General features: G+C 39.9%; 1 protein-coding gene across 1 annotated transcript; it reads left to right on the top strand.

Annotated features, from left to right (window-relative positions):
• The first annotated feature begins 10,553 nt into the window (after positions 1-10,553).
• On the top strand, positions 10,554-112,516 carry spon1b (spondin 1b). The gene is made up of 16 exons (XM_072386600.1): positions 10,554-11,090; positions 12,152-12,258; positions 27,225-27,358; positions 39,694-39,767; positions 40,735-40,857; positions 41,964-42,112; positions 81,496-81,560; positions 85,294-85,495; positions 89,337-89,477; positions 90,775-90,850; positions 93,722-93,904; positions 100,488-100,658; positions 102,242-102,409; positions 102,514-102,672; positions 109,801-110,076; positions 110,571-112,516. The coding sequence occupies exons 1-16, from the start codon at positions 10,865-10,867 to the stop codon at positions 110,720-110,722; spliced, it is 2,406 nt and encodes an 801-aa protein (XP_072242701.1). The 5' UTR covers positions 10,554-10,864; the 3' UTR covers positions 110,723-112,516.
• The last annotated feature ends 16,623 nt before the right edge of the window (positions 112,517-129,139 follow it).

Genomic DNA, 129,139 nt, shown 5'->3' on the forward strand with positions numbered 1-129,139 from the left:
CACATATATGATGGAATGTGAATCAGTTTTTGCCATAAGTCATGATGGTGTCCAGTTAGATTCACTGCTACTGATCACTGTGCTGGTGGTTATTTAGATAATGATTATAAAAATAAATCCTCAGGGATTCCTCAGGGACCTACGCCAGGATCCTGTTTGTGGACTTTAGCTCCGCCCTCAACCCCATCATTCCATCTCTTCTGCAGGACAAGCTCTCCCAGCTGAGCGGGCCTAACTCCACCTGCAGGTGGATCACTGACTTCCTGTCTGACAGGAAGCAGCACCTGAAGATGGGTAAGCATGTCTTAGTCCTCTGGACCATCAGCACTACACGCTGCTGCCACTGCAAAGGACCTGAGCAGGCTGCAGCGTATCATCCGCTCTGCTGAGAGGGTGATCGGCTGTGTTCTACCTTCCCTCCAGGACCCAACAAAGATAGTTTCTGACCCCTCCCCGGACTCAAAGTGCTTACCTCTGGCAAGAGGCTACGGTCCTTCAGAACCAAAACCTCTCGCCACGAAAACAGCCTTTTCTGCAACTGCTATCAGTCTTATCAACAAGGCTAAAGAGCTTCACTGATACTGACCCCACAGCTCCACTGCAGAACTATTACACATTCCCATCACTTTGCACAGTGTAAAAATGCATCTTCATTGTAAATATTTCACATTGCCATTGCTTTACACAATGTAAATATTCATTATTATTGTTATTACTCATTATTATTATATGTAAATCAGTGTAAATATGACTTTCTTTATTTTTTACATTACTTATACTTTCATTTTAGTTTAAACTTATTCCTCTTGTACAACATATCCTGTTGAAATAGTCAAGTCCTTGGAGTTGTTTGCCTCTCTTTTTCTGGGTTCAGCTATTTTAAGTGTTTTTCCTTGAAAGAAAATTGGTATGTGAAGGGCCTCATCCAGGACTGTTGCCTGCAGATGCTCACATCCAACAGGCTCAATGACAGAAAACAGAAAACGTGTCCTGTACACGAAAGAGCTGTTTTTCAATAAACTGAACCACACTTAGTTCATTTATTGTCTTTGAAGTTTTTGAGGTGTAACTCCCCCATGTAATTTGTATTGGTAAGAATATCCCTTGGTTGTTCTCTGTGGGTTTTCTGTTGTTTTTCTTCCTATTTTTACTAATGCTTCTGTTGTTTTTCCATATTTGGTGACATTAAAAAAAAATTAAACCAATTAAGTTAACTCATTAAAGCAGTGCAATTTTACTTTCATGTATTTTCTATCTGTTGTCAGTGTCTGTCTTAGAGGGCTGCGTTGCGATTGGGTCCCGCCCAACCCAAATCTCGCGGGAGTGGGCGGTATGAACTTTGCTGCGGGCGGGAGAGGGCGGTTAAAAAAACCACTGCGGGATCGGGAAGTAGCCTAGCGACAGGAAGCCAATAAATGATGTGGAGAGGAAGAAAAATTAATATAATACAGAGGAGGAGAATAGAATATATAACATCCTTTGCTTAATCAAAAACTAAATGAAAAAAATGAAATAGGAGTGCTATTCCTATTTCATCCAGTGCGTAAAAAGATGTGCTGGCCTGGAAAACTAAACAAACAACCCTATGAATCTCTTTAATAATAGCCTATAAAATTACGTGTTTTCTCCTGCGGGATGGGAGAAGACACAAAGTCAATGCGTTTTCTATTATTGTACGGGCATAAATTCTCAAATTTTTGCGGGTGCGGGCGGTAATGGTCAGAAATTCAGCAGGAGCGGGATGAAGGAAACAGTCCCGCGCAGGGCTCTGGTCTGTCTCTATAACAACATGTAGGCAATGAATGCAAGTTTGGATTTTAGAGATACAGAAGTAAACTTATTGGCTTATGTCCTGTTTGTTGCCCACAGCTAAATGTATGTGATGCACCCTTTAGTGGGAGAGGGAGATCTGATAAAAACTTAGAAATCTACCTAATGACACCAGTCCGCTTGGGATTGGATCATTAAAGATGCATGTCAATTTCAGGTGTAAACAAGGCCTAAGATTGCTGAATCAAGATCATTCTCTTAGCACTCCTCATTCACAAATATTTGTGTTATCACATGTTGTGTTTTATGGAAGATAAATAGGCTAATGTTGACATGCACAATATTTTATCCCAAGATTGTGGTGCAGTTCATTGATATGTTGCAGTAAGTTAAGTTTCTGTAATCATTATGCAGGGTGTCAGCAGGAACAAATTCAACACATGCCACCATCTGCTTCCACTTTGAGCAAATCACCTGTAGGCAGTGCTGTCAGGGACAAGCAGTTGTCCTCTCCTCAAAGTGAAGGACTCCTAATTAACAGCCTTATGACAATATAATTGCCAACAGCAAGAGGGCCGCAGCTGGTGTAACAGTAAGACTAGAATGCAACCCTGCTAGTAGTTCTTAGATGGAGCAATGGTCACTTAGGTTGCTATGTTTTCCTATTTTTAATCTATGCTAAGGTGACAAAGTGTGGTTCAGAGGCTCTGGGAGGAGTCATGAATGTTTTCGACTAACAAACAGGCTATAGTGTCACATTAAGTGTCATATAATGGCTTGCCTTGTCAAATAAAAACCTCAACATGACAAAAGGTGAGGTGCCACTTCATATTTGGTAAAATTAGATAAAATGTGAAACAGATTTATGGTTTCATGACTCGCATCATTCATATGTCATTTTCTACTACGACTACAGGACTTCTACTACGACGACTACGGGAAATAATGTCACTTTTATGGCAATTTCTTCCTTCTCAGAGAGTGCTGACCTAGTCCTTTTTATAAATGACCTCCCAGCATCATTTTCCAGATTCTGTCCCCCTCGTGATGATGTTGCGGCATTATCTGTCTGGTAAAGTGGCACAGTCCTGGTAACAAATCAAGAAACATTTTCAAAGACACAAGTTTTTACACTTACACACTAATTCACAGTGAGCTGTACAAAGTTAGTTATCTATGACATGCTGTGACTCTCAGGGATCCAGCTGAGAAGCAGAATCCCATCTTTATTTCTTGATTGCTCTTGCAGTTTAGTACAAAAACCAGCCGCAGCTTACATTTGCATCATCTTCCTTAGAAACACCCACAGAGTTTTCTTTTGTTTCAGCCTTTGTGGTGTAGCAACTTTTTGTTTTTGCAAGAACTCATTTTCCCCTCCATTCATCATGAAACGATCCCAGCCCGGTTGGGGAAATTTCTGCTCATTCTGCAACAATGGATTGTGAAACATTCAACTCAACCCCTGCAAACATTACCTCAAATCTCATAAAACAATTAAGTGCAGTTAAATGCAAAAAATGCTTACATTTATTCTTGTAGGAAATATGAAATATAATATCACGATATGGCAGAAAGAAATGTGACCTCGTGTTCAGTTCCTATAGACATAGAACAGCAATAGTAAATCTGAATAACTCAAAAACCATTTCTCTAAATTTCTAAAAAAAATTAAGACCATTGTTTAACTCACTAAGAGTGGGCAAATAATGAATAGTACACACACTACCCAACACATCCATCACTCAAATGTGTCACGATGTCTTCTCCATCGAGTGAAACTACCTTCTCAAGTTCTGAGGTAACTTTTAGAGCTATAAATCATAAATAGATGTTATATTTGGTTAGGTATTCTGTGAAAAGATAACTTACAGTGAATGTCACTGTTAGTTGTTCGGCATTATATTAATGTTCTGTGGACCCCGGGTAGCTACCTGCGTGATAATAAAAGCTAATATTAGCTACTTAAGGCTAAAGGCAGTTTTCAACAGTTTTCAACAGGGACACGGAGAAAACGTTACGTTTGTTTAATCAGATTGGCTGATTGTCTGCAAAGTAGCGGCGAATCACGCTTGCAACACCTTTTGTCCCTTCCAGGCCGCTGTAATCAATATGGCGACGCAAGTGGTGTCCTTCCGGGTAAGTCTTTGTGTGGAGTGGACCGCAGTAAATAAAAAGGCGAAATCTAAAGTAATAAAATCATAACGACTTGTTTCATAGGGTGACTACATAGCACTAACAACATAGTTATATGTATTATATTCCATTTCTGTTAATAAATCACCACAATTATTGCACACTGCTCTTGTAAAGCTGATATCATATTAGTGTGCACTGTAATGTACGTTAACTGCATTTAATGCAAGCTCAGTCTGACAAAATTCAAGTTGGAGACAAGATCATGTGGAAAGAATCTGTAATCATCTGATCCATGGGCCCCATATCAATAGATAAATAATGTCCAGGGAGGGATCTGATTAGGAAGGGCACTGCAGCAGCTGTCTAATCAATCATTTTGATGCTGAAGTAAGGCCAGTCTGATAAAAGTTCGACATCATGGTGCCTCAAAAACTGAACTAATCCTCTGGTGGAGATGAGTTGGATTCAAACATTCACTGAATTTACTGTACCGGAGAGAATGAATAATTGTGAGAAACAACAATCATTAAACAACAACTTTCTGGATCCATGCTGACAAACTGAACATGTGGCTGAAGAACATTTCAACAAAGGTGAGAGGAACAAAAAAACGGTAAATCCCACACAGTTGGAATTGATTTAATGGTGAAACAAATCACTTGGAAGTATAGTAGACAGAACTGAAAGCATATCAGCTGCTCCTTCTCTAAATGCCAGCTCCATTATTCTATCTCAGAGTGGTTATACAGGCCTCCTACTGTTTTAGGATTTGATGAAGTCAAACTACATTTGAAATATAATTTATTTTCATTATTACTGTAAGCTAAGTGATTTATCATTTTCAACTCTTCCTTAGCCCTTATTTCATCATCAAAACATCCTGGGATTGTGTTGTATTCCTCTTCAGGCTGACATTAATTGGTGATCAGAAGGCTTGGACAACCTGCAGTGAAGCCTTTGACTCCATAAACACAGGATGAACACAGCGTGGAGTCATTACATGCTGCTCTGCCTGTGGTTACTCTATTTCAGTTCTCTGTTGCTCCAACTCTTTACTTACTGGTTTTTCTCTCTCTAGTTCTGAGGGCAGCCGCTTACACACTCCCTCCTTAACCTCCACCACACCTCACCCCATCTATAGCTTGTTAAATTTGATTGACAGAACCAGAAATTTGTGGTGAGTGTCTGGAAATAGAACAGAGATGTCCACGCAGTCCACAGAGATGTGGCCTGCATGAAATTAATATCCTGAAACGAGATTTCACACTAGTATATCTTACCCAGTTTGTCATGAAATTATTAATTTAGCTCCATGAAATATAAGTGCATATAAATTATAGTTAATGTATTCAGATAATTTTGTATATAGCTGCAGCTGATTGGTGCACTATAATAGATGTGCAGTTCCCTATGCTTGTTTGGCAGACACAGTGGTGCTTGGCAACGAGACGCTTCAGTGACGTGATTTCCACTGGACCCTCACTGCTACAGTCCAATGAGATGAAACAGCCAAAAGAAAGAAAAGAAGCTGACTCTCATGTGGGACTGTGCTCGTTTAAGCTTTTGTTGGAATAGATCAGCGTGTCATTGGCAAGTCATCATACGCTGTGATTCCTCATGAATTTCAAGCATGTTTGCTTTTAGGCAGGCAGTCATCTCTGAATCATTACCATTTGGTTTTCTTTCACTCTTATTTACGAAACAAATCAATCAGAACCCTAGATACAGTCCATGTAGCTCACAGTTACACACAGAACCAAAACAACTACCTGCATTAATTCGAATAGGTTTAGCTGGTGAATTGTAATTTTCTCTATCAGTACTATATACTGACAAGTAAAGTTATTCATTTGAATCATTTTGTTAGAGTGCAATGCTCTGTTGGAAACGTTTTGGTACTGGCATTCATCTTGAACCTCCTCAGACACCTAGATTCTGTCAGAATAGTCTTTCTTTATAACAAAAGGCAGTAAACTGGTACCTTTTAAAAGTTGTTGGGTATTTTATTGGATGTACAAATCTGAAGTAGCTTCTGGGGTACATTTTTGAGAAAATGTGTGTCCTCCACTGCTAAAAGCACGTTTTTGCTATTTTTTTCTACATATAAGAATTTTTTTTAAATTTGCTGCTGGAAACTCGTGCTTTTGGAGACTGAATCACAACAGAAAAGCTATAAGAAAGAAACTAAGGGACTTCAGTTTACCACTATAAAGCCATAATTTCACATTATATGTCACCATTCCATAAGTTGATGACATAAAAGCAGGGAAAAGTGCAACTTTAGCTAACACACGTTATAACTATTTTTCTTTGCAGAAAGCTCTTTAACTGGGTTAACATACGTTGTATGAGAGCACTACAGAGACATGGACATGCCTCAAACTATGTGGATTATCTTCTGAGTCTGGAAAATGTTCAGAATGTTCTGTAGATGTGTCCCATTGGAAAAAATAGTCAGAACCTGCTGCTGGTCTCCTAAAGGGATGGTACAGCGTCAAAATCCATGTAGCACATGCAATATCATGAAAATGACTTTAGTGAGCTATCAGATTTCCTAACAGTTTGCTTCATACTATATTAGAACCAGATTTTTCTTTGTATATTTGGACCATTATAGGGCCAAGCCATTTGGGCTTCAAGGCCAAAATGCTGTAAAACTGAATCAGTCTCAGGGGAGCAACAAAGCTGACAAACAGTTCTCATCCATAACAGACACAAACGTTTTGATCTAAGCAGCCTTGTGTCTTCATTATATGTTGGGTTGTTTAACTTGCAGCTATTCTTTATTGTACAACTGTCTTATGACTATATAACATTTTAAACTCACATTACAGAAACCTATTTACAAAATGTACTTGCATCTATGACACATGTTTCAGACATACTAATAAACTGTAACTATTAGTGGGCAGATTTCAGACAGTTGACATTTTCTAATCAGTAATCGCTTGGCAGCAGTGTGTCCGGTCGTTTTCGTGGAGCAGGCATGTAAATGTACATGTGTGCATGCTTACATTAACCTATGCCTGCTTTGATAAAGACACTGTGGCACAAATGATGGATACATAATCAACAGAGCAACACAGTTTCTTGCTTGGGCCTTGAGGCCAAACTGTTACAAATAACATTTCATCTAACTTTATACAAGAAAATCCAATATGCTTACACCTTCCTCAGCTTTGAGGATTTTCCCTGCTATATTCTGCTATGGCCAATTTGCCTCTCAGTATCAGATACATTGGATTTCATCAAGTGCTTAAACTTGATATATAGATCTTGTCTGTCTCTGATGGCCATCTGGCTCCGAGCCCTTCGCTGTTAAATGGATAACGTGGAAAGCTTGTATCCTGTATTACAGTGGGGAAAGTCATTATACGGATCCAACAGCACACAACTTACTACAGCACTTTAAATGCTGCCTGCTATCCAAGCCTTCATTTCCACTGAATGAATCTCCAAAGATTTGTGAGTTGTGCATTTTGATGACAACTTAGTGAGCTTTTTAAGTACTCTTACATTTTATAAGAGGCCATTTGGAGAATGTTTAAACCTTAACTTGGTTGTACTTGGAGAAACAGAGCTTTCACTGGTGGGAGTCAACCGATGCAATTCATCTTGGGTTTGGCCCATGATAAAGAGCAACACCCACCCGAGCTGAAAAATGAGGACAACAGGAAAATGGAATGGCCACTTGGGGCTGCCTCCAAAGGTGAGTCAGTCCCCAAATGCTAATATGTTAAAGTGACTGTATTCTGAGCAGAAATAAACATTTTCAAATGATGATGCAATGCAAAAAAATTTATCTTTTTACAATTGATTCACCCATCAATTACATTTGCAAGGGGGACTTTGAAGGTGTCTGCTGTGGCTAAGCCCAGTTGTGTCCTTAAATTCTCAATTCGATCCATCCTTTGCATATTCCTTTTGGCTTCAAAGACAACTTCCAAGTAACAAAAGTCAAGCCTTCATAATGGTAGAATAACATTCTGCCTTTTACCATAACCATTCGAAATGATGCACAAAAAGCTTAAGAAATGACACGCAATATAAGCTTATCTATATGCAATGCCCTGAAATAAATGCACTCATTAAGTAGGAAGACTCTAAACGAACCGTGAGCTACTTCTCTACTTTTGATGGTAACAAACTACAATCCAGCTCCTGTTCAAAGCAAACTCACACCAGCATGTGTCTGTTCTCTATGGACACAGACTTGAAATCGGCTTTTGGATTTATTCCCCAATAGGACAGCATAAAAGTTGACCTTTTGAAATGTGAAAGTCATGAAGTACTTTTGGTATTTCAAACCCGAGAATGATGTAAGTACAGAGTTTGACATTGTGAACGCTGACACTACTCACTGCACGGTTCATATGGACAATGGTGAGTAAATGAATGTGCAGCAGAAGCACTTTCACTTTAGAGACATTTTTCCTTAACTTTTTAAGGAAAACAAGGAAAATATCTCCTCAACACTTTACACATACAATTCAACACATTAAATCCATCTTTATTGCTTCAGATAAAAAAAAACTAGAAACTAAAAGAAGCAAATGTTTTATTATCAGCACAATTTACTAAAGTAAAAAAAAAGTATTTGTAAAATGATTAGACATTCTATTGGATTAGATATTCTATTACACACTTGAGCATAATACTGAGGGCTTTATAAGAACCCTAACAGTCCATTAGAGGAAATGAGTTCTACACTCCAAGATCCGTGCAGTTTTCATATTTAATAAACCCTTTTGGCACATTCTTCCTGCATCGAAACCTTATTACCCCTCATGAAATGCTAACAGTAATGATAAATAGAATTTGTCAAAGAATGCTATTTGTCATGCAGAACTCCAGGGAGGCAGAGAGCATTTACCTTTTCATTTTTATTTTCATATCAGTTTTCTATTCAGACACATTCCAGAAACAGTGTAACATTGTAACTGCTGATCAACTCTTGTAAATATTCTTTATCAGTAAGTAAATGGCGCCTATTAAACTGCTCATGGCTGATTTACACTGTCTACCAGATGACCAGACTCGGAGGTCCTAATGTATTCCAATACTCCAGTGTTCGCCTTGAAAAACAAAAAGTTGTGTATTTTAAATGCAGGAACGTTTCTGACCGGCCAAACAGGTTGTTTTCATTGTGAAAGGTCGACGAGTTGCTTTCGACTCCACATCTCGGTCAAGGGTGCTGTAAACTCCAGACATGAGCCATCCAGCAGACAGTTTATAAAGCAGTCACTCCAGATGTCATCCGTCACACGGAGCATCCCAGCTGATTCTGTTTAGTTTCACCAAGCTCCAATAACTTTATTTTAGTTTGTTAACTCTTAAACACGCACATGCTTAGATATACACGTTTGACAAATGAACACAAAGCCACAAAAGCAACGACAAATCACTGCAAGTTTATTTGATTCAGCTCACTTACGTGAGACTTTATGATTTGTACACACAACCACACATTTGTTAGCACTTTTTTCTAGAACTGTTGTGTTTTGAATTAGCATGAAAAGGGAATCAGAGTGTTGCCTGTTGCTTTTAGCCATGATAAAAGTAAAAAAAAGCACAGGAGGAACACGATTTAAAAATGAAAACATGACTTCACTCAAGTCAAATGTACACATTTAATATGAGACTCTTAATCCATGAATTCTCATTATCTCTTTGATTTTAATTCTAAAATGTGATAAAACTTGTAAAGATGGAAGCGTAAAGTTGTGTGATGAGAAGAAGCTAACAGAACATAGGAGTGGAAAGATAGTTTGGCGACACCTGCTGGAGGACGCACACCGTGGCCAAGCGTCAGTGCATGTTTGGCTTGTACGAGCGTTTCAAAGAGGTTGTAAATACAACAGTGTATGGATATGCGAGGCAAAAGGACGGTGTGTTTCATATGCACAAGATGTTCATGAACAAAACCGAGCATTTAACATTAATGAATGACAAAACATTACAACAGGTTATAATTGAGCACAGATCCGTGTAAATTTTCATGACAAGTGAAATTGATACTGAGAATAAAACTAAATTACTCATCATTCGATGTTTTTTCAGGTTCTCCTTGTCCACTGCAGTTGCATAGGCAGCATAGATAGTATTGTGCTGCCTTTATCTATATCTAAAGTAATTTTTGCGATGTGATAATCGTTGCTTATATATTCTGAACCTAGAAAAATGCGCTTAACCAATCTGCATAAAGTGCCTAACAGCACAATGCAACCATTTATTCTAATGGGTTTTGTACGTAACTGTGGAACTTAAATGCGCTAAGAGGTTGAAGATTAATATGCTGCACACGCTTCAATTATACCAAACCTATCAGGCTGAAACAACTCTGCTCAGTTTAGGTTTTTTTCAGCTTTGAGTTTGTAATGGCTTCATTGTGTATTTAACTCCCCTGTAACCTACAGTACATCGAGTTTTTTTTCTCCAAGAGGCCGCCACATGTGTGGGATTCACACAGACGGACAGCGCGCTAACTGTGTGTATGTGTGTGTGTGTGTGTGTGTAAAAGCGTGAAGGAAGTTCTGGCTCTCATTAAAGTGCGGAGCTTTGGTTTGAACTTTCCCTCGCCTCGGGTCAAGGAGATAATCGCGTGCACCAGCGCTCGATTATTTGGCAGCCCCCCTCCCTCGCTGCTTCCAGGCTCTCTATCAGCACCACTGACTGATCTGGGAACAGCAGCAGCAATTCGTCGCTCCGCTCTCCCCCTTCAGCACCGCTTCACCGTGGTGCGCCCCAGACGCGCTTTCTCCAGCCCAGGATGGACTCGTCTCGGTCTCTCTCTCTGCATCTTCACCCCTGACTGTGACGCCGCTCTTAGTTTAGTGGGAGTTCCCAGGGGAGGGAGCAAGAACTGATCATCTGCCCGAAATTTCGCCTTGCCCCTAGTGGGTTTTCAATTTTTGATTTAACAGTCACTGTACACTCATCTCCGGGCTGCAGTTCCGAAATGGGAATGTATTTGCATCTGCTGCTTTTGCAGTACTATTTCGTCTCGAGTTTTGTGTGCAACGTCGCCGCTTTCGTGGAAGAGCCCTCCGGAGGCAGGTCGGACGGGTACTGCGGGCGGATCCTCCGGGCGCAGACCCAGGGGACCCGGAGGGAAGGGCACCATGAGTTCAGACTCAGAGTGGAGGGAGACCCGGAAACATACCAGCCTGGCGGCACATACAGAGGTACATTTTGCCACTGGCGCAATCAGTGCGTAAATCTGCACCAAACTGAGCAAGTTACTGTTTATTAAGTTGGGAAACATGGCACGTGTTTTTTTGTTTTGTGTATTTTATTTACAGATTCCAAATACCATGGATGTTCTCCTAAATTATAGCTTTGGGGAAACAATTTCCAAATCTGTTGGGGGGGCACTGGTTTGATAAAGCTACTTAGTTTTATAATATGTGACCTATATTCACTTCTTATTCTCTTCCTGCAAGCAAGGAGTTCTCACATATGAACGTTGAAGTGCATGTACAGATATGCACTCAGGTCTGGCTCCAATTAAGCCAACAACAGATTTTAAGTTTCCATCCTGCCCGATGGATTTGACCACATTCACAAAAGGACCCTATAATTTTCACAGTGATTCTGGACACGTTTGAGAAGAGAGCATTAAAGAGTTAAAAACGCAAAACACAGCAGTTTCATGTAGTCCTTAAAATCTCATTTTTAAAAAGTCACCCTGTGGAAGGAGAAAGAAAATCAATGGGTCAACTTGACTGAAAGTCTTCACACTGAAATCATACTCCACTGCTTGCAGCAGTTTTTGGTTGGGCTCTGGCACTTCATTTAAGCAGTCCATTGCTAGTTTCCACAAAGAACAAACGTTAAATATACAGTTGAAAGTTGAAAAAACCCAGATAAAACAGAAAAATATTGATATAATTCCTCTCAGCACCGGGAACAAACTTTTAAACTTTTACATTTAAAATTAGGGGATAAAGCTGAGCTGACTAAAATATCCCCCATATCTAATTGTATGAATCCTGCTCCTGGCCTGTACCCTGAACACAACCCTGCACAAAACCCTGGTGTGAGATGCTAAGCTGCTGTTCCACAGTCTTCACTCTTCCACATCATGCTCAGGCTCATATGAAAGCTGCTGCCATATGTGTTTCACCATCATCATCTGAAGTGACCTTAGATAACGCAGCGAGACCCTGATGTGTAAATCTAAAGCCTGTTTAATGCTCTGTGTCCCTGTGGAGCTGACACACATGCACTCTCACCTCCCTTACAGTGGTCCTCCTGGCGACCAGCCCTGCTTATTTCAGAGGCTTCACTCTCATCGCACTGAAGGAGGGCAGAGAGGGCACCACTGATGGCGACTACACGGGCCAGTTCCAGGTAAGTATAAGCATGTGTGGAGAGGAATCTGCATATGGAATGTATATTATATTCTCTGGGAAAATCTGCAGAAGAGGAACTGACTTGCATGCTTTAATGCACATGGAAGTCGACTAGCCTTCCCCTGCCGTTTTTTCAAATGGAGGTTAAAGAAGGTGTATTTTTTTATGACAAACACTAGGGAGGAGTTCCTCTGTTGTGTCACCAAAGAAATGATAATCTTATTGCCTCTTTGGTGCAGCTCTTCCATGGTGAGGCACACATGGCATGCTGCACTTACTTCTGAGCACATATTTCCTCCAGCAGAAGGAGAAAGAGAAGAAGACGGCAGAGGAGGGTAGGAAAAAAAAAAGCTTGTGAGAACAGAGAGAAAAAATATAAACAGAGTTAGGGAGTGAGAGATGTGAAATGTTTGTTTCAGTAGTAACACAGCTCCCACTGAGCAGCAGAGAGCTCCTGAGGAGAGAGCCAGACTTTCTCAATTACCTTCCACTCAGAGTAAACAGGAACACACATCTGTGTTTCCACACACTGATTCTAACTAGGCTTGTAGCAAACAGAGCGAGAGGCTGCTTTCTTCTGGCCACTAGTTCGAAGAGCAGATTTAGCTGATTTAACTCATAATCATATTTAAAACTATTTGATTTAGTAGTTTTCTGACATGCACTCTGAACAGTTTTAGGTCGCTCTTTATCAGGAACACTGTTCTCCGTGTTGGGAACATCTGTGTTTGCACGCAGTCCAGTGCCTCAGTTAAACAGTGTCGGTTCTTTGGTTTTCCATTGATGATGGAGTGAAAGCAGGAATGTGGATCAACAGCCAGTCATCTACAGGTTGGCTCAGGGGAGATCCTTCAGCAAACAGGAAGAAAGGAGCATAACCTGAAGATGAGATGTTGCTGGCAAGACAGCAGATCTTCAGGAGAGCTTTAGGTGCTGTGTGCACCACGCTGACAACTGTTTGTTGTGAACCTTGTCCCTAACGAGGGAGCATTTAGACTCTGTCAATGTTATTTTCAGCCAATTCAGCATGTTGAATTCGGCTGTCCAGTGTAGCTGGAAAATCCATGATTTCACTCACTTCGGGCAGTTTCTTCTTATTTTTTCCCTACTTTCTGTCTTCTTCAAACAGCCAACAGGCCAAGCACTGTCAGTGTTGCTTCTACATTAAATGTCTCATTAACCATAGCCTCAAACTACACACATACGTCAACAATAGTGTGATAATAGGAAGAGTTAATGAAAATATGAAAACTGCTTGTTTTCACATATTTTGTATCTAGTCTCTCGTCTGTTTTCCCTTGTTGAATACTGTGAATAGACCATTGACCCCTTCTGTGCTGAGTTATGGCCTCCTGCACGAGCAAAGATGGCTCATCGTAGCTGGTAAAAGGACGTGATCCTCGCAGTGTGTGCTGGAAACATGAGGACACCCAGCAAGGGGCAATTTTCGTTGCTGCTAATTCTTGATGTCAGTTTGGTGATATAAGAGTCCTTAGAAGCAGTTTAAAGTTCCCTTTAATTTTCATTGTCTGCCCTCTTTTCAACCAGCTAAAAATCGGTTAAAACATTTTTTTTTCTAACAAAACTTCAGTCATTCAGAGAAAATTGTTCAGTTGTAGGTTTGAAGGCATACAGCTGTACCCACAGGAAATCAGAATATGCAGGATTTCCTAAGACAATAAAACCAAAACTTAGAACTGATTCTCACTCTTGTCATACACACATTGTCATATTTTATTTGTTGGAAAGAGAGGATGTGCATTTGCTCAATAAAGCGCCCTTGATTGCTGCACATGTGCTTGAAACTAGTTCAGGCTAGTTCTCCAGTTACAAAGGATCCGTTTTTTTAAGCACTACAGATAATTTAGTCAAAAAGGGCATGATTGACAGCTGGCAGTAGCTAAAAACAACAAATGCTGAGAAATAAGAAGAAGGTAAGCAAGTCAATATGAGGATAGACAAGTCATTCTTTGAAATTCAAAACTAATGTGCTCTGTGATGCTCTATGGAAGAGCTGTCATGCTATTCTATTCTATTCTGCAGCAATGAGCGCACTGTCCACTGCAATAATGTGAACTGCAGTCTGGTCTGTGCAGACATTTCAACTGATCCCTTTTAATGTGCTGAGCACCGTGAGGGTAATCACGGGAGGCCCACACCTTTTGGGGAAAGAGTTGGCAAATTCTCATTTAAAACATTTATTTATAGGAGCTACAAATTGACTTTGACAGCATAGTGTTGAGTTCTGCTTGTGTTTGCATTTATTCAGTCGGTTATCTGATTGTTTGTTTTAAGCTCCTGAACTAACCATCTACAAGAAGCCTTGTAAACTTAGCCCAGCCACAAATGCTGATGATTCAAACCTTGAGGCTTGAGTCCACTGCCATGCTCATGATCTGCTAACAAATGTGCTGTACATTATACTGCTGATACGTCTCAGAGTAGCAGCTTAAGCAGCGAAATGACCACACCGTTGAACGTGGGGATTCTGCTGAAACTCTTAAAGCTGTTTCAGCAGAAACAAATATTGTTGCCTTCATGGATTTATTGCCGGACTGTATTAGATTAGTTTCAGCTTGGTGTACCTGACTGTAATGTTCATTATTTAGCCAAAAGTGTCCAGACAGCTGAACAATGCATGAGTACATCTCAACATAACACCGTAGGAGTGTAAAGGAGTTTATGTGCTGCAACAACAACAACAGCCTCCACCCCTTCATTTTTTCTTCATTCTTTATTTTTTCCAATCTGGGCTAGAAATTGACAGAAGAAAACGAAGAGACTGAGGCATGTGCAATCACATTTAAAGGGATTCTTTAACCCTTTCAGACCAAAGGTACATAAACCTATCAGTCCTGCCTGAAACGGTGATGCATGCATCTGGTCTGAATATGTTAATAACATTATGGTCATTTAAAAAAAATATTGTTTGCAGCTTTCATATATACTGCAACATTTATTTAATCCCATAATTATCTGACTTCAAAAACACTTTCATACGTTACAATTTTGAAACACAATTAAGAGAATGACACATGTTAAATTACTTTTGGTTGTTTTTCCAAGATTTTTTTATCCGGTCACTGTCAGACATCCTGCCCCGTAGTTACTGTGATAAAGTGCTGGAATGTCAACAGGTGGCACGAACATGAACTGTCCTCACGTCGGTGCTGCAGCCCGTCAATTTTTGCTTTGATTATTGGCTCACTTTTTCATTTCCTCGGCTTCGGTTTCATGGCTGTGCTCAGACTCTTTGCTTCTGTCAGCACAATTAGCCGTTGGTCTGTTCTCTAATTTCTCTATTCACTAAATATGAATGAATAGTAAATGCCAGCCACAGGATAAACTCATAAAATGAGAAAAACAAGGCATCAATTAACAGCATGGACTGCAGGAGAGTAAATGACAGCGGTTGAAACTAATTGTTCGCCCGTCTGTAAAATTGTGATCCGAGGTTATAAAAGAAGAGTTTTGTGTCAGCTCCTCGAGCAGAATAAAGTTTGTAATCTCTGTTCTTTTCTGTCATGAACTTGCTTACACTTCAGTTCTCAAAAACAAGTCTTTTTGTATGAAAATGAAGAAAAACACTGTGATTTAGCCCGAGGACGATGTGGCACGAGGACCTTGGCTTTGTTCAAATTCTTTTCTAGGGAATTTTGAGACCCCCATTTCAGTTGAGGTCAGTAGGGCAGAAATACAAAGCAGCTAACTTGTTTTTAGTTTTGATAGTTCAAACTCCAACATCTCGGCTCTCTGTGATGTTGGAGTTTCTGCTTCCTGCACAATAAACACCTCTCAGTCTCAGAGTCCCAGCAGAGTCTGCAGCAGAGAGCTAGCAGAGTAGGCAGTGAGCAGAAACTGGAACAGTGTGAACTGAGTCTGAACAGAATTAAAGTTGACAATCTGGTTTAGCAATCTGTTTGATACATATTGGTAATCCACCAGACTCTTTATGTTCTTTAATTGACAGATGTAATTCACACTTTCACCCACAAGGGGAAAATGATTTCGGCCACAGGAGATAAGCTTCTTTCAAAACGCTGTCTGGTGTTGAAAGAATAAATTCATTGATGAAAAGTTCGGAAACTTGACTGTGGAGAAAAGAGATGTGTGTATTGTGTTTTTATCTCCCTGAAAAATGATTCTGCATTAATTTAGAGACAGAAATTAGTTTTGGAGTTACTTCATTTATTAAATATTCCATCCTTTGTGCTCTGGTTGGATTAGCGTGTTGATGATAGAAGATGTTTCGTGACAGCGAGTCTGGCTTTTTATCTAAATGACCTCAATCCATCAACCTCAGCTTTCCTTTCATCAGAGAGTTTTACATAATAATACTTATGTAAAATGAAGTTTATACAACAATTCATATTCCTGAAAGTTTATTTTCCACAAGTTAATTATGTGGTTAGTGCTGTAGTGTCACGATTGTTTTAATGCCCTGGAAAAGAAGCCAAATGAATACAGTTGTGGTTCCCCATACGGCTGTTTTCTCTACTCACTTTGTGGTCCTCGGTTGTTTCTGGCAGCTGTCCTGGAATGTGCCCGCCTCCTGCTTCTCTAAAACGCCATAACTGAGAGTCACTGCCTATTGTTTTTTCTTTACACAATAATCTGCGCTCTCTTTGCATTACTGCCAATAAAAGACCTCTGTCTAAATGTGTCAGACCTTCGAGAGTCTGCGTCCGTGTGTGAAAGTATCCCAATGATTTGGCAGTCATTGCCTGTTTGGAAATGTGTGTCTTTGTGCTTATATATGCACTGAATGGGCATATATATGTGCGAGTCTGTGTGTGTTTTCCCAGCCCTCCTTGCATTACTGTGGGACGCTGGTCATATTTATCTAGGCCAGCAACGTGTTATTGCTCAGGGAGACAAATGGAGCTTGTTTGGATAAGGGAAGCGATGAGCAGACACGAGATATTATCTTTTATCCGGGGTTCTGAGTTTAGAGGGGGATAAACAAACCCAATCAGTTTAAAGTACCACAACTAAGTCATAATCTTCAGAGGCAATACAGGCACTCACAAAAGCCAAGTCAAGCTTAGATAGCTGAAAGAAAAGGGTGGGTAGGATGTGTGCTTGCTTCGACTGATGCTGACCTGATATGTAGCATATCACACTCAGAAGTAATCTTAAAGTAATGGTTGTTTTTTTTTTTGTTTGTTACCGAAGCTCAAGCCGGAGTTTCTCATCCTGTCCCTGTTTTCTAATTAACGGCACTTTATGATAAAAAAAACTTGATGATTTCATTGAACATCCAAAAACTGCTTCTACAACTTTTGTTTGTGATGCCAGACAATTTGGCTGCTGGAAGTTTCCGTGTATGATTTTATGTGCTGCACTGAAAACCTTATGCATGTAGCACTTCATGATTTTCTGGGGATTCACTTGTGGCTCTTTAAGTATCTGAGAAATTGAATTCTTACAAATTGGGGATGAATCATGTCGTAGTTAATGTGAATTGATGTGAAAAACAGAAGCAATTCTTTTCTGACTTGGATTTAAACAGCCATCCAAAACATTTCCATGTAAATAAATGGTAATCATGTGAAGCTTTATCGTAATCAGTCTGACCTGATGTTTATTAGAAATCTTTCCATTTGCCTGTATGAATGCATTTTGTGTGCAGTAACTCCCTCTGCTGCTTGCTAGCTTGAGCAATTATAACCACCGCCATTGATCAAAGGCGTCAAAGACCACTTTTCTAATATTCCGATAGGTACCTCTTTCTCCACATAGACTGTAGAAGTCATAAATGCAGCAACAGGTACTGATTCCTCACTAGGAGCGTTTCCATCAGCCTGTTTAGATGCGCAGCGAGAAATATCGCATCTGAAAATTTTGATGGAAACGCCATAATTCGAATTAAAACCCCCCAATTCGCACAAATGAAAATACCGGTGTTTAGGTTTAGGTCAAACTGCTTCTTTGCTTTTCATTGTCATGTTTATTTTGTTCCAGTGCAAGCGATGTTTTTATTGGCAAATAATGAATTGAGGGCGTGTCCATGTCCATTCATTTCTCATGACTGCACGTACATGCAGTTTTTGATGATTCATAATAATAAAAGGGAATCATGCATGGGTTTATAAATCAGGCAAAAGAAATATATTTTTTGGTTTTAGGAGTGAAACTACGCAGTTTTTTGCACCTTGCCCGTGTATTCCAGCTGCTTAATCACTTGTTGTCTACTTCGGGCCTTACACTGCATGTTATTTACATGAAGCGATATTCTGTCTGCACAGTTTGTTGTGTCAGTTTTGAGCCTCTGTGGCATTCTAGTGTCTTACTTCTTGTCCAACTCATCTAGTCTGCGCAGGTTAATGCAGCTTCTGTCAAAAATACACCAGCCATGTATTTCTAGCAGAACAGAGTAATGATCCGCTTCTAAGATGCTTCTGAAATGTACTGCTGTGTATGTGGTGGAAATGTAGGCACTGACTCAAGTGGCCCTGATCAACTGAAATTGCCTTGGAGCCTGAATGTGTTGCAGCTGCATCTGTTGGAAGCCTGAGGATGAGGGACTATCCCTGTCGCTCCCTTTTTCAGTCCTGCTGTTTCAGCTGCGTTTAGTAAAGAGCAGAACAGGTTTTAAAAGAGGAACCTCACAGAGAAGTTGTTGCTTCTGTCCAACAAGTGAAGAGAGAAGATGGCAGAGATGCTGAAACTCTCTGTGGCAATCATTAACTGATAGTGGGGGAGACTGGTTCTGTGCATGGATGGGCCCAACCATCCAATCACTGCTGCTGCGAGAGAGGCACATCTGGCGGGCCCGGCAGATGTCTGTGTGAATTCCTGCATGAGCAGCCGCTTTAGTTCCCTGAGGCAGAGAGAAATAAGTTTGATCTAAAGATTGACTCATCTTTTTAGTCAGATTTGTTTTTTTAAACATTTTTCTGCCTTTTTCTCCTCAGTCATTTCGCTGTGCAGGCAAAGGCTGCACATATCGCTATAGCAACAGTGTGTTTTGTTAATAAAGTTTTAACAAATATCCAAGTGCCTTGAAATCTGATTGAAATTGTGCTTGATCAGACAGATTTATCTTGATAGAAATAAGAACCTTTTCAGTTTTCTGTTCATATTGTGCAGCAGAAAAGTTTCAGCATAACAAGTTTGAATTAGTTTACCCAACTGTAAGCCGCACAGCCTTTGATCAGGTTATTGCACAAAAAATCCTTAGTTTTGTTTTGCACTTGTGAAAACACTAAAGGAGTTGGAAGATATCATAGCTCTTAAACTCACATGTCACTTGAGCATAACACAGCGTTTTCTATAGGTGAGAGACCCTCCAGCTGAGCCTGTTTCAATTAGTTAGTTTTTGCACTGTGCCAAAGTGAAAGGCGTACAGACATTTACGATGGCACAGATGTCAGTCTGCACCTGGATTGTTCAGATAAAAAAACTTCACTTTCCCTTGTGTTTGAATATCTTTAGAAGTCATTTAGGTTGTTCCCTTGATTTGCTGTCAAGGTGACAGATTTTACTGATGGTGTCGGAACTGCACAGCTCAAAAATAAAGACGGAAAAGGACAGAATAGACTTAAAGGACAAAAAATGAATAATTTTAGCTTTTTTAAAAGGTAAAATAGAGACAGTCCACTTATCTGATATTCATGAACACAAATAAGACTCAAAATGTCTGTATTTTCCCAATCATCCACGTCATGGTGATGCTAAGTGTTTGAATAGAACGTATTTTCTTGGTTCATCTTTGATCAGGAATGTTTCTTCAGTTCTAATTTACAGGTGGGGAGTTTCAGGCTGATAAATGTTGTAGCTCATTTCGAACAGAAGAATAATTTTTGTTCAAGGTATATAATGTTCAAGAACCAAGAAAATCAGTCCAGTTGCTTTCTATTCAAGAATTTCATTCAAGGAAGACACAAGATCGCCTTGGTTTGACGGCTATGACAGAAGTAAAGCTTGAGAGTGTATCCGAACTGACACAAAACATTTAGATTTGTCTCCAGAAAAATAAAAAGATTTGAAAAATGTCTTTTGGGCTCAAAGAACAGTGTTATGGACGAGGTCGTTTACAGGGTGGCTGTTTGGTCATCAAACAATGCTGCCTTGGTTGGGTGGCTTAGACACAATATGTACCATAATGCAATTTTGGTAATAGCTCCAAGATCTCAGAGGTGTTCTGCAGTAATAGTATAGCTTTGATTGATGGAAAGCTCAAGGCAAAATGTCTGTGAGGTCTTCATCGAGACAAGAAAACTTTGTTACTCTCTGAAATAAGCTCATCTTCAAGTGATGATGTGACATTTCAATCTATCTTCCTGTCTGCCTCTTTTTTCCCCCTCGTCTCTGGGCTCGGGTCCCAAAGGTTTTATCTGTATTCCGTACTTTGCAACTACTTTGCATTTAATTACTAACCTGGAATGTGCATGCACACATCGACCAACAAACACGTGCACACGCACATGCACATGCCCGCTAATATCACCCTTATTGTCAGAGTTCTCTTGGGATCCCAGGTTTGCCATGTCTGTCATCTGCTCTTTGTGTGTGTGATGGTGTGTGTGTTTGAACAGACCTCTGCGTTTGCTTATGCAGGCTCTCCGAAGCATCTGTGTTTACTGTCTGAACAGAGACCAGGAGATTGAGAGAGATTGAGATAGACAAACCGTGGACACTCACAGGCATGCTAGGCCCTGCAGAGAAAACAAACGCTCCTTTGCCAGTCTTCCCACACTAACCCTTCTTCCCCTCACTCTTTCTTTGTCTATCTGTTTCATTCACACTCTTTATTATCTCTGATTGTACAATATGGCCTTAAACTTAGATTGGCTTCACACGTTATTAGTATTATTGTTTGAAATGACAGCCTTGTCACTGTTGTGTATGTGCTTCAGTCACATGAAGCCCCTTTTAGACTTGTGCTCTTTTCCATAAATCTATCTATGTCTAGTTCTATGTCTGCACGAGCACCTTATTGCTGTGCTGTAAAATGCTGAGAAGGCAATCTCACTGGATTGAACCTAGTAACATTTACTTTCAGCACAGCACAACCCTGACTGTATTCACAGTTGCTGTAGGTTAATCAAGCACATAATCTGCTTTTTTTGATTATTGAAAAATGAATATCAGGGCGTTATACTCCAGTTTTCCCTATCAATATTGGATGTAGAACTTAAGCAAGTTTTAAAAGTACCTGAGCCAAACAAGGGGAAAAACGTGTGCTGAACAGAAGCTCCAGTTTGATCAGGTAGTCAATCAGTGTGGTCACAAGTCCTTCTCTTTACATTTGTCTTTGACTGCAGTCTGTCCTACCTAGTTATGTAGGTGCTTTATAGTCAGGGCAGCATTCATTCATTAATTCTGCTCACCACATCGCTCTTTCATCTATCTCAACCATAAAAAGATCCCTCATAACTTTTGTTTAAATTGCAGCATGTTGTCCTCACACATTCAGTGCCGACATGTTTCCTTTTACATCAGGTCGCTGCATTCAGTATGCTTACTGAAGAAGATCATGTGCAAGATGCTGACGTGAAATCAAAGTAAATGTGACATGCTCGTTGCCACACGCGTGGTAAGCAATAATCAAATTAAGCTGTGGGAAGTATACCAATCTTGCTTGCATTGTGTAGATATGTGTCTCTCAGTTGAACTATTATAACCTAACAGAGTGCTCAAATTGTTAGTTGTCTGTACACAGCTTCACCAACATTTTAGAAGAAACTCAGAGCTTTGTACCTTCTTAACTAAGTCTAGAGTTATGCTTAGTTTGGTGTCAAAACTGACGTCACGGTACCCGTGTGGTACACTGGGTGCCTTGGCTTGTTTTGGCCGGTGTTGCAACTCCTGATTTTTTTTGGAACCTGTCGTGAATAGTGTGGGTAGTGTCTTTGGAAGCAGCTTGAGGGAAGAGTGTGAACAGGTCCATCTCTGTAGGCATTAGGGATGGAGTGATCTTCGATCGGATCGTCTATCAGCGATCGAAGGGAGGATCGTGATCTTTTTTTCAAATGGTAATCTTTAAGGCGATCTTGAATTAATTTAATGCCATAAGATGTTCAAGAAGAAATCTCTAGAACCTGCGCTTTACTGTGTACTTAAAAATGTTTCTCATGGAGCAACATGTCTGCATTCAGAGCCCTTTGATTTGCGCAACTGAGGAGTGAATATTAAACTCTTAATCACACCCTGTTGCATCTTTTTTTGAGGTGCACGCTGTGGACGCAGGCTCTCTTTGTCTGCTCTGTTCTTCTTCATCATCTTGCTTGCTTACCAAACACTTTTCTCTGCACCACAAGTGGTGATGCTATATTATCTTTCTTTTTAGTCACAAAAGAAATAATTCACGCATATATTTGAACAACAATAACTTTACTAAATCGAGGGATCAGCGTGCGTAAATTAAATGCTCCTCACACAGATAACGAAACCAAAATAAAATTTTAAGCCACAGACACATCTGTCTGTGCAGATGTGGCGCAAAACTTATATTTCTAAATAAATAATAGGCTGTAATAGAGATGGAGGGATTTTCGATCAGATCGGGGATCGACAGTGGCCACGATTTCACATCCCTTGTAGGCATCTATACATTCCATCATACCCGCCTATGCACAGTTATTGGAAAAACATCAAATGCAGCCGGAGCGTGAGCCAGAAGCTGTTTGTGTGTGAATGATGTACTTCTTGTATGCCTTCTTTTAGAGAGCTCTTCCTGCTGTGTAGCAGCGCCATTTTCTCACTCGAGACACCTCGTGTTTAGATTAAAGAGTGCAGTGAGCAGCAAGCTCTGGTATAAACACTTTTAGCACTGTTCTGATGTAACAATAGGCTCACACAGTGACCAACACGTCATCCCGTCTTCACTCATATGTGCTGTGCAGAGACTTTAATGGTAAATGGACTGGTACTTGTATAGCGCTTTTCTAGTCAAACTGACCACTCAAAGCGCTTCTAACACTACACGCCACATTCACCCACTCACACAAACTCATACAGCACGTCTTAAGATACACATAACTACGTGCTTTCTAATCATTCATACACATTCATACCCTGATGGATACATCAGGAGGCAACGTGGGGTTCAGTGTCTTGCCCAAGGACGCTTCGACAGAGTCGAACCACCGACCTTCCGATTGGTGGGTGATTGCTCTTCCTCCTGAGCTACAGCTGTCATTAACTGGGTTTCTATGATCTTTAATTAATTGTGTGGCATCAAATCTTTTTCACCTGAGACCTTTTCAACTACCTGCATACGTGAATAAACTTTGATTGGCTCCGTATACTATACTATATAGTGACTGGACCTTTCGTGACTGGAAATTTGTATTAACAGACTATCTTAGATTGAAACACGCTTGAACTTGGCCTTGGCATGCCGTAACTTGGCATGGTGCTGGATTCTCATGACTGTGGCATTCGTGTTAGGATTTGACTGCCTGATTTGTTTTCTGACTGTAACCATACATCAACATTGAAGGCGTCATTTTCCTGAAACTTCCTCTTGTTTAGACAGCAAGCTTCTTCTCAAGGTTCTGTTTCAATGTATCATGGCAGCTCTAATCTATCTCCCTATTCCTCTCTGTTACAAAACTGGGTTTCTTGTCTTCATTTTCCTTTGTTTGCCTCTTTTTTTAATCTCTGTCTGTTCTGTCTCTTTTTAGTCAGTTGTTTTTGTCGTCTTTTGCATACCGAAATATGGAAATTGTTTCTCAAAAAAGACCAAAAAAATGAAGGAACTGTGTTTGACTTTTGTCTCGATTCTCATGTCCCACCAGAAGTTTGGGACTGGGTGCTTGGTCATTGTTATGGTTGATGCGAGACAGCTGGAGAATACAAGCTACAAGGTCAGGGGCCGTGTGTGTTTCTGTTTCTGTGTGTGTTTAGTCTAGAAAATGTCTGACAAGGTCCAAGCACTGAAGGGACTGGGCAAGACATGTCTTGAATACCCAAGTCTGTTATTATCCAAAGCATCACTTTGGGTCTTTGAAAAATACTTATTTTCCCACAACTTTGTTTTTGGTCAATTGATGTCACTTTTGTGATTCTAAAAGGAAAACCTACTATTGTTAATGTCAGAAAATAATCCAGGAGTGATCATTACATGCTGCTACTTGGATTGCTTTATGATTCAGCACATGTAATAGTTAAGCACTGATGAGATAAATATTGACATGCAGTAGGGGTTTATTTAAAGACTCGCTCCCAAAAGTGTGCTTGCACACTGCAGTTGTAGGACACGGTATATGAAACCTTTGGGTGTTTTTTTGCTGTAATTTAGCTGAAGGCAGTGAGTGACTATATTGTAGGGAAAAAAGGTATTTACAGAAAAACGTATTGCTCAAGATGTTTTCTGATGGTACATTAAAGATCTTCTTATCTAATCATCAAGTTTAATCTTTTTGATATGTCCCCAAGATGTGTATTTTGTGTTGCAAGACATCATGAGTAAAATCAGCCATCAGTTCTATGGCTGGGCATTTCTGCTTTAAATCTGCAGAGCATCACCACAGGCAAGGTCAGAAAGGCTGTTCTGTGCAGACTATTTGGAAGAACCTGCACTAACCGTTCCTGCCTACTTGCAGTGTGAGGCTGTTCAGCTTCTTTGCATATGCTGTGAGGAAAAGATGAAATGAGTGGCAACCAAGCTGAGGAAAGTCAAATTGGAGCTAACAGCAAACAGCGAGCTCTGGGATTGTCGGGCTACGTTGGGCCAGGAACCAGACTAATCCAGGAGCTAGCAGAGGGAACTCTCGGTACTGAGCAGAAGCGAGCCATGTGAGATGATGTGGCACATTGCAGTGGAAGCTCGTTTGCTGCTGTAGCAGCCAGCTCCTGCAGGCTGGCCTACTCAGGAGCTTTTAGGGAAAAGTTTCGGCTGGACGGGAAAGCTGACAGCGCCACAAGTGCTGTGCTTGATAGACCTGAAAACAGCTTCCGTGAACTTCTGTGTAAGGACACACAGGACACGTCTGTTTCTCCTCTGTGACTACCTTTCTTGTTAGCTTGGAGGCAAAAGGGCAGCAGATCAACTTCAACCCCCCATTCCGCCTCCATACTTTCACACATAACACAATACATAACGAAGGTGCATCAGTCCTGGCTGTATGTGAAAGAAGCTAATGAATAAGGAAGACGAGAAATTCATATTCCAAGCAATTTCAAAGTCATGAGAGGCTTTATCCAGGCAAAAACTTCAAAATGTACAATTTGGAGGCAAATGGATGAGTTGCAATTATAAATGCCAGAGTAGGACCTCTGGTGATATGATGTTGAAAATTAAAGTTAAAGTTGAAAAGTTACCAACAATTAGAGCTGAACGAATGAATAACAGCTTTTCTGTTCTGCTAGCCTGTGTCCTTACACAGAAGTTCACGGAAGTCTCTAGTTTGGGGAGCTGTTTTCAGGTCTATAATATTTTTATCTTTTTCTAGATAAATTATTTCTGCTGTATTCCCTTATTCTTTACAACTAATAGCTTTAAACAAATAATTTGTTTGTACCAAATAAGATTTATGTAAACATTCGTACATTTGCAAAAAAAAGTCCAGCACTGAGAAACTGTATTTTATTGACTTTTCAGTCTCATTCCAGTATAATTCAAGATGGATTTAAATGGCTTCACTCATTTATCTTTTCTTTCTGTTGCATCACCAGCAGGTCAAATTATTCAGCTTGGCTTCTCCCCATAGTCACTAAACCTTTTACAGATATTCATTATTTAGACAAGCTGAATCCTAATGACCTCAGTCCTTTGGCCTTTTACCCTTTTTCATCTGTGTAATAGCACACCACTGTAGGCACCCTTTTGCATATAATTTATACACATTTTAAGGTTCTCAGGTATCTTTTTACACCTTCAACATTATGAAAAAATATTTAGGGCTAGGGTAAGTACCTGGAAGTGTGTCATCCTGTCACTAAAATGATCAAAAATAAAACAGACAGATGTGGAGTTATGACACACAACAGCATTTGATGTATTTAAACTATGCTATGTCATGGCACCAGGCTGCAGGGTCTCATCCCTCCGCAGCACATGGCGTGCAATGACATGTTAAAAATGCCAGATGTGTTGGACTGACAGCAAAATGACTTTTTGAAGGGCAGGGGCGGAAAGAAAAAAAAGGGCAGATATAGCGCGTCCTCAGAGCGCACTTTAGCACGCGTTTTGGCTCCCAAGGGGGCACTTTAGCACGCGTCTTGGCTCCCAAGAGGGCACTTTAGCATGCGTTTTGGCTCCCAAGAGGGCTCTTTAGCATGCGTTTTGGCTCCCAAGAGGACACTTTAGCATGCGTTTTGGCTCCCAAGAGGACACTTTAGCACGTGTTTTGGCTCCCGAGAGGGCACTTGAGAGCAGTTTAGCACGCGTTTTGGCTCTCGAGGGGGCACTTCAGCATGCGTTTTGGCAATTGAGGTTTCCTCTCAAATAAAGTTTGGAAAAAATAAACTTACTTACTCAACTTTTTCACTTAATTTTACTAAATTCCTGATTATGTTTTTTAATCCCATACACACTTAGTAAGTGAGCCAACCAAGGTAACTAAATATTGCTAACTGATATATCCACACTGCACTGCACTGAACCATACCCCCTCAAGAAAAGCTGTATCCGAGCTTTGCTGCCTCATCACACTCAATTAAGTTATTCTTTTGATTACTTTTCCTCACATCCATTCACTGACGCTCCTCCAAAACTGTTTTGCGCCTCTGTGGAGAGACCTGCCTTACTCTTCAGAAAACTTTAGGCATCTGATACTCTCAGGTGAAGATTTAACTTGTATTCTTGTGAACCTAATCAACTTTTTGAGCATGATGCTACAGAAATAAAACAGAGCATCTGCACAGCTTGTGTCAAGTTAATCCTAATTAAATCTATCAATATTTCTAGAAGAGCTGCTTTTCTCAGTCCTCTAGCAGTATTTTCAGTGGATAAACTTTATATATTCATTTTATTTTTCAATTAATACTGAATTCCTCATCTTTTGTTTGCAGATCATTGATGAGGAGGACACACAGTTCATGACCAACTGTCCTCCTGCAGTGACAGAAAGCACGCCCCGCAGACGAACCAGAATACAGGTCTTATGGACAGCTCCACCCCCTGGGACCGGCTGCGTTATACTCAAGTGAGTTTATCTTGGTCTAATTATGCTCTTACCATTATATTGGCATTTAGTTTGGTGCCGTTGTTGGAGGGACCAGACAGTATGTATCAAAATCAGCTTGAGGAGACACGTAAATTAAGATAATGCCCCATTATAAACGCAGGAGAAGCCAAAAGATTAGCAGTAGGTAAACAATCTTTTTTTTTGGTCAATGCACAAATATTGCCTTGACAGGACCTGAAAGCTTAAAATCACATGAAACATTAATCAAGCAGGTTTTTAGTCGCTGCAAGTTTATTTTCATGTTGTAATTAAATTAATGAAAATGTGCCAAACAGAAGTATAAAAAGACACGATGTTAACTAAATGAAAGTAGAAGGAAAAGCCACAAGTAGTTTACAGACAGCTGTTATTGGTTGTGGGCAGCATAGGAAGATCTGACTCCAGGTGTTTCTCTAGAAAGCACTGCTCCACAACACAGAGAGTTGATGATTACTGTGGGAAATTTGTGGTTTGAAGCAGGTGTGACTCTTAACCTCTGTGTTATTTCAAGAATGGTGTGTGTCTGTGTGACCTCAGTTTTATGTGGCTGTGTTAAAAACACTGTATCTGATCAGCATGCTGGTTTAGTTTTACCTCTGAGAAACATTTGAGGAACTTTAATTTTACAGTTTTGCATGTCTTTAGTTGTCCTTTTGAAGACTCAATAAAAGTTAAGGTAGGTGAGATGACACCAGAGATTAAAAATCGGTTTAGTATGGATATTAAAGCCAGAATAAAGCTAAAAAAGATATGCATTCTGAATTTTTCATCATGTGTTATTAACCACCCAGCCATAGAGAAATGATTAAACAATCTCTAACTACATGAGATTAAGTTTTGAAATAATGACAAAACAAGCAGTGCTCTTTGCTCTGAAATACATTAAGGACACAGATGAACAGATCTGAGATCTGCTTAAATAAGCTACACTAAAAATGCCAAGTCAAAGCTTAAAGAGCAGCACTTGTTTTAACCAAACCAAACAGCCAGTAAGCATGATGGCAGGAGAGGGAGTGTGCCCCTCGAGCTACGGCACACTGTGGCAGTGGTATATCCATTAATCCAAGCTGTCCCCAGTCTAAATCTGCCAGGTAGCGCATTAAATAGATTGGTGGTCAGATTGGTTTTGTAGAACCTCAATCCACCAAATGTTCGAGTTCCCTCCCTTTTAAGTCAAGACAAGAACTTGGCTCAGACATCGTAATATTTTTGCAAAAAGACAGTATGATGTTGAACTTGACTGAATGTTACAGGGAGTTTGGATAATTATCTTATTATTCCCCAATGGATTGCGCTTAATTTTATATGGCCGTGAATGCAAAATGCATCAGATAAAACAAAGGTCAAAGTAAAGTGCATTTTGAAAAGGCAAATGCAATACATTAGTTTCAGAGAAGCGAGTAGCTCAAGCACTCTGTGTTAGATCCAGTCAAACAGGAGCTAGCTTTCATTTGGCTTGCATGGCTCACTGAGGGCTGTGTGCTGCTAAATTCCAAAAACTGGACCACCTTAGGGAGGGCCCGACTAGTGGAACTGAGGTTAAATGAGGTCTTGTTTAATTGCCTTTTCTCCTTCGTCTTCAGCATATCTTTGCTGTAAGAATCAAAAGTTTAAACAAACTGATGTAAGCTCTAAAAGAAATGAACATCCGTTGATATGACAAGTTATTTTTAAGGTTGACACGCGTGCAGATGTTGCAGAAATATCACAGGTCCAGATTAGGCATCATCAGCTGCTTTGTTGTCAATGGTGTGAATTTAACTGAACACAGCAGACTCAGCCTTTCGCCCAGGGACTACAAAAACTTCATGATGAAAACATTTATTAACAATATTCCAGTGAGCAGCCACATGATGTAATTGAATTGAGAAAAAAAACTATTTATGTAGATAACCAAAGAGTGTATGCATAAACTTTTATGTGTGCATAACAACAACAATTTGTGCTGCTATAAATGCAGTATTCTCAGGTTATAGAAAGCTCTTACCATTAATATGTGATCAAGTGTTATTCAAACCATGTAGAAACAAAGGATATGTGTGACTTAAGGCGATGAGTAGCAGAAAGCCACCTTTTTACAAATGGAGAATCCAAATGATGAACAGGGGATAACTCAGAGAAAACACGCTTCTGAAAATGCTCCTTTCCTTTGTCTGCACCCCCACCTCCACAGTTCTGCTTTTTCCTCTTCCCTGTCGTTTCCTTATCCAACCACCTGCAGGGAATAACCTCCGTGACGCGCATCTCTTCCTTCGTGGAGCGAGATGCTATGACTTGCCCTCACCTCCGCAGTATACTCACGGCTGTTGCTTTCAATTTATCTGCTGCTGCTGCATGACAGATGGCATGCAGCCATCCTAGTGTTTGTATCGTTCAATAAATCTCGCTCTATGTAGTGAAACATCTGCTATGTAAATTCACCTCATATTACTGTCACTTTTGTCTGTCAGGAGTGAGACAGAGATTCTGTCTGACTCTGTCTTCTTTTTCTCACGGTCTCTTTTCTAATTCTGGAACTCGCTCATCTTCCTCTTTGTGGTACTGTTGGCATGCTGTTAAAAGGCTAATTAATGCATCAGGTTTTCTTTTTATTTGCTTTTTGCTGGCCAGTTCAGAGAGTAAAGAAAGAAAGTATAATTTCTAAGAATCCTCAAATCCTTTCGACCATGGAAATGCTCTTCACCTAGTTTGCAGTGTGCTTCTTTTTACTTCCCAGCACTCTGTATGTGCTGTCTGTATGATGTTCCTTGAGGGTGTCAAACACATGCCTCTATGTCTCTCAGCTCATTGCAAGAAGTTCCATACAGATGTCACTGGATTTTTTAGTTCTCTGTTGAACTCATATAGGTTCTTTAAACTGAGTAAAGCCTCTAAGACTTCAGATTTAATAACTTTAAACGCTTGCTATTTCCAAATCAAATATGAAGCAGTAAGTAAAAGCTGCAGTGCTTACAAAGAAAGCATCTTTTTATGAGAAGATCAGCGGGAGAGTTTATTAATATATTACGACTCTTCTTTAAGAAGTATAGGCGAACAAATGTAGCCATATCTACTCCTAACATTAGAGGAATATTTGCTTACTGAGAACTTGATAAGAGGACTGGTTCGCCTCCCATGTCTCAAGTCCACAGACAGCAGCTGGCTTGTTTATCCTGAGATAAAGACTGGAAACAGAGAGGATCTGCCAGCTCTGGTAATAATAACTTTGTGCTCGTCAGTTAAATAGCTTCAATCTGGAAATGTGGAGAAATCACACAAAAGCAAACCAGGCAAGATAAGATGAGAAAAGATGAGATGAGATGAGAAAAGTAAAGATGGGAAATAAATGACTGTCCCAAGATGATGTATAAGCTGCTTGGCTGCTTGTGTTTGTTGTTCAAGGAAATCCACAGAGCACCTCTAAGGTAGACGTGAAGGAGCTAATGTAGGTAGGAATATTGAAGACAATAAAAACATAAACAGTCTTTATGTTTTGTTTATGTGTCCATGTGCAATAATTGTTTGCATCAAAATCTTTGGCGTGTTTTCACTAACAAGAGGCCGAGGCCTGTATTTACTTCAGCTGCTCTGGGTTCCAGGCCTGTGTTAGAGGCATGCCATCAATTTTTAATTGTACAACAAAGAACAAGTAATCAAGTTATGCTAATTACAATAACATTTTATTGCTTTAAAACAAAATCTGGAATGATATATATCAACACATGCGGCTTGCTTCCACACCTGTGAGTTCATATGTGAGTCAAGTGCATTCTATGGAAATTCAGTTATCAGACTCGGTGCCAGGTCACTACCAGCTTGACAAGCTGTTGCTACACGGTTAACTCTTCCTTCACCGTGTCAAATTATGAATCCTTCAGATTTGAATTAGATAGAAACACCCCTGTTTTTACCAAGGCTTTCTGTCTGAGAGATGCACGCACATACAGTATGCTGCAGCTCACAGGACTGATCCAGAGTTGTTCAGAATGTGTTAAACAGCACTGTTGTGTGATAATATGTCAGTCTGACAAATCATTCACATTTGCATAATTGTTAAAATAGTTTGGGGGGTAAATAATATTGCAGTTTCTTTTTTCTCCCTACCTGGCCAGTGTTGGGGGGCTAAGCTTTATTTCTTCTTGTCCAGCCTGCACGAAGCCTCCGGCCATTATAGGAGGCCCAGCTTTTAATTGAATCCTGGCTTTTATATGAGGAAAATACAAGACTCAGTCTGTAAATTGCTAACATTCACCGCAGTTTAATTATGAATGTGAATTGAATGGTTATTGTTGACACCGTAGCTGGGCTGACATTTGGCTTAACCTCTTATTAAAGAGGTTGAGATAAGCTGATTTAATGCAATATTTGTTTACTTCTCGTATTGGCTGCTTGTGTTTGTTGTTCCACATGATATTGTTGAAATAAGGTTGCTGGGTTAATAGGTCGCGATACTTCCTATGGTGATATGGTTTTATAACCAAGACAGAACCAAGAATCTTTAATAATTCATCAATCATTCAAATCTTTCGAAAATTCAAATCTGTTTAACATCTGTATGAAAGATAATGTAGTATTTTGCTATATTTACCTAACAAAAAAGCAATTATGATTCTATTCAATGATTTCTTTTTGGATTTTATAGACCAACATACCAGTTAACAACATGCAGGATTCCACAGTCAGAAGGCATTTGTTGTGCTGCTGCGTAATCTGTGCAAGCCTTCTTCGTGCTGCTCCTTCTGAAACATGGTACAATGTAACTTTTTTCCTCTGAAATGTATTAAGTAAGCCAATATGTGAGCTGAGCACCTGAAAGAAGTCAGCTGTTAAATATACTCGTCAGCTTCTTGGCAAGCAGAACATCTCAGCAGCTTTTAAATAGAGCTCGCTATTGTGCGCTATCCCCGCTTGTCTCAGCTGTTCCTGGCACTTGAACTAACAACAATGTCAAGATACAGTGTGCGGCGTCTCTTCACGAGGAAGGAGCGGTACTGTGAGGGTTGCCCTCCTCCTCCTCAGTTGGCCAAGTTGTTGTCGTGCATCTCACTGAACTAACTAGAAAGAAAATGTGCCCTTAGGCTGAAGGAGCAGCAGCTGCAAAACATCCACAGGCACTGGTGTGGACTGTTGGACTTCCTTTCTACCACATATTCAGCTTCACTGTACTTATTTTGGATTCTTTTTCTTAGTTGTTTCTCCACATAAGTTTTAAACATAGTTAAATGTAATCACTGTAAATAGACTATGAGTCACTTTTAAAAGTTTTGTTAAGTCTTTACCGTCGTCACATCAGTCAGAAAAGAGAAGCTCTGCTCGAGCTTGTTCGCTATGCTGTCGGTTCAGCCCAAATCTGTAGGTCTTTTTTCATTTTATGGCTCCTGTGTGAATTGGAATAAAGAAAAAATCGATTGCCTTGCTGGCAGTGAAGGCAGAGACATTTTCACAACCTCCATCACAAGCTGAAAAGTAGAAAAGCTGTAAAGGGATATCAGATATTTATTACATTTGTAGAATAAATCCCATATACTACACAAGGATGTGTAGATTGACTTCAGTTTTTTAATAAATGCATCAAAATGCCTTCCATGTGTGGCTCCAGTTTCCTCAGGCTCACTCAAAAAAACTGCACATTGTGTTTGCTTTTACAGATTCTCATCCCTCCTGAAGGCCAGCTTTTACAAATGACTGTATAATGTAATTTGTATGTTTACATGCACACAGGTTATAAATAAGCTCAACGTAGGAGGGCAAAGTTATGTTTTTACGTAATCTAAGATTTACCTTTTAACATTGCAGTTTTCACACCATGAAATATCTTAGTTTCATCCCAAAAGCTGTAAAAATGAAGATGCATTTCCTTGTAATGTTATGAAGGATAATGTGTGAGCAACTACACATTTAACAGATACAGTAACGCAGCATGGCATTCGGGATGTGCTGACTTTCTGTGGGAAAATTAAATCCAAGTCTAATATCTACTCATAAGCTGAAATATTTAAGCCTTACTGGCTCCACTGTGTTCTCCAGCTACTTGCTGGTGGCTACCATGTGGATGGTGTGTTACAGCTTCTTCATTTTTTTCAATCTGTCTAATGCACATGTGGTTGATGTGCAGCGATTATGTATAATATCTTTAACCTCACCATGGAGCTGAGGGAGGCCAATCATTCTTAGAAAAGTAAACATGAGTGACATCTGTTGATACACAAACATATGGATATATTATGATTCATTGCCTCTTGTGCTTGTGGTAACTGACCATCCTATTGACTTAAAAAACAGTGTTTTTTAGATTCTCCCACGAGCTGCATAAACTTAAAGCTTCAAAAGGAAACCCACACACAGAGCCTTGAAAAGATCCTCAGACCTCAGTAGATGGAAACATTTGGCACTGAAAAGTTTTGTTTACAACTGCAGACGACATGATAAAAACAAGTTGATTACATTTCTGTTTCATAAGGAAACTGTCAAATCTTCCTACATTGCTGCAATATTGGTGATTCACCCACACAATTTCTGTCCGTTCTCCATCCTCAAAGCCTAATACAGTTCCAAATGACGCATGTTAGGAGGAGCATTTTCAGCGGTAAGCTTTTCATGAATCTGCCTTGTTTTGACTTTTATCTCATGCAAGTGTGAAGCGCCTGTACACGCAAACTCCTCGGGGCTGAGAATGGGCGTGCATGGCTGTGTTTGTACGAGTGCTTTCCACTGCAGGTCATGAAGGCCTTTCTTGTTGTTCTGATGAGCTCAGCCCAAATCTGTACTTTAATCTCTGGAAAATCCTGAAAATTCAAGATATTTTCCACCCAGAGCTGAAATTGACTGGGATGAGAGAAAAGCAAAAAAAAAAAAAAAATGAGCAGAAAGAGGGTTTGGCAGGCTATTTTTCAATCTAAGTTTTGCTGTCCTGGTGATCACTTCTTATCAAGTTTATACTTAAAGTTCTCCCCGTTCTCAATCATTGCCCTCAGGCCATCTGTTCATCATGTTTTCACCCCACTTTGACCTCCAGCTCGTTCATCCCATCAGTATTCTGATGCCATTACTTGGAGGAGTCCAGGGGGAGGAAGAGGCCATTGTTCATCTGCTTGCTCAGTGACAACCGTGAGACTCTAAGGCTGTTTGACAGCAGGACCCAAACTCTTGTCTTGACACAGTCAAATTTCATTGATCACAAGGGTGGATTATTTGGAGGAAGTTCAGTTGTTGGAAACAACTTCTGTTTTACTCTTGAAGTTCCACAAATATGAAATAGAGAAACAAGTTCAGACTGATATGGATCTTTTCTTTCTGTATTGCTTCTGGCTTTTCTCTGCTGTGAAGGATTTTGATCCTTCAGTGTGAATGTCAATCTAATGCAAGGCACAAACTAACCCTTTTAGGGTGATTTGTATGCTATTCACCCCTCCTGACATTCAGAGGAGAAATGTGGTCTGAGACCTCAGTAAGTGTCGGAAGTTCAGCCCAGATAATGCTGCTAGAAAAAGTTCAAATTTTCTCATACTTTCCTTTGCATCCTGTTTAAAAGACCAAGTCTGCTCTGACTGGTCGGCAAAGTGGTCAGAAAAGTGTGCCAAACTACCTGGTACAGAAGCATTATGAAACAGTGTGTCATTGTGATGTTGTTTGAGGACATATTTTTGTAGTCTTCACCACAGTCATAGTCTCGTTATTCATAGTCTGGTTTGTTATTTTTTCCTTAGTCTTGTTATTTATAAATTACAGTTTTGTTCTGTTCGCCATAGTTCTGAGTATTTTGATATACGGCTCAGCTGCGTCCTCTGTTTTTGCCTTGTGCCTCTTTTGTTAATAAATCTCGCTATTTTGGAAATCTGTATCTGGGTCCTCCCTTCCTCGCATCATCGAACCTGACAATTGCCAAGAAACTCTAAACAACTAGCCAACATTAGTGTAACAAAGCTAGCAGCAGTTGGCCAATTTTTAAAAATGACAGTAAAACTTTATTTCCCCCTTAGTTCCTGCTGAAGGGTAAAAGACCTGTATTGATAGTTTTTTTTCACATCCTTTCTGATCCAGACTTCTTTAACCTTCTACTTATATTTTTCTCAAAGCATTGCTAACTTGGCTTGTTAGCATCTTGGTCCAGCTGTAACTCAGGTTGTGGTTCGACTGCTGGCTTCCCCATGGCACATGTCAAAGTGTCCTTGGGCAAGACACTGAACCCCTCGTTGTCTACCGATGCGTCCATCAGTGTATGAATATGTGTGAATACGTAGATGAAAGTACTGTGTAGCCTATATGGACTAAGGCATAGTGTGTGAATAAATGGGTGAATGTGGCATGTAGTGTTAAAGTGCTAGAAAAGTGCTATACATGTACAGTCCATTTACCATTTGTCGCATTAGCCTCCAATTAGTTTACATCTGCTGAAATTCTGCTAGATTATTCCCGATATACACACCACGGGATACATAAGCATCCTACCCTTTTTAGTACGTGGCATTCTGTTTTAGATAAAGAAGCACTAATGGCATTGGTATTTTTTTTTATATTGGAGTGATTGTCACCCTTTTCAATCAGTTAAGAACCTTCAGCTTTAAATGCCAATAAGACTAAACATTTTGCATGTATCACTGTTTGTTCCTACTGACTTATGCATTGCTTTTGTTGTAGCTTTTTTCGAGACAAGGTTCATGGGCAAGTATAGACACTAAACTAAATTGAAGGGGCGGGATGAACTGAACATTTTTAAGTTTACCCTGTTAGCTTCTTTTGGGTTTGTCTTTGCTGTCCGGAGCACATTTTATGTTTTGAGATCTCTGTTGTATGAAGAATCACACATTGCATGTTTTGGAATTGCTTTGTTGGTAGTTTCCCACATTCATCCAAAAAGTATGTTGAAGATACAGCAGGGAGAGTCATCCAAGCCCCCAGAGTACAAAAGGTCAGCAGACGTGTTGCAGAGATGTGGAACATGTAGGACACATTAGGCAGGAGATGCCACTGAAACCTGAGCAGAGTGGAGGCGGTAGTGTGTAGGGACTACGGGAGAAAGCGTTGACACGGCAACTTGGAAAAAGGTGAAAAATGTGTATTTGTAAATAGCAGGATTAGGTTGCAGTGTTGCATGTCATCCCATGAACAAAACTTGTTTTGTTTTGTTGCATAAAATTGCCATTAATGTAAGGAGCTACATTATGTGTAAGACAGAGTGGAGTGGACAATGATAACCTGGGAAATATCAAGTTAGGAACCTCACATAGGTTGCAGAAGTTCTGGATAAATGCATGGAGAACACTTTGTAACCATTTTTACTTCATGCTCATTACTTCCCCCTCAGTGTACAACTTGCTTTGCTCTACACATCTCAAATACTCTCTGCCCTCTTTTAGGTGCAGTGGCAACATCTCTAAACAGCAGTGAATAAACTTGCAAACTCATGAACCAATCAGCTATAACATTATAACCCCAAACAAAAAAACCCCACAAACTATCAAGATACAGTGGTATCTCACACTGAGTGGGATACAAGGTGAACCTTCAGTCGTTGAAGCTGATATTTTGGAAGCACTAAAAATGGTCAAACGTAAGGATTTCAGCAACTTTGGCCAGACATGTGCTGGCCAGACAACTGGATCCACAACTGCAGCTCTTTTATTGGACATTCCTGGTCTGCAGAGGACAGGATGTACCAAAAGGGGTCACAGTGGCAAGAATCAGTTAAATAGTGACAAGTTCATGATTGGCCAATGCTCACTGATGCGTGTCAGAGCGAAGGCTGGATAGAAAAGCTACTGTAACTCAAACTTGTTATAAAGGTTCATACTAGTTGTGACTGAAATGTGTCAGAACACGCAGTGCATCACAGTTTCTTGTGTTATGCGGCTGTGGAGCTGCAGACCGTCTTTAAGTGGGCAAGTGAGCATCACTGGACTATAGAGTCATGTTTTTTTACATCAAGTAGCTGGCACCATGTGTGTCGCTTCTTTGGGACATCAAAGCACTGGAGTGCACTATTGGAAGAAGGCAAGCTGGTGTGGACAGTCTGAGTATCTTGACAATGTTCTGCTGGGAAACCTGGGGTCCTGCCATTAAAGGGAAGGTTACGTTGCTCCCTGCTATATTGGAAAAGTGGTTCAAGAATGATTTGAGGAACACAACAAAAAGGGTATCTACTCAGCATGAGGCTGATGTTCATAATGTTATGGCTGGGCAATGTAGAGGTGTATTGGAGAGAAGATATCTTAAAGGAGGGCAGGCAGTAAGTGCACTCTTACCATAATGGATGACAACAATAATGGATGACTTTGCGTTTGTACAGCTGCTGCTTCTGGCTTTACGCTGCTTCATTGGAATCAGAAAACGGTAGATCCGATATGTTTGTGTTGATCGGCAGGTTTTGAGTGGACGACGATTACGTTCTAGGAGACAGGTAATACTTTTACCTGTATATAATATAATCTTACTTACACTGAATGTGAGATGGTTATGTTAGCCTTTCTTATGAGCTAATGTTAGTCAGCATTTTGTCCCTGCTGGAATCGTCACAAAACCAGTTCTTTGTCATTGGAAACAGAAAACCCGATTCCAAACTAAGCGCTGGCCCCGAACTAGTCCTGGAACCGATTTGGTGGAAAAGGGGTATTGGTGTTATAAATCATTTTAAATTTCGCTCTGGATTTGATGGAGTGATAAATTTACAGTACTTCGGAAATAAAACTGACTGCCATCAACTTTAAAACTATTAGAAAATTTGCTAAAGAATTATCAGGAGCAGCTCAATGATAGTCAGCATATTTCATTTTTGTTTTTCAATTTCATGCCCAAGCAGTCAACCCATGTTGCAGAGTATATTGCACCATTCAGCCTGTGTAAGATTTATAGGAGCAATATACCCGATAACTTCTACTTAATGTTGCCACTCCCTCCTCTGTATTGTTCAGCTCACTTTCATTCTGTTTTATTTCTCTACTGTATGAGTGGAGACATTCGGAGGACTGCTTTTATTTGGAAAAACAACAACAAATGAACAGGTTTGCATGTGTACTGAGTGACAGTGATGGATAGTGTCAGGTTCTCTTCAGTCCACATAATGACCAAATTTACACAGAATAGCGTTCTTTCAGTTGTTTGTTCTGGGTTTTGTTGGAATTATCTTAACCACGCACAGCTTAATTCTGGCCAAGCTTTTCTTTTATGCTGCGTTGGATGATTTTGCTGGCTAATGGTCCAGCTGTGCCAAATGAAATAATTGTACACTTAACTTTAGTGTTGCAGCTATGTGTCCTTTTGGAAATTTAAAGATAAGTACCCTGTGGAGAGTTAGAGCAATTTGAAAGAATGAGGAACAGATCGAATCTCCATATGTGACACAGCCACAGTCAGATAGAGAACGAAAGGTGCCTAAAGTGTGAATTTCAAAGAAAAATTTACTTCGATGGTGTTTTCTCCCAAAGAGCCAGTGTGTATTTCTTCATCTTGAGGTTGATTTGTCTTCGAACACATTTTCAGATCTAGGTTTCTTGATGAAAACATTTGAGGATTCCCGGTCGAGAGAAAAACAACCTGCACTCGGCACAAATTACTTGGTTCTCTTTTTGTGTTTTTGTATCATTATAAATTCACTTAAATAGATGTTTGCAGCAAATGTTATTGCAGGTTTTTTCAGTTATCTTATCTCTGAACAAAAATAGCTTCAAACCTAAGCGTTCCGAGGATATGTGGAATTGGAAGTGAATGAAACTATTGTGCAGTGAAAGATTTTTATACTTTTCATTCTTGTTATTGAAAGTTTAGCAAGGCCACTGGACCTTAGTGTTCCTCCAATAATCTGTTAACCCTGCAAACAGAGAGAGACAGCACACAGTATTAGAGCTCAATCTGTGCCGCAAGAAATGCATTATATCTTTATTGAAGATGATGAATGTAGATATATTGGTAAAACAACACATTTCAACTGGGGGAAGTTTCACTCTTAGCCAATATTAACTCATAAGTTTGAATGTGGCTTATTCTAAAGCCTGTGTAAAGATCTATATTGAGTCCTCTGATCTCCTGCTCTCTCTTCTTCATGTCCGTGGGCAGGGTTGCTCTTATTGCAGCAGGATGATTGTATCATGAGGTGCAGAGAATAGGATGTATTTCCTGTGAAAAAATGTTTACTTGGTGTCCATTATGTAACTTCAGGGAAGCCATTACATTTCCCTCCCACTGAAGATTACATGAACCAGATATTGGGGTGGGGGAGCTCTACAAAATGATCTATTTAATGCACCCTTTTACTTCTCTGACGATACAATTCTGTCTCCTTTTCCTTTTTCATTTTGCTTTTCCTCTACCTTTCTCCCCACCTGCTCTGTCTGTGTCTCCAGGGCGAGTATTGTCCAGAAGAGAATCATCTATTTCCAGGATGACGGCTCTCTCACCGTTCGACTGTGTGAGAAAGGTAATGACAGCTGCCTATGTTCTCCTCTGGTCCCACTTATGCTGCTCATCATTGTAACCTTGACTGCTCATAATACTGCTATTATTCCCTGTTCCAAGCGTCTTTTTTGTTTTATTTCGCTGCCTTTTGGCACAGATTACCTCCTAGTCTTTCATACCTTGTTTAAAAGAAATAGAAGCCAGTAAATCTGGTGTGAAAAACTGTGAGGACAAAAAAAGAACGACTGTCTTGGGAGTCAGTGTGGAATTTGAATATTGCTTTTTTAGGTCATCACAAAGCAGTGCCAAAGCTTTTATGTTGCCTGTGATTTCACCACAGAGAAGAATGTCATACCAGTTTCTGAGAGCTCTCAGCTCCCCAAATAAACACTTTTATAAGACAATAAGGCGACGGAACTCTCTTAGCTGTGATGCGCATATTTACTGTACAATAAAAAATTTCTCAAAACTTAATCTCAGGAGAATTCTACCTTCATAAAATCTTCCTCTCCTTGCCAAAATCCAATTTTCGTGGCCATTATACAAACCAATCAAGCCATCCTGTTTCAAATTGCTGACATAAGTTAGGCACATTCAATATTTGACCCGTCCTGCTTTAACTTAGATGTGAAGAAAGGATTTTTCCATAATAATTTTGTGATTCATAAATATTCAAATAATCGCCTTGACCTGTCTTTGCAAAACATTGGTCCGGGGCAAAATCGGAATATTTATGAGTCTGTGTTAAGGCTAATGTGTCATTTGAATACAGTTTTTTTCCATGGATGCAATTTTCTGACACTCTCACTGAATCCAAATTGTAGTCAATCATTTGGTAATTTATGCAGGTGAGCAGATGAGTTTGTCTGTTAATTCCGAGAACTGTGTTTTCTGTTCTAAATCAGGACTGTGCACCCTTTTCACTCGTCAGTCTTTACATGTGAGTATTTGTTGTTGTGTCTTGATGGTCGCTCCCTGTGTTCCTGCAGAGCGAGTGTTGGGTGAAGCTACAGAAGCACCAGCCATGGAGTGCTGCGCCTGTGGGACAGCCAAGTATAGACTGACCTTTTATGGCAACTGGTCCGAGAAAGTACACCCCAAAGACTATCCACGTGAGTTCAAACCATGAAGTAATGCATGGATGTTTGATGTCAGGTTGATTTTGATGCTTTTGAAGATTTTGAAGCAGCCCATGACATAAGGACAAGCATTCCATCGTGAATCAATCAGCATCCGAAAGGACTTGAAGTCCACTTGCAGTACAGCGTTTTTGTAGTGTTACCAGTTCTGAAAATACAACAGTGGCTCATGGCCGCATGACAGGCTTACATCTTAAAACTAGCAAGATGTCAAAGATCTGGATATAGTTTGTGATCTGAAATAACTTCATAACTTGCATGGATGATCCCAAAAAAGTTGGTTTTGGAAAATGACCTGAAAACTAAAAAATCTTTTCATTGCAACTGACCTGCATGCGAGCAAAGCAAAGATTCAAACAAATAGCCACTTTTTTGCTACTTTGCTTTGATTATTCTGAAATATTTCAACCATTGGGCTTTGGAGAAAGACGGCGCTCTGGATAAACAAAGTCAGACTGATCAAAGTGAAAACATTTCAGTCAGATTTAGCCAATCAGTATGAAAATTATTTTTTCAGGGCAGAAAAATTGGCCTTAGTCATTTCTTTAGTTAAATTTCCATTCATCTGAAAAGAAATGCATTTCCCCACATTAAACATGGGGGGGGGGGGGTCATAGTTTATATACTCGACATAGAAACAAGGTGTTATTACTCATAAACACTTCCTGCACCTTATCAATTAATTGGACAGATGTTCTTGTGTTCTTAACAGAGCTTTTCTGTGAAAGATGTGCATGCATACTATATGAAAAAGCAGGATGGACTGGTTCAGAATGGTTTAAGATTTCATTTATTTACCATGCTGTGTATAAACCCTTAAAATCACAACTCAACAGACACCATTGTTGCTTCTGTCCCAATTTAATATTATGCTAGTTGTATGGATTCTTCTGTTACTTCTTACTCTTTGTAGAAAGATTAACATGCACAAAGTCAGGATAAATATCTGAGGCCAAACTAACAGGCAGTCAGGTTAAAGGAACAATGGGAAGGCTCTGTTTGGTTAATTATTGTTTACTTTTTTATGACCAAAACATCAAATCAATCCTAAATTTCTGCCTTCTGCCACTGTCTTCTAGGACGGGCCAACCACTGGTCTGCTATTATTGGTGCATCCCACTCCAGAAGCTACGTGCTGTGGGAGTATGGAGGCTACGCCAGCGAGGGAGTCCGTCAGGTGGCTGAGCTCGGCTCACCCATCAAGATGGAAGGAGAGATTCGACAAAGGGTAGGATTGACATTAGATGGATGCAGCGTGGGCTCTCTGTCAAAACATTTCTCTATCACCTCTTTTTCAAAGTCTTTCTGTTATCGATCGAACTAAACACTAGTGTCAGTTACGTAAGAATGCGAGAAACAGATATAACCCCAACACAGAATGTAGAAAAAGAGAAAATGTTCTTATGATTTGCAGAAATCGTAAGCCAGAATTGTATTTATGATTGAACATAGAAAACATATCAGATGTTTCAAGTGAGACATTGTACTATTTCATGAAAAATACTAGCTCCTCTTGAATTTGATGGAAATATGTCCCAATAAAAGGGTCGATTACAACTATTTAGATGAATTGGCAACAGGTCAGCAAGATGACGGGGTATAAAAAGAGGTTCAGCAATCTAAAACAGACTGTCTTCATATTGTCGAACAATTTTAGATAATGTTTCTCAACTTAAGAAACATCTACAGTACATGATATCATCAAAATATTCAGAGACTCTGGGGACTTCTCTGAGCAGAAGGGACACAGCTGAAAGTCAATATGGGATGTTCGTTAGCTTCTGGTCCTCAGGCAGCTCTGCATTAAAAAGAGACATGATTCTGTCATGGAAATCGCTGCATGGACTCAGGAACACTTTAAAAAAAATCCTTGTCTGTGAGCATAGTTCACCATGCCAGCCGCAAATTATGTTTTTTTTTTGTGAATGTCTTCTATATTTCATCAACACAATGCTAAAGCGCACACTGCATGTATGCCAACAGCATGGCTCCTTAGTAGAAGAGTCCTGATGCTAGACTGGCCTGCCAGTATTTGGCATGTCATGAAACACAAAATACAAAAAAGAGGACCCAGGACTGTTGCACAGCAGCTCTCCCAAAGGTTCAACAACTGGGCTCCTCAGTTCCCAGATGTTTACAGACTGTTGTTCAAAGACGAGGGGACGCTTCATAGTGGCAAACATAGCCCTGTCCCACCTCTGAGACATCAAATTCGAGATGATTTCATATTTTTTCACAAATCGTTAAATGTCTCACTGTGTTTTACATCAATGAAGTATTGGTTTATGAGATTTACAAATGATTGTATTCTGTTTTTATAAACATTTTACACAGTATCACACAACTTATTTGGAAATGGGATTGTAAGTTACTTCAGTTGTGTTGTACTCAGTTAAAATGTTCATCAATGTATAATGAGGATAGGTGTTGTATTTATTAAGAGTCACACACACACACATTTTCTTCCGTCAAAATGGCAGATGACAAAGGTGCAATACACTTAAACTTCCACATAGGCGAAAGCGTCCATATAGCAGCATGGGACACCCTCATAGTCACAACCTTTCATTGTTATTCTCATTAAAGCAGATGCACTGGACTGGAAATCAGACAACTATAGAGAACATCAGCAAACTTCTTGAGAGTGAACTCACCCTTTAGGGAATCAGATATTTTTGGATGGCTGCTGCTGGATTGCAGGTCGAGGACAGGTCGTGTCTTTGGCTCTTCTTCGTATATATTTGTGTACGTGTGTGTTTGCGCGTGTGTGTTAGAAAATTAAATATAGAGTAGACGGGGGGCGGGGGGTGCGTTACAGGACTTAGTCAATGTCTAAAAACAGATCTTTACATATTCTTACGGCTGGGTGATATGGGAAAAAGTCACAATATTTTATATATTTTTATATCAGTAGATATCGATATATATCAGATCGATAACTTTTAGCATCCACTTGATCCCCTTATTTTCCACTGTGCATATTGGTAGCATCTTTTGCAATACAATAAGCTACTGCATATGTAATATCACAGTGTCTCTTAGATTTTTTGGCATACGGCGCTGGATAAAGCAGACTGTGGTCTTCTGTTGCTGCAGTGAACACTACTCTGTTTCGTGTCGGACTTCAAAAAACAAAAATACCTCCACACCACCGAACTTTTTGGGCCCTTCTTATCAACAATGTCATCAACAATGTTATCCCTTACGCCTTGGGCTGTGTCTTCTGTCATTTCTTCTGAGGGAGCACTCATTCTCTTTTTTTATATGGCTGCAGCAGCACAAACAAACACGCCATGACTAGCTGCTGGCATTACTATTCCAGCCACGTGATTGGTTAAGCGCGGTGCAACTCTCGTTGTCATTGGCTATTCATATTATCTGTCAAAAGATGGACGAATGTAATCTATCGAAAAGTATATCGACCATGTTTCATATCTCTATCGAGGAAAAGTTAGCTATCATTATCGTTTTATCACCCAGCCCTACATATACTTATGCATAATCTGTGGACAAGGGGCTTAGACTTTGGTATCAGAATTTTGACTGTTTCCATTTATTATCGGTTTGTGATACGAGTTGTGCAAGTGGAGTTAGCTTATTTACATGCAGGTGAGATTTGGCCCAAAAACAGAAGGGTTTTGGACGTAGTTGTCAGTCAAACTTTAACCATTCATATTAACAAGACATCTCAAGCATAGCCAGTGAGAAAATATGAGCCTATGTCAAACCTAAAACCCATCCACAGCTGCCTGTATAGGACTCAACTGGTTTGGTGCCATCATCCAGTCCACATGGGTTGCTTGTTTTCTCTGTTTTACTGTGATGATGAAATAGGCCAGTTCACTTTTTGGGCAAAACTTGTGAAGCTTGTCGAAAGAACAGGTTTTTTTTCTTTATCATAATTAGAATTTTAAACAAGATGACAGGATTTATCTGTCGCTAGACTATTCCAGTACACCTTTGTCCTCAGCTGTAAATGCAGGATTATTCTTTCCCTTTTAAAGTTGCCTTTTGCAACTCAAATATTTCTTATATATTTTTAGATCTTGTCCAGATAATCAGAATTACTTAGTAAAAAAAAAACACAAAAAATGTACTGTGGTGATATTTAACTAGAGAAATAAACAGATGGAAATGACTGTAAATGGCAACAGTAATGGGCTGCATTAACTAAGACCTTTTACTGAGAACAAAAGCACATTCACATGCATTATAAAAAAAGACCTCAGATTGTGTTGTTACCTTGTGCTCTTGTCCGTGTATTAAAAGACCTGCCAATCATGTTGGCATATAAAAGGTTATAATGCTGTGTTTTTAGTGACCATTCGGAGCTTTGAGGCTCAGTAATTAGTTCTAGTTTATGTAGTTATACATACTATGATTGATTTTCTTGACACGACCAAAGCCTTATTGATATGTCACGTATGTTGCACAATTGCTCCGGTTTGACGGAAACCTACAGAACATTGAAGTCTCTGTGCCTCCTCTTTCTGCCACACACTGTCTTCGGGTACTGAAAGGTGTGTGTTGGCCATTTGTGAAGGAACAATAGTGTGTTGTTGGTGGGCTGTCACTGCGGTGTGTGCCTGTCAGTTTGGGTTTGGGCTGTTGTGTGCAGACATTATAGGCTGACGGACAGCCCTAACTCCTCTCTTGGCTGGCTCTGCCTGTCTCTGGGACTAACAACTACCCTGACACAATGAAAACTTCAGCCTGTTTCATTGAAAAATGAGATGGCTTGATTGTGCCCTGTAGACTGGAATGTTGGCTATTGAGCTGTTGGATGAAGCAGCTCAATTGTAGACTCTGCGGTGGAATGCCAGCTATCGAGTTGTTGGACTGTAACAGCAAGCCTTGAAATATTTTCTTTAATGTATTAAGGAAAAGCGTCATTAATTTTGTTGAGCATAGCTTAGCCTGCAGGTTCTTCTTCAGATGTGAAGTACGATTCACTTATTTCAGATGTATAGGCATAATCATTTCAACTTGATGCTGTTCTGGTCCTTCTCTCCCAAAAAAGTAATTTCATTACATAAACACCTTCCTCTCTACCTCACAAGCTGAGTGAGCTGCCCATGTGTACTGATGTGTGCAGGACAACAAGTCCTCCATTCAGAAAAAACAAATACGTTGTTTGCTCATCCCCTTAAATATGAACCACTATGGCATCCACAAACCTGCTTTCCTTCGGAGAAAGAGGAGGGAAATATGACTTATTTATGAGCTTTTACACACCAAGTTTTTCCTTTAACAAGCCACAGAGTTCTTAGGAGAAAGAAAGGAAAGAGTGGTAGATGGTGCAGTCATACACAGCTTTGTTATTTTCACTCCTGAGTTTAATTCAGTTAATAACATGACAATAATTTACCAAAACATTTCCTGGTTGGTTGGCAATAAAGCTACTTGGTTAGCATGAGAAAAACATCATATATTATATAAACAAAATATATTCTTTTAACTGCTCTCACTGTTTTCTTAGTTGCTTTGGTTACACATTTACCATTTTGACACTCCACTTGCAGTTGATCTGAAGAACACGAGAGGTTGCATATTCTTTTAACATCACTATAGGTGGTTCTGCCTGCATGAACAGACCCGCTGGGATGTTTTTGGGAGGTAGACAGTCTCTTACAGGACTGGCTGTATGCTGAGGAGCAAAAGAAACTCAGAATACAAAACAGGTTAACTTTTTTCTTTGTCTTTCTCTCGTTTTTGTGTATTTTATTGCATCAAAATGCACATATGGTAAAACGTCAGCTGAGGCTTATTTTATAAAATGAAACTTGCAACTAATTACTTTAATTACAATACTAACATGCTGTATTACTAGCCACAGTACAACAAGAAGGAATCAGAGTGCTGTAACATGTTACAAATAAGTAATGTGTTAGCCCACAACACTGATTATATTGCGCTGAAGATCAGTTTACTGTCATTCATTCTTTATCTACAGGACAGAATAATATTTCAAATGCGGATTTAGGTATATTTCCAGACAGGGGAGCCATTGTTTAAAATGCTTTAATGCATATTTTGAGCAATATTTTTAGTCTTCTGTCATTAGATAAATATTCAAAGTGGCTACAGTGGGATGTTTTGCTGTGTTTTTCACCAAAATAGTGACAGCACATCCTGTACAACCTTCCAGCTGTTTGTGTTTGGCATCAAAACCATCTATACTACAGAGGGCTTTTATATCATGTTAGTTTAATATTAAAAAAGACTACCTGAGACGCTTTATGTTCTGTCTCGAAGTCACATGTGAGCTCCAGAGTCGATAAGTAAATAAATATGGAATAATTCCTTCCGATACAGAATATAGATTAGTTGAACAAAAGCACAAAAAGTATCTGGAAACTATAGAATTACAAAGATCTCCGTCCATGATTTCAGTAAAACAATGAATTTATGTCAAATTCTCCAAGTTTAAATGTAAAATAAATATCCAGTTCAATAAAGCAAACTTTATGTATTGTTTGTGAAACTATGTTCAAATCCTCAGCAGTCTGATCATTAGCTGAAGCATTTTGGACACACATATAAGTGATCTTGAAAGAAAGGGTTGGAGAATATTAGTAACAGAACACCTTTCCAACTGTTAACCGTTGACACTGATCACTCATTCTGTGGGCTTGAGGTGCAGTGTGTGCAGGATGGTTATTCTAAACACACCTCTAATTTCGTAGTGGACTATTCGAAGAGACCCAACATGAAGGTTTTAGCATATCCCTCTCAATCCCCTGACCTAAACATGGTCAAAAATATGTGGAAACACTTTGAAAGGGTACCTAATACATTCTTTTGTTGGAAAATGTGTGAAAATCATCTAAACAAAACATTTAGCCACCTACAAGCTTTACAAGCTGTTATTTTTTCTGAAGGTGGTGAAAGTAATACCCTTTATACCCTTTTTTGTTACTTTATTTGAAAGTTTAGTAACTGTAAAAAAGAAAAAAGCAAGCAATGGTTTTATGTAAATTTTAGACTCAGTCTTTAGTTTGCTATTCGCAGTAATATGCTTTAAAAAGGGGGCTCATATCACTGTATGCAACAGTAAATTCTAGATGTATGTTTCCTTTTTTCCTCTCAAGAATTATTCAAAACCAACACTATAACGTTGCTTGAAACGCTGACAAGAATGTTTCACCTCTAATTTGACAGAGTAGCAGTATTTTTAATTGTTTGAGCGTGTCCTTAAGCGCACACTTTACTTTGCACATAATGCATTTTCCTTCAGCTGTAAGAGAACGCCAGCTATCTCTTCAAGGTTTTAGACACGAGGAACAACGAAACACACACATACATACAAGTAGGCAAAGACATCTTTTCAATTCTCTGAGGTGCCTAAGTTCAGACTGGGTGAACATCAAAAAGGCTGCTGTAAAGGTGGGAAGCCGACATGGGTCAGTAATCCCTGTCTTAGCAGAGAATCCCAACCATCCAGAGGAGCAATCAGCTGTGGTGATGTGTGGACAAAGCCTTCAGACCAGGCTCTCAGGCCGAGTGCTAACCAGCGCTCCGATAACTAACACAGGCCTTAGCCTGCCACAACACAAGCGGACCGGCAGACAGAGACATAGACAGACGCACCAGCAGGCAGGAAATATGAGACCTGACAGCTCTCACTGTAATGATGTGACTACAAGTATGAACATTTCTCAGATAAGAGATTCTTTGGAAAGCATTGCATACAGCAGGAGCACGTCATATCAGAAAGTCACGCAGCAGAATTTAATAACCTGTGAGAAAACACACACAGGTGTTGTCTGGAAGCTAATATTTATATTCTGAATAGATGTTGACACAACAGCCAGCCCCATCTCACCGGTGTAAACCAAGAGAGAACCACAAAGAACGTGTGCATGTTTGCTTCTGCATTAATTCCTTGCCTGAATCGTGACCTAAAATCATTCATCTCCTGCTTGTTGATTTAACTTGATCTTGGCCAATATGCCATCCATCAGACACTCCCTGCTAAGCATGTGAGCACAAAGTCCCACTGGACACAGCCCAACATGCATGAACCTGTGGAAAATATGCATGATTAAGTAAAAAAAAAAAGCTCCAGGCGTACATCAGTTAATTCTGCAGCACGCACTGTCCAATGCTGCATACCAGCTAAGCATCACAGGTCAGACTGTCTTATGATGTGATCAAACTAAATGTTTACACCACTGACTTTGGGTTATTCGGCAACGGGTTCAAACGTGCCAACAACCTCCAGCGTTTTAGGCTGGAGATTCAAAGCCCAGAGTTTAAAGTATTTAAAGCATTTTGGTTTTGGTTTTATCAGAAGTTTAAATGATTTTGAATTGATTTTAGAAATCCATACAGCAGATGGAAGCTACTCTCAGTGATACAGTAAGCTTTCCATCTTGTTTTATGTACAGAGCACTCCCTCCCCTTGGTTTTTATGAAAGGCAGAGCTAACAACCTTAGCACACTTCGTGACTTTGCCAGGTTTAGTGACTTATTTGACCCATTCAGCACCTTTTTTCAGAGCAGGAGAGTCAGGTCTCTCTCACTTTATGAAGTAGCACTCCTTATCAGCTTAAACCTGAGCAGTGCTAAGAAATTATCTGTGACTTCTAGCTTTCACTCTGAGTGATCATTGTACATATAAGTATAAGAATGGCTGATGTCTTTAACCTATGCGGATCAGGATTTTTCATCAGAGCATAGGATTTGCATGGAAAAGTCCTGCTGCTTAACATGTTGTCTTAATAGTTGTCTTAATGGTTGACACTACCAGACTCGTTTTGCCGTTTGACATAATAAACATACGCTACACATGAATGGAAAGAATATGAGAGGCAAACAGACGTAAAAGGCATAATGGAAATGTGACATGGCATCTTGAATATAGTAATTAGTGTAGAACATTATCCTGTGACATTTAGATACACCTCTATCTGGCTTTAGTTGTTTTTTGTTGGAAATAGGGGGCGACTACCACAGAGGATTGTTTGCATAAGGATATAAAAGCGGTATAAATCTTTTATCTAATTTGAAATGAAGAATTCTTTAAAGTTATTCTCCTTGAAACTGAACCAGTCAGATTAAGGCTTTGTGTTAAAAAGCTCTCTAAAACCTGAGTGAAAACCTTAAAGAGTCTTTTAACAGCTTTTATTTCTCAGCTTCGAAAGAATCCAGAGACACGAGAAATATTCATTTGAGACTTTAAAACTTTTAAACCAAATTATCGACCTTATCCTTGTGTTTATCAATATGTTGGTTTGGTTTGTATGGAGTGAAAGGTTAAAAGCATGCATATGTTGCATCAGGTCTGGGTTAAGGCTGATTTCAGGAACATGTAGAGTGCTGAGGCAGACCATAGACTGTATATAAAAGCTGAAACATAGTGTGAAAATTTGTTTTCATTGGACTCCCATTAAAATAAAGTGTGAAGTAGTCATTATGTCGTCATTAACTGAATTTTCCACTTAACTCAAGTATGCTTCTGGACCTTTTGGAATCAATTCAATTTACATTTATTTTCTTTTATATGCGGTTCAGTGTCTTGTCCAAGAAGTGTCTGAGCAGGGGAAAGCTTGATAAACAACCACTTTACCTCCCCAGCTGCAGCTGTCTAATTCCAAAATTATAGGTCTGACGAAGACGTATTTTTGTGAAATGTCCACCCTCTTTCTTTTCATTTGTTCACTTCTTGCTCTAAAACACTAGCGGCCAGTGATGGGAATCATTGTTCTTTTCACTCATCCAGATCATTTGGCTAAGCTCAGCAAAGAGGCAGCTCTTTCAGCTCCCAAATGGTCATTAACTTAGTCCCCTCTGGACTTCAGTTTAAAAACTTGAGCCGAAATTGACGTCACAGAAGTGTGTGCTCAGGATGCTTTGCTATTCTTTCAGATGGTTGTGAACTTCTGGAATTATGTAGCTTTATGTTTAATTATGTAGCTCATATTTGGATGAGCTTCAGGAAAAGTGTGCAAGCAGCCCAGTGGCGTGCACAGACCTTCTGAAGGGCAGGGGCATAAAGAAAAAAAAAGGGCACATATAGCGCACCACAACAAAACACGTGCTAAAGTGCCCTCTACAGTGGTGGCGTTTTGGCTCCCAAGAGGGCAACCGAATATAAGCTGCACCCACTCATTTTAAAAAGAAAATCCGTTTTGTCCTTGTAGAGCCTTGTTAGCCTGATTCTTTCATTGGAAGCCCAAGAACAAGCTGGAGAAATCTTAAGTTAAACAAAGTATTTATTAGTGGTCACAAGTAAAGTATATTGCAGCGCTGGACTCGGAGTGACAGAGCTCTCGCAGGAAATCCGTCAGCCCGAGCCCCGATATCCGGAAACATTTCATATTTATGCTCACCTTTATCTCACAGAGGTTGTACTTACACTTGACAGAGTATGATTGGCCAGTGTTTAGTGACATGAGCAGGCCAACCACTGTCCTCGTCGTGTTCTTTGGATGTGATAAACAACGTGTGTGTGTTGTTTTAAGCATTTATCTAGTGTACCAGACCTATCTGACCCAATAGAGAAGCTTCTTCTGTCCCAGTTATTTAGTCCAGTTATGCTATTTTAAAGTCTTGGACCATTTAAGGTCATCTGTTGTGTAGTATGAGCAGAGTGGACAAGTACAAAGTAGAAACATAGATTGTTTAGTGAAATACAGAATATGAATACATAACGTCTAAGAACAAAGCCGCACCGGATTACCTCTGAAAGCTTTTGTCGTCTTTTTGCATAGACTCAGTTCTTCATGTTGGCGCCTGCACCGTCTCACCAAAGATTACGTGCAGCAGCTCTGTTTCCTTCTTCAACAGCCAGATTGATCGCCTTTAATTTAAAAGCTGCATCATATGCATTTCTTCGTTTGTTTTCCATGTTGAGGGTGACCGATTTATAATAATTTAGCAGTATAAGTGTGTTTGATTTATCGTACAATTTGATTGGACCACTGGGAACTATTTGTTAATTTTATTGGTCTGAAGTTACGAGGCAAAATGTTTTCGGCGACATGAAAAAAAAAAGAAAAAAAACATATTAGCCGCACTGTATCATAAGTCGTGGTGCACAAAGCCTGGGAAAAAAGGAACGGCTTATAGTCCGGAATTTACAGTAAAAGTGAAAAAGAGAGGTTGAAACTATGTAGTTATTCTTCCTGTGTGAAATATTCTGGTGCCCTGAGATGGAGCTGTGCCATTTTATGACGCTGCGATCTTTCTGAAATATATAAAAACTAATCACTTTTAGCTGTGCATCTTAGCTAACTTTAAAGCGAAGCTTCTAATGGCAGTAGGTTAAGAAGAGATTTATGTCCCTTCGGGAGCTTAAAGTATTTTTTTAATGTCACCACTCAAGAAACAAAATTACACAGCACCTCTAATTATTGATTGCTTGGAAATGTCACATGCAGTGGAGAGTGTATAACAATCACATGATTGGAGGTTTTAAAATGTGAAGTGCTTCTGGCCAAGGAGTAAATCTTCACCTTTTTTTAATGCCACAGCGAACTGATCAGGAGGACAAAAAAGAAAGCTGTAGCAACCTAATTATTACTTTCTATGAAATGCCACATGCTCTGGAGCCAGGTGTGATCACATCAGAATCGGACAGCAAAATGTCAAGAGCTGCTGGCCAACAAGTCATTTGTATCAACTTTAAAGGGTAGGAGTGTGATCTTGGACCCAGTCAATTACATTTTAATGAAGTTAATGCAGTTCTCTGTCTGTGGTGATTTTAGCCTTCAAAATCTCAAGGTCTGCCAGCACTTGCTAACTCCACATTGCACTCTTGCTCACCTCTAAAAGGATTTGTCAATTGCATTCCTCCTCTTTTCTGCATGCATCGCTCAGCAGGTGCTTCGGGGCACCGGCTGTCACAGCTACAACTGTTGTGAGGAGCCTTTTGATGTACAGTTCTTTTGTGTGGAGGCTTAACAGGTTTTTAAAAACTGTCCCAGCTTTTAGCACTGTTCAGAGCACTCTGTAGCCAACCATTTCCTTTTTAAACATGGGAACAAAGACGGCAGGAGAATAAAGATAGGTGGACACAGGGACATGGGTTTTATCTTGAAACGTTGTCCTTTGCCACATTTTGCCCTCAGCAGGTACCTATTGGGGCCTTCTGGGCGTAACGGCAGCTGAAATCTTTTTCCATTTTAAAGTCTCTTCAACAAACACTTTGACCATTAGACATGTGAACCTATCACAGTGACCTTCTCTGTGCCTGGAGTGACGTTCATGGCAAAAGATGCATGTGTGAGTTTCAGCTCCTGGTCTGAAGCTGTTTCACTTAGGTGGCTTTCTTCTCAGCAGATGTTGTGAAGGTAATTGCTTGTCTTAATTAATGGATATTGTGTTTTTTTTAACATATTCTTTTGCAGCTTTTATGTCATAATATTTTGTTCCTTCATAGTATTTTCTTCCTTTCCTCCTCCATAAAGCTAGTTCACAAATTTGATTTGTTTTATTTCCCATTAATCACTACCACCAGCTGACATTGCTTGTTACTTTATTCCATTTTTGTTTCATACCTTCCAGCTGTCTTTTCTTTACTTGCTTCTGCCCATTCATCCTTATTCATGTCAGTTTGACCCCCCCCCCATCTCTCTAATATCTCTGCATTTTCTCTGAACACCTCACTGCCTGACTGATCCCAAACTTCTTTTCTTTCTCATGCTCTCACTCACATTCTTCTTAATTTTACTGTACCATTTCACTGTTGATCCTGTTCTGTCTCCTTCTGCTTGTTTTTGATCATCTCCCCACCTGTTTTGAAAGGCCTTATTGTGGACAAGTTGTCAGAGAAGGGTGAAGGGTGTGCTGAAGGAAAAATAGACCGAGAGAACTATCCTCACACTCATCTCTCTACTCCAAACACTTCACAGGCAATTGCTGCAGATGCATTACAGATAGTCATACAGGCCGACACACACACACACACACACACAAGCCACTCCCTACATTTTTATTGCTTCCCACAGAAGTGTAGATCGCACCGTTGAAGAGAATAAGACAACACAAGGTGCTCCGAGTGTGCTCCAAATTCTTCCCATTTCTTTCTCATGGCTGACACCTGTTAGATTAAGAGTCAGGGAGGTAATGCTTAGAGAAGCACTATCTCTCTCTCTCTGAGTGCATGTTCACAAACAGTTTCTGCTTTCTGCAATGTTTTGTCAAGTCATCGCAGTGTCTACACTCCATCAAGAGAAGTGTCTTTATAGCTCTGCTTAAAATGCCTCAGCAGAGAGATTCTGTTGGTTTTGCAATATAGCTGTTCGACATGTGCAGTGAAGAGAAGTACTAGACAACTTTAGCATTCACAGCTCATCCTTTCCTGCTATCTGGATACATTTCATAGTCTTGAGTGAAAGTCCATTTGCTATGCACTTCCTACCACTACTCTACAAATCTTTAGTGTTTTTAAAGCATTTTTCATGGTAAGCAAATGGCAGCAAGGTAAGAGCATGAGTTCCTGTGGCTGAGAGGATGTGATGCAATATCAATAGAAAAGCTGACATGAGCGGTGGTTTTGTACAGGGATGCTCAACGATGCAGAAATCATTAGCGAATGACTGAAAAATGAGCCAAATCCATGTCAAAGCATCGAAGGTGGTCAACCAGAGCTTGACAATAAAAAAAAATAGATTGAAATGATGAACAGAATTTTTGCAAACCTGTTTGTCATTTCCACTTTCTCCCTGTCCATTAAAAGCAGACTGAGCAGTAATGGTTTGAAATTAAATTTGACCTTCATTCCTGTTTTAAAGCCAGAATGTGATCAAAATTAACAGGCTAGCACTGAATCAGAGAAATACTCTAATACATCATTTAGCAATTGTTTTAAAGCAGTCACATGTTGAAACACAACCACACTTCCACACTCTCAATCATCATCTGTCGGAACATAATCTGCACGAATGGATTTCATGTGAAGGTCCCAGTTTTGCAGACAGAGCCTGAACATTTGTTCAGAGCAGATGCAACAAAGATGAGCTTTGGGAGAGTGATTTTAACTGATCTTTACAATATTGTAGTCCTCACACCTGCTCATTGTCATTGGCTGGTATCTGCCCCCCTCTACCCAAAGGTTGATGCCCCAAAACACCCTGAACACAGCAAGATAAGAAGAAGAAAGGAAAGTACAAGCAGAGTGGGTGTTTTTGCACAAATTAATTGTTTTTTAAACACAAGCTTATTGTGAGGAGGAGGGAATAATGTTTGACCAATCTAGTTTTTGTGAGCAGAATCTTTTTTTTTGGCATGTATTTCTGAAAAACAGAAAGGTACCGGACAGGTGTCTTACAGTGTCATTTTTGACTGCACCATGACAACAGTCACAGGTAGACATAAATAGTTTTGAGTGCACAGCATCTGTGTTGTTCCTTTGGGAAACAGGAAGTGAAAGGCAGCTTGTCAAGCCTTCATAAATAATGGCACAATGATGCCAGCAGAGTTTCTTGTTAGAAGCATGGAGAAATAATTTGATTTTTATTGCATGATTGTTATTCATCACAGAAATGACTCTCAACTTGATTTCTGTAGGTCAAAGGTGTCTTGATGAATCACACCTCTGCCTCATGTGACTTCTCACTTCCTTCTGCCTCCAGGCACCTTGTTTTTAATCAGGACATATCATCATCTTTGATTAAAAAGAGGACAAAAAAACCCACATAGATCCAACTCTGTAAAAAGAGTATTCCTTCTTGTGATTACACCTCTCAAACATGTCTGTTCTCCACTTGTTCATCACTGGGATTTGGGTTGATTTGACAGTGTTTGTCAAGCTGGTCATACAGCGGGTATCCATGAAGGGTGTTGTCAGCCACACTATATTTGGACTTAACTTCGCTTGTCTCCAAGAGCGAGAGGTGGGTGGAAATCGAGAGACAGCTCAGCCCTGCGTTGGCAGAGTGTGTGCATGTGTCTGAAAGTTTCATGTCTTTTCCTTCGTGTCTATCTTGTGTGATTGGTGCACACGTGGGAGTCGTTTTATGTAGAGTTCTTGCAGTGAAAGAGTGAGAGATAGTTAAGTCAGTGAGCAGCTGATGACAATGGGACACACACACACACACTCACAGAGTCGGTCCTGAGGGAGTCTTGGATTGCTTTTGGCGTCTGACAGACGGATAGCGTCTCACCACTAACTCTAATTGGCTTAAAGTTTTAGGAGTGGGGCAACAGGATGAATGAAGCGTAAGACAGTGACAGCCATGATACATCATCCCAGGATTTGACTGCGTTTTTGCTCATTCATCAGCTCAAAACACCAATTAATGACTGAACCTCTTGTGTTCTATCACTTCCCCTCCTGTCACTGCATATGAAAAAATGAGCATTTAACACAGATCTTTTATAACATAACTCTAAGACACTGAAGAGATGTTGAGCTCTGAAAGCATCTTCAGGTTCGATGGGAATTTTGGTGGAAACTCGAGTATGCATGGAATCAATAGGAAGTGTCGGCCAGTGGGTGAGAACAGATGTGTGTTCAGTGTACAAGAGTTTATAGAAAGACTAGTGTTTGCAAGTGCAGAATGTGTCAGCACGAGAGGAAGATGTATCGCCCATCTCAAAAGGAAACAAGGGATGTTCATGTTGAGATTTCAAAGAAGCCAATTACAGAGTGAAAATGTGTCTCATGTTTGCATTAAATGTTTGTTTTCAGTTTGCAGAGGAGGCTTTGCTCCTAAATGCATCTCAGACTTGAACACACTGGAAAATCTGTTTCTGTGCAGCAAAATTCCAGTTATCAGATTATATTTTCTGTTTAAGTGACAAGAAAATGTCTTAATTAATGTCTTTGGCAAGTTCAGATAAATACAAGCTATGTATTTCTGAGATATGATTTATTTATTATGTTGTTTATTAAATGGGACAATAAACTATAAAATGTTAGAAGTGCCACTAAAGATACAGATGAGGAAATATATACAGAAATAAATGAAAAGAGATATAAAGACCTGTGAATAAAAGAATAAACTGATGTGGAAAACAGAAGAAAAAAGACTGCTAGTTGACCAGCCCAGTCCCTCTTCAGAGGTTCTTCAGTATGACCCTTTAGATGGAAAAAGTCCCGGTGCTGTGGAAGACTTCCTGTCTCATACCGGTGCCCAAATTAGGGCGACCGTTGGAGCTGAATGACTACAGACCGGTGGCTTTGACATCTCATATCATGAAGACCTCGGAGAGACTCCTTGTCTGTCGCATGAGAATCTTGACCTCCTCCAGTTTGCCTACCAGAAACAAATATGAGTGGAAGACGCGATTCTGTACATGCTGCATCGGGCATATGCTTATCTGGATGTGCCTGGTTCATATGTGAGAGTCCAGTGCCTTCAGCACCATACGGTCTCCCATACTGAAAAACAAGCTTCCAGGTATGAGTGTGGCCCCCTCCCTGACACTGGGGATTATTGACTATCTGACTGCCAGACCACAGTATGTCAGGATGGGGAGATGTACTTCTGCAACACTGGAACGCAGTACTGGGGCTCCGCAGGGTACTGTTTTGGCTCCTTTTCTTTTCACCTTGCACACATCAGACTTCAGGTACAACTCGGAGTCCTGCCACATACAGAAGTATTCTGATGATACGGCTGTTGTGGCATGTGTGTGCGGTGGACAGGAGAAGGAGTACAGGGACCAAAAAGAACCAAAGTCTGCTCCTGAACACTATTCTATATCAAGGGAAATGATGAAACAAAAGGACAATATAATGCAATTTAATTCATTTTCAGTTTTTATGTCCATACATTTTAATTGAGAATATTCATAACCATAGTGTTTATTTCTCACCAAAATTGCTCTAAAACAAAGTTTGATGTGCAGTTAAGGTGAAATTATAAAGTAGCCTTCCTACACGACAAGTTCATTAAGAGGAAGCAGACAACCCATGCTCTAAAGGCATTGGCTCAGAGCAAAGCTAGTTTATTCTGGTAAAAGCTATAAGAATTGGCAATACTGTGGTTGGCACCTCATTTACTGAAATGCAACTTCACTCCCAGCTGTGAGCCTGACTCCTCCCACTATGATTTAGGAAAATATCAAAAGGACAAGCGGCTTGAAGAGATGGATGGAGGGAGAGGAGTTAGAGTGATATATGAGGCAGGCTCAGGTTAGAAGAGAAAAATGGGGAGACTAAAACTTGTAAGGCACCTGTCATGAGAGGGTGCAATGTGCTCCGTCTTTCTTTGTGCGGTCATGGTATGAACTGGAGCGCACATCACACCGGAACGATTCCTGCTGCCACAAATCAACCAGATTTGCTTCTTAGTTTGAATTTCATGAGCTTATTTGGCATCCATCGTTCAGGTTTGTTTGGTTTTCACACAACAGTGCCAGCATTGCATCGATCAACATGTCGTTCCATGCTAAGCCATTCCCAAATTTCTGACACCTCTTTGGGGTTCCGTGTAGTTCAACAGGCTGAGCATGCACCGTAGAGAGGCTGCAGTTCCTCACTGCAGCTGGTCTGGGTTCAAGTTCCAGCTCAGGCCTCCTGCATGTATCCTCTTTCTCTCTGCCCCCATTTCCTGTGAAGCAACTTTGAATAAATGCTTCAAGGGTAAAAAAAATCTAAAATATCATTGTGTGCCTGTCAGCATGCAGATGGCCTTGGATTCTTAGTTGTTTTTTTATTTATTTTTTCACTTGATTGAACTCTGTTTGCCAGAATTGAATTCTGGGCTCAGAAGTGGATGCTCTGACCCCCAGAGGAGGAGGAAAACTTAAACCTGAAAAGCCAAATGCAGACTTCCGTAAATTGCACTGTGCAGCGCAGAGACAGCTGGTCTTACAGACATGAGATATCTCTCTCTTTCATCCCCTTTTGATATAAAGCAGCACATATCACCTTGGCTGGTGAACATTAATATCCAGTTCAAGGTATCAACATCCAGCACTTTGGGCGCTGAAATTCAGTTTCTCCCTCCTGCAATGTGGGGATTCCAACAAAAAAGTTGAGCTTTCAGATGTTTTTAAAGTAGAATTTCAACTGTTCCTCAGAAAAATAAACTTAAGGCAAACTGTTTAATCCAGATAGGATTTCACACCTGGTTATTAGTAGCAGTAGACTGAAAAAAATCAAACTTAATTACATTCTGGGGTTAGACAGGATGATGACATCTCTCATAGCACATCTCATGCCTCCACTCTGTGTATCTTTCATCTCACGTTGAAAGGATTTAATGCTTCACTTTGTTGTGGGACTTCATTTAAACTCAATGCCCAGCTGCATTAAGGGATTTCTTGCTTGCTTCTCAGTGTTGTATCATATCCTCTTTCCCGCAGAGATGAATGCTGCTCTAAAGCACTTTTTACTCCACAATTTGCCCACATTTTAATTCCTTAGTTCTCATTGTGACACTTCAACAGTCTGAGGAATGATTTGACATCGAGTATTATATGTCACAAAGATCTCTTTTGAATATACAATATGTGATCCTCCTGATTTGATGAATTAATGATATTTTAAAAGCCACAATGAAATTCAGTCTGGGAAGATACAGTGACAGCTGAGCCACATGGATGATCTCGTGATGCATAAATGATGAATTAAATTAATGGAACTTTGAGTGCAATCACGCATACCCAGTCATAAATGTTTAATAAGGTATTTCAAAATGCACAGTGCTGATAGACAATGGTGTCCACAATGGATTGTTTTCACTCAGGGCTAAAGATCCCCTGTCTTCAAATCAATTTAGGCTGGAACGGGACATTTGTTAGGCTGGCTGGCACCGCAGGGCCTGTCTTGGCCTTGGCATGTCTTGCCTTATTTTATATTATATTTTACACTTCGAGGGGAAAGTGGGCTGGAGATGTTCACTAAGTCTCATCGAGTAGGAGAAAAGAAAAATTTAAAATCCTGAAGATGAAGGAGACCAAAAGACAAAGTGCTGGAGAAGTTGGCACCAACATGACAATATGGAGTGTAACTCCAAAGTTTAACTTTCTTTCAGTATTAATGGGAAGCTCAGGGTCACTCCACACCTGGACGTGACTGTCTCACTATCTTTGCCCCCTCAGGTTTTACAGTTTCTTCTTGATTCATTTGATTGATGCTGTTTTCCCAGCTGTTATGATCAAGGTGTGAGAGAATCTGCGTCTTAATAGCTATCAGGTTGTTATGTTATGTTGTTTTTGTGGGGGTGAGGTACTCTTACCACTCTGAATGTGGAGCTATTTTTCTTATCTATCAAAAGATAAAGCTGCTTTCAGACAAGTGAAAGTACATGTTACGATTCTGGGAGAAAGTGTCAAACTGTCGAACTTCAACGTTAGGGAATGGTTGCTGATTTGGTCTTTGTTGAGGAAGAGTTCAGAACTTACTTTCTCTTGCAGAGATGCTCAAGGAATTATCTGATTAATTCCTATAACATTATACCCAATGGGCCACAAGGCCAGTGAGAACCCTCAGAAGGCCCATTTTTCACTAAATGTTATGCATAACATATCCATTAATTCAGAAATCAGTCATTTGCATTGTGAAGCCTGTGTGGAACTTTTCTGTGTTGCTGCCTGGAAACTCCTGACATGATCTGAGCACTACTGCCATCAAAGTCCCTTTTAATTACTGAATAGAAAGTAACCAGAGAGAAAATTGCTACACATGAGTTTGGAAACTCATGTAAGCTGATTTCAGCAGTTTCCAGATCGTATGAAAATAAGAAAAGTGTATGAAAAGACTATTGTCTAAGTAAGATTCAGATTTTCTTAAACCAAATTGGTTATACAGGTATAATTTTCTATGTAATTTGGAGCCAGTGCAGCCAAAATGTTTATAACTGCGTGAAAGCATGGACTTTACCAAATTCAGTATCATTGAAAACATGGCAACAAGTTTAATGTGCTTCTGAATGTGCTCTCCAACGAGGATCTATCCTCTTGTTTGTACTTCGCAGCCTGCAAAACAAATCTGCCAAAGGCACCTTAAAATTGTACCAAATCTGACATCCGGGACCAAATTAGTTTACCAGTAAATTGAATATGGACTGAACGTTACAAACAACCAAATATCAGGCTCATTTGAACCAGTTTTCTCACATATCAATGTACCTGCATCGGAAAAGTAGTCACCTTTTTAGAGGCTTTCACTGTAGTTTCTATAGATTTGCAGATTTTACTGAGTGTGCATCCAGGGAACAGAACCGCAGTTACCAATCATAGGATTGTAATAGAAAAAACATTTTCATGATTTGTAAAATCTTGTTGACTAAATAACTAAATAACTCAATCATAAAACACTATTTCATACTTTTGAGTTTTAAGCATAGACTTATGGAAAATCCAAGGTGAAAATATATTTTACCTGATCTTTCGATGTCGGCTGTGTTTCTGCTCTCCCTGTTTGACAATATCAGCAGCATCCCAAGCAAAAAGATTTGCAACGGATCCAGAAAACGGGTCCGTCTCGGAGTCCACTGGCACACCGCGCCGGATCCTATCCGGACCCGCCTACGTTTTCCAGATCGATTGTGAAGGCGGTGCAAATCTTTTTACTATCTGGGATGGTGTTAACAAAAGTTTCACTGGGATCCATTTGTATTAGTAATAATGAGACCTACAGTGAGACACTTATTGTCAGGAATATCGTCGGGATCCCAATTTCTCATTCTTATTCAAGATTACTTTACTGTCACTATTCAAAGTAAGTTAAATTTAAAATATGAACGACTAATTGTCTCTTAATCAACAAGCCAGCAGAAAATGAACATTGTCAAAGTGAGGATTTGCTGCTAAAAACGAAATTGCTTTTGTAAAAAAGTCAATTTTGGTTCACTGGTAACAACAACTAATTTAAAAGAATGGACATTTTCCAGTGTTTTCTCATTTTGCTGTTTGAACAATTCAAGAAAAGCTCTAATGGAAAGCACATTTGTTATCTGCTTCCATGGTCTGATGAACATAAATAACTGCAGAATATATGTGTTGAGGTTGGTTTTTAGACGCACTATTTTTAGGATCAAAATGAATCATAACTCTCAGCATTTATTCATTGGATCTCCTTTCTTTTTGAAGGTATGTCTCCCCTCTTAAGTTATTTTTGTTTTCTGTAGTCGACGTTGGTCCTGTGAGGGAGTGCAGACAAATGAAAACATGCCTTTGTTAATCCTTTGTTTCGACTCCACCGGGAGCACGTTGTATGTTTGTATCTGAAGCGGCTGTTCTCGCGTGCATGTGTGCGTTTGTGCCTTGATCCTTTGCTAATTTGGAATTTGTATTCATTAAAAGCCATGAATGAACACTGAGACGCAAGTCCACACCTGTTGTTTATTTCAACGGCGACTCTGTTGGAGGTGGGTCAGGATTAACAGCATCCAACCATCCTCTCTCCTCTCCCATCAGTAATCACAATCTTATCATGAATCCCCAATTATCTCCCAAGCTGCAGGCTGCAGGCGCGATCAGAGTCTGTCTTCTAGTTTCAAAAATAATAAAGGTTTTTTTTTTCCTTTAAGCTTTTAATATGCTCCACACTATAAAATTTCATTCTAATTATTCTTTTCTGTCGCATCTCATTAGCATGGAGAGGAAGGATTAAGTGCTGATCAAGTGTTGTTTGGGCATGTGGGCTTTTGCATGCATGAGAGAGATAGAGGTGGCAACATCAGGTGTCTTATTTATACCAGAAATGACTCACAGCAAATAGGGGGATGTACTTTGCGTTGTTAGCTTAACACACCTACCAGGTAGCAATGTGTTGGGTGTTTTATAATGAGGCTTCTTCTTTCATGTGGTCTAAATCTTTAATCCCCAACACATCAGCAGCATGACATATGCTAATCAGTGTTTTGTTTGTCACCTACACACCTTCTGTCTGAGTCATTCATTCTTATTCTCTACACTTTTTCTGGTGTTAGTACAACAGCTTCTCTCTTCTTGACGTATCACCCGTACTTTTCCCCCTCACCTTTTCCAACTGTCGCCTTCTCCTCTCCTCATTTGCTTTCTTTCTTCGTGCTTTCTTACCACATTACATCTGACAAACCTTGCCATTATATTTAGAACTGAATCTCCTTTGTCTTTTCTTGGACTGCAGTTAACCCCCACGTAAGGATTGGTGAAGGAACTTGCTTCGATTGGTGCTGCATATGTGGGCTGCTCAGGAAATCTTTATTCTTACGGGTTATATTCTTAAAAGAACAGTTGTTATTGTACACACCTTCTCCCAAAATGCCTCAAATGAAATTCCCCCTCCATTAGAAATCAAGTTTTCTCAGAACGTCACGGTCACACTGCCTCTACGATCCACTCAGAAGATTAGAGGAAACAGTTTTGACAACTTGCAAGTAGGGATGGAAATAGAGAATAATTTCTGCTGAAGAACCAGTTCCAGGTTTTCCAAAGGGTCAGATTCATATGCATCTGCGCTGATCTGAACCTTTATCGATTGAGGAGCTTCGTTTGTGGGTCACTGGGTGGCACAGTTGCCTCAAAGCAAAACGGTTGTCGAGTTGAACCTGCTGGCCTTTTCGGTCCATTCTGAGCAGTTTGCATGCTCCCTCCAGTGCTTGTGTGGGATTTAATGTGCTCTGTTTTCCATCAACAGTTCAAAGACTTGCATGTTAAGTTAAGTGTTGACACCAAATTGACTGTAGGTGGAAATGATGCATGCAACCGAAACCAAACTACGAAGATTCCCATTCCAGAAGCCAAGATCTTAGACACAAGTTTATTAAATACTGACAAAGTCGTACAAGGGTCACAAGAGTTGAAAAGCTCTGTGTATATATTAATCTGTGATGGACAGCCCACTGGCAGCTGAAATAGGCTCCAGAACACGCAAGTCTGAACAGGATAGAACCGAAATAAGGAACGATTGGATGTCAATCTCCACTGCAGATAACCATCAGTTATCTAAGTTCAAAGCCCCTAACACTGAATATCAGGAAGCTTGTTTGAATTCAATATGATAAGTGAACTCAGTGGTGCTTATTCAAGCAGGAGAAACTTCTGTTTATAGCTTCTGGTGTCTAATTAAGTAAAAGTAAGCAATCTTATCCTCAACATTTACATTACTTTAACGAGACAAGATTAACTTGTTCCATTAAATTCCTGTCTGATGTGTAACTGTGAGTGAAGTTAAATTGTGGCTGAAGTAAATATTTGTAAGACGGTGCTTGAAGAAAATCAAAAGTCATTGGAGAATGTGCTCTGGGGACCATCAACATAATTGCAATTTGGTCCCATCTGGATCATAAATATCTGCACTAAATGTCACTTCGGTCAATTCTTTAAGAAGAGTTTTGACCAAAGCCGTGACTCAGGAGTTAGAGCAGGTTAGAGTTGGCAGGTTAGCACCTCACACGCAACACTCCACCACCATTAGTCAACAAATTTGCATGACAGTCTGACCAAAACCAGGCTTTTAAAATACACTTAAACACATTAGTCAAAGCAAAATCCTACAAAATTGAGCTTCTCAGAATCGGACGAACATACCCAGATACTGTGGTTCGGGATTGTGGAAAAACTCTCGCATGAATACACTAATCTAGACTCAAATGAGCCTCGGGGCTCTGAACATGCTCCAATATTCCATATTTTAGAATTTTCTTCTTTTGCAACCACAGTAAATTGTAACTGGGTATTAATACAGCTGGATTCCCAGTAAAGCTGCTCCCATTCAGCTGGGTTTTTTTGTCAGATGGAAAACTCATCAAAGGAATGAAAATTAGCCCGTTAAGACTGTATCAACTCATGGTCACTTTAAACATTTCCAGGCTGTTGCTCTGTTCTAATGATATACCGATTTCATCTGACATAACTAAAGACAATGCCCGTGCAGTGAATTCAGCTATACTTAGAGCGCCAAACATACGTTTGCTAATAACGCGATTCTACTGCCGTGAACGTATACTGGGCCAAGTCGAGCTGTAGCCTTGCTGTAAAGCTCTTTGTAGATAACATTTATGTTATAAGTGCAGACCATTAACCATTAGCTGCCTAACACTGTCTAAAAACCTACAACTTAACCACTAATTGTCAATTTGGCTGCTGTTTGCCTGAAAGGACTTTTTCACACCTCCACACACACACTTTCGGTCATTAGCTCTGCACTACAGCCTTTGTCCCTGCTGTCCGTTCTTCCTTTCTTCAGTCAGATTCCTCTGTGTTATTCTTGTCACTTTGTCGTTGTTTAGCACTTATTAGCCGAATATCGGATGATAAGGTGTAATCAGGGCCCACATCTCAACCTCAGCGCATGTGTCAGCTCTGACATGTGGGTTGGCATTTACTGCGTGACAGCAGCTCAACACCAGTTCACATCCCTCTTCATTAGGAACGCTGGTGCCAGTTATATTTTGCGCCAATCAGCCGCAGTCTAATCAGTTGTGTTCAACACACCAATCTAGCCCATGACAAGATAATTGCCATGGCTTCTCGAGGGAGACGTGTACTGGGGAGGACCAGAGAACTCAAGTTGAAGTTGTAGCAGCAGTTTCACCTTTAGAGTGCAGAGTAATTCTGTTTCCATCAATGTAATCAGGCTGTTTTTAGAAGCAAAGGGGGGAAGGTTTTCAGTGGGGAAGATTGAGCTTAAATACCTGCAGGAGTGTCAGATGATCACACTAAGATACACTTTACTTGAGTCTAACTGTTTTGTTTCCCTTTTTCATTCAACGATTTCCTTTTTTCGACTGTATTTATCTGCCATGTAAAGTTAGTGAGTTTATAAATGAAATCTATAATGGGACTATAACTGTACATTAGTTGTGATCTAATTATCTGCTGGTTGTTTAGGATCCAGAAGTATTTATCCGTCCACTCCACTTAGTGAATTTAGCTCGTTAAAAAAAAAAAGCCTCAACAGTCAGCTTTGGAAATGCTTTTGGACAGAAAAAACACAAGACAACTTTATATTCATCGGCATATTATAAATCTAATTATCCTGAATCAAACTTGATTGAATTGGATTCAGCTGGACTGAACTACACTGAACTGGATAGATTGGAGACCTGACCAGGATGTACCCGACCTTTTGCCCTTTGTGCTGCTAGGACGGCCTCCTGGCCCCTGCCATTCTGCATCAGAATAAGCTGGTGTAGAGAAGAGAACGGTAGATGTATTTAAAAACAACGCATGCAATTAAATTGGCTAGATTGAACTATATTGAACAGTACTTGAATGTAAGTTGTTTGCTTTCTCTGTAAATTTCCCAGATGTGACTTGTTGTGAACTGCTGCTAAACAGATTAAACTGAAGTGAATTGATATAAATGTAAAAGTCATCATCATCTACCCCTTATCCGAGGGTCGGGTCGCAGGGGCAGCAGCTTTAACGGAGAAACCCAGACGTCCCTGTCCCCGGCCACTTCCTCCACTTCCTTCCTCTTCCGTGGGGGACCCCGAGGCGTTCCCAGGCCAGCCGAGAGACATAGTCTCTCCAACGTGTCCTGGGTCTCCCCCGGGGTCTCCTCCCAGTGGGACGTGCCCGGAACACCTCCCCAGGGAGGCGTCCAGGGGGCATCCTAACCAGATGCCTGAGCCACCTCATCTGACTCCTCTCAGTTCGGAGGAGCAGCGGTTCTACTCCGAGCCCCTCCCGGATGACTGAGCTTCTCACCCTATCTCTAAGGGAGGCGCAGACACCCTGCGGAGGAAGCCCATTTCGGCCGCTTGTATTCATGATCTCGTTCTTTCGGTCGCTACCCACAGCTTGTGACCATAGGTGAGGGTTGGAACGTAGATTGACCAGTAAATCGAGAGCTTCACCTTCTGGCTCAGCTCCTTCTTCACAACGACAGGTCGGTGTAGAGCCCACAACACCTCAAATGTAAAAGTAAAAATGTTTTTTGATTACGCATATGAGACCCACAAATGATCCACACATGTAGTCTGAAATTCTTTAGGCAAAGGTGTTCTTTGAATTAAGATTTTAATTCTTTAATACTTTAATTCTTTACAACTTTAAGTATATTACCCTTAACCATAAAGATGTGTCACATGCTTTCTGTGCTTTAAACAGCATAAAAAGTACATAAGGCACATAAAAGAATATTTTGTACAGTGGGTCACCTGGTGCATGATCATCGGAATATGACATGTTTTCCTGTAGCTGCTATACGGCTTATCAATGTTTAATGAGCAGGAAAAATCTGTTGATATACTGTATGCTGGAAAACTCTGGAGCCGCAGTAGCCGGAGAGGGAAAAGCAAAAAGGGAGTGCTGTTCTCTTTAAGTCCTCCTGCAGTCTTCAGTCCATCAGTGGTAATAAACCTCCATCTGTCAGGTCACACAATCAAAACCCATCCTCCCCAAACGAGTTACAATTTTTTCTTCTGCACTCTGTCTTGTTTCCCTGGCCTTTAAAAACCCCCTGCAGTCCACCTCTTCCATTCAGCCGTTTCCCTTGGCTGTTGTGAAACTTCACCCACCCAGAATCTCTTTCAGCCACTCTGCTCTCTTCCCTCCGTGTGTTGCTCTGAGCGGTCATAAACAAAACTCCCTGAGACTGGTGGCTTTATTCCCACGACAGGGCTGAGGGCATGGAATTCATCACTTGCTTTGACTGAGTTACACCTCTTCTCAGCTCAAGGTCAAAGCAATTACTGGACTTTCACTCTCTTTCTGACCTCACTCTTCACCTGTCTCCTTTCTACAGAACTCTACTTTTCTGCTCCCACATGATCCAGCTTCTCTCTGCCTCACCACTTTGCCCAGTTTTTCTTTATGAAATCCACACTTTCTTGAGCTTTTGGTTTTTCTTTGTTGCTTTTTTTCCCAACTTTGTGCCTTTAACATTATAACATCCTTTGCTTTAAAACTAATTTTGACTAGTTTTCTGTAACACAGGCAGGTCACTGTCATTAACTTGGTGTCCTGGTTGGAAGTTAGTCCCTGATTAGATATCTTAAACAGGTCCCACCAGACCAGTTTGATTTGGGGCTGCTTTAGAACAGAAGTAGAGAGGGCAACTTGTCATCATCAATAAGTCCAAAGGGAATTATCTATTCCAGGGATGTCCAAAGTGTGTCAGCTCAAGGCATCATTAGCAGGCTTGTGCAGAATGTAACAATCTTTTGAAGTGGTCCATTTCATCAAAATCAGGTGTATTGAAGCAGGGAAACATCTTAAACCTGCAGGACAGCGGCCCTCGAGGACCGGATGTGGACATCCCTGATCTATTCTGTGCGGTTGTTTACTGGGATGTAGTCAGATAATCCTCGGGTTATTATTGAGTGAGCCCGGTGGCCTTCTGAGTTTTCGTTTGTCATAAATGATGCTCAAGACTTTAAAGGGGGATTCCACCACTGTTGCACATCAAAGCTACCCAAGTCCCAGATAGCTGGTGTTTGAAAACCCTGTGAAGAATAAAACTGTGAACCAAAGAGATCGAGCTGGGTCTGGTGTCATGTTCTCCCAGAGGAACATTTTCAGAATAAACCCTTACATGGAGACTTGTGGTGAAAAAATATTGAAAAGCTCCAGTTGCAGGATGTAATTACTTACTTTCACTTAAGTTTAAACACTACTGTACTTAACTTAGGCTTACTGTATTTCTACTCTATTACATTTCTAAAAACTAACTAACTTTACTTTCATCTTATTGCATCTATCTGACAGATTTGGGTCCTGTTTAATTTTTAAAGTAGGATTTCGATATATACAAATTTTATTAAGCATTTATGAAATGCTGTACAATGTTATAAATAGGTTTATAAGCTGTAAGTATCAACATTTCATGGTTCTACTGCTTTTCCTTTCGATAATGTTGATAGTTTTAGGTTTTGGACAGCGAAAACATTGTGATTGGAACACTTTTAGCTTTCGAAACCAGACAATCAGTCAATTAACTGAGAACGTAATGGTCGGATAAATACAAATAAGCAATTAGATGTATTTTTGTAGCACAATATAACAGCAAGATGATTTAAAGTGCTTACATTGAATATGCAAGCAGAATTTAGAGTGAAAAAACCTAAAACAGTGGAAGTTAGAAATCAAACTCCTTCATTTCAGTTAAATAATTTAACTGAACACAGTGATAAACGGGACAATCTTAAGGTTTGATTTAAAAGAAGAAAGCATTTACACAGACCTGCCGTTATCTCAGAGCTTGTTTCTGCATATATGGTGCATTAAAACAGAAGGTGGTTTATTTTTCTGAACAGTTTAATGGCAGACGACACGGAGTGTCTGCTAAATGCAGCTACAATTACTTTTCTTGCTTAATCATCAAAGCTGACTCTAACATTAAAGACCCCCTTAGTGCTATGCCTTTATCTGAAAACACTGCACGCTCACCACTGCCAATGTCAAAAACAAAATACGGCGAGTATTAAATGTTGAGGCTAGTATATAGGGGAACAAATGGCTTAGAACGATGCTGTTTTAATATTAACAAACATTTTTTTCTTGGTAAGTCAATCTACTACAATATAAGACTATAAACTGTAAGAGGCTTTTTCAGAATCTAATTTTGGCTTTCAAAGGCAAAAAAGGAGAAATCTTCACCGTTTAATACATATTGTGTCCTTCCAAAATTACAGCAAAAGAGAGGTTCAAGACTGCAGTTTAGATGAATTATCTGCAGCCCAACGTGGTTATAGCTACAGTCATGACCTTCGGAAAATGTTAGAAAAATGCATTATATTATATGTAACACGACTAATCAAATAAAGCTTTATTGACCAAAGTGACTGTGGTCATTTGGCAAGAAATGAGTCACCACATGCTCTGAACTACCAAAAAAAGGAACCGAAAGGATACAGCAGAGGACAATGTACCCCTTATGGTTTGTAACTCTCATTACAGAAGACAAGGTATTAAATTACACAAGTTAATAAGACAATTTTTTTCTCTTCCCTCCTCTCCTCTTCTTACAACTCCTCCCCCAGTCCTCCAGTGGTTCTTGATGATAATGATGTTTTAGATTTAAACCTGAGCCCCTCTTCCAAAAGCCTTTGAGGTGTCTCAGATGAGCAGTTGCAGGTCACGGAATGGGTCCTTAGGAAGCCATCTCCATTTTCAGATCTACTTCAAATACAAATTGAAAAGGCTTTCAGCTGAAACACTCACATTTCTTTTATAACCAGGCTTTCATTTCAAAAGTGCTTTCAAGCTAGTTGATTGGTTATCATAGTAATGACAGTGTGCAATTTCTTGTCTCAGCATTCATCCATCTATTTTCAATTTCTAATTTCTAATCCAAGTCAAATCTGTGGGGGAGTGGGAGCCTGTTCCAGCTGCAGTCAGGCACAGAGGCAGGGTACACCCTGGACAGGTCGCCAGTCCTTCATGAGTCTACACAGAGACAAATGAGACAACCATGCACACTCACTCAATTTAGAATAACCAGTTAACCTAACATGCATGTTTTCGGACGGTGGCAAGAAGCCAGAGTACCCTGAGAGAACCCATGCATGCACAGGGTGAACATACAAACCACACAGAAGGGCCCCAGGAACCTCTTGCTGTGAGGGAACACCTCCATGCAAAGCCCTTATCTCAGCATTAGAGAGATTATTTTCTCATCTAACAGCTTCTTATATTGTCCTCTTTATACATTACTGATGAAACCAACTCATTCTGTGGAGTCATCCATTTCCCCAAAAGTACCTCAAATGTAAAACAAAACAGCTTTTTACACCATAAAGAGGTGCATTCGCCCTTTAAAATGAGATGCTTTGTGGGTGCGCTCATATTTTTCCCTGATAAAAATAATATCCACGCATACGCACGCATTGCGAGTGAAGCTCCGTATAAAATCTCACCACCTCGTTCTTCAGCCGTTATTAATTGCAGCTGTTTGTTTCTTTACAACATTCAGAGAGGTTTGCTTGACAGTGATCTATGCTGATTAATGTGATATTGTTTCCTCAGGTGAATGTGTCACATGTTGCACCTGACTGCGCTGTGATGGATTGCCTGGCCCCCAGGTGATAGGAAATGCACACACAGTTACACAGAGGGAAAGAATCAGTTTGGCATGCAAACATGCGCTGCAGAGAACAAGAAAAAGATGTTCAACCTGTATTTTGGCTGCAGCGCCTTCATAAAACGCAGGAAGTGTGACGATCATGACATGCATAAAACAGACTGCCTTACCAAATGTAAAACAGCTTAATTTTTACATGATGCATCATCTGTGCCCTTCTTACTTGTTCTTCAACATTTGTCTATAAAAAAGAAATAATTTGATCCAAGTCAGGTTTTTTTAGATGAATTTCTAAAACAGAACGAAATCTTCTTGTCGAATGAAGCAAAGATGTGAATCACCACAACAAACTGATTTGTTTTTTAATACAGTAATACCTATTAATCCTAAATCATATGGGAATTCTTGCTCTGCAACAACACCAGGACTTTAATCGGCTACATCAAATAAAACAGCATGTTTTTGTATCCTGATATTTCTGCAGTTGCCTGCGGCATGAGAGCTGCCATCATTACAGTTTGGAAGAATAGTCATAAAGGCTCGACTCTAATATGGCCACTGGTGCTGTGGTGTGTTGCACATTGGAGCTCCAGCTGTGGATTTAATGTGAATTATTAAAATTTTACACAAATTGGTTGAGTACGATGGAGGTTCGAATGAACTGGTGCCTCCAGGGGCCAGTGTGAGGAAGTATTAAGTTACAACTTAAATTAGAACCATTTCAAACACAAAGCTTTTTTACAATCAGAATTTATCAGATATCTTGGTAAAAGAACACAGTAAATGATTGGAACTGGGGAGCTCTCTGGGGAAAGAAGATATCTGCTTTACTTATTTGAAAACTGTTTATGCTTTTGCTATCGGGGAACACTTGGTGTATTTCATACAGTACAATTACAGCAGTTTGCTTGAGGGACAAGTAAATTTCTCTGTAATTGGGCCGGTGATACAGTTTGGCTGTTGGCTTCAGATCCACATCACAGGTGTCTGATGAATAACTCTCTGAGCTGATATGTTTGTGTGTGTATGGTCTGCAAAATAACATTTGACAAGTGATTGAAGACATCTTGCAAAATGAGTGGAATTACTATCTATTTCCACGAGGTGAGACTGTATCTTCTTGTAGTCGCCTTTAGATAGAATAATACAAGTGTGTTCCTCTGTGTGGCATTAGTGGGTATTGATGTTTGTGTGTGTTTTCTTGCGTTTTGACCTATGTTGTGAATTTTATGCAGCTGAGTTACAACATCGTGGCCCAGTCATCCATCTGTTTCACAGCCTCTATGCAATTGTAATTGCATTAGTGCAGTGTTGATTTTTTATTAGACATCTTGTCCCCAAATCCCCAGGCTCATTTTCCTTTATTAGACCAAGTCTGGAAAGACAATAGAGAGTGTTGTGTCGCAGAGACCCCCCTGACAGAACATCACTCCAAAGTGAACAGATTGATAACTGGGCAGAACCGAGCCATTGAGGGGATTTGGGGTGGAATGCTGCAGGCTTTGTGTCAGAATGTTTCAATCCAGCTGTAAAGACAAAAATCTGGAGATGCCACATAATAGCGCTTCCTCAATCACGCCCCAACGTGCAGATGAAAATCAAACTATTTCTTTTTTAATAGAAGTTTAAAATGCATAAACCGTAGCTTGTACAAGCAACACAGTGTTTATGTGGAGTGTCTAAACCACATGAACACTGGTATTTAGAAATACGATCTCATCAATCCGACACCATTTACCAAAAAAGCTCTGTCCACATGTGCATGCAACGTTTCTGAGAGGAATGCATAAGTGATCTCATAAGCTTCCCGCTCTTCAATGTGCAATGTGAAAACTGTCTCACCATTCTTCAACGAAGTCAACCTCCTTCTCAAAGTATTTCCACCAACTTGAGGTCTGACCAGGTTGGGTCTAAACCAGCCGATGTTGGGGTCAGATTCTGTGCTATAGTGTATCCCAAAATATCCATTCCTCAGTACAGTCGGGCTATAACTATATTTACACTACCGTTCAAAAGTCTGGGGTAATTTAGAAATGTCCTTATTTTTCCAAGAAAAGCACTGTTTTTTTCAATGAAGATAACAGTAACTTAATCAGAAATACTCGAAACACTGTTAATGTGGTAAATGTGTAAAAACTCTTGTTAGGAATGTTATTCTGTGTTTGACATTTAAACAAAATAGACAACAATTTTACAGTCTACATTACAGTCAGATTAAGTTAAAAACTTTCACCCTGGAGTGTTTAAATTAAAAGTAATTCTTTTTTTTTGTATGTTTGCCTGCAGAGAATTAACACCCTAATATTCGCTGGTTCCTCTGAGCTCTGTAGAACTTTACATCATGATTGTTTCGATTGTCCTGCCGTATCACAGCACCGATATGGCTCATCCACTCATATCTCAGACATTTTTAGCTACAAAAAGAGAGTTTTTGGGCCGCAAAGATCAGTTAGCCAAATGCCTTTTGTGATAGTCAAAATCCAGCCTGCATCTGTAGACTGATTGCTCTTGACATTAGTGCTCTGCAAGACACGGGAACCGTTGGCATCATCGTCCATGGGCTTTGTTGAGGTTTAGTTTGTGTGTTATCGTTTAGTTTCCGGGGGTCATGTCCGGGTTTGATTAGATCTTCCGTTTTTGTTGGGTCATCCTCGGTTTGCTGATGCTCCTTGCCTTACTTCAGTTCCCTTGTGTAAGTTCTTGTGGATTCTGTTTAGTTTTTAACTCATTGGTTCTAGCCAGTTTTTCAGTTTTCCTCAGATGCCTTTGTCTCGTTACTTCTGTTCCCTGTACTCGTTAATCACCTGCATTCACTCACCTAATCACCCATCCCAGTATACATGCTCCTTAGTTTTCATTTTTCTCTCTCAGATCATAATTGTAACGTCTCCATGTCTGCTGGTCCTTTGACACTTCACCCCTCCATAGTTTCTTACTTAGTTGTTTTGTGCCTGACAGACGCCTGTTTTCTCATGCGTTTGGGTCCTCCTCCATTACGTAGACTGTGACATTTGGATCTTTAGTGTAGATTTCATAGATACACTTCAATCACTCTTTATACATTTTTCTTTTGTATTTTTTTTATATAGTTGGGATGTATATTATTATTTTTCTTTACTCATATGAATCATATTTAATCAGCCTTTGCAAGTCAGATTTTGTATTTGTCCATCATTCTTTATCTCCCTCTTATACACTGTCACCATTTTCCCCATCCACCTGCATGACGGTCCAGATATAGATGTTTGCTGTCACAGCTCAGATGTGGCGGTGAGTCACAGCAATCTTTTTACTCAAGCCTTCACCTCGGCTCTTTGTGCCCTTGTGTTTGCCAGCAGTGTCACTCACTAATCTTTGTAATTTCTTTGAAAGATGTGTCCAGGACCTCAGCTGTTCACTCTGTCTTTTTATTGCTCTCACACATGCTCCTGTGAAGTCTTGAAAAAATGACGGCAGATCTCTGGCAGAGTAAGAGAGTTTGCACCTTGAAGGAATCAAACATCAAAATAGCAGCACAAGTGTTTGATAGAAGTTTGGAGCACTGCTGATTTGAAATGTTGGCTTGGAAAGGGAGTATTACTTTGGCTTGCATGATTGAAAATAATTGTAAAGCCATGCTAATGGTGTATCCCTCTGTGAATAACAACTTGCATCATCTCCACTAAAACAGATAAACAACTGTTTGAAGGATTGTAGTTGCTTTTCATGCAAAATATCGTGATGTTCAGGTGAATTCCAATGATTTTCAAGCCATTTTGTCTGAAACACATGAAATTTTGTCAACATTCTTGTCTCTTTTAGGATGAATTGTAATCATTTTGTTTCACTATTACATCTCATGAGCATTGGCTTAAATCTTTGTTAGTTCTCGCGAAAAGCTAGCCTCAAAAATATGTTTAATTTAGATGAACGTGATAACAGCGCTCTTAAAATCAACTTGTTAGCATTGCTTCAAAGTTTTTGCTTAAATAAGTTTTGTTTCATTTCACTTTTCTTTTTTTTTTCAAAATACTCATTGGGATTTTGATAACTGCAGATTTTTCTTTGCATTTGCTCCTCATGTCCATATTCAAAAGCTATTTTTGGGAACTGAAACTGATCAGGTCTTTAAGCTCTGCAGAAGGCTAAGGACGACCCATTCATTTGAATCAGGTGTGCTAGAGCAGGGAAACATGGAAAACATGCATGGTGGGGTGCCTTGAGGACCAGGATTGGGAAACATTGATCTGATCACTGTGCTGTGACACAACCACAGTTAATTACTGTGGAGTCACAGCCTTTCTACAGCTTACTGTGGCCACTGAGCTAAATGCACAGCATAGTTGTTCTTTTTATAATGTGAAGTAAATATTTTAGAAAATCTTCAAGTTAAGCAGTCATTCCCAAGTCATTCCCTTCTGTGCTGCAGTGATAAGTGCATCTTTTGTTATCACCTCACTGTCAGCCAGTGTTAACATGCATCCAGGTTAATGACAGCAGCTCCCGCAGTGAACAGGCTTTCTGTGTTTTTTTCCTGTACGCACTGAAAAAATCACAGCGAACAAAATCAGCAAATCCTTTGCAGAGATTACTGAAAAGAGCCAGCAGCTGAGGGTGGAAGTGAATGTATGGTTGTATAACCTGGAAGAAAAGTGTGGGGATCTCCTCTAACCACTTCATTACTTATCTTTCTGCTTTTTTCTGGTTTCGATAATTGCAGTCTTGTCATTTTCTCACTCTGTTTCTCTCACTTGTGTCGTCTTTGTTCCTTCCTCATTCCACTTCAGCCTCATTCTGATTGTTCAATCCTGTCCTCACACTGCTTTCATCATTTTTGCTATCCTTATTCTTTTCAGCCATATCACCTTCTCAGTTCCTCCATCTCCTCTCACCCTCCTCATCTCACGCTGTGCACTAATGTTTGTCTTTTCTTTTCCTCCTTTTCTCCCCAATTTTCATCTTCTTTAATGTCGCTACTGCAACAGCCACTCTAACCAACCCTCTTCTTCCTCTAATCTGTTCTTTCTTTTCTCCTTGAAAACATTCACGAAATTGTAATGTCCATTTAAACATTGGTAAATCACAGCCATTTCGTCCTATTACCATAATTACCATAAACAAACAAGACCATTACAGAGAGATTTGCATCTCCAGCCTTCACAAAGCATTTTGTGCAACGTGTTAGCGGCAGAGTTCTGGCATAAAATGTGCCGGACTGTTTCACTGAAGGAGCATTTTAGACTAAATTGAAGCAAACATTAAGTGTCTGGTAATGGCAGATGGTGGATGGAGAGAAAGAATGAATCAGAAAATTACCCTCAACCTGTTCATCCTGTGAACACATTTTTGTGGAAAATGTTTAATCACTGACTTTGTGTCATTTTGAACGACTTTGATAAAGTGTAACTGTGCATTCACATCTTTAAAATTGGATCAAATACAGGTGTTTATAATCAGTTTTCTTCACATACCTGCCAAAAACTTGTTAAACCTTGAAGGATTTTGAATCTGCTTTATGAAACTTTCATGCGTGCTGTGCATACAGCGCAGCAGATAAGAGAAGTGATTGAAACCTGCCACCTCTGTTTTCCCAGCTCCCAACTGATTATATTGGACTCTGCGCGTCGCTTTCTACAACAACTGCCAGATTGACCAATCTGTAGTAATGTTGGTAATACAAAACTAATGATTAAAACTCATTTACAAGGAATTCTGTGTACATTCCAGGATGTCTTTATTTAAGGTTCTGTCATAAATTTTAGCTTAAAACACTGCTTGATTATAGGCTTCTGGCTCTGAATAGCTTTGACCTGAACTCTAGTTTCATTGCTGTGAATTTCTCCATGCTGTGCCAGAAAAGAACAAGTCGAGCCACCTCCAGAGGTTGAATTGCATATATGAACTGTACTTCCTTTCAATAAAGACAGAGGACTTTTTTTACTTAAATGTAAAATTTTGCAATTCTCACTGTTAAAAGTATGACTTTTCGTATTTTTCCACTGCGCCTTGGTTTGATGCCTTAAAGGAGCAGTGTGGAAGTTCCGCTGTTCGTCAGATTCTGTAATTTCCGATTGCAGTATGAACGCAACACGCTTCCGAGAAACTACGGTGGCCTGACACTGCGTGCAGCACACACTACCCAACACATCCATCACTCAAATGTGTCATGATGTCTTCTCCATCGAGTGAAACCACCTTCTCAAGTTCTGAGGTTACTTTTAGAGATATAAATTATAAATAGATGTTACATTAGGTTAGATATTCTGTGAAAAGATAACTTACAGTGAATGTCACTGTTAGTTGTTCTGCATTGTATTACCTGCATGGTGATAAAAGGCTAAAGGCTGTTTGTATTTAGCCTGATAGAGGGATAGCATTAGCAGGCAACACGTTGTATCTGGCTGACTTTATCTTCAAAGCCTCTTAGTATCACGTTACTGAAATCAGCTGATCTCCATAACATCATTCTGTCCAGCTAACAAAGCTACTTAGTAGATTTGGCGCATAAACTCCCGTGAATCAACAGGGACACGGAGAAGACGTTATGTTTGTTTAATCAGATCAGCTGGTCGTCTGCAAAGTAGCGGCAAATCACGCTTGCAACACCCTTTGTCCCTTTTAGGAAACTGTAATTAATATGGCGATACAAGTGGTGTCCTTCCGGGTAAGTCTTTGTGTGGAGCAGACCGCAGTATAGTAAATAAAAACGTAACGACTTGTTTTATAGGGAGACTATATAGCACTAACAATATAGTTATATGTATTATATTCCATTTCTGTTAATAAATCACCACAATTATTACACACTGCTCCTTTAAAACAATCAACCTCATTTCCACATACACTTGAGTCTGTCCGAGTCAACCAGAAATGCATTTACTTACTATGGGTTCACAAGTAATCTCTGATAGGTGTGCAAAACTCAACCTTCCTTCTTCGCCCCCCCCATTTGGAGTTTGCTTCAAATATGTTGAAAATCTGAAACATATATGGTGGATTTGTGAGAGGGGGACTGCACTGTGTGCCGGGAAGTTGTGAGGCGAACAAACTGAAGTTATGGGAAGCAGTGTAACATAGATTCCATGCATAGTGATTCTCACAACATATTTGACAAAACTGTTAAACTGTGCTTGTTTTTTCCCTTAATATTAAAGCTGTTATGTCGTGGTAATTTCATGCGCGTATTCCTTAAAACTGAGCATGCGTGGTTGCTTGTCTCTGTGTGGCCCTGTAATGGACTGGCGACCCATCCAGGGTGTGCAGAACCTCTCGCCCAATGGCAGCAGGAATACACTCCAGCCCCCCCTGAAACCCCAAATTGGATTAAGCGGGTATAGGAAATGGATGGATGGAGTGGAAAATTGCTAAAATTAGCCACTACTACATATATAGCCACACAAGTACGTGGACACGAGGCGTTCAGTTTAGTACATAAAGTCGTCATTACAGAAGTTTATTCACTGAGTCAAGTCTGCATTTTGAGATCTAATGTTGTGTAGGACTTTCAGTGAACTGGTTTGAAGGGTTTGTGTCTTTTGTGGAATTTTTGATTTGTGACTATTGTGTGAACTTGTCATGAGTAGAAAGGTCAGTGTAAGTAAGTACTTACTTACACTGACCTTTCTCAGACAGCAGTCACAAAGTGCTTCACAGGAAGGGAATCACTAAGTGCAAAATGGACGTACATTACAGCAACATGCAGTCAATATCAGTCTTAGGAGCCCGTGGGCTAGAGTGTTAATACTAGTGTCTAACTTGCAGCAGAGAGTAATCTGAGCGTTTTTAATTAGGAGGAGCAAAAGGTATCCTGAGACAAGCAAAAGCTAAATACCACCAGAAAAGCAACATTTTTGCCATCTAAAGCAAATTTGAACTAAAGAAACTCACAAAATCTTGAATATAAGCTGTTTTAGGGATTTAAACCACACCACTTTCACCAGGAAACCATCTGACTCTTCAGACTGAGAGTAGTCTGACTGCTGTCTACTGCAGGTAAGACACTGGCTACTCATAAGTACTTCACACAAACCCACTTCAGAGAAATCGAAATATCCCAACAGCGTGTGGCAAGGCCGTAACTACCATAGAGGACGCCGAGGTCGTGTCCTCTGTATTTTTTTTGCTTAAATTGAGGTGATTTTATATTTGAAGAGCCAAGAGTAGCGCGACTGTTTAATAAAACAGTGGCTCAGTTTGGGCATACGTGCTGCGCGTCACCAACAACATGCACTGTCTGTGGTAACTACCACACACATGTTGGACTTTGATGTTACCGCTACCGTTAGTGAGTCAGTCAATCACACCAGTCACTGGAAGAGGAGCACATCAAGCTAAAACTGTAGGTGGAGAGCAGTTTAAGTGGTAGATGACTGTGAGACTAAAATACATTTTAATGTGGAGATATTGCAGCCCAGTGTACTACTCAGATAGCAAGGAAACATGAATCAAAGTTTAATTTTGGTGAACCCCGTCAGTACCGGTCGTCAAACAATTTCCACCGGTTGAGTCAACATTCATTTTGTGATTGAAATGCCAGCGACGTCTTCATTGAAAATTAAACGTTTGTTCAGTGTTGATTTCTCAATGTTGGATGCTGAACCTGTTCTATATTGACTCCCGATGCACAGAGCAGATCGTGCAGGACAGGAAGTCGTACGCAGAAACAAAATCATTTTCAAAATAATAATAATAATAAATCATTTTCTGTGGTAACTTGCCTTTACTTCATGAGTCACCATAACGGTGCTTCAAAAAGCCTCAGAATGCCCCATTTTTACCTCAAAATTTCAAAAGCTCTGCACCATCCTCAAGGTTTTTTAAGATTTCTGACACATCTGAAAACATGATGTTGAAATGGAATATTGTTTTCATTTCCATCAGTTTAGTATTTGATTGTATTTATAGATTGAAGATTCAAGAGTTTTATTTGTCACATACATAATCCTACATAGTACAATTTGTAGTGACATTTTCTTTTTACCTGCTACCAAGAATTAAGGATAAGAATTTAAATATAAATATGTCGAATAAAAAAAACCTTGGCACAATAATTCCACACACAATAAGAAAAATGCTTCAGTAAAAAAGTGTTGAGTGAAATGTATTAAAATATAAGTGTAAAAACTTACAATATTAACAATATTATTGATCTTAGCATTTAGGTGCAGGTGAGTGAGATAGTCCGGTTTTTTATATTCTTCACTGAAGGGAAAACAGGATAGGGAGGAAAAGGCTGAGTCAAACCAAGCTCATCTTTGGGCCAAGTAGCAAGAAAAGTCACATGCTTTAAAAGTCAGATGTATAATGCATAATAATTGAAGTATTGTGTAAGATTATAATAGAAATGTGTTCAAAAGCTGGTTTTCCTTAACAAGAGTGAAAAGATTAGGCACTATCATCAACATGATAGTGTAATAGGGCTTGGGTTTGGGTTATTTTAAATACTAAAGGAAATATGAAGTGTTTGTATATATTATCCCTCTGTCCCAGTACAGTTAATTCCTTTTTATTCCTAATCCATGACTTGATGAAATTCATTCTCCAGTTTTACATTGTAACTCATTTGCAAATCATTTAGGATGAGGGTGATGTTCTGTGATATCAAACAAAACAAACAAGCCTAAAAGTCATTATAATGTTGTTTTTCTTCCTTTAAGACTCTGAAAATGGCCAGATTTAAATAACGGAATTGAAAAAATTTCCAGGGGAGCGTGCCCCCGAACCCGCCTAGAAGTTCTGACTCATGACCTCAGTATTTTGTGGACCCTGCGTACGGCCTTGGCGTGTGGTCAGACAGTGTGTGGAAAAGTCACTTTCTGACTGATTTTCTTAGAGTGCCAGTGTGTAACATCTGTTTGTAGAAATGCGATGTAAGTACGTTGTAGCCACTGTAGTTTGTGCCATGTGGAGAGATTTTATTTGTATGCAATTTGCAGTCAAGCAACTAAAAGTTACTACATCCTGCACACTAGACCTTTAACTCATCTGTTGTCCTTCTGCTCTATCCACATTTGAATTACCAGTACATGAAAAGCCAATTACAATGTGTGCAACACTGGCAGACAGAACATTTCTATGAAGTTGTTTAAGTTTGTGTCACATCAGTTACTATGTCCAGTTAAATCCATACTGACTTGTAAACTTGTTTTCATCCACACACAGACAGAAACACACACATACACGATGAGACAAGGCTTTCAACGTGACTATGGAACCATCATTCAATCACAAAATGTTTTTCTTTTATTTCAGTGTGTCCCAGTCTGAAGCTGTTGTGTTTCTGTATTTAAAAGATAAAGCGACTAAAAGATGGAGGAATCAATAAAGACTATTAATATAATATTAATAAGGCACATTCAGACTTTTCAGTTCACTTCTAATCAGCGGCTGCTTTTGGCTGAATAATTAGATGAGGTGCATTATGATAGAAAATGTGTTGTGCAGTCCATAAAGTGGCTGTAATGCTAGAGAGACTTTAGAGAGTGGTGGGTGCTGTGTGGAGTGTAAAGTGAGGTTCTTCTCTGGAATAACAGACAGCTATTATAAAACAGCACAGAGCCATTTTGTGGCGATAAGAGACACACTTTGTCCAGGCTCTTAAGCCTCTGAAAAGTGGAATATACTTTGCTGTCCTTGAATGAGAGTACTAGCCCCCAGTTTTGTCAATTTGTCAATTTCAGGCCTTTTCTCTGTCAATGTCTCTTTTTGTCCCTTTATAGTCATCCATTTAGTGGCAAATTACTTTTTGTAACTCTCTCTTGCTCTCTGTCTCTTTGCAGGGAGATGAAGTACTGACTGTCATTAAAACGAAAGCTCAGTGGCCGGCATGGCAGCCTCTCAACCTGTAAGTATCACATAATGTTAGTTTAACTTAAGAGTGCCGTGTCTTTCTCCTGCTCTCGTGTTTGTTTTCATCTGCATGCCTCAGATTCTGTGGTAGACCTGGACAAAAGGTTATGCGTTTAAGATAAAAGTGCTGCTCCATTAGCCGGTGGTACCTCAGTGATGATGAGCATTGCGACTGCGATGGCATATTCAGCTTCTGATGTGCAGCGTTCTATTGGTGCAGGTTGGAGAAAACTGGTCTCAACTTTATTCCTCTTGGAGAACTAACTCTCAATGCTGATTTGCAGCGTAGCTGTTGTTGCTTGTGAAGTCAGCAGGAAGTCTCTGCGTTGTTGCAGGTGCTGAAACTTAATGACAGGAACACCCCTCCCATGAAAGCACTCCATCACATGAACATGCATTTGAAAACAACTGCCTTATAAACGACAGGGGACACTAAACTTCACACACATTTAAGACATCTGTCTGAGGCCAACAAGCAGTCAAAGACGCAACTTCCTGTGACTTCTTGCAAACACAACACTCATTCAGAATTTGTATAAAGGACCACAGTGCAGGGAAACAGTTAATCCAAACAAAAACAGCAACAGATGACTGATTTTGTCTCGTTTTCTTCAGAAAATTGATGACCTAAAGTCACCAGTTTAGTTCATTAAGGCTATTTTAGACAACAGTGGATGTTTGTGAAACCTCTGCAATGCTGACGGTCTCTTTAAAGGCTAACAACAGCGATACAAACAGATTTATACATGCTATTTTGAGTAGGATCTATAAATGCTAGCTGACTTTAATTAAACACACAACATTGTTCATAAACATTTCTGCAAACACATGCGACATATTGGGCTCTACACTGGCTCTGAATTTTTAAACATGGTGGTCACAGCATTGTTGTTGATCTGATTGGTCTACAAAACTTCGCTCCCATCCCCAATGTTATGTTCTTTGCTCTGGCCCAGCAAAGAGTTGGTGCTTAGCCCCAGTGTTTGGGGGCTGAAGGTGGTTCTTTTGGCGGTTGAAACAGATAGAACTGGCCTCGAACCAGCACTGCATTTGCTTTCGCTGAAAAACCCCAAAAGAAATGCGGCCCTATTTCTCAGTTGATTCACAGTGATTGTCCCAAAAAACACAAGAATATCTCCACACAATCCATTAATCTGTCAGTGGCTTAATGAGTACCTCTGGCAACCTCAGTCATTCGTCGTTCTCGTCCACTTTGTGGACATGCACAGCCTTGCAAATGCACATCTACCTTTTGTGGCATTTTGCAAGCACAGTGGGTAAATGGAGTGAAACTATTACAAAATTAAGACTGTTCAGTTCAGCTCAGGCTTCTCTGTATCATTCCATTTGGGATCTAATGAACTAACTGGCACTAATTCACACTTTTACAGTAAGATGCTGTGTCAAAAAGTTGTAGAAAGTCATACATTTTATTTCAACTGTTTTCCACATTGCGTATTGATGTGGTTATGATGAGGTTAAACTTCTAGTTTTGGCTTATTGTCCATCATTTCACTTTTTCACGTACGTTCATTTAATGGTATGAACTAAGGCAGGACTTCTTAGTTGCTGCAGCAGAAAGGAATCTGTCTTTGTGCTCTGGGAGGAATATGACTGAGCTGACCCCGACTTCACAGAATGAAAGTGGAAAGGGGAAGGTTATTGCTTCAGAGGTATAAAAAGAGGAGAAAATAAAAGATGGTCTTGTCATCAGTGCGGGTATAGCGGTAAAGTTGAGATGAGTTAAAGTTTTCAGGAAGGGGTTGGAGGGAAAGGTGTAACTTTAAACTTTTGTCTTTAACTTTAACAATGTCCCCCGTGCAGCCACAAAATTCTGTGCAGTTCAAGCTACGACTTCATTTCTAACAGCGTGAGCCGGTTGCTGTTTGCTGTGTGTTGTGTTGAAACACAAAGCAGATTCTGTATGTTGATGCTGTTCAAAGTGCTCCAGTTTGACCAGGTTTACACCTCTCTCTAACTTTACATCAGCTCTTGATGAATCTGTTGATCATTATTCATCATGTTTTCAGCTGGGGATGCACCGATACCACATTTCTTTTTAAATCGAGTACAATTTACCTTTTAGTACTTGTTACTCATACCGAGTACCATTGTGAGTCAAGGCCATTACAGTTCTTACAATTAGACATATTTTATTTTATTTAGGCATATTCAACCCAAAAACAACCGCACTTTGTGCATTTTAGTAATATGAAACTACTCTTAGTGCAACATTTTGTTTTAGATTTCAGATTTAGATGCGAGATTTTGTCCGTCCTCTTGACAGTTTTGCTGAGCATAAATTGCTGACCGCTTTCTTCTGTCACCATCATTCACTTTGAAATACCTCCACACGGCTGACATAGCTCCGTCTTTTTCACGTCGTGGTATGTTCACATCCCTCGCTTGACTGGAACATGTTAGCGCAAACACATTGCAGGGAAATTAAGCTCCTGTCACACATCGGTATCGATTCTGTAGTATCGGAACACTTACACGCACATTTTATCGATACCGATACTGTTATCGATATTGGTGCATCCCTATTTTCAGCACAACTGTAGCTTATGAATGTTGTAACTGCATAAAATTTCTTATTTCTTTCTTAAGGATCAGATAAACAGGTTCAGAAAAATAATTGAATCAAAAGTATTTTAAAAGCCAACAGAATCCTGATCATTCTCTTAACAGTAACTGTTTTTTTTTCTCCAACATTAAATAAGCAAGACTATAATTAAGGAAGAGAACTGTTGTCGGTGATCAGTGCATCATGTGCAATGGATGAAAAACAAGACTTTACAAGATTTTGATTTACCTTGTTACTGAATGTCAGACTTTTCTGCAAATTATAGAAATACTTAATCTCCATTATGAGCTGTGTCAAGCTCTCGATTAGCAGCACGAGAACTCAAAAGTGTGGGAAAAGTTTCACTTTCATCAACTATTGAATGTAACTAAAAGTCAGATATTATTGTAATGTGTAAATAATGATAAGATTAACTGTTTTATGATGGCTTCCTTTAGAAGGCTCTAAAGGGCCTAACTGATTTGTCTGAGTTTTGCATCCTCTGGAATTAGTTAAAAAGCAATTAGAAACTTATCACAGTTCTAGCCCTCAGGACAGCATGAGCATGAACAAACACACACACACAAATGCAGTGTATCTTTCACCAAACATCTGTTTAATTACCCCTTCTAGCGCTGTCTGTCATTTGCGATATATTGTGCCACTATTATTGTTGCTAACGATCACATTCACTCACACAGAGGCACACACTCGCAGTGTGAATATGAAACAGTATCTCATTTTATTCAGTTTTATGAGCAAAATTCTGAAGTTATTAAAAAATAGTACAGCTTTTTGCTCATGTCTACGTTAAGATGGGATGATTAAGACACTTTGTTGAATCAAATTACCTCAAATTATCTTCATTCAGAATGTCTTGCTACACTCATGATGTTTCAGACATGCAGAGACAGTACAACAAGATTTGCAATTTCATTCCACTGATTGGATATTTCAGAGCTTTAATGATCCCACAATTAACAGTGTTACTTGGGTCAGAGGTTGTGACATCACAACCCGCCATTTTACATGTAATCAAGGGAAATTTTAGCAAGAAACTGGGATACAGCAAACAGTTGCTTATGCGATTGTTATGCTCTGCCATTATAACAGTACTTAAGATAAGCTCTTTTGTTCTGTTTTTGCCAACCATTTGGACCAGACGAGCAGCTCCGTCAGCAGAGTTTTCTGTGGACCGGACACGTCACCTCATGTCCTTCCTCACTATGCTTGGACCCAGTCCGGACTGGAACGTGGGGCTGTCAGGAGAGGACCTTTGTACCAAGGACTGTGGCTGGGTGCAGCGACTGGTGACAGACCTCATACCATGGGACGCAGGCACAGACAGCGGTGTCACATATGAGGTATCATATTATTCTTTCAAACGCTTTCTGACACCTGTGGATGTCTGACATGTATCATCTCGATGACAAATTGAAGTCTTGTCACAGTTTAGTAAAATTAGGTTTTTTTGTAGCCCCAGGATTTGCCGCCTACTGGCCATTAGACAGAGTGCAAGGTTAGGGCACTTCCACATCAGCTTCATTATTAAACCTGGAGCCTTCGTCCATCTCACACATCCAGTCTACTGACTGCCAGCAGTTTGTATATTAAACAGCATTTTTATCACGCTGCCACATCACAGCGCTCTCCACTTTCACCTGTCTGTTACTGTGATAGACTTTAGTCTCTACATCCTTGGGATGAAAGGTGCTCATCCATATTCACCCACTGTTTGGGGACTAGAGCAATTTATTTATAGTTTACACACTCATGAATAAGGAAGAAGCTTATCCTGTGGAGGAGTGATGGTACATACTTTTCAAAAACCCCACTCACAAAAAGCCAGAGCTCTCAGTTCTGATTCTGTTCCTCTGGAAGCAAGCAGTGTTTGCAGGCTGCCGGGGGATTGGTTTTAGCCTCATGAGCCATTTGATATGGTATGAATAATTCTTTTACCAGCACTGTCACTCACTACAGTTGGTAGTTGTCTTGTATTGATGTGAGTATTTGAAATTCAAACATCTCATTTGTGAAACGTGCCTTTATCAATCATTTTATTTTAAGTACATAAATCTGCTGTCCTTAACTTTTTTTGTTTTCTTGGCCCTCTAAGGTCATGTTTCCTGAGATCATAATGTGACCGTTTTAGTCAGGAAATAACAATGAATCATGGTTAAATCGTGTAGTACATCCACAGAGACATGGGAATAAAGTATTCTTTTGCATCAACTGCATGAAGCACCTCACGTAAAGTAGTTTTTAAGGGTCTCTGAGGATCCTTTAAAAGAAGAAACACGAAGACGAACCTTCCGATTTATAGATGTTTTTGGCCTTTTGCCTTTTATTAGGAGGAGAATGTGTGGGAAGAAGAGACATGCGGTAAATAATCACCACAGAATTAACTTGTAGCTACAAAGAGAATGATCAACATTGTTGTCAAACGGGTGTATCTTATTTAATATGTGCAGCTCTCTCTTTGTCCTACTCAGTTCTGTTGTGTGGATTAAATCAAAAGTTGGTTCAAAACTTTAAGTGACGCAGACGAGTTCGTCTAAAAGAACTGACAGAATGCATGATGTTTGTCACAGGTTTATCTTCTCTCTGCAGAGTTCTAAAAATAACACAGATGCTTTGATTCACGTCTGAAAACAGTGCTGTGGAATTAAAGGAGGAAATTAAAGGAGGAATATTAAATGCATATTAAATTATGTATTTTGAGATTAAACAAAAAGTGGCAGTGGACCAGCTGGTAAAAATAGTGACTGTCGACCTGGCTGTAATACGGTCAACAAAGAGAATAACACCAAACAGTCCTGTGATTCTGCTTTGAATCATTGCCACAGAATTATTCCCTCCATCAAGAGAAATGACGTTGTTCTCTTTTTAAAAGCCCGTTTTATAGTCATCCGTTCCCTCTATGATGCTATTGGATTAGTATTCTTGTTCCACAAATAATTCCCATGCCCGGAGTTTTGGCTCCTTAACTTTGATTATTGTAACCATTCCTCAGTGGAAGGCCGAGAATCTCTTCCCTCCGGCGTGTTTGACACGCAATATACGAGAGCAGATGTTTTCCACTGGGACTCCAACCCCTCTTACTGAGTCTGTGTACTGAGCGCATTTTTTGCACAGTGCTAATGTGGGAGGATGGAAATACTTCCCCTTTGAATCATGACCCGATCTTCAACTTTTGCGTCATATGTGCGCACGCACATTTCATGCAAATGATTAAAGACATGCCAGAGTTAATTAAGCTTTAAATTCAGATGACACCCTGTGTCATCTGAGGAGATGACACAGAGAACTGAAAGGTCCCTGTAGCTTAAAATCTTTTTAAATATAAACACTTTAGACATTAGTGACCCATGTGAGTGTAAAAAAAAACAGTGCAAGAACTCAGAAAACAAAGAATTTTTAAACAAGTGTGGTTATCATTACGCTGATGTTTCTCCTCACTTTCCTCACATGCATTGTAACTCCTCCCATTAGCGATGTGAGACAGGGGGCAACAAAAGAACAGAGGAGCTGAAACTACAAAATCTGCTCCATTCCATGTGTAATATACAAAGAGACGAGGCGTTTGCACACCACATGTACTAATGAAAGACTTTTGCATAGTTTTTATTGCTTTTAGAAGCATCATTCCTCCCCGATGTATAATTAAGGGAAGTGGAAATCGAAGGTGGTGAATGAGGAAAAGTATCCAGGTCTCGGGTCATGAAAGGACACGTATAGTACAGATAAAAGCAACATAAGCTGGACAAAGATGTAGAATACTAAAATGTAAAAGGATAAACCTGGAACCATGGCAATAATGGCAATAAGGTCAAAAAGCCAACAAATGTCATTTTTGGGCCATGAAGAACTGACTCTGTGATCGACCTCAATGTTGAGGCAGAAGAATCTTTTAAAACTGTGGCCCAAAGAGATACACAAATGCTGGATTTAAATATGCTGTACGCTTTAAAAATGAGCACGTTTATGAGTTCTGCAAAGAAGTTAAGGTTATCAATAACTGTAAGACACCTTTGCTATTCACTCGGTTCTGATGGAACAACTGGAACGGAAAGTATTTCTGAACTGTGGAGGAAATGTTGTTGCGGATCATTTTAATTGCATTTAGACTGATGAGTTTAATATTGATTATGTTGTTTGTGACGATGGTGTAATAATTAGGCCCAATGAAGTGTGTCGTGTCATTGACGAACTGGCCCTGAACAAAGCATGTGACATTTACTGGAGATTAGTCTCTGATGTATAGCAGCCAGCCACAGATTCTTAGTGTTTCTCACTTTTTTTTTTGCTATTCTTTGGATTGTTAATGCGTTGCACTCTTACCTGACCATTGGTACAAAGCCAGTGCAGTAGATGCATTTATGTGGGCTGCCACACTTTCCAGTATTTCAGATATTTGAACAAATACTTTCTTAATGACTTAAAGGACACATGATAATCATATATATGGTATGCGTCTTTCCACTCATGGAAATTAATGGTAGAAACAAATTATATAACACTGCAGTATTCTCTATTTTTCCTGTTAACGTCCAAAAGTAATGATCAAATTAATAATGTATGCTTTTATGCACAATTGATGTTTGCATCAAACCATAACAACTACATGGGTTTGAATCATTTCTGCACCCAAGAACTTACTTATTGTTCTGCCTTACACTTCGAGGAGTTTTTCCAAGTTATTATTTTATAGTTCTTGAGCCACTGGGCATCATTTTCAATAAAGATCTGTTTAGACCTGTTTGATTAAAGATCGTTGTGAAGATTAATTATGGAGGATCACATGATGAATGTTAAATCATTATGTGTAACAACCAAGTGCTGATGAATTTGATGTTTAAGCCACATTATTAAGAATGATTTATATGATGATGACAGTGTGTAGTGGCAGTATTGCAAGTTTTAATATTGTCGATGTCCCAATAGAGGTTTTTAGAGTCTTCCTTCTCCACTTTTAGAGTTTGCTGGTGCTGTAATTAAAGAGCAGCAAAAGTCTGAAAAGCTTCAGTTGGCATTTAGAAGCTTGTTGATCCCCAACTGAGTCTGCATGAAATGCCACAATGTTCTTCTTGTTTTTGGAAACTTGCTTTAACCACATTAAACATATAAAATGTAATTATTCTTTGTTTTAGTGCCCATGTTGTTCTATTGTTTTTATGCTTACATCTTTATTGTGCTGTTTCTCAGTCGCCAAACAAGCCCACCATTCCCCAGGAGAAAATTCGACCCCTGACAAGTCTGGACCACCCTCAGAGCCCGTTCTACGATCCAGAGGGGGGTGCAATTACCCCAATGGCCAAAGTGGTGGTTGAACGTATTGCTAGAAAGGTAAAAAACTGTCTGTTGCATGTGTGTTTGCACATGTTTGAAATACTTAACATCTCTTCTCAACAGTAAGTTTATCAGACTCTGTGGCGACATGTGGAACGACAATATTGTGTCAAAGGTTGTGATTTTCTTTCTCACCACGTGGCTATGAGATAGTATATGAGACACAAAGTGGGACTACATCCTGGTACAATTTTTTATTGTAAATTGTTCTTGAAAATATACTTAATTGCTAATTCAGCTTCTTCCTTGTAAGTCGCTTTGGATAAAAGCAGTCTGCTGAATGCACAAGGGATTACAAGGGAGTGCATTTAGAAGAAATACCCTGAGGACAAAAGACCCAAAACACAAGGTGGGCTACATTATTCCCTCAGATAGAGGGCAAAGGCTTCAGCTCCTTAGAGTACTGAGCCTTTATTAGTGGTAAAAATCTCATTATCTGTATGAACTGTCATATTTTTCCACAGTAGCTTATTTTAATGACTCAAAATAATACCTGGAAAAGTGCACATGAACACATGCGCTTCCTCGTATCTGTGTGTTCATTCATATCAGAGTCTATTAGAAATCCATTTCATTTTAGATGGAGCTCCGTAATAAGTTCAAGTGTGTGAAACACTGCTTTTATTTTCCCCCTGCAGAATTTGCCTTAACTATATTGACGTGCTGCTGTGGATTGTTGAGAGAGACTGCACTCAGCGCCGTAAAATGGAATAAACAAAGTAGCAAACAGGCTAACAAACTATTAGCTTGACTGGCTGTGATTACACACTGTACACATCCTGCACTAAATCAAATCAAAATCCCTTCTGGATTTAATTGTGTATACAACACCCCTGTTCCTAGTAGTGCTTTTATTGTAAGAGATGTTAACGTAAGTCATATCCAACAACTTACCGGACTAATCAAACAGCAACTTTTACAAATGTTTAATGCAGCACAGCAACACGGTTAAAACGGTTATTTTATTGAAATGATTTTTTTTTTTTCAACTGAAGCTCTTTTTTCCGTCCCAGCCAACGTAGTCTACACAATCCAGTGCAGCAAGGAGTGCACAGACCTATATGCAGGGGGGAGTTACAAAAGAAAGCACATGGCACAACACAGGAGAGCCAGGTCCTCCGGTCAGAACTCAGCATCGAGACAAGAACAGACAGCAGTTTAACATAAGGATGAAGGAAGCCATCTATGTTAAACTGGGCTCACATGCTCTGATCGTCTCAAGCTCTAAGATTGCTTTGTCATGAGGTCATGTTGGAAATCTTTCTGTTGTGTGACACCAGCTTTCCTCACACAGGGAGAGCAGTGTAACGTGGTGCCGGACACCATCGATGACATAGTCGCTGATATTGGACAGGAGGAGAAGGAAGAAGGTACAGAGAACACAAACACACGTTCAGGAAAAGACCCCAAACATGATACAACAGTGAAACTTTAAGAGCTTAATGATGGTTTTAGCTAATTATTTAAACCATGTCAACCATGTCAAACATTTGCTTTAACCACTGGGACTTGTAGCTTGCAGAATGAGCAGACACCGTTGGGAGTAAGAGTCTTATTATGAGGAAGGACACACACTATCTTAGCTCATCGCAAATACAATTGATTTAATCTGAAAATCACATTAGAGGTCAGGTAATCAGAGGTGGGCGCCCTGTTGCAGAGAACTACTTGTCCTGTCAAATGTTCCTGATATTTACTTTATATAGATTTAAGTCTAAATCAAAGTGTAGTTTGTGCTGATTCTTTTTTAAATATATTTTGAAGCCTAACACAGCAGCTGTGGCTGCCAATCCAACCTGAGTGAAAGATCCTGTGTCATCATTGCTCTGGTTTTCCTGAAAGATCTGTGAGCTGCTTTAAGGGCTCCAAATTAGGTTTAACTTATGTTTTTTGTTTATTTTGCTTTCGGCTGAGATTCTGCTTCTTTGTCTGTGACACCAGCAGTTTTAATTAGGTGTAAAAAGCGTTGTGCACAAACACATTAATGTGTGCTCGTGAGTATCGTTTCTTTTTCTAAGAATTTTGAACAAGGCAGTTTTTATTTGATGAACATGAAGTGAACTTAGCTTTCTCTCACGGCATTAAACAACAGTCTTTTTGACTGTGAATATGTCATGATGAATTGTGCCTGCAAGCACCCTGCAGGTGCACACTCTGGTGGAAGCCACTGGGCTTGGCGATCACATCTGCACCCGACAAAGGTATAACTACCGTATGCACAACCTTTTTCTTTTTTTCTTATTATTATTTTTACCTCTTTTGGTGCTCCCACAACAGAATCTCACAGCTGGGGACAGGAACAGGAAGACACAAACACAGGAGTTGAGTGGAGGCATCGGGTGTGTGCAAATTGGGAAATGAGATATGGAGCAGAGTTGTCAAGCTTCATGTAGAAATAGGACCCAAATACAGACAAAGCTTCAAAAGGAAGGTGGGTGTAGACATAAAATAGCTTAAATAAACCAAACTCTGCAGAGGCAGGAAGTCTAGGGAGAATAAATCCAAAGAGAAACAAAACTAAACCCAACTAAGCATAGACAATAATTTAACACAAGGACAAAATGAAGATGAGAATCCGGTGAAACAGGTGAAAAAATACAATTATGACAAAAGCAAAACAGATGTGGCAATTAGTAAACAAGGAATCTGGGATCTGGTGTTGTCATGTTTCCACTTATGTTTTGCATTTTTTGTCATGTTCTGTGTTTTTTGCCTCAGTCTTTCTCCTGCCCTGCCATCAGATCCTTCTGTCACAACGTGTGGCGTGGAGGTGATGGTGAAGGAGAGAGGACCCAGATGCAGATATATAAATGAAAACTGAAAAAAAAAAAACGCTGCTAAGCCAGAATACCAAAAACCTAAACTGACAAAACAAAACTTAAGGAACAAACAAAAACCTGACATGAACAGGGACAAACCTGATACGACATGAATGACGGCAAGGATCTGACAATGGACATGAACCAACTGGGAGATAAATACTGAGGAGGGTGATTGGTGAGTGAGTGCAGCTGATGATAATGAATACAGGTGAAGGGAGTGAAGCTGATGGCAGGAGAAAGACAAAAAATGCAAATCATAAGACTCCAAACATGGCAGAAACATGACAGATGTGAAGGTGAAACGTGAAGCCGGTCAAACAAAATGCAACAGGAAGCAAAGTTACTTAAGCACACACAGTGACCTGATTACAAAACTAACGTGTTGACCACGACGGGAGTTGGTTAATGAAAATGGCCTGTGATGGTTTTTCATCCGACTCTTCAGTGTGATTTACTTAATAAATTTGCAAAAAAACATGATTAAATGTCAGTCTTTGTAATTACAGGATGAGTTCCTGTTATTACAGTTTCCTGCCTCCTCAGCCACTCAACTGCTAACCAGGGAAGACTCCTGCATGACAGTTCCTGCTGTGCATCTAGCGCTTTATACCTATTTTTTACTGTTAGCAGCTTTTGGTAGGATGCAGCATTTTGCACACATAGCAGAATCCTTAACAAGGATCTCCTGCCGCCTAATAAATGTCTTCCCCAGTCAGTTATGAGCCATTTCCCCCTCTCCCGCCTCCCTTTTCCACCTCTGTTCCTCCACCTCTCCTCACTTTCTTTCTTGTCTCTGTGTGAGATGACACTACAGAGGCAAATTTCCATTTAGGCTTGTCCCCCCGGTTAGCCCAGAGCTTCAGCGCTTTCACGTACACATCAACCCACCTCTCCCCTCACCTTTCTCTTTGTGTCTACAGTTCCTTTCTTCCCTCATTCCCCTCTGTCATTACACGTTATCCCAGAGAACCGGGCCCACTCAGGTCTGTCCCTGCGGCCTGACAGTATATTCTCCCTCGCCTCTCCTCTCATTTTCTCTGCCTCCCTGAAGCCCTAAGAGAGTTTTTTTAATTGAAGCCAGTCCTCCTGCTACTTCTCATAGCTCTGCTGCCGCTGATAATTGGACAAGACATTCACAAATCGCACTCCTCTCTTTCTCTCAAGCTCAATCCCTCTCCTGCTTTCTTTCTCTCTTGGATGTCACTTTGTGGCCTCTTGTGTTTCACTACCTGCTGTAATCACCTTTAGGCACAACATTATGGTATGCTATGAGTTCAGCTGCTTCACTGAGTGAGATGGAGAATTAAGTTTTGTAAATGCAATTGATAAGTGCCAGCATAGACCATTTAATCACAATAATTCACCAGATTAGCAGGGAAAAATGAAATTTGTCAACATCTGCTCATGTTCCTCTCTCAGATGACACACCAGAGACATGTATCTACTCCGCCTGGTCTCCGTGGTCAGCGTGTAGCAGCGCTACGTGTGACAAAGGTCGCAGGATGAGGCAACGGATGTTAAAGGCTCAGCTGGATCTCAGCGTGCCGTGTCCCCACACCCAAGATTTCCAGCCCTGCATGGGCCCAGGATGCAGTTTGGAGGGTAAACACACACACACGTACACACCCAAAAATTCGGACGACAATCAGCCTTCTCAGCCAGTTTGCTTTCAATGAATAACATTTATTTAGCTGTGTGGAAGGACCTTCTGCACACAGCCAGAATGCAGCTGCAGATAATTCCTTATTTCCCTCATTAAAATTAAAGTAACTGTCCTTTAATTTCCTCTGAACAGGGCCAACACGGAAAGCTCTTTTATCTATCAAACTTCTAAAGAACAGAACTTATGTGCTTGAAATGATTCTTTAATGCACTTTTATTCCCTTATCTTGAGGCGACAGACAGATAGTTGGTCAACCTTTCATTTTTGCGTACTCTGCTCCCATAACTTAACCACAGAAAGCAAAACTTTTCACTTACTCCTCTCATCAACAGTCTTGACCGTGATCTTAGAATTTAAAACCAGGAGTGATCAAATTAACCAAAAAACTATTTTTAACAAGACGAATTCCTTATGATCTTCTGATCGCAGTAATAGAATTAATTTGTGCAGACTTGGTTAGTTTCTGAGCACAAATGTTGGCCTTCACTGAGAATGAGAAATAAAGCACATATATCAACTACATCTACCTTTGCTTTAACTCTTAGTTGACAACAGTCCTGTTAGTTTTGAATGTATATATACACCAATGAGCCGGAGCATCAGCACAACCCACCCAATACTGAGTAGATTCCCTGTTCCCTGCGAAAACAGCTCGGACCATTCAGAGCATGGACACATCTAAGGGTGTCCTGTGGTGTCTGTTACCGTGATCTGTTAGCATCATGGCGGTTGGACCCGCTGGGTTGCGGAGTAACGTCTTTGTGGATTGAGATATCAGATCCTATCAGATGTGTTAAGTTTGGAAACTGGATGAACAACTCAGACTCTGTTGTGTTCTCTGAGCCCTTCCAAAGCAGTTTTAGCTGGGCTTACTGCAGTCCTGCTGCACCTATAGAACCCTTTTCACACATGAACACCGGAGATTTTCAGGAGAAAGTGCAGACAATTTGATTTGGTCTTTTTCTGTGGTTGCTGCTCACACAAGCACATCACAACGGGAGGCTTTCTGCTGGAGATGCACTCTCTCAGCTGGAAATACGAAGGTGGGGATATGGGGGAGCAGGTGTCTAAAGCATGTGATGCAGAGATTAGGCTGTTTTCTTCTTCTCCACAGCACATTGAGGATAGCACATAAAGCTCCTTACTGCGTTGATATGAGTACTGTATGTATCTGTAAGTATCCACAATAACAAAGAGAGAGCAGAAAGCAGCATACAAGCTAGAAGAAAGGACAAAATCTTACACACTGCGGCCACAAACGTTTGAAATATTTACTGACACGTTTACACACTGTATCATGCGCTGATGTTTTGGAGGTTTCATTAGGGGGCTGGGTGAAAAGGCGCCACAAGAAGTCTGAGCTTATGTTATGGACATATGTTATCTCACTTGTCATCGCTCTGGATCATCTCTAGAACATTTCACGACTCCAGTACGTGTGTGTAAATAGCTGAGGGGGGAGCGTTATTTGGAGGGTGTGATTGGTATGGAAATATGTGTAGGTATGTGGCAAGTGTCCAAATAACATTAGGATGCAGGTTTTCCCAGCAGTACATTGAACTGTGACAAGATTAAGAGTGTTTTTCACTTCACCTGTCAGCGATAATAATGTTATGGCTGATAAACTCAGATTATAACACAGAGAGTGACAGCAGTCCCTGTATCTTGACAAAGCAAACAAATGATAACAATAATAAAGTATCTTTTTCTCAAAAAGTTAACTCTTAAAATGATCAGCAGATTAGACCTCAACATGACTCGGTGAGTGTGTGTGGTTGATTTTGGCTGAATCCCAATTAACCTTTGACACACAGCTGCTCACTCATTCTTATTCTACTGCCTGGTGAAATCATTCTGAGTCCAGAAGTTCCATTGTGCAGCCATTGTATAGCAGTTAAGGTTATTGTGATGAAGGATTAGAGCATGTGTGAGCAGACAGGCAAAACAGAAGGAAACAGGTGACATCTCTGTGATTACATAGAGAATCTGCAGCTGTGAGCTGACAGTGAAAGCAGATTGAAGAGAGTGAAGACCACACTGCTCAAAAGCTTATATCAAGTAAATATGTGACAGAATACACCGAATATCAAAGTACACAGTTACAATTGGTGAACAGATACCTTTATTACTTCACTAAAACATAAAAGATTATTTAGATTAGCTCTCAATGCTGATCAGCCTCCTGGATCCAGGATGATTAAGTCAGGATTTGATTATGTTTGTATTTGACTGAAGGAAATCAACACTTCAAGCTTTCATTGTGATGTTAAAGTCTAAAAATGTAGGATTGTGTATTTTCAGGAGAATAATTAGGATTCAGAAACCGAGTGTGGAGACTGAGAAACAAACATGTTTCACAAAGCTTTGGTTCACAAATGAACTCGTGACAGATGTCGCAGACTAGCTTCAGTTTTTTTTTATATTTCTTGGTCGTAGTTTCTCTCTGTTGCCAAAGTAGCTAAGTTTCCCTCTAATTTCCATCTCAGTTATCAGTTTAATGCTCTTTTACTGCAAACAACAACCCCTGATTCTGCAGCAAACACACACATAATCACAAAAACCCAGAGAGTTTGCTCCTGGTCCAATTTCCAGTGAAGTTGTCAGTTTGGAACAAATGCTTAGAGGCAGCGCCTGTCTTCCTCCCTCTCCCACTTTTCGCTCCCAGCATGTCTAGTCATCAGATGAGTGGAGCTGTTTCGGGCTGAAGGAGCCTCTCACATACGCAGACACACACCGGCATACTTCCACTATTCACTACAGCTATTATTGATTATCAGACAGCAACATAGATAGCTTTTTGTTCCTGAGCACCTCTCCTTTGTTTTCATTTCGCGCTCCGTTAGCGTGCGATGGGAGATTGATAATTGCGGAGTTCATGCTGGGGCAGGATGGGGAGAGAAACCAAGGGTGATTAATATTCCTCGGAAACACTTTCGCTCACTGGAGGCTTCACCTGAGCTTGAGATACCTGTATCTTTTATTAATGATTCACTTAGCTCCGCTTTATTAGGCAACAGCTGGTTAGGAACGCAGTCACTGTTGGTTGGATGAATATGAGTCAAGTGATGTGAGTCAAAGAAAAATCTATTTTAAGTGTCATAGATTTTTATTGACAATTATTGGGAAAAAAAATCCAATTTACAAGGTCTGCTCACACATGATTGTTTCCTCTTGATAGGCTCCCTTTTCTCACAAGTGTGCCACTCAGAGGAGGTGTTGAAAGAAGAGCGATTTAAAAGGCAGTTTGGTTTGTACGGTGTCTTTCTGTAAGAGAAGAATAGCGAGATCTTCAAGTGCCATACCAGCAAATGGAGACGTTTAAAAAACAGCCATGTTGGGGCCTTGTTAAGCTTGAGAAGCTGCGGTTCGCTTTTCAGCCGATAGAAGCCGAGGTCATACATACTGACTTGCGCTCCCTCAGGTCCCTGCTGTGAAGAGGACCATCCCTCAGTCAACTTGCCTTATTAAAAATGGAGTTAAAGCAGTTTCTGTAGGAGGGCTCTTTGAAAATTCAACTTTCAACGTTGAGCTGACTTAAATCTGAGCATCTAAGTGGAGAAATCGGGTCCAGAGTGTGGGGTTAGTGTTCTGTGACTGCAGGACATGGATTCAAGCACTGATCCAATGCCCCCTCTGAGCCTCTGAGACTGAAAGAGCTCAGTTTGGGGAGCATTATTCTGAAGATCTGGTTCAATTCTGGGTTTTGGCAGCAGAGGGCCTGTGTTTTTTGGGCAGGCTGCTGACATAGTTTCACAGCAATTGTTTAAACTGTGAGGACAATGCATGGGTGGAATTATCATTAATACACCAATGCTTCTCCAACTGTGAGTCAAAATGTAATTTGATAGCACGAATAAGTTTAGATTCCACAGCAATAGTCTACATAGGTTTCCTCGTACATTGTTTAATGTACATATTGGGGACATACTACTTAAAATAGATCTTTGAAATAAACACATTAACTAGTTGCACATGTATATTTATCGTTCATTTGCAGCTAGATGTTTATAGAATTTTTCTTTCTTTATGTATATCTACATGTCTGTTTTGTGTCATACGTGTGCTTTCATGAGATGGTCTTAACCAGGCTATATAAAAACACTGTTGATTATAATCCCTAATTAATCACACTCTATAATTAATCCTGTTTTGAATAAAGGCCAAGACCACCCTCCACACTCACATGTAGACACAGAAATAAATGAATAAAGAAAGAAATGTAGAATTCAGGAAGGTGAATTACAGACGTGACTTTCTTTGCTCTCTGATTAATAACTTCTATTTATTTATTAATAAACTCTTCATCTATTTATCTTAACATTTATCATCTTATTTTTAAAAAAAGTTTTAATTTAATTAACAGTAAAGAAGTCAGTTAAGGTTGTTCCTTTGTATTCTTTCGTGGGAGGTTCCAGCTCTGCCTGCATTGACGATGTGGTGTAAAGGTGGATCTTAGTAGATCAACAGTAGTTCTGACTAATTTCCTTTCACGTTTCGCGTGACATTTTGGAGGAACATCATAGTAACTTGTAAGATAGTTGTGAAGCCGGAGTGGTAAATCAAACGGCAGCAGTCAAATGTCTTCCTTGGCCCAAGGTGTTTATTCTCAAATGTATGTTGCAACACACAAAAAAAACTTGCAAACAAACATCTTAACTGAAAGCTTAATTTGGTCAACTAAATATAACTAGAGTCCAACCACATGCACTCAGTCACAGCCCCCTTTAGACCAACAGTCCAGCCTTAAATACCCTTCTACTTGGTCTCTTCCATGATGTCATTAAGTCCAAAGGCTATAAAACAGGAAGTGATTCCTTTCTTCCTCCTTTTGACCCTGGAAAGCAAGGTAAATTTACAAATGACCAAACAAATGTTAAACAATAAAAAAAGTTAACTAAATACTTGTGAGTCTTGACTTAACAGATCTTGATGTATTTGAACTAAAAAAACAAGGTCAAGTAGGAAGTACAATACAAACAAACCCGGGATAGTAAGTGACCACTGACTCACTGAAGTGATTCAGTGAACATCACCGATCCATGACAGTAAAGGCCGATCCACATTCAATATGCAGTATAGAAGTAGCAGCACACACACTCTTATAAAAGCAACCATCCACAATCAGAGCTCTTAAACATCACCTGCTTTGATTGTGACAATTTCTCCATGAGAATTTTCCTGTTTAACTCTTAAAGACCCAATGCAAAATATGGGTGTACTAGTCCCCTTGTTTAAGGGGCTTATCTGGCCTAAATGTATTAGAAAAATAACTTTATAGACAAATTTTAACTTGACAGGGTACTGGAAAGCTCAGCTGGTGGGGTGGGGGCACCACATGTACAGCGGCTGTAAGTCCAGGTTTAAAACCCCATAATACTGCATGTTACCCCTCTCTCCATCCACATTTCTCTCTTTCATTTTTCTGTCAAAGTCAGCCTGGTGCCCAAACTGTACTCCCCCATCTGTTTTCATGTAACAGCATTAAAGCACAAAGCTTCATGAAGTATAGTCTGCAAAACAAAAGGAAATAGATCAACAAACCACATAATCATCTTTCTGTCTACTGTTTAATTGCATTGCTCAGTGAAAGCTGCAGGCTGTTGTACTGTTGTCCCAAGAGAAGTCAACATAGTAAGTTCTAATAATTTAATGGTCAAGATGTCTGTTCGGCGTGCAACATTAGTGTGATTTAAAGGCAGAAACTTCATATGCTAACATCTTTGTTTTCAATCGTGAAGAAAAGTATGAAAATTTGTCAATCATTGTGTTTTTATTACAACGGGGGAAAAAAAAGGGGTTTATTTGCAAATATGCTTCCTAGATATCTCCAGATCCTGCACTCCGGACCTTTAAAGCTGACCTAGCTAAATGCAGATTTACATTCTAAAAAAGTAGATTTGTGCTGTTCATTCCTTCCATGGCATTTTATCTACATTTTATGACCAAAGACAACCTGTTTTGTTTCTCTGTGAGCTGCTTATCAGGATGCTTTCATGACTGTCTATTGCAAATCAACAGATTCAGTTTAGATAAACAAATTACTTTTTTTCTTTTAGGTTTTTCAGCATCTCTTTCAGCCTAAAAGGTGCTCTGTAACTAAATCTGACTGTTGACATCTATCTCTCTCAATGTCTCTTTTTTTATCTTGACTTATGTTGGCCTTCTGAAAAAAAGGAATTGAATAATAATGTAGTTTGGTTTTAACACCTGTCACTAATATTGTCCTCTGGGAACACTGAAACATGGAGAGCCGCTCTGTGTTTTCTTATTTCACAGTTCACCTAGGACTGGGCGATATGGAAAAGTATCATATCAAGATATTTTTGTTTTTATATCCGTCGATATCGATATATATTGGGTCCATAACTGTTAGCATTCACTTGAACCCTTTAGTTATCATTTTATCGTCCAGCCTGAAGTTCACTTGACATGTTAGACAAATGGAAAAAATAAGATTGATGGTGTGAAAATGATGAATATGATATTCTTCTAACAGAATCTTTCTCTTCTCCTGGTGGACAGAGCCATCGACATGCATGATGTCGGAGTGGATCAGCTGGTCGGCCTGCAGTGTGTCCTGTGGGATGGGAATGAGGTCCAGAGAGCGATATGTAAAACAGTATCCTGAGGACGGCTCCCTTTGCCAGTTCCACACTGAGGAGACTGAGAAGTGTGTAGTCAACGACGAATGCTGTGAGTCTGCCTTCAGTAATGCTCAGTGTAATTTTTCAATTGTAATTTAAAACGGCTGCAACATTTTACGCATGAGGTGAAAAAATTAGCACAGTTTCCACTCTCTCTAGAGTAGCACAGTGATGCCAGTCTTATTTGTACCATCATTTGAGTCAGTTTAAAGTCTGCATGGAAAGTTAAATGCAAGTTCTTTAGCTTCTAGGTTGAGTGTAATTTAATTGCCCAAAAAGGAGACGAAAGAACTCAAAAACAGTAATGATTTAGGTTGTTAACAACACATTATTTTCAGGTTTCCTCCTTTTGATATTGAAATGATCAGCTCGTCATCAAGCTCTGCAGTGGCCTGATAAGAAGCCATTCATTTGAATCAGGTGTGGTGGAGGAGGGAAACATCGAAAACATGCAGGGCAGTGGGTCCCGAGGACCCGGAGTTGAAAAACACTGATCTACACTATCTACCCATGGCGGCTCCTTCTCTAACCCTGCATTCCTCTGAGGAAAGTCATCTGGCACGAGGCAGCCTCAATTCAGACTGTTCCAGTCCAGCAGCAGTCCTCTCAATCTCATCAAGACCCATTTCTTCTGAGAACACCTCAACTCCTAACTAGTGATCGACCGATACGGGTTTTTTAAGGCTATCCGGATTATTTTGACATCGATCTTAACCGATCCTCGATATGTGCTGCCGATTTTTTTTGGCCCGATTCTTGAAGCCGATATTGTTTTTTTCCCCCTCGATTTACATGATAAAAATGACACAATGATAACAAATGTTACACAAGTCTCAATTTAAACAAAAAATAAACATTTATTAACAAAACATATTAACAGTAGCAAACAATGTAGAACATTTAAATATATAACAATAGAAATAAACAATCTTAACACTTAAATGTTTGTGCACTTAACGTAGGAGCATGAGGCCTTTGTAGTGCAAATGACCTTCCTGAGAAGATTTGTTAACAGTAATACAACAAAAAAAACTAATTTAAAAAAAAAAGAAAAGTGAACAATCACCAATGCACTAATTGATCAGCGAACGCACTCATTGGCCGATACCAATACAAGTAAAACCACAAATGTCGGTCAGATATATTGACATGTAAATGTATTGTGATTTAGTACTTAATTGTCAGGTCACATCACTTTTACTCGAGTAAATTAAGTGTACTTACTCCAACAATTTGCTCTGTTTTCATATTTTTACTACTCATGTACTTCCCATCTTCTTCTTTAGATATAAGGCATACGTACGATATAAGAGCAATAACCAAAAATAACTCACCCAGACTCACATTTGACAGAAGCTGCTAAACTGTTAGACCTCATTCCACATCTTCGTGCAGCCTTTTTACATTACTGCATTGTTTAATGTCATTTCAACCAGCTGTTCCATCTAAGTGAGAAATTAGCCAAATCTGTCATAATCTGATGAGTGAAAATATTTTTTCAGATCTATAGAATACGAGAATGACAGAGATTGTTTATGTTCAGGAGCAGTTTTGACCTTGGCAGTGCTGGTCAAACAGATCCCTCAGTGGTGGAAAGGTTTCTGATGTTATCGTATTTTGTGATTCCCACAGCACCCAGCAGCTGTGTAGTGACAGAGTGGGGGGAGTGGGACCCCTGCAGCATCACCTGTGGTGTCGGCATGAGAAGACGTGAGCGGATGGTGAAGATGCCTCCTATAGATGGATCAATGTGTAAAGCCGAGGTGGCTGAGGTGGAGAAATGCATGATGCCAGAATGTCGTGAGTTGACATGTTCAAATCATTTACTGAGTGTGATGTAGTTCACCGACAAAAAACCCAGCTGATGAGAGAAATAATGCACATTGTAAATGTTCTTTCCACAGACACCATCCCCTGCATGCTGTCGCCCTGGTCGGACTGGAGCGAGTGTAGCGTGACGTGTGGGCGAGGCATCCGTACACGTCAGAGGATGCTGAAGTCTGATCCTGCCGAGTGCAGGGAGGAGCTGGAGCAGACAGAGAAGTGCATGCTGCCTGAGTGCCGTGAGTGCTTTTTCCACTTTTCTCCCGTGTTTAAGGAAATTTGTGCTTTTCGTCCTGTTTCCGATGCCTGTGTTTCGGCCATTAACCTCAAACACATATTGCATGTTTTTGTACTTTCATATTAGGTGACCGCTTTTGTTATTTATTGTGATAATTGTGATTTTGTATGCTGTTTTTGTCTGACATGTTATCTGTGGCTGTGTCTCTTATCATATTCAATTCAATTCAATTCAATTTTATTTATATAGCGCCAGATTACAACAATTGTCATCTCAAGGCACTTAAGTAATATAGTCCAATTCAAGCCAATTGGAATTCAATTCATTGTAATCATAATCCAATTAATTCATATAGAGCCAATTCAAAAAATTAATATCCTAGCTAAGGAAACCAACAGATTGCACCGAAACTTGTCTTCAGTCCAATCTCCCATCCTGAGCGTGCCTGTGGCGACTGTGGAAAGGAACGACTCCCTTTTAACAGGAAGAAACCTCTGGCAGAACCAGACTCAGGAAGAAACCTCTGGCAGAACCAGACTCAGGAAGAAACCTCTGGCAGAACCAGACTCAGGAAGAAACCTCTGGCAGAACCAGACTCAGGAAGGGTGGCCATCTGCCTCGACCAGCTGGGATTTGAGAAGACAGAAAAGAGGGAAAAGAGGGGGGAAAAACATCATAACGCCATTCAAAGGATATCTGTTGGAACAGGGAAACATACGTTAATAACCACAATAATGTCACATGTACATAAAATCAATTGTGAAATTAAACAGGGAAAAAGAGAGCAAAGTGAGGAAAGGTGTGACAGATGAGGTCCCCCAGCAGTCTAAGCCTATAGCAGCTTAACTATGGGATGTTTCAGGATTACCTGAGCCATCCCTAACTATAAGCTTTATCAAAAAGGAAAGTTTTAAGCCTAATCTTAAAAGTGGAAAGGGTGTCTGCTTCCTGGACATTTACTGGCAGCTTATTCCACAAGAGAGGGGCCTGATAACTGAAGGCTCTACCTCCCATTCTACTTTTAGAAACTCTGGGAACAACAAGTAAACCTGCAGTTTGGGAGCGAAGTGCTCTGTTAGGAAAATACCTTACAATTAAATCTTTAAGATATGATGGAGCTCGGTCATTAAGAGCTTTATATGTGAGAAGAAGAATCTTAAATTCTATTCTGAATTTAACAGGGAGCCAATGAAGAGAAGCTAAAACTGGAGAAACATGATCTCTCCTGTTAGTTCTCATCAGAACTCTGGCTGCAGCATTTTGGATCAGCTGGAGGCTTTTCAGAGAAGATGTGGGACAGCCCAATAATAAGGAATTACAGTAGTCCAATCTTGAAGTAACAAATGCATGAACTAGTTTTTCTGCATCACCCTGAGACAGGATGTTCCTGATTTTAGCAATATTACGAAGGTGAAAGAAGGCAGTCCTAGAAACCAGTTTTATATGTGCGTCAAATGATACATTCTGGTCAAAAATAACTCCAAGGTTCCTCACTGTAGAACTAGAAGCCAAGGAAATACCATCTAGAGTAACTATATAACTAGACAATTTCTCCTTGAAGCGCTCAGGTCCAAAGAGAACAACTTCAGTTTTGTCTGAATTTAAAAGCAGACAGTTCTGAGTCATCCAGGTCTTTATGTCTTTAAGACAGGCTTGTAGTCTGACTAACCTATTGGTTTCATCTGGTTTCATAGATAAGTACAGCTGAGTATCATCAGCATAACAATGGAAATTTATGCCATGCTGTCTGATAATGTTACCTAATGGAAGCATGTATAAAGTAAAAAGAATCGGTCCAAGCACAGAACCCTGAGGAACTCCATGACTTACTCCAACGTGTGAGGAAGATTCTTCATTTACAAGAACAAACTGGAATCTATCAGATAAATATGACTTAAACCAGCCTAATGCAGTTCCTTTAATCCCAATAACATGTTCAAGTCTCTGTAACAGAATGCTGTGATCGATCGTATCAAATGCAGCACTGAGATCCAACAGGACAAGCACAGAAACAAGTCCGCTATCAGGAGCTAACAGGAGATCATTGGTAACTTTCACCAGTGCTGTTTCTGTGCTATGATGCACTCTGAATCCTGACTGAAACTCTTCAAACAGATTATTTCTATGTAAATGATCACAAAGTTGAACTGCAACTATTTTTTCAAGAACTTTAGACAAAAAAGGGAGATTGGATATAGGTCGATAATTAGCCAACACTTCTGAATCAAGAGTAGGTTTTTTAAGTAAAGGTTTAATTACAGCAACCTTAAAAGTCTGAGGTACATATCCTATCAACAAAGACCGATTGATCAAATCCAATATGGAAGTGTCAATTAAGGGGAAAACCTCCTTGAACATTCTGGTTGGGATTGGGTCTAACATACAAGTTGATGGTTTAGAAGAGACTATTGCTGTTGTTAGCTCAGAAAGATCAACTGGACAGAAGCTGTCTAAATACAATTCAGGTTCGAAAGATACTTCTAAAGCTGCTCTACTTGATGATACATCAGTCATAATAATGGGAAGGATTCCATTAATCTTCTCTCTGATAGAAACAATTTTATTGATGAAGAATCTCATGAAATCATCACTGCTGAGAGTTAAAGGAATACATGGCTCAACAGAGCTCGGACTCTTTGTCAGCCTGGCTACAGCGCTGTAAAGAAACCTGGGATTATTCTTATTCTCTTCTATCAATAATGAATAATAAGCAGTTCTAGCTTTACGAAGTGCTTTCTTATACGTTATTAAACTATCTTTCCAGACTAATTGAGACTCTTCTAAATTAGAGGAACGCCACTGTCTCTCCAGCTTTCTTGCAGTCTGCTTTAACGCACGCAGCTGTGAATTATACCAAGGAGCCAACCTCTTCTGACTGATTACCTTCCTTTTCAGAGGGGCAACATTGTCCAGTGTTGTACGCATTGAAGCTGTAGTGCTGTCAACAAGAGAGTCAAGTTCTACTGGAGTAAAATTTAGGTAGCCGTCCTCTGTCATATCAGCACATGGCAGTGAAGAAAAGGATGATGAAATCAACTCTTTAAATCTGGTTACAGCATTCTCTGACAGACACCTTCTATATGTAGAATTCTTCTCAGAAACCGTGTAGTCAAGTAATGTAAATTCAAAAGTTATTAAAAAATGGTCAGACAAGACAGGGTTATGGGGGAACACTGTTAACTGTTCACTCTCAATGCCATAAGTCAGCACAAGGTCAAGGGTGTGATTAAGGCAGTGAGTAGGTCTGTGAACACTTTGAGAAAATCCAATAGAGTCTAATATAGAATTAAAGTTAATATTTAGCCTGTCATTTTCAACATCTACATGAATATTAAAGTCACCCACTACAATGACTTTATCTGTACTCACCACTAACTGGGATAAAAACTCTGAGAATTCAGACAGAAACTCAGAATAAGGGCCAGGTGGACGATACACAACAACAAACACAAGAGGTTTTTGTGATTTCCACTTTGGGTGGGAAAAACTGAGAATCAGAGATTCAAAAGAGCTAAAACTAATCTTGGGTCTAGGACTGATTAGTAACCCTGATCTGAAGATAGCTGCCACTCCTCCTCCTCTACCTGTGGTTCTAGGAACATGAACATTTAAATAGTCAGAGGGAGTTGATTCATTAATGCTAACATGATCCTCCTGCTGCAGCCAGGTTTCTGTAAGACAAAATATATCAATATGATGATCACAAATCAAATCATTCACTAACAGAGACTTCAAAGGGAGAGATCTAATATTCAGCAAACCACATTTAATAGTTTGATGTTTTTGTTCAGTTAAAGTTTTTGTTTTAAATTTTTTTTGCACAAGAGGATTTGCTCCTTTTGTGTTTTTTGATTGAGGGGGGGGGGGGGGGGGCAGCATCAGGTGGGAAGCCGCAGAGAAGTGTGTAAGACTACAACTCTGCATCCTGGTCTCAACCCTGGGATGTCATGTTTTTGAATGACTAATAAATTCGTCCATATTTCTAGAAATTAGAAGAGCTCTTTCCAAAGTGGGATGGATGCCGTCTCTCCTCATCAGACCAGGTTTTCTCCAGAAAGATTGCCAATTATCTATGTAGCCCACGTTTGCTGGACACCATCTAGACAACCAGCGATTGAATGAGGACATGCGGCTAAACATGTCATCACTGGTCAGATTTGGCAGGGGACCAGAGAAAACTACGGAGTCCGACATTGTTTTGGCAAAATTACACACCGATGCAACATTAATTTTAGTGACCTCCGATTGGCGTAACCGGGTGTCATTACCGCCGACGTGAATAACTATTTTACCGTATTTACGTTTATCCTTAGCCAGCTGTTTTAAATAGGATTCTATGTCGCCCGCTCTGGCCCCTGGAATGCATTTGACTATGGTCGCTGGTGTCGCTAATGCCACGTTTCTGACTACAGAGCTGCCAATTACCAGGGTTTTGTCCTCAGCGGGTGTGTCGATGAGTGGGGAAAATCTATTTGAAACGTGGACAGGTTGATGGTGAACCACGGGCTTGACTTTAGGACTATGACTCCTCTTCCTGACAGTCACCCAGCCACTCTTAAGTCCCGGCTGCTCGGGATCTGCTCGGGGACGACTAACAGAGCTAGCTACGCTAGGTGGCTCCGCACTGACTAAAGGGGCCTGGCTCGCTATCGGGTGGTTTTCAACAGTGCAGAGCCGAGCTTCCAATTCAGATAACCTTGCCTCCAAAACTACAAAAAGGCTACATTTGTTACATGTACCATTACCACTAAAGGAGGCAGAGGAGTAACTAAACATCTGACACACGGAGCAGGTGAAAGCAGGAGATAGAGGAAGAGAACTGGTAGCCATGCTAAGCTAGAGAACCAGACACACCGCTAAAAAGTGAAAAATAAAAACTAAAGATCTGTAATAGTGAGCGTTGGAATATAACAAGTATGGGATAGAGTTAACTATGCAAGATGTGTAAATTATAGGGAGAAATAAGGTGATTATTAGTAGTTCAAGAGGAGCGAGAACTGTCACAGTGCACACACAAAGCAACAGGAAGTGATGCAATACGTCTTCCCGCAAAGCAAAGCCGTTCCACCTGTCTTAGTATTGATAACATAATCTCATCCAATTTGTTGTAACTCTGTGGGGTTTTTTCTCACATTATCACTGTAAGACCAGAGGGGAAAATTCTGTCATTACAATGCATATTTCTTTCAGACCAATATGTTTGTTATTTCAGATATAGTGTTATCAGGTTAAACTGTATAGTAGCATGAGGTAATTTAGAAACAGTCCCTTGTATATAATTTGCTCACCAGTGACCAAAGCAAGACCAACACACAAGTTGGTCACTGGTGAGCATAAATCTCAGCTGCAGATTTAAAAAACATAACTGATCCTTATCAAGAATAATGTTCATATCACAAACTTGTGTTCGGTCTCAGAAGTGCTGTATTAGTCAGACTGTAGCTTGAATTAATCTAGTTTGAAACTGTAGAAATACATGATTTTCTGGCTCTTCAAAAGACCTGTTTATCATGGTGTCAGAGACTCCCTCCTGGACTTGGTTATTTCACCCTTTTCCAGTATAAATCCTGTAACTCAAAGCTGTTCCCATCTTCATGGGCAAAGGCAAGATTTATTCTTCTGGCCCACGGAGCATTTCACCAATTATTTAACATGCCCCTGTCACTTTTCCTCAGATATTGGTTATATGTAGGGTCATTTGTCAGTGTGGAAAAAGTGGAAACTTGCAGAGTGAGGGAATAGCAGCAAAATGAAAATGGTAAACACTTTGCCTTCGAGCAGGACTGAGAACTGGGAAAAATGAATTAGGAACAGAGTTAAAAATGGGCTACATTAATGAATGACTTAAATGTCTAAAAGGCATTATTTTCTGTGTACTCACTCCTAAACTGTGCAGATGGTTTGTGGATTAAATCCACTTAATCCAATTCAGGGTCGTGGGGGGGGCTGGAGCCTATCCCAGCTGTCATTGGGCGAGAAGCAGGATGCACCCTGGAGGGGTCGCCAGTCCATCACAGGGCCACACAGGGACAAACATGTGTTTCTACGTGTCATTGATCCTGTGTAAAATCAACAGTCATATACACGAATATCCACACACACACGTTCTGTGTTTGTAATTAACAGAGTATCCTGTTCTGGTGGCTGCTGATCAGCTGAGTCTGCCAGAATTTGTGTTGGACTTGTTGGACAGCTTACTGCTGGGCACTACTTTAAAAACAGTTTGGTTTGTGCTTTTCCAAGCCTTTCATTCATTTGTTCCGTCTCATAGATGGCATTTTGGGATTAGACCAGCAGCATTTAAGTCACAGCTGACCAGCTGATACTTTGTGCAGCCACTATGAATGCAATGATGTTGTAGAGCAACAAAAATCCTCTTTGGTTTAGAAAATAGAGGCAGAGTAAACAAATGTTTCATGCAAAAATTCACTCTATGTTGGATTTGTTTGAAAAGCTATGACATGTTCAGGTTTTACTTAGTGCTCTTAGTTAGAAGTTTGATTAAATATCACTTTAAGAGGAACCAAGCTAACTTGAGTATGCACCGTGGTAACAAAGTGAGAGAACAATAAACAATAAACTCAAAATAACTTCCCAACAATACTTTAAAAAGTATCTATTTTCTATGTTGTAATATTGTTTAATAACTTTGGATTGTTGTATGTCACGACCAAAAGTGTTACAACTGAATAAAAGTACACAATGTGTGCAACTTGAGCCTTTTCTTTTAAAACACATTGACTTAAACAACTTAAAACACTGAATCTCTGTTATCTGAGTGGATGTTTCTGGACAAAACTAAAGATGATGAGTTTCAGTGCGAGCAATGTGAATTCACCAGCTCTGACCATGCAAAAAGGCAGATTCAAAATGGAAGAGGGGCTGCGTAAGTTTAATAAAACCACATATTTTCTGTTGAGCTTGCTTTATCACAGATGATCTGATAGATTAGATTAAGTTTTCTGTTTAAATATCTTAAAAATTGCATCCATTTTTCAAAAGGTCCTCCTCACAGAGGCTCACTTAAAAGCAGAAGTTACAGAAAATGTGACAAAATGTTTTGCTGGTATTTTTTTACTCTCTTTTCCTTCCCTTTATCGTCTGTTCTTCCTTCAATCATTCCATCCAGCTGTTGACTGCATGGTGTCAGAGTGGTCCGAGTGGTCCGAGTGCAACAAGTCCTGTGGCAAAGGACACACTATTCGCACCCGTATGGTCAAACTGGAGCCACAGTTCGGAGGCAACGCTTGTCCTGAGACCATCCAGAGGAAGAAATGCAAGATAAGGAAATGTCGGACAAAACCCAAAGAAGTGAGAGGAGGAGGAGGAGGAGGAAGAGGAGGAGGGAGGAGGCGGAGACGGGGTAAACAGGGAGAAGATGCAGCAGCTGTGGAGGAACAGCCAGGTTGGTCATGGCAGCTGTTAACCTGATACATGTAATATTTATACAGACTGAGCACGAGGAAGCTCAAAGAAGAAATTTTCATCAATTTAACAACACATCAAGAGGAGCTGCAATTAGTTAAAAATGTTTAAACCATTCAAAGTTTAGATTTAAGAGCAATCGACCCAAAAAAGCCAAGCACATCATTGTCCAAACATCACACACAAAGGAGAGGATCAGGGGTGAAAAGTGTGGACGTGAAGAGGGAAGGTTGACGCTAATTCATTTGACTCAGATGATGTCAGATCTTACAGGATTTTACGTACTAGGATCAGCTTATTTAGACCAGGTCTGATAAGAAAAAGATATTTTCTATCACTTTAATCTCATGTTCAATATTAATTCATGATTAATTAGTTCATTAATGATAGAAATACCATTTTAAACCCTGAATCATCTTGATGTACTAGTTTCTATAACTGTAGCTGATTCCCTGTTGTCATTTGTTCCAACAGGATGCAGGATGCAGCCATGGACCAGCTGGACAGACTGCACCAAACAATGTGGAGGAGGGATACAGGAGCGTTTCATGAAGGCCAAGAAAAGAGCAAAGGGCAGCTGCAAGAACCGGAAGGAGATCCGTGCCTGTAACGTTCATCCCTGCTAGGGGGCACTACTGAGATACAGAGAAGAGAGGAGGGCTGCAGTCGGATGAATACACGAGATATAAAAAATAATAGTTCCTTTGATAAAGATTGGTATGTTTGTGTGAAGGATGATGGGTTAGTTCCTCACTTTGGATAAAAGATAAGTTTTGGCAAGTGAAAGGATAGGAGATGAAAAAGAAAAGAGGGAAAAGGAGGAGTAGAACAGGAGTAGACTTGCTGTTTTGTGAAGCCATTGTAGAAATTAGTAAACAGGGCTGACTATTATTTTAGACCACAATGGAAGTATTAGAGTAATGTCTGAATCTTGCAAAAAAAAAAACGGCTACATTACCACCTCACATCAAACGGCTCGGTTTTAAGTTGTGTATTTTAGCAGTCTGTGCCCCTTGATGATATCTGAAATGGGAATCTTTGGAGTTTCTGGGGTCTTGAACCTCCTTTTCTTTGGGGAAAGTACCTGCAGTTCCCAAATGTTTTTTCCGTGTCTGCCGCTGTCTATAATTCTCACAAACACGACCACACAAACTGCAAAGCTTTAAGTTAACATTTATTTTTAGTTTAAAGATTAGCATTTTTTTCTGCATAGTTAGACAGAAATATCAGTAACAACAGTTGAAACAGTGAAAGATGAATCTTTTGTATTAAATGCACAGTATAAAAAACAGTTGGCAGAACTTGTTCCGTGTAACCATTTTATAGAAGCTATGGAGGGACAGCATTGAAACTAGCTGCTGGCACGGGTTTCACATTTAGCATTCTTACTTGAGAGTGGTATGAATTTTTACTTTCAACTCACAGCAGGCAAGCTCTGTAGAGTAGCCTGATTCCCCAAATATCAAGCTTTCTCCACATTATCCTCCACATAACCCAAACATTTTTAAATAATTATATTATATGGAATGTTCTCAGCTTTAAAATCAAACCATAATTTTTTGAAAAGTTACTGTCACCCAATTGAGAAAAAATGCAGAAAATATTAGATTTTTTTTTTTTTGCAAGACATAGATGATTACACAAGAAGTTCCGTAAGACTTCTGGATGTACTGTAAATCTACTATCTAACCACACATGAATTACACTGCTATGTAATTACTAAAAAAAACCCTTTCCCTACTAAACAGACACATAAAATGAGATGTTTTATACTGTTGAAATCAGTCTTTATAAACTGTACTGCTGTCTATCTGTCGTTTCAGCTGATGTAGCATTAAACCTGCGATAGCTCTCATTCTGTCAGAGAACTTTATTTTAGGACGTGCAATTTTTGATTTACCAGCTGTAGTTATTGTCTCAAGCCTGATAGCTAAATATCTTCTTCTGCCTTTGTTTGATCCTGTAAACACAAGCAGACGGAGCTCTAATAGTTTCACATTGTGCACAAGTGCTGTGCTGCGCTGGTGCTTTGTTCTGCCTGCAAAAGACATTAGAGGACATAGACGTTTCTACCGTATTAGAGCATGTGAGATAGCTGAGTATGCAGCAGACTGTTAATGGGGCCTTGGTTACAAGACTTTATTTTCATGTATTGTTTTCGTTTTGCTTTTTGTTGTGTTGCCATGATGACAGTGATCTGTAAAATCTTATTTTTGAGCAGATAATGTTGCAGTTCATTTCTGTTTGAATAAAAATGTCATCACCAAAGTTGCTTTCTATTGATGTTTTCTCCAACTTCACACTTTTTTTTGTTTACAGACCTCTCTTTTTGTTTCTGTACCTCTGTATCACATGACTGTTTTATAAGAAGCCACCTTTACAATAAAAATTATAAACGTGAAAATCATGAAAACATTGAACTGGTTTCGTAATTCATTTTGAATTTCTTCGCCATGGTTCATACGCAGAATGGTTTCAAGTACAGAAAAAAAGAGAAAAGAGTTTGAAAACTTATGTTAGAAATATAAACTTAACAATTTCTAATTCAGTGAGTCTTTGGCTGATTGTTTTTCATGGTTGGAAGCAGGCTGCTCGCTACACAAAGCTGTACATTTGTGCATCATAGCCTGTGAAGCAGCTCTACCTGAAATGGTTTACAACCATTATCATCATCATCCTCTCTTTGAAGTGCATACTATCTCTTAATATTGAGCTGGACTAACTTTAGCTTTAATTGCAGAATGCATTCACTGTGGTATAATTTTGGTAATTTTATGCGGTGTCACAATATCTATCACTGTTCAAAATTGCCTTTTTTTTCCGCTGAGATCTTGTCTTGATGCTGAGGGACTTAGACCAGTGCGTAAAGGTCTGCTCTAGCATGCAATGTGGGGATCTATATCATGTCATATCATGACATTTTGATGGGACTGGAGAAGCTGAAAATCAGACCAGTATCCTTTCATTTGCAAGACAGCCAGCCTACCACCTGAGCTAAAACTGCCTTCACTTTGCAGCTGACCTGAGCTACGCCCAAAACATTCGGGTAGGGTTAACATCTGGACTTTGTGGTTGCCAATCCATGTGTGAAAATGATATCTCATGCTCCCTGAATCAATCTTTTGTCGATTTGACCCAGGTGAATCCTGACATTGTCATACTGAAATATATCCAGGTCATCAGAGAGGAAAAAAATGGTCATTCAGTTAATTCAAGGAGTCAGCAGACATATTCTGCTCACCCTGGACCTGACCGTGATTTTAGTATTTGTACTAAACCCCCGCCCCCTCCCCCTCAAACATGTGGAGCAGACATAAGACATGCTGTGTGCAACACTTTAACCATCGCTCTCCTTGCTCTGATGCTCCCATCACCCTCGAACACAGTAAATCTAGATCTCGTCAGACACCATAAACAAAATTGAGTCTTTTTTTTTTTGCCAAATGACTCACTGATAAGTGGTTTTCTTAAGGCTACACAGCTGTTTAGTCCCACGTGTGGAAAAGCTCTTACTTTAACTGATGAACATTTCAGTGAGTTCTGATGCTGATTTTCTTTTATCTGATTTTTTGAGTTTCCAAACCTTTAAGTGACCTTTGATCATATCACTTCCAGTCACATTTCCTCCTGATGGTTCACCCCTATCCAGGTTTTTATAAAGGTTCAGTCAGTTCTTAACCCAAATTTTAGTCGTTTCAACAATCTTCTTTGTTGTTGTTTGTTTGCTTGATGCAGACCAAATAATTTGACCTTTGTAAAGCAACTCAGTCTGGCCCTGTTTCCCATAATGCTTCTTGGTGTCTGCTGTGTTTGGATTAATTACAATTTCACTCCACTAGATGGAGATACAAGCATGTAGAATCCTACAAGTCACAAGAACAAGTTCAACATGGAATATGCTGTGAATATGATCAAATGTAGCTTGAACATTGGTTTGTCCAACAACATGGATCAATAGGTAACTTTAAACTCTGGTAAATAACTTCAGTGATGCCTTGATTTTTCTGTTGATATGGCTCCAAAAAGCTGGATCCTACATTTCCCATAAGGCACCTCAAACTGTGTAATACAATGAGATGTTAAGTGCCATCAATAATGAATGTTAGATACAGCACAATGGCTTTTTATCCACTAATTATCAATATTGAATGATGTTTTGCAGCTTCTGGGCTGTGGGCACATGGTGCTTCAGCTCTTGCAATGAGATAAACAATTAGACACGCCTTTGGCTTCAAACAGAGCAGAAACTCTTTGTGGCAGCTCTGTGATGGTGAGTGATACTTTTAAGCTTTACAGAAATGTTTATCTGACGATATGTGTCTTGACACAGCAGGCAAGCCAGCTTAGGGCGGCCATGGCTGAGTGGTTAGAGTGGGTCGTCCATTAACTGGAAGGTTGGTAGAGATTGGTGAACTGACAGCTGGAGGGGTGGCAGTCCACCTCCTTGCCAGGCTGTACCCCCATGCTCCCTGGGTGCTATGATTGGCTGCCCACCGCTCCAGTGTATGGCGTCTGTCCACATGAGTGTGTGACCCTGTGCATGAGTGTGTTCAACAGGTGCCAACCTGGATGGGTTAAATGCAGACAGGTAATTTTGTGTATCTACATAACAATAAAGTCTTGATCTTAGATATTCAGTATTTAACCTAACTAACCCCAAAGGCTCTTGTCACAGAAATGTTATTTTCTTTGCCTCGCCACATAAATAAAACTCTGCACATCGATCTACCAAAGTATGTGTTATGAATGAGTATTTATCAACCTGTTGAGCCCAAAATGAATTGAATACACACTTTCTTTCCACTCCCACATCAATAACATTACCCGGTCTGCATGTTTGCATTTACGTAACATTAATTGTCTCCGCCCCTTGCTCCTCACAGGGGAGTGGGGAACCTTTGATGCGTTGGGCGGTTTTCACCACCCTCTGGAGTGACTTCCGTTCTGCAACAGAGCAGCTGCCATACCATACTGAGACACAGTTGGTGAGGATGCTCTCGATGTTGCAGTGGTAGAAGTTCACCAGGATCTGAGGGGAAAGATGGGCCTTCTTCAGCCTCCTCAGGAAGAAGAAACGCTGGTGTGCCTTCTTGACCAGGGTTGAGGTGTTGAGAGACCAAGAGAGATCCTCGGAGTTGTGGACCCCCAGGAACTTGAAGCTGGTGATACGCTGAACCTCCGTCCCGTAGATAAGGATGGGGGTGGGTGTGACACTCTTCTTCTTGAAGTCCACAATGAGCTCTTTGGTCTTCTTGGTGTTGAGAGCCAGGTTGTTGGCGGCGCACCACTCTGCCAGATGCTGAACCTCTTCTCTGTAAGCCGTCTCATCGTTGTTGCTGATGAGGCCAACCACCGTTGTGTTGTCTGCAAACTTGACAATGGTATTAGAACCATGTACAGGCGTGCAGTCGTAGGTGAAGAGGGAGTAGAGGAGAGGACTCAGCACACAGCCCTGTGGGACGCCGGTGTTCAGAATGAGTGTAGAGGAGGTGTGGTTCTACAGCCTAACAGACTGGGATCTGTTGGTTAGAAAGTGCAGTACCCAGTTGCAGAGGGAAGTATTGATACCCAGGTCACTGAGATTGGTAATCAGTTTGGAGGGGATGATGGTGTTCAATGCTGAGCTAAAGTCTATGAGCATTCTCACATAGGTGTTGTGATTGTCCAGGTGAGCAAGGACAGAGTGTACTGCAGTGGAGATGGCATCCTCCGTGCTCCTATTCTGGCGGTAGGCAAATTGGAAGGGGTCCAGTGTGGGTGGTAGGCAGGTTTTGAGGTGAGCCAGGACCAGCCTCTCGAAGCACTTCATGATGGTGGGGGTGAGTGCAACAGAGTGGAAGTCGTTGAGGCTCTCAGCTTTGGAATGTTTTGGCACTGGCACAATGGAGGTGGTTTTTAAGCATGTGGGGACAGCTTCTTGGGCCAGCGACAGGTTGAAAATGTCAATCAAGACCTCAGCTAGCTGCCCAGCACAGGTCCTGAACACGCGTCCAGGGATGCCATCAGGGCCAGCAGCCTTACGTGCATTGGTCCTGCTCAGTGCAGCAGACACGTCGGTGGGGGACAGTGTGAGGAGTTGGTGTCCTGTTGTGAGCACAGCCTTGGTGGTTGGCTCCTGGTTGTCCCTCTCAAAGCGAGCATAAAAGCTGTTAAGCTCGTTCAGGAAGGAGGCGTTGTTGGATGTTGGGGTGGTGTTGGTGGGTTTGTAGTCAGTTATGGCCTGGATGCCCTGCCACATGCGTCAGGTTCGTCGTTGTTCTTAAAGTGCTCCTCAATCTTTAGCTTGTGGCTGTGCTTGGCCTCCCTTGCCTCCCTCTGTTCCAAGCTGCTTTCTCCCTCTAGCCTCATTATTCTTTTTAACTTGTGTTATTTTGTTTATTAATGTCAATGTTGTTTATGAACATCAGTGATGAACAATATCTCCCACCTCATGCAGGACACCATTGGTGCACTGAGCAGCTCCTTCAGTGACAGACTCCTTCACCGCAAGTGTGTGAAGGAGAGATATCGCAGGTCCTTCCTTCCTGCTGCTGTCAGACTGTTTAACAACCAGGTTTGAAAAAAAAAAAAGTATTATTATTATTGTTAAATTAAAGCTAACACGTTTGAGACCTCACCAGAGCCAGATCAAACAGGATTCCCCTCCCACCCCGGGAGGTACTGGGGCGCTTCGGGGTTGAACTGATTAAATAAGACTTCTGAGCTTTGAATTTTTAGAAAGGTGTAATATATAAAGCCAGTTTCCAAGTTGAGAAATTTTCTAAAACAAAAAACTTTGATCTTTGATTTTATTTTAACCTTTTGTGAGACAAGTACAAATGATTTTCATTGTCTTCACTTACAAACTTTAAACACATCTAGAATTTGATGCCAGCAACACACTTGAAAAATAAAATGTGGTGTATACCCTCAATGCCAGAAAAGTTTGATACTCTGTAAATCTGAGAAATCAATATTTTATTCACAATTGAACACAGGAAACAAAACAAATTCAATGACAAATAATAACTCATCTTGAATTTGATGGCAGCATCGTATCTAAAAAAACTTAGGATGGGGGAGACAAAAAGCCGGAAAAGCAAGTGTTACTTACAAGAAACAGCTGGAGGAACATGTTGCAACTGATTAAGTTAACTGGCAGTAACATGATTGGATGTAAAAAAGAGCACCTTAGAGAGGCCGAGTTTCTCTGAGGTAACGATGGGTAGAGGTCCAGCAATCTGCAAAAAAATGTATCTCCAAATTGTGACGTCATTTCAGAATATTTGTAAATGTAAACATGATGACTTTGAATATTCCATCGTTTACAATACATGAAATCATAAAAAGATTCTGAGAATATTGAAACACGACTGACAAAGCAGTACTAAGTGCCTGTGATCCTCCCACATGCGGCTCTGCATTAAAAACAGACATGATTCTGTAAAGGAAATCACTCAGGAACACTTCCAGAAATCTTCAACAGCTCACCGTAACATCCGCAAATGCAGGTTAAAACTCTATCAGGCAGAGAAGAAGCCACATGTGGACATGATCCAGAAACACTGCCGTCTTCTCTGGACCAAAACTCATTTAAAATGGACTGAAGCAAAGTGGAAAACTGTTCTGTGGTCAGATTAATTTAGTTTTGAAATTCTTTTTGGAAATCATGAATGGATGCGTCCAGGGATGTCCACACCCAGATCAATTTCATCTGAATGAGGTGTGTTGAAGCAGGGAAACATTTAAAACCTGCAGGACAGTGGCCCTCGAGGACCGACTTTGGACATCCCTGATCTATTCCAACGGCATGGCTTCATAGTAGAAGAGTTTGGGCGCTGGACTGACCTGCCTGCAGTCCGGACCTGCCTGCAGTCCGGACCTTTTTTTGAGCTGCAAACATAAAGAACATCATGAAAAATACAATAATGATGAGCAGCTAGAATCCTCTATCAGACTAAAATGAGACAACATTCCTCTCCCAGAGGTCCAACAGCTGGTCTCCTCAGTTTCCAGATGTTTACAGTCGTTATTAAAAGAAGAGGGGATGCTACACAGAGGGAAACATGGATCTATCACAACTTTTTTTTAGATGTGTTGCCGCTATGCAATTCAGAATGAGCTAATATTTTGTTGAAAAAGTCTATGTTTGGTCAATGATCAATGATTAACTGATTGGTTAATGTCAACTAAAGATTTACAAATACGATTTCTGTCCAGTTGCCACTCACTATAGACACTGGACTCATCATGACAAGTCCGTCTTATTTTCAGTAAGATACATTTTAATAATGACTAATAGGATGTATTTGTTCATATCAATATCTACTAAACAGTTTGTTAAATCTTTAAATGTTTCTAAATTCCCACCAATAAGCACACATTTTGCCAGGGTGTAAATATTGTCCCCAGGACAACTTTCTTTTTCAGCACAGCTGGTTTTTGTTTGTCTGTGCTGAGTAAAGCATCCAGTGAGCAACCTGACCAAAACTAAAACAACTGTCCGTTTATTCACAACTTACACTGTCAACATTGACAACTAGCAAGTGTCAAGGTTTGTAAGTTAGTTTAAACTAATTCAAGCTATCTAACCCTCCCTTTACTGCACAATCAGCCACCCTGTGCAGTTACCCAGGTGTTCCTCCCAATCCAGTCCCACAGTTCACTCACCTGTGCCCACTTCTCTCATTACCTCGCTTGCAGTAAATATATATATCAGCCGTCTTCTTTCATCTGTAAGCCTTGTATGTTTGCCTTTGTTTTCCTTATCTTCTTCCTTGAAACTAACAGTGTTTATTCAACCTTGGAACAAGTTTACATTTTGAATTGAGCTCCTCGTTTCATTATAATTTTTGTCCAATGATTCAGAATTTATTTCATCCTGCTGGAACATTATATTGCTCATTATCTTCCAATGAAATAATAATGAACCGACTACTCATCTGATTTGAAGGATTTCTGACTTCATATCTCAACCTGTGAGAAGAAGGTTCTCTGAGTAGTTCAAGGTATTTTAAGGTGGTTTCATGAATTATTTTAAATATCTAGATAAAGTTTCAACTGAATTGATTCTGTCCACCTCAACCTTTCCCTCCAAATGTGTCGGAGAAACTAGAGCTGCTGTTAAAAATGCTTAAAGTCCCAGAGCCAGTGACTGCTTTTAAACAACATGGAAGTCTATTCAGCCAAATCCATAACATAACAGAAGAAGTTATGTACTCGTGTGCAGAGCATCCTTAAAGAAAATGAAGAAGTGACAGGCCTAAAAACTCTAGCTACAGCAGATGAACAGAATCTGAAAGTGATGTCACTGAGAAATAGGAGAAAATACGTCATAGACCTAAAGTCAGACCGCTACGAGCCTTATCAACTAGGCCCAGAGCCCCCCATGACACTGACTCTCTCCCTGTCTCCTTCCAGACCTACAAGCTACATTAACGTAGCATCTTCAGACCTTCTGCATTACATTAATGGATTTGGGACCACTTCATCCTGTTGTATATCTGCACATTTATAGTATTTATAGCATTCAGCTTGCACAACAGCTCCTTATTTTTTAGATTCTGTACATATAAATCTATATTGTCTGCACCAACTACACCAAGTCAAATTCCTTGTAAGTGCAAACCTATTTGCACTTGATTCTGATTATACCCATTTCCTCTTTTCATGGTAATATGTAAAGAAATGAGGGACAATGCAGGACTTTTTCACAGTTCTGTATTAAGTTTATTCAAAGTTTCGGGTAAAAGTTTTCAACTTTAATATCTAAATAAAAACAGATACAAAACACTTGCCTCTTAAGATGTTGTAGATGTGTGCTTGGAAGTGCAGATGATGTCACTGTATGAAAAAGACAGCAAAGGTAATTTGCTGTCTCATCATTAAACATCTGCTGCACGTCCCAGTGCTGGAATCTTTCCCACAGAATGCATCCACACTTTTGTCCACTTGACTTTGGGCTTTTTTATTACCTTTCATGCAGCTGGCAGCAACTGGCTGCCTGTTGTTTATGCAAATTTGACATTTACAAGTGGTGGTACATACCTAGAGGCTTCTGTCACCTGTTACATCCATGTGAAGGAACCAGAGGGGAAACCCTCAACAGCTCAGGCTCTTGAGTGACACCAAAACAGGGCAGAGACGTGTTTTATTAGGTCAGATGTTACCGCAATGAGTCATGATACCAAACACCAAAGGTTCAGAAATGTTTAATATCTGTGGTTATACGAAACGTACACCAGCATTATTGTATGTCAGGTTACTGTTTGTTTGTTTTTGTGCTGGCCAAAGAGTACATTTTATTGTTTTAGTCCATTTTATTCTCAGAGCTAAAACTTTTGTCACATCTTTGGGTTTTGTCATGTTTTTGTTTCTTGATTTCTTTTCTGTCATGATTATAGTTTTTTGTTTTCATTATAGTCATTTGTTTTCATAGGTTTATATTTAGTCAAACGTTTTTTGCCATGTTTCCCCTCAGTCACTCTTGATCATCAGTTCACTCAAGTCACCTTTGCTTTCTCCCTCAGCTGCACTCCATCACCAATCATCTCCCTTCAGTATTTAGTGTCCCAGTTTCCCCTTGCACTTTGCCAGATCCTTACCATCGTTGATGTTTGTCAGGTTGGTCTTTAATTGTTCTTATTCATAGTCATGGTCCATAGTCGGTGTCTTTTTCCATAGTTCAAGCTATGTTTTGTTTTGTTAGTTCATGTTCAAAGTTAAGTTTTTTTAACTCAGCTGTGCCTTTTGTTTTGTGTCTAAATAAATCAAGTTTTTCTTCATAAATATCTGTATCCAGGTCCTACATTCTTGCCACACCACATCTAACCACTGTGACAACTTTGGACACAATACACATATTTTTGTCTGTGTGTCAAAATGATGAACTATTATCAGTTATTTTATCAGGTTCCAAATTATAGCAAATCTTATAAAGACGATGCATATTGTTTCTAATTTTTTTTTAATAATTAGTAACTGAAATATATATCGTAAATAATAAACATTTTACGGCATCTTCCCCTGTCTTTTGTATTTTTTGTCCAGTGTATTTATACTTTTAATTTCTGTGTCCTCTGGACCTATATCTCTCTCACATTGCTGGGGCTAATGCTTCACTGCTTCTGCATACTAAAGTGCATCAACAGGAGTACAAAGGGTAGACTAAAGGGATATGACCCCTGGGAGTGGCACTTCTACAGAGAGGCAAAGATTTATATGCACATATAAATGCGTTATGACTTCACTTATACATGAGTGTGTGAGGTAGAGGGAAGGATAGTTAGCGGGTACATGGTGTCCAAACGCGGCAATCTGTGGACTATATTTGATTTATCCTCAGGTACTTTTCAGTCTGAGTCTCATACTTCATTATTGTGTTCATTCCCTACTCTGATTCAAGCGTTTTGTTGTAGAGTTTCAGGAAATATAGATCCAGTGAAGCAAAAGAAGTCTCAAATAATTGAGGCCGATTAAAACAATATCACGTGGATCAAAAGATAACTTCACCTCCTCGAACTGAAACTTAATCCGTGATTAAAATGCAACAGAATATTGTGAATATGAGTCAAAAATGGCCATCCTCTTGAAAACTATTGGCCAACTTTATAGGTATAACTGAATTTGCCAAATCAAAGACAATTTCATGCCTGGATCATTAAAATTTTACAATTATTTAGTTTTGATATTTCATGTGATAACCATGTTGGATTTTCAGGTGGCTCCTGGGCTTATCTTTAAATAAAAGTATAGGCATAGGTATGATGCCTATCTTTTTTAGCTTCTTAAATGTCTTAAATCTGCAAATTACTGTTAATGCACAAAATGTCAATGAATCACTAATGCACACAATGCAGTTTAGCTTTTATGTGGTGAAAAATATTGGACATATTTTGATCTCATGAAGGTTTAGATAAAAAGTTTACGGCTCTTTTCTACCCGACTGTCTACGAATGGAAATCAATTAATTTATGTGGAAATCTCTGTGATTTCTGATATGTGTTACAAACTCCTTCCTATTTTTTCCAGGATGGAGTTTGATAAAATCCACAGTTTCAACAAACACAAGGCAAACACATTCCAGGAAGTTCAGAAAACAAAGTAGCTAACACACTTACTACTTGCTTTATTACACTTACCATCCAAACTAATCATCTCTTGAAAAAAATCAAAGACATACTGAACTAAATTCGGTGCTGAATTGATGGGTAGCTAGCTGTGTGACATGCAAAATCGATGCGCCGTAGTCCATGTCCATGTCTTGTTAGTCCTGTTTTTTAACTGTAGAGGTTCGTATTGTGTGCTGGGGAAAAAAAATAACTGTAAAACTCTCTTCTGTTCCAAGACAGCTTTAACCCTTTAACATCCTCACTGAGAAAAAAGCAACAACAAAAGTGCCCCATTTAGCGAACGATGTTATGGGTCATATTTAAGGACATATTATGCACATATCTATTGGAGTCACTGTCTCTGATGCTGCTGCCCCAATAGATGGCTGCACAGGTAATTGCACTCTTGTAAATAGGAGGAAATTTGGATACTAAGTGCTAATCAAGTTCAGAGGGGCTGTTGCAGTTTGTGTATCAAAGCTATCTATTTCTAATTTTAAAGTGTCCAATCAACTAATACCAATGATTAAGGTTTATTCAGCACATTGATTTTTTTTTTCTCCCTTTAACTGCTTTTTAGGTGTCTGTTTTCAGATGTTGGTGCACACGTTGTACGCAGTCAGAGTTTCATATTTATCTGATTCAGTGTCTAACAGGTTTTAAAGGACAGTATGAATGCCTTTACAATCAAAAGAAGTATTAACATAGTATCATGGTGTCTCAGTTGACTGATGACTGTTGGGGATGGGAATCGATTCTATGGAAATGTTAATCCGTCTGCCTGACGATCCTGTTTATCGGCTCCGCTAACGTCTGACGCATTTGCGCGATGACGTCAGGTGGACGTTTCGTATTTTGGCTCAGAATGTTTCCAACATGGCGTCAAGGCAGAAGCGCTCCAAAGTTTGGTTATATTTCACCAAAAAGGACAATACTCTGACCAGTTGACACACGTGCAGAGCTTTGATCACATCAAAGGGGGGAAATACCTCCAACATGCTGAAACATTTGACCACACAGTGTGCAATTACTTTGCACAAATGTAAAGTCTTTGACATGCTGCTAAGCGATGACGGCGACTCTTGCGGGGGAGCCTGTGTCACAGCATCTTCCGTCTCAAAAGTCCCAGGTAACGTAAAACTTCCAGGTCCTGTTGATTGTAATAATGTTAGTGACATACTATATGAATAATTTCCTTAAGCTTAAGCCAGCTCTGATTTAGTTGAAGATGAGTGCAAAATGTTGGTGCATACTTGAAATTAAAGCGTTACTGCTACCAAAGCCATTTGTACTATATATAACTGGATAAGAATTGATAAGGAACCAAATCGATAAGCGATATCAATAATGGAACCGAAATTGCTAATTTCTTAACCATTCCCATTCCTACTGACTGCAGTTCACTTAATTAGAACCTTTAACTAGTTACCTTTAACACAGTAACTAGTGATACTAGCAACTATGTTGACAGGAGCCTAAAACTGATCATGTTACTGAAAATGTCTTTGGATTTTTTTTTCTTTTTTCACATACCAAGCAAATTTTGGGCCTTCTATCAAGTAACAGAAAAGGAGAAAGCTTAAAAAAAAATTAAGTACATAAGAGGAAAATAAGCTGTTTGAAAAAATTCTGTGGCACGCTAAGTTAAGAAGCATAATTCAATTCATTATTCATCCCAATAATTACATATTAGGATGAATATTAAACAGATAAAAATATATGAATTCGCTGATGAGACAGTCCCTGTTTTAAATGTATGCAGAAGCTCTGGGACAGCCTTTAAGCCTCACTGAGGGATAGTAAAGCTGCAAAGCTTTTTCACATGGTTTTTAAAAAGAAAAAGGATTTCCAGATTTCATTACATTTTAAATAGGAACCCCTTAAAGTAAATCGAAAATGTTCAAGTCGTTAGCATAATGTAGAGTTTCTTTAATCCAAAGGGAAAGAGTTAGGATGAAATCATTTAAGGCCAAAAAGGATCACAAATCCCACAAAACTGGACGATGATTTGAGACTGAGAAATGGAAGTTTCAAGCTGTGCTTTCAATGTTTTAATTTAAAACTTCTAATATAACTGTATAACCGAAATTTATACAGTGACGGTCAAGATCAGAGCAATGACTTCAGGAGTCTGGGGATGAATAACAGCGGTAACAGACCGGCTCTAATGATAGGTCATTTTTTTAAAGTCGGCCTCAGGTGGGGTAGATTAAACTTATCAAAAAATGCACTTAAAAACATCCATATTTACCACAAGAAAAGATTCTTGATTAAATCACTATTTGCAAATCTTTCTCTCCACAGAATTGAACTGAATGGACAGGATCGATTCATAAAAATTTCATACTTTCAGGTTTGAGAAATTGCTGAATTGTGTAAAAAATCTTTTGTTAAAATTAGATGTTCGTGTTCATGGGATAATGAAAAGATATTAAAGTGTTGTGAATGTGTAGAAGTAAATGTAATTACTCTGTTCTGGACAGATCATGTCAAAGTTCATCACAGAAGGACCCAAAAGCAGAACTGCCAGGGGAGGGCGGTGAGGGCAGGCGTTGAAGATGAACCAATTAAACTTTTAATTTGATAAGTATCAACTTGAAACATCCGCAGTTCACTAAGTTTTCTAAAACTGTGTGAATATATAAGTGAGACATGGTTTAATTAATTATACACACATGCAGAAAAGATATTAGATTAAAATGTGGTGAAATACACAACAACTTAGATACATCAGACAAAGAAACTATTTTAACATTACACATAGTTTGGACCCACTGTCAATGAAAAACAAAGGATGTACTGCGTTGTATTCAAAACCCCTTCAATTTCAAAAGATTAGGCAATGCTGAAATTGTCTTCTCGAATGCAGATTTTTTTCAAGCGTTGACATTTTTGTTTTGTTGCGATGCACTTTTGCATTACTGATGTGTTTCTTCACTTTTTCCACACAGAGATCACAAGCAAGTCAGTAACTCTGTGCTCACTGACAGGAAGGAGAAAATAGATCTCAATAGTGGTGCCATTAGCATGCCTGAGCAATTACTGTATGCGAATGTGTGTGTGTGTGCGCACATTTGTGTGAATAGCAGCTGATGCTCGGAATCCCACTGGAGATAATGTGGTTGCACACTAAGTGACCTCGTTTGCAGCTCTTTCAACTTACTCTTGCTCCTCAACTACTTCCTGGTGGAATGATCCCAGTACAGCCCTCTCCTCCCTCCTCCCAACCTCCTTTCCCCCATTTTTTTCTCTTGTGTTCTGAGATCAAAAACATACAAATGCAGAGGGACGGCAGCCTCCATTTAGATGAGATGATCAAAAATGGGGCATCATTGTCAGACAAGACAGTATTCTTTCATTCAGTTTTTCTACACTCCTTCAATGTTATCACACAGAAGGCTAATTACCTTTTGGTTTTGGTGGATCTTGAGGTTAATTTGAGCCCTTATTCAAGTAACCAAGTTTACTATGAACAGTTACACCGCCTTGGGGTGCATCTGAGAATCAGTTACACGCATGCATTCATACATATATATGTAGACTAACCAAGGGTAACCAAGGAAGTCCCTTGGATTGAGTATCTTTGTTGTAGTAGACTGCCAACAAGAACCTAAACTGTGCCACACACAACATTGAGCCTGGCCTCTTTGGGCCCCTGTGGGCAGCCCACAAAAGCGTTTTTTTTAAATGTGAGTCCCACACCATTTTTCCCCGTGGGGCCCGGTGGAACACCCCCATACTCAACCCAAGCGGCCCCACGTGGGCACACCATGGGCCCCAAAAAGGGCCCATTCTGTTTAGTTTGGACAGCCCACTTACAACTCACACTTTGGACTTGCCTGTTGAGGCCCCATCAGGGCATTACAATGTGGGGCCCGCATATGCCCCGCATTTCGCAACGGTGGCGGGGCCCCCAGTGGGCAGCCCACTGTGGGGATTCGGTCCAACTCGCAGCACCAGTTCTGCTTACCAAAAGTGGCCCATGAGGCGGCTCGCATTCCACGCCCGGCTCCAAGCCAGCGATTCGGGCTTCTTGCCCATTTAAAGTTTTAGAATAGGTTGAGATCCTTTCGGCCCCAAGACCTCTAATCATCCGCTTTACCAGCTAAAACTGCGAGACTCTGAGCACCAGCTGTACTGAGGGATACTTTGGAGGGTAGTCTTTAGCCCCTATACCCAGGTAGGATGACCAATTTGCACGTCAGGACCGCTTTGGGCCTCCACCAGAGTTTCCTCTGGCTTCACCCTGCCCAGGCATAGTTCACCATCTTTCGGTGAACATGCCCGCTGTGGGCTGAGATGTTCATTTGCAAAAATTCAAAAGAGTTTGACCTTCATCTATTTTTGGTTTTCTTCCACGTGTCTGTAAATATTTGTCTTAGTTAATGAAAAAGGTCTCCCAGTAGATTATGTGTCATCGTCAGTGATCTATTTAAATAGGTATGAGGAGATAAACAGTGCAAAGCAACGGTGTGTGAGGGTGAATTCAAACTCTGCCCCAGCTGAACACCTTCAAGTCTGCCTAAGCAGAATTGAACAACAAGCCCATCCATAACTGTGTTTATGAGGAGGGCGTGCACATACTTCTCTGCAACCATCTCTTTCAATCAAAGTCATGCACACTTACACATCACAACATGTAATCATTTTGTTGTTGAGGTTAAATTTAAAGTCCCTGTTTGGTGTTAGAATAAGACCATAAAGCATGAAGCAGAGATTTCAGTTGTGCAACAGAACAGAGGTCTGCGGTGACACAGTATTTGTGCAAGATATGGCCAAAACAACAGCACAGGTCATTTATACTTACGACGATCTGTCATTTCAACATGTTTTTATAGCTAAACAACTGTACCTTGTGAGGAGCCCAGAGACACAGCTGGTTTAAAAAAAATCTACATAATTTCTAACTCTGGTAAAGAATTGTTGTTTTGTTTTAGTTTCACTTTCACTGTGCTACCTCATTTTTTCTTTAAAATTTAATGATCAAATTCAATTTCATGGGTTTAGGCACCAAAACTAGTTTTTAAGTTTTGGGAAAAGTTATCTTTAGTCAAAAAGTTGTCACACCTGTAGTCAGGATTCATCTTTGGAGAAAGACCCAACTGTGGGACTATTGGATGAGGAGGAAACAAAGGAGCTGCCGAGGCAGGAATAATGAACTACAAACAATACTGAAACAGAACAAAAGAAAGGGACTGACTGACTGAAAAAACACAAAACAACACAAAAAAACAACATCAATGAACTGGCAGGAAACAATGAGAACTAAGGAACTTATATACTGGGAGGGATGATTGGCTAAGTGGATGCAGATGAATAATGATAGAAAGGAGCAGGCGTTAACTTGGAGAAGACATCAATGGGCGATGGCAGAACGGAATGACAAAAACAAACCAGGAAATCTAAAAAAAAAAAAAGGCCAAAATGCAGAAACTCACATATGACACCTGTAATGAGTTCTTCCAACATTTCGAAGGTATTTGGATGACCATCGCACAGTTTTAGGACTTCACACAGTTCACATACACTTATTCACTCTATTACCAGAATACCTACATACTGTAAGCATTGATCTTTAATAACTCGAGGAGTATTGATGTTTCTCAGGTAATGTCATGCTGGATAATTAACAGAAACAAGACGGTAAATGTGGTGAATGAGGGAAATGTAACAGGATTCCTACTGGAAGCCAGTCAGTTATTTAAATAGATGTAAACAACAAACATGTAACAGTGGAAATGAGATGAAGAGAAAACCAAAGCCTTTTGTTCTTCCCTGGGTTAGCTCTCCTATATCTGCAAGTAGCCATATAACAGTAGCTATGTGCTAACAGAGCAATAGTACGCATTATTTCATTAATTCTTCTTAAAGTATTGGTGAAATAAAGACAGATAATGCCTTATTTAGAGGCTGCATCGTCCCTGCCCTGTTCACTCCGTTATATGGATATATGCCTATCGCGAGTTATCTAAATAGCTCCCAAAGGATGCCGACTTTCGCCAAACTGTTCTCGGTGAGTAGATAAACGTATTTCATGCCAGAAATAAGATCTAGGTTTAAAAACTACCGGAGTTCCCCTTTAACAGTTTAACATTTTGGCATCCTTCATCTCATTGTTTTGGATTTCTGTCCCTGAATTTGTTTTTTGGTTCATTCCAGGTAATTACTCATCACCCAATCTGCTGAACGTCACAGCATCAGTGTGGCGCTTACAGCCTGTGTTGCTGCATCATGAGGCTAAATGATTTATAAGCTGATAAAAGGAAGTCGGAGAAGATGCCATTATGAAGTAAATATTACAGTTCATGTCATCCTCAGTGGCATTTGGCCATGGCTAGAGGTAGCTGTCTGAAAGTAAAGTTCTCGATTCTCAGTCTATTCCCCGACAGCAGTTTAGTGAGGATAAAATTTTAAGATTACAGCCTGTTCTGAAGATGCTCAACCTTTCCCGAAAACATCCTCGGGGCTTTCGATGTTTTCATAAGACTCATCTTGCTCTGAGAATCCACAACAGCCATTATAAGCAAGAGTGGAGATTGCAAAATATCCAGAGAGCAATGCACACCTCCATAAAAGTGCTTTGCAGCAATTCTCTCAAAATTGCCTTTGAGAGCTCAGGAGGGATAAATTAGGTGGACAAATTGGCTTCCTTTGCAGCCTTAAGGTACCTCACTGTTGAATCATATTCTAGTGCCTGTTGATAAGCTGAATTACATCCAAGATGCACTTTGTCTTCACTAATGCTCCTTTATTTGTAAGTGGTACCCAGATTCGGCAGCTGTCTGCAGCTTGGAACTGTGGATCTAATTGACTTAGGCTTGTCACCATCAAGGTGAATGCTGTATCAGCATTCTATCAAGTTTTCTATAGCAGACTCATCATGGAAGCACTTTTCATTTCCCTTGGAGCTGTCCTACACTCTGAAACTGAAGTGTCATCCTATTGTTGTGTAAC

The sequence above is a fragment of the Leuresthes tenuis genome, unplaced genomic scaffold (genome assembly GCF_036924035.1).
Source record: "Leuresthes tenuis unplaced genomic scaffold, fLeuTen1.0.hap1 SCAF_5, whole genome shotgun sequence".
NCBI classification, from domain to species: Eukaryota; Metazoa; Chordata; class Actinopteri; order Atheriniformes; family Atherinopsidae; genus Leuresthes; species Leuresthes tenuis.

Coding starts and splice junctions, on each gene's coding strand:
- spon1b (XM_072386600.1), top strand. CDS start 10,865: ATGGGAATGTATTTGCATCTGCTGCTTTTGCAGTACTATTTCGTCTCG. Junction 102,673..109,800: donor GTGCATGCTGCCTGAGTGCC/GTGAGTGCTTTT, acceptor CATTCCATCCAG/CTGTTGACTGCATGGTGTCA. Junction 110,077..110,570: donor AGCTGTGGAGGAACAGCCAG/GTTGGTCATGGC, acceptor TTGTTCCAACAG/GATGCAGGATGCAGCCATGG.